The sequence below is a fragment of the Haplochromis burtoni genome, unplaced genomic scaffold (genome assembly GCF_018398535.1).
Source record: "Haplochromis burtoni strain Fernald_Lab_line unplaced genomic scaffold, NCSU_Asbu1 Contig_60, whole genome shotgun sequence".
NCBI lineage: Eukaryota > Metazoa > Chordata > Actinopteri > Cichliformes > Cichlidae > Haplochromis > Haplochromis burtoni.
In genome coordinates this window covers 293,435-437,613 of record NW_024582421.1, presented here as the reverse complement: position 1 = coordinate 437,613, position 144,179 = coordinate 293,435, and the positions used below count along the sequence as shown (strand labels likewise).

Here is a 144,179-nt window from a genome sequence, read left to right as displayed (position 1 = left end):
GTTAGTCAGTGCAAGTAAGGTCTGGCTGATTCACAGTTACTAGCATGAATCTGTGCAACTGTGTGAATAAGACACAGCACGCTTAGCAATAAGGACAATAAAAGCTTTGCACTGCTTTCCTAGAAAAATAAATGTTGAAGGAGACGTTGTTTGCCTGTGAAGCCACATAGAGCATAAGCAGGCTGGTGTCTAGTATTAGACGAAACAAGGAAGGTGCACGGCAGGAATGGAGAACTGTGGGTAAACATTTGTTAGCCTTACAGTGTTTCATCTGAACTTGACTGCAGTCATTTCCTCACTCTAGTTATAGGGAAGCATTGTGATCAATACAGGTTAAACACTTCTTAGTATCTAGTTCTATCATGCAAGCATCATTTAAATACCTGTGGTTGACTATTTCTACTGTGCCATACTGTTCTATCCACAGTTTTCCCAGTATGACATTGTGTACACAGCAGTTAGGGTTGCTCCATGTGTATGCCTCCCTGTGCCTAGATGAAAATTGCAGGGGGGGAAAAAAAAGAAAAAAAAAGGGGAAAAAAAAAAAGAAAGAAGAAAGTTTAAAAAGAAAAAGGGAAAAAAAAAAGACAACACAATGAGAACTCAGTTTTAGATTAAAATAAATGAATAAATAATTTAAACGCAAAGATTTTAAGTGACCAACTTGAGTAGCTCTAGTGTGATAGTCCCTTTAGGCTCTGCCTCAACGCTCTTGCCCCAGAATTTAAGTTTAGGGTAGATGGAGCCGTGGAACACGAAATCCCCAGCCAGGCTCTCTGCATGAAATGCACTCACTGGAGGATGATGGGATACCTGCTCAGACACTATTCGGAAATCCTGGTCCTCTCTGCAAGAAGCAGGGGTGAAAAGAGAGACTGAAAGCTAACTGGTAAAACAAAGTGACCTCACAAAAAACGAGAAAAAAAAAAGCAAGTGTACCTGATAAGTTCATAGGTCTCTCCCAGCAAAGGATTAAAGGGCTTTCCAGTTCTGTCCCACTGCGACGCAACTGCTGACACAGCAAAAGCAGCTACTGCCTAAACAGAAACAATTACAGACCAAGTTAGCATGCGCGTATGTGTCCAAGTCATCTCTTCAGTATGTCTGTTAGTGTTTTGTTTTTTCCTTCTCCCCATACTATGTCCAGATTATTTGCATTTCATTTATGATATTCGATTGGATAATTTTTTTGGTGGCTCTACTGCAACCATTCAAAGCAATGGACAAGAGAGGTGAAGACAGAGTGTCATTGTGGGGAGCTAGGGTGGAGTGGGTGGAGAAGAGTGTCAGGGGTGATAGCAGAGAAACATGGTAGATGACACAGGACGTGTGTGTCCACGTCTCTCCCTACCTGCATGCGCTCTATGGAGTCGGACATTGAGGAGGTTCTGTTGATGAGGTAAGTGTGTTCCATATATTCCGTGATTCTCTGCAGGAAGCTCAGCGGCTCGTTGAAGGCAATGGGCATCGTGATCTTGGACAGTTCCTGTTTAACATTAAGATAAAAGCTGAATATACTCTATTATATCACAAAAACTGTAATTGTGTCAGCAGCCAAAGCACTAAACACTAGTTAAACCACAGGTTAACTAGAATAACTCCTAAAATACAACATGACTAAACACAGTAGTGCATATAAAGGGGGGAAAAAATGGAAAGAAATTACAGTAAACTATAATGGGAAAAAAAGCTACCTAACATATTACCCTTTATACTATTGAACTCTAAAACGTTTTTCAAATTGTGGTTTTAGCAAGTAATTTTATGTAATATATTTTTCTTGTTTCAGTTTATCTGTGTGCAAATTAAAAACTGTAAATACTGCCCAATATGACTATGAAAACCTCTATGAAAGCCTTTCACGTACAGAAGAGAAGCTCTTAAATCTGATAACCAGCTTTCCCTTACCAGTCCAATACATTTTTTCAGGATACTCCACACACTGATATTGTTTCTGGAAAACATGGGTGCAGGGAGAGATGTCCTGAAATGGAGAAGAAAAGAAATATCCAAGGTTGCAGATAAGAGATAGTGCGTTCAGGTTTGTTATCAGGGCAGAAGATAAAGAAATTCTGCACGAAGATAAGAACAAGTAAGTGCAAAGCCAATTCATCTCACCTCTGTTCACAGGAACTAAACCCAGTCACCTAACCATCCTAAAATTCCTACTTGGTAATTTTCCACTGACATCTTAAAATTTATAAAAGGAAATTAACTCAAGTAAACACACCACACCTTCACATATAGGTCACCCAAGTCAGCCCCCCACTGTGAACAACAACAACAACAACAACAAAACTCCCCCCCTTTTTTCCCCCCTCATTATTTTTAAGCTTAAAAATACGTCACCTTTAAACTGCTGCACCCAAAAAATTGCAGCATTGTGTGCCTTTCTGTGTATGCGTTTTGTATGAAACTGAGCCATTACAAATTGTGACCCTGCCCAAAAATGTTCCACTTAACTCAATTGTTTTTGACCAAGAGAGTACTTCTCCACAAACAAGTACACACACAGCAGATGGAATGTGGGTGAGGAATGCAGGAGTACCTGTGTTTCTTGATGCCATTTTCTTGTGGGACTGATCCATTGTTCTTCTGGCTGCTGCTGCCAATCCCTTGTGCATCTTTGAAACTGGCCTCCGACAGCCCCTCGCACGACTCGTCCGATTCCAGGCCTGCGGAAGAAAAAGAAATGTGGCATTCAAAGAAAACTGACGTCACAGATATCCGCACCATGTCAACTTCTTTACACTTGTTGTAAACTAAGAAACCTGGGACAACAACAGTAAACTTGTTTATGAGGTAATAACAATCTACGTCTCAATTCAAACCTTTCACATAAGGAAGCCTGGCCACGACAACATAGGGCCACATTTAACACAAATACCTTTCGGCATCATTGCTCAACATGGAGGAGAGCATATTATAAGGAGTCATATTCGCCATCATAATCTCAAAAAAAGGACAGATTGTGAATATCTTGCATCTCGTCAGTGGATTTAACAAAAAGGCAGATGTTCATGGCGTGGGAATGAGAATGGGCTGGAATAATCTGCAGCGTAGTACTGTAGGATGGAGTTGTGGGCAATTAAAGGTGGTGCATTAACAAAAGCTTAAAAACACTAATGACTATCATTACTCAGAAAACACGCCTAATCAGGTGTCAGGTACAAAGGTGCATTGTTCGTATCATCACATAAGTCACAACAAGATATTTTATTTTAGTACTGAGACACCCTGCGACAGACTGGCGACCTGTCCAGGGTGTACCCCGCCTCTCGCCCTATGACAGCTGGGATAGGCTCCAGCGCCCCCGCGACCCTGAAAAGGATAAGCGGAAGCGAATGGATGGATACTGAGACGTCGCAAGTTCCACTTCCTGAGAAACAAAATGTATTGCACAGTATGAAACTGACTCATTAAATGCAGGATGTGCAACACAAAATTATTTGCCACACATTAGTGTTGACCCATAGCCAGGGTTGTGGAACTTTAAATATTTGATAATCTCTTTTCATGTATTATATAAGCTGCACTTCAACAATGTCTTTCAAGCTTCTGTAGGTGTTATGAAGGTGTGCCCCGGGCAAATCATCAAGCACATTAGTAATATTTTTAAAATAAATAGTTACAACAAAATATTTGAGGGTAAATTAAGAAGAGAAAAAGATGCTAAAGCCAAGCCAGATGATACCTGATGCTACCACATAAATAATAGATCACCGCTGTTCTGCATCTGTCTCAAATTACTAAGATGATCATAACAATGGCACAAAGACAGGTGCAGGCACACACACAGCCCTTTTATTTATACCTGAATGGAAATGACTTGCTAAAGTGACGACAGCCATATAGCAATGGCTCTACGTCAACATGGGGTAATCAAACAACAAAACAGTGATTCTAATATTTATTAACAGAGAACACCACCCTGCCTGCCCTCTTATTATCCTTGCACAGAACGAGCTGTTAAATAAGTGGCTGCACTGCTAATTTATCTACAACAATAAAGTGTTTGCATGCCTTTATTTCTCAGAGTTAATATTATAATCATATTTCAGCATTCAATGCTGAACCTACACATGCTGACTTCATTAATCCTGAGATTTTATATTGTTTTGATGTCTTCTAAACTTGAGGTAGATCTGCCTAGAGTAAACAGTTCAAAGTTCATCTCTCCTGAGTTTCCAGGTATCTGCTTCCAAGAATGCTTGCTCACAAACCCCAGGCGAGTCACCATGGCTGTACTTTGTAATTATAAATGGGTACTGCTTGATATCAGACCTTCACCTGGACTGTAACATTAGGCTGCACGAAATCCTGAGAGTGCTGACTTCAAGGACTATTAACTGCTGCTCACAAAAAAAAAAAAAAAAAAGTGAAAATACTTTTAAAAAGAGTGAAGTCTAGCTGGCTTCCTCAAATATGCTGATTTGGGGTAGTCACCACTATCCCACTGACACCAACTTTGGCGGTTTCTACCAGATGAAATTTCTTTGTGAATATAATACAGACACACAAGTATGAACCACACACCCTCCAGGTTGTTGTTGATATCACTAATCATAGTCGTAAGACAGCCAACCTCTGAATTATTCAACTAATCATCAGACGAAGGCAGGTTAAGTTCCACTGGACAGCATTGTGCTTCGACAACAAAAACAGACCATCTAATTAGGAGTGGCAGCCTCTTGCAGAAAAACCATGTAGCAATTTCCAGAGAAAGACTAAGACCTAAGAAAAATAACGATTACATATATACATCAGGTCTAATAAATACCAAAACGCTAAACAAAATATTTCTCTTCCTCTAAAAACCCTTTTTAAGTTTTTAAACTACCAAAGGAGAAGTGAGAACTACAAAATCACAATACAGTCCTGAAATACAGGAAGCATGCATGTTTCCCCTTTCTTAATAAAAGATAAACTAGAGGGAAACACGTCAATAAGTATGTACATTAAGCACCCACCTGTGACGGCATCGAAGAACTCATCGTCATTGCTCATCTTCTAGAGTCAAAGCTGACCAGTTGTTTAGGACAGATGTTGAACTTCTAGCACATGTTCCTTTTGGTGGCTGCTCTGAAAAGTTACTCTGGAAGGAGACCTGTCAATCTAGGTCTCGCTTGAGTGTCACCACAACAACAGAGCAATGTTTGTCTGATATCGAGACAATGTCCCAAATACAGCTTCACACAGATTTTCAGTAGATGGTCTGTCCTCAGAGGAATGACACCAGCAGATGTCAATTTGAGCAAATCAGCTGCTTAGTTAGCAGACAAACAACGGATGCACTTCCAGTCTTCAATTTATGTGGCTCTTTTGACCAAGGCAAATGAATAATCTGTAGAAAGAAAAAAAGAAGAAACAAATATATTACTAACAATCAATATAAAAAGGTTATAACTAGTGTTTACTTGCCATGTTTGTTCCCTCCACTTTTTTTTTTTTAAGTCAAAAGTGGAAAAATAAAGTCAACACATTAAAGTTCAGACCTCCAAAAATGTGTTATTTTTTGTTTGTTTTTTCTTAAAATGGGTATAATCCTTTATTCTCATTTAATTAATTGTAAATGCCTTTATACAACAACCAACTTGCACAAAACCCCCCAAAACAAAGTCGAAACATTTTTGAAACCAAATTGCTTGCACAAATTTTATACAAATTTTATGTATAAAGGCCTTAAGGGTGTAAACATACTGCTGGGATCATAATGTTCTTAGGTTGCAATAATCCTGCAATTTAAGGTAATTTATAACTGAAATTGCCGTAGCCTCCACTCCCTCCAAGGGATTTCTACTTTCTTTGGAGTTGAAACAATTTGGGAGAATATAAACCATCATATGCTTTGTCTTCAAACACATTCACACAAGCCCTAGAGCAACAATTCAATGGCAAATCAGAGACCTTTGTGAGCTACAGAAAGCTGCACACAATGTCATTGCATCCTTCATGCTCTGAGTACTAATGTACTAAGAATAATCAAAATTTTAACACATTTTCTTCCATTTCTGGAATGATAACCTTCAAAAATAAAAACAACATGCAGAGAAAATTGCATTAAGTGGACCATCTTGATGCTCTTTACAGTAGATCTAACCATCTGTTCCATCCGCTCAAAGTCTGCTTGTTCTGTCACAGTCACAATTTTGTCTATCATGGCTTGTTGCGTGAAAACAGAGATGTTTCTAGTTCAGTAGTTACGCAATTGGGACACCACTGTCACAGGCATTCTGAGTCTTTGTTACCCTCTGCTTGGTACATTAGCTTCACCCAGTTTAAAAGCAAGACCCAGAATAACTTGTAACTCCCCAGGTCAAAATTACCAGCCCAGAGTTTTGAGAGTTTCAAAACACATTTTAACATGGACTTAAACTTTCAAGGAAGTAAAAGGAGTTGTTTAATTAGTAACTTAACCTTCAAGAAATACAATTCGTAATAAACTGAAACTCCAGTTTATTCATCACACAGAACAAAAAAAGTAATGCCAACGGGTCAATGAGTGTGTCAATTAATTAGCAAAAACCCGAGCTGCACTTAAAAAGGAATTTGTTCACTGTGCCGACCATATTTAAAAACTATTTAAGATGTAAAAACCTCACACAATATGTAAAAAGATTTTTGTTACCATTACACAGAATATTTTCATCTGGACACTTTAAAAAAAAAATAAATAAAAAAATAAAATAAAAATCAGCTTAGTTTTACAACCACTACTACCATGTGCCTGTTCTTACCATTATTATAAGATAGCATACATCATTTTATTATGACACACCCCACATGTCAAATGTTGACTGACACACACACACAGCTCAGGAATAGGTATCACCAATGGCTCTAAACATTAGAACTAGAATACCAGACAGCTATATGAAAATTAAATTGGCCCCTTTGATTTATAAGGATGATAGAAGAATGAGGCCATATGTGAAACGCATGTGTGTTAACAACAATATGACAGATGTAATCTAGATGGCACCCTCCATTAGCAGGGTTACACATATATGCAATATTTACTTACAACTATTACTAAAATTATATGCAATCTTAATATTTACACACCCAAAGCTAGCCAAATACTAATAAATACCAATAAATACACCTAAAGAGTAAAACTAAACTCTATTATTATAGCCAGTACTTGCTTATTGGGAATGTTGCACAATTAATATAGAATAGAATTCAACTTTATTGTCATTGCACATGTCACAAGTACAAGGCAACAAAATGCTCACATAATATTAATATTGTATGAGCAAGACACACATCCTGAGGGAAGGGGAACAGGCAAAGGTGAATTTGTGTAAGACATACACATCTCATTCCACTGTATTCTGTGCGTTTTTTGTTTTTATTTTTATTTAATCCATTTTCCAATAAATTACACTGACACTTTTATCTACTACTGCCACAGAAAAATAACTTTTGTAGATGCCTATTGTAGGACAAACAGTCCCATGCTAGAAGAATATTTGATAATGAAGGCATGGCCATCACTATTAGCAGGGGTCCCCAACTCCAGGCCTCGGGGCCGGTGTCCTGCAGGTTTTAGATGTGTCCTTGATCCAACACAGCTGATTTAAATGGCTAAATACCTCCTCAACATTCTTGAAGTTCTCCAGAGGCCTGGTAATGAACTAATCATTTGATTCAGGTGTGTTGACCCAGGGTGAATCTAAAACCTGCAGGACACGCCTGAGGCTGGAGTTGACCCCTATAATGGAAAACTCATTCTTATGGTCATAACTCCACTGATCAAGTGTTGCACCATTTAACAGCTTTTAAAATTAGCAAAGTGCCATTTGCATTTACAATTTTCTGATTTATTTTAACAGCAGTATTTCCATCAGGAGTCAAACCAAATTACCAAATGTTATCCACTGTGTTTACAGCAGCCTTTGTGAAGCATAATAATAAAATTGTTTCAGATGAACCTATTTTGGGATATGCAAAAAAAAAAGTTGATACCTACAGGTTACACTTAAGAAAAAAAAAAAAAAAAAGCATCTCTAAACACAAAAAAATGAATATTAATTACATTAATATAATTATATATTAAACAGTAAACCTAAATTCCTTTCTACCCACTTGCTGCTTAGTGGGATCCTCCTGCAAGTAATATTAACATGAGAGCACAGATTAATGTCTAAATAATACAGTAATGCAGTGTGACAGACCTGATCTCCAGAATTATAAAATCTTTACATACCTGAAGCGTAAAGAAAATCCTAAAAGAAATATCCAGTCTCATACAGCTGACTGATTTAGAAGATAAAAATACCAAATTCAGTCTTGTTCCCACTCTCCTGGCCTATTTCTACACAGTGGATGGGTTTTGCCTTTGCCAGAGAAAGGAAACGCCTTCAGCACACACATGAACTTTGGCCTCTGCGTCCACAATTGATAAGGTGGACAGAATGGATGATAAACTATTATTCAAATATTCCACCAGTTAACTCAGTGTCCAACTCAGCATTTTTCTAACTTGTGAAAGGCTGGCTTAAATAAGATCTAGATTTTTTTAAATTAATAAATAAAAATCTCTCTCATTTTCCTATATTCAGTATTAGAAAAGATTTATGCCAACATTTTTTAAAAACAACAAACAAAGAAAAAGAAATTCCACTATAAAAGGGAGTTTACTGTATCAGCTGATCATATCAGTCAGGAGATCTACAGGACAAACGTGATATTTCCTGTGGCCTCGCAAATCACATAAACTAGGGAACTCCCAAACCTTTAAATGGTTCTGCAGGACATTTTGGAATCCCAACCGGAGGAAATCTGACTAATGCACTTGTCTACCAGGGTTTGTGTCGAAAATATGATGGAAGAAAACACCACCTTCTCTAACTCACTTCTTAAAGATTGAGTCGTGGTATGATAATCCGTATTCATATTTCAGTGCATTCATAGTCAGTGGTCTGTGGAAGCTATGGGAACATAATGTTACAGCAGATTCTGAACAAAGCTGTCAGTTAAAAGGCATGTCGCACATTGTCTTCACATCACCAAATGAATACCCCCCAAATACCTGACCACTGAACCTTATATATAGCTATAGTATACAGCAACAGAATGACAGACAAAACACGTTTTCCCAACCTTAACATCCATGCACAAAGCAAACATGACTGAAAATAAAATTTGCGTATGACATTAAATGTTTTGTACAATAGACAGGCCACTTCACAGTTTGTAATTCAACAGTGCTACAATCTCTGTCACCAGAATCAATATCCTTCAGTGAAGCTTTCTAAAATAAGGCAATATCAGAAATGGATATCCATCACATTTTCCTAGCTCCACTAAGGCACACAGAGAAAACAGGAAGATGACGAGTGTGTGCTTTAGTGATGGAAACTATCATCAATAATAGAACTGCATTATTGACTTGATGAAATAAGCTGACCTAGTTCTCACTCAGAAAAGTCAAGACAACACTGACTCGAACTCTAAGCTCATTTCTCAAACTGCTCTTTGTTCACAACCCATTAAAAAGCAGACCCATTTTATAAGGTTGGTTAAACCTATTCAGAATATAAGAAAATTTCTTTTGATAGAGATACAGCACTTGAGACAAAGTATGACTACTGCACTCAGGCTGTAGCTGGTCTTTGTAAGATGTCCAACTAACACTACTTCTTAAAGCTGTTCTGAAGCACAGTTTCAGAGGCACATGACGACCTGAATAATTAGGTTTGTGTATTTGAAAAGTAGTAAACTGAGTGCAATACTTGGAAATTAAAGACTGTCTAATCTATTAATTCTATGTGCTCTAATGTATTCCATTAACAACACTGTTAATTTAATATTCTTTTATATTTTGTAGAACAAATATTTCCCCAGGATTCCTTCTCAGCATCAGCAACAACAGATGAAAGTAAAAATAAATTCTTCATAATCACTGACAAGCCACCGTTTTTATCTGCACACACTAAAACTTGAATTTCAGTTTAAATCCATGTTTAGAAGTTTTGTTTTGCTTTTTGATAGTCTTGCATTTTTAAAAGAACTTACTTTTCATTCCAGAATTGGGCAGATAAATTAAACAGATTCTAACACATACCCACAGACAGCGAGAGAAAAAGAGAGGTATCCGATTGGCTGCAGCAAGCTCTCAGATCATATCACTCGCTGTCTCACACGCCTTGTGAGCCATTACATAACCATGACAGACATGGCACCATATGAGCACCACAACCACTCTCCTCCGTACTTTGATAATAGCTCACCAAATGTAGCCACAAAAAAGGTCAGCAGATGGGGGAGAAAAAAAAAAAAAAAAAAAAAAATTACACAGAACAGAGAGATAAAGCTTTGGAACAGAGATAACTTTACCCCATTCCTCATTCATGTAACTCATTTCAAATACAGACCCACAGACTAAGCTTTCTGATTTAGTTCACTGTTGGTGTCCATTTTTCCAGAAATATCAGGAGAAAGTAAAATAAAACTGTTATGAAACTTTCTAAATCAATAATTAAATAAAGTTAGTTAATTACCTGCAAAATTAGATATAGCAGTACCCATATCAAAGCTTGAGCTAAACCTAAAATAAAACTTTATATCATGAACTAATCCATTTTTTTTTGGATAAAATGATTTATAAATACATAGTGACAGGACCAATAATATCTTCTCTTTTGAAGACAAAGACAGACATTTTAAAATATTACACAGGGTACGTGCACAGTTTATCCCTAGATTTTCTGATTTTGATAAAACATGAGACACTACTTAAACTAAAGCAATTGTTACAAGACAAGTGATTGTGTCAAATCGCACTCCGAGTCCTTCATTAATTACAGATTGTACAACATTTGGTGACAAATTTTACAATCATTTGAAATGCAAACCTACTGATGCCAAAATTCCATTCATAAGCCAAGTAATGTCTGTCTCTGCTGTCCACCGCAGACAAAAAACATCCAAAGCCAAAAGGCGCATAGAGAGAGAGTCAAGAGACTGGCAGAGGTAGAGCCAAGGTGAAAGAAAGTAAAGGACAAGGTTGCCATGCAACATACTGATACAGCATACACACACCTCTATATTTCTCTTTACACACACCTACCTCAACAGGGGACACACCTCTACAGACTGAAACACATACCACATACCAAGTCAGTTTCACATACAAACATGCCACTGATGGCAGAAACTGTATAGCAGACAACCAAAAAAGGCTAACGTTAGAGAAAGGTTGCACCTGAGGTAGTGCTGTACTTCTGGTGATATGGCACAATACTTTCTTTGCTGATTAAATAGAATTGGTAAGGTAAGCTTCCACCATTTGTCTAGTTGCTGAATCTGGGACTTTAAGAAAAACGAACGGTTTTCAGATACAAATATCTATAAAGGTAGGCCTGAAAATATTTGTTGCCTAGCTCCCACATTAACGTTATCATTTTATTATTTGCAGATAGAGGTACTTTACACTGTTCCCTTACTTCCAAATGGGTTGCCACAGCACATGGAACCGCATGTTTGATTTGGTACAAATTACCCTTCCTAAGGTTACTCTGCCATTTATCCAGACTTGGGACCAGCACTTTAAGTACAGTAACTTCTGTTTCCCTGGGACTAGATTTCTGTCCATCGGATATCTGCTAATAGTTATATGGCTAACATTCTCACTGGCCAGGTTAAAGTGTAGAATAACTGTTTAATACTTCAATGTGATGAAACGGGAGCCCCCACCCCTCACCCCAATTTTTCCTCATAGTGATTTATGTTGTTAGGATAGCCCACAAGGACAGCAAGTCCACACTGAAACTAAGAAAGCGTCTGCGCTTTGGTTCTGTTTGTGCATATATAGAGACAGGACTGGCAACTGTTCTATAACCCAAATGTGGCCCACTGTTAAGAGACCTGTTCTACCACAGCCAGAAGGGCTATCTAATGCAGGACTGTGTGAACTAAATGTTAGCTATTGTTGTTAATATTAGTTCCTCACATATAAGAATGATCAGTCCTGGACTTTTTCTTGTTACTAGTCTCTGTGACACAGAGGCTTATTTCTATGAACCTGTGGTCCAGGACAAAATTATACTCTGTGCTGATGTCATTTCATGTCACTTTGATAGTTCCCGGAACTTTTCGGTCAAATAATGCCAAATGCATATTATAAGGACACACGGATAACCCCTGCAATTCACTGTCATTCATCTGATACACTTTATATAGACATCTAAATACTCAGATGCCACACTGCTATTTATGTCATGTGATTAAGTTTTCCTAGCAAAGGCTCAAGGTTAAGATGAAGGAAATGGGTCTCATCTACCATTCTGAGAGAAGTAGGAAGGATGTGAATGTGGCCTGAGAGACAACAGTGGGAACAAGAATCACAGACAGGCCACTGTGTTAGAGGGAGTTCAACAGAGAGCAGCATTTTGCTGTGTGTGCTGTCTGTGCACTAATGAGTGCAGAAAGGGAAGGGGGGGGAGAAAAAAAAAAAAAAAAAAGAAGGGGGGTGGACAGAATCGCTATGGAGATCTGAGTGTTAATAGGCATTTGTGCTCTGTAGATGTAGCTGCAAGTAAACTAAAGCCAAAGCAGCAACCCAAGGAACTGAACTCAGAAAGCACTCAGCAAGTAGTGCACTACTGAAAAACAGCAAGTTACTCAGGAGGAATGAACCTAGCTTGGTCTTGTTGAACGTGGTGACCCCAACCACTCTGCCTGCTCATTCCTAACTTTCTCTTCATGGTTTTGTGCTGGACGTAGGACACATCAAGTCCTATAGAAATCTACTGGAAAATGTTTCTTTTTTTGCATCTAAACATTTTGCCATTAAGCTTATAGTCTCAGTCACTCATTTTGGGTCATATTGAATTTATATTTTGCTAGAAAACGGGTACAATGATTTATTGAAACAGGCGCAAATACACATGAACATATAGTGTAAGGCAACAAAAAAAGTGTTTGCACTATTCTAACAAAATTTATCATTCAACACAGCCTAAACTCTCGCACTGAAGCCTTTTTGTAATTTCTGTCAGTAGTCTCCAGGAACAGTTCTTTAGGCTTCTTGAAAAACATTCAAAGATCTCATTTGGCAAACAATGGGTGGATCAACTCAAAGGCCAGATGCATTTCCCAGGTCCTGTATCAGGTCTCTGCACACCATGCAGAGATATGCCAAGTTTTCAGCCAATAGCTCTTTGAGAATTAACTTGTAAAATTATATTTTTGCACCGACATCTGTCAAACTGTCATCTTTGAAATTTTTTGCACATTCAACTAAAGAAATGAGAGCAAATTATGCGTTTTTGCAACAAGCTGCTGGTAACAAAGCACTTAAAGTTACAATTCATAACATATACATTGTGAAGTCTTCTGCTATGTGTAGACATAACACAGAACAGCGAAGTATTTGGTTAATGGGGAGTTTAAGATTTCATTTATCCAAACTCACCATTATGTGCGTGGTCGCTATTTTTTCTAAGGTCCATATTGATTAACAATGAAAAGCCATCTCATCAGGGATTCAAACCTCTTACACCCCAAGTTTGAATCAGTAGTTTATGATGGTTCATGATGTTTTAGTTTCTTATCTTTTCAGAAACATGTCTGTATACAGGAAAGGCTGTTACGTGATTGTCTTAAGCCCAAGCATCTTACAAAACACAAATGTTTGTACTGTAAGCCAGTACTAGACTGACGTAGAGCAAAAGTTATTTGAGCAAGAGTCTAACTGGGTGAAATGACCAAAATTAGTTCATTTTGTGTTCCGTGCTTCCTGTTTTCATCACAATCAGAATACTTTATTAATCCCGAAGGAAATTAGGGTTACAGCAGGCAGCACGCTAATGGCGCATGCGTACTTACAAAGGAACCTTCTGACCAACTTTAAAAAATAAATAAATAAAAAAATAAAATAAAATAAAAAATACATAACATGAGGTAAGAGGAGGAGGGGAAAAAAAAAAAAAAACTCCACTCAGACTGAGCTCCTAGTGGGAGAACAGTTTGATAATAGAAAAAACACCTCAGCACAAAAAGCACATGACTATCAATACACCATAGAAACACAAGACAAGCAACAGGGGCAGGTAAAGGGTAAGAGAGAGCCGGTGTAGACAGCGCATCCGGTCCTGCAGCATACCTGCGTCAAGCATCGAAGGCGTTTGGAAAGGGAGGGGGGATCAGTGTATGTGTGTGTCCGGAGTTCAGCTGAGACAGTGTCCTTCGCCCCGCCAGGCTAAGTAAACAGTCTTCCAGCCAACCCAGGTGGCCTTGCATGGAATGGGGGGGAACAGTCTAAACACAGTCGTTATGAGGGTGTTTTGTTCAGCTCCAGCCTTGAGGCCGCAGCTGGCGTCGAAGGGGTCTCCGCATGAAGTGATGATAGTTTTTACTTTAGTGCGAACAACTCATAAATTTCAAAGCTGTTCTAACAGTCCAACACTGGTCTCTCAATCTCCCCTTGGAGAGCCGTGAGCTTTCTATGACGTTATCCAAACTTAAGTTCCAAGCTCCAAAGAGCTGGCGAATGGAAGTAGAGCACAAGACCAACAGACGGTCTAACTGACAATCATTCACAAATTACTTTTTATTATAGTATACTGAAACTATGAAATCAAATTCAGTCTACTTCAATCACAAGACTAACCTCACGGAGTACATCCACTGACTGGAGCACTTCAGAAAAACTAAGTGCTAACATTAAAACCATTAATCCATTTACAGAGAGGAAATTGCAATAAACCACACCCAAACAGCCTCAAACGTACACTTTTACATCTGATGCAATAATAACTCAAATGTGTGACGAAAAGTAAACTCTCCTATGAGAATCAAGTACAAATCTTTTTTCCATGTTGGTCAGATATTTTTTGATCCTTTTGCATTTCCTCCTCTTTACTGTAATGTAAAACATGTTTACAGATTATTTAAATGATAGAGTGAAAAATCTTGCCGTATAATAACAAAAGCTCCCAGTGAAACTTCTGAAATACACTGAGGACTCATGTAACCTCTAGATTGCATAAGTCATTCAGCCTTAGAAGTGAGGAAGTAGGGGGTGAAAAAAAATGTCTCAAACAAGTACACAAAAACTGGAGTACATTTGCAAATGTAAAGAAATTAGCATACATATAACAGAGATACAGAGATGTAATTTGATGCTCTATGTATATGAGTTTATGTGACAACGAATTTAACGTCATGTTACGCTGTTACTTGGAAGTAATGGAACAAATTACTTAATGACCCATCAGAGAAAGTAACACTGCATTATTTTTAAGAAAAGTAATGAATAATATGCAATTTATTATTTTATTTAATTTCTTGCCCCACTCTTTTTTTTTTTTTTGTAACACCCCTAACACTGATGAGGTAAGTTTCTAAAGACTAAAGGTAGCTCCAAACAAATGTTTCATTGAATTTGTTGCACTTGAGATCTAAGCTCAATCATATGTGTAATCATGTGCGCTAGTCTATCCTGTCTGTTTGTCTTTCAAATATAAGGGAGGAGCTTGTTCTCTTTATTCTACTCCTGCTTGAAGTCAAGTAAACCCCAAAGGCATAAGATACTGTCTCATTCTGGGCAGGATGCTGAACGTATAGTTTCACACCCTCTCTCACACACACACACACACACACACAACACTACTGAACAGTGTGAGTCAGCGCATACCAGTGATACCTGCTAGGAAGAAGAACCTGCTAGGAGGAGTTTTACCTTCACAGTGTATGCAGAAACAAAGCCTGCTCAGCATCTTGCCTGGAAACTCCCTTGAATTGTCCACCCATTAACACAAACAATGGCACTCCTGAGTTTAGATAAAACATGTGCACAAAAGCATGTTTTGTGATCAGCATTGTTTGCACTTGAGTTGTTATTTGACAGGTTCAGGTGACTGGGTTTAAACTTTCTCTGCGTTCTGGCATTTAGGTAAAAAGGTATGTGGAGCCACATTTCCAATGGATTTTAGAGACAACCAGTCAATTTCACATTACCAGAATATACTTTAATTGCATTTTATAGGGCACCTACAGTTATAAATTACCAAAGGAAAAATATACCAGTCTTTTTTTGCTTCAGAGAAACTTCTGAAAGATCTTTAATTTACTTTTGAGGAAATCGTGCAGTTTCGTGTACATGATGCAACTGTACGAACGACAGAATATCACAATATAATGTGATACACAAACAACATCATCTATTTTTAACAATTAATTAGAAATTTAAAGAAAGAGACACAAAGCTGCACTAAAGATTTCATGGGTCTTCACCCATGCTCCACTTAAATAAATTGATTCAAATTTAGCTTAGCAGAAGCAACCTAGTATTTGCTAACAGACAAATCACACTGAAAACATACCTACACCAAGACTCCTCCCTGCTTTCCAAATACAACTACTGATTTTGCATTTGCTGACCGTCCCATTGCTGCAACAGTTAGGTTTCAACACTGCTGAAACCCAACTTTTGGGACATGGCTTGCAACATCTTCTTCCTGTTCACTTAAATTTAGCCACAGAACTCAACTACAAGAGCATTAGGCAGGCTAATCTCCACCAGAGCCATTGCCCTATTTTGCTCATTTAAAAAGATCCACCAAAATCCAATGGGTCTTTCCTCTGCCCACGTACCACCGCTCCATCAAGCTTCATGAAGGTCAGGCTAATAATCGTTTGTACAATCCTGCTGAAAGACAAATTGTACTCATACAAACTTTTTCTAATGTGAGGCAGAAAAAAAAATACAAAAGCAAAACATAAACAAAACACAGATATTCCACAACTGAACGCTCATAAGCATTTATTCCATGAACACCTTAATTAGGCAATTGCTGTTTCAACAAGGACAACTGCTCATCTAGCTCTCAAGTGGAACTACATTACTCTAAGGTCTCTAAGGTTACTTTACTAGCACAGGCTTACCTGTGCTAGTAAACTTACTTACTAGCACAGTGTAAAGCTCCCCTTTCAAATGGAATCTATTGCCATAGACACCATGGTGAGGGTAATTAAGGTACCTTAGGGAGGAAAACCCATAACTAAATGACAACAACTGCAATTCCAGAGAGGACAGACTAGTATGTCATGTAAAGATAAAAACAAAATGTGTCTACCTTCATACTCCTGTGGATAAAGCAACAATTTTTTTTTTTAAAAAGGGAAGTTCACTTTAATCCTAACCATACAAAAGATGATTAGCAACAATAAAACAGCTACTACGTGAAGTACATAACACAGAGCATCCTTTCAGTGCAATGTTCTGCTGGGAAAGTTTCCATGCCAGCTTTTATACTTTGACAAATAAAACCCATAATTAAACTGACCCCCATGGAGCAGCACTCACTCTCCAGGCAGGACAATGCATGCTGTAACACCACAAAACCTGTCAAGGAATGGTTCAAGGTACATGAAAAATATTCTAAAGTGTTGGCTGGGCCTCCAAAGTCCCAAGATCAACATATAGCAACTATGGGAGTCCAAAAAACATAATCCACAGGATCCAAAAGATCCACCCCCACTGTACCATCATGCAAAAAAAACAAAACAAAACAACAACAAACAAACAAAAACACAAAAAAAACACCACCACCACCAAAAACAAAACCTCTCATTTTTTTTTAACAAACTCTTAAAAAGTTTAAGACATGACATGACATGCTGACATGACATGCTGGTCAGTCACAGGAGCTCGTTCAGTGAGAGACTGAGATTACCGAAAAGCACCACTGAACGACACAGGAAATCTTTCCTGCCTGTGGCCATCTCCCTGTACAACGCATCCACTTAACACACTGTCTACTGCTACAACTACACACGTTTCTTTTCCAGCTATTTATTTATGAGTGACTTATGTATGTATGTATATATATATGTATATATTGTACTATTCTTAGTTAGCGTATTGTCTGTCTTGTCTTAATGTTGATTTATAATGGAGCACTGTAACAAAAAATAATTTCCCCCAGGGATCAATAAAGTATTCTGATTCTGATTCTGAAAAAGGGGAACTTTTTGTTCATCATCTGCTTAGATGATGTTATTTTGGTTCAACGTTTTCAGTTCAACTTTATCAAATTGTGGTAGTCAAAACATTTGTGAATTGCCTCACAGTTATTACTGACATATCTACAAAAGATCGATATCAAATGAACAAACAATGCTAAGCAGATTGACCGTCAGTAACACAGTATCACTTCCTTACATTAAGTTCCTTAGTGACAGTGGAAACATGCAGTAGTACTACTATGAATGCCACTGAGCAATATGTCTGTCAGGGAGAGTAGACAAACAGATGACTGTGTCAGAGCAAACCTTGTGTCAATGACCTAAAGTACACCAGCTTTAAACGACAAACCTTTGTTTAATCTCTTGCGAGTCAGATGCGGATGTAATCGGGAAGAAGTCAGTTTGGCGGGGAGACATTACCAATGTTTGCTGAGGCAGTGAAACGTGATAGGAAATGACTTTAATCTGCACCTTTACATAAACTGCTGCAGGTGAAGAAAATGTGACGGTTTTAATCCGAATAGATGTTTTCCTCTGAAGGACTCCCTCACACTCAACCATCAAGAGCTTTTTACCAGCAGCTTTTTACCAGCACACGGAACTTAATCGTTCTGCTTGCACTGACAATACATTAAAAATACCCAAATAATAATTATATTCTAAATCAATTACCAATTAAACCTTCACTGACAACTTGAAAAACACCCAGCTCTGACAACCCATCTAATAAATGCTACTGTAAACTCTATGCTTGCTAACATAATAGCATACACTTTAACTTGCCAAATTTAACATGTGACGAACTATACAATATTCCTAAATGAGAACAATGTTTTTAAATCATTGTTCCCACACAACAAACTGACAGTGCCGAGGCTGGCCGGAGCTTTTTGACAGCTAGCGCTTTACCATTAGCGGGCGGGCTAAAGAAAAATAAGGTTGCTAACTAGCATGGTTAGCCACCTTTTTGAATAGAGAGGGCAAAGCAAAATTTAGGGAACTGAAAAGAAAACATAAGACCATAGAAAGACCAACGGAATATCTGTCATCGTACCTGAGTGGCGTGAGCAGGCTGAATGTATCTGCAAGTCCAGAAAGATGAACAAGAATTTACTGTGTAGCCTCAGCTTGACACAGCAGCGGAAGTAGCTGGCAAATGGGGGCGTCGTTAGATAGACGACAGACACAGTCTGCAGCCAATGAGATGTAATCCAGGAAACGTTTAACCAATGACAATGCGCACTAAAGAGCAGATTTTTAAAAAACATGCACCCTTTTCCTTTTAAAAAAAAAATAAAGCTGAGCATCTGCAGCTTATTCTCCATTATTATAAATTACAGAGCATAAGTCTAAATCGAGAATATGTCTAAATCAACACACACACAGACACACATATGTTCCGTTCCAAACAGTGTGTGTCTGTGTGTGTGTGCATGCGTGTGTGTGTAAAAACCACACCTCAGAAGTCTGAGATATAAGAAATATATCAGATATATATAAGAAATACTGTCTAACATCTCTAGTATCATTACCATGAATAACACATTGAGAATAGCTGGAATTAAAAGGCCCCTTCATGGTGGTTCGTGGATGTTTTGTGATAAGAGACAGTGTTGATGCTCAAAATGAGGACATATTCAACTTGCATTCTGATACCCTAATCAGCCAGCGATTTTTAATGTTTTGATTATAATTCTATTTCTGAAAACATCTGAGGTTTCTCTACCAAAGGTCAGGTTTGCACAGCTGCTTACTAACACTGTGTTCCACAGCTGCTTTAGCAGTACAGGGTTTTCAATATCTGATGTTCATTTCACGTCTATATGGCTTCAACTTAGTCAGAGATTGTATCAACTGTCATCAGTAATACAGCTTATCTATTTGATATAGCAGGCAGCCTGCTTAGAGGAGAACTGGGGCATGAGCAATAACGAGGCACATGATAAAACATTTACAATTTAGTACCCATGTTGGCTTGTATTTGAATGTCTGATAAAGCTTTTACAATATCCTCTCATAACATTTACTGAAGGCTCACAGGTCATAGGCACACATTGTTTCACAGATGACACAAAACCAGGCCAGGCACTAATGATGCACTGTTGCATCAAGAGTATTTCTAAAAGAACTCTGTAGTGCCATTATATCTTAATGTTGGATGGAGAAAAGTTTAATTGTCAGTAGTAATTTGTTCTTTCGGAACAAACAATCAGTGTGTTTCTTTTCCCAGAGTTGCATAATGATGGTGTGATGAGAAGAAAAGAGGGGGGAGGGGGGCAGAGAATAGGATGAGAGACTGCAGGAGATGAGGAGGAGGGGAAGAGGCAGAGAGAACAGTGGACTAGAAGGAGAAAATGGTTTCTATTCAGGCACACAGCGGGACAAAGAGTTCAGCTTGTGCACAACCGCATGCAGATACAGCTGCTCACCCCTCTATGTATAATTCACAAAAAAAAAACCCATTATCAAAGCATTATGTTGAGCCTAAAGAAGCTACATGACTGTAATTTTAATACTTAAGATATCTGAAAAGAACAAACCAGAAAAAGAACGCTTTAATTTGCATCACACAGAAAAAGCAGCTGGTTTTAACATTTGACTTTATCTGCTTCACAGCATTAATGATTTGAATAGTTTGCTTCCTGTTTGCTGCGATGAATTGCCTCTAAATTCACCTGTGGTCAAGCAAACGCTTTGATCTTTATCATACAATTATTCAAACAGTTTTGTTTTTCTTCCTGGTGTACTCGCCAAGTTTCCCTACTCACCACTAGATGGAGGTAAAAGATAAAGTTTTTCCCTGAGTTGTTCACTCGTCAATAGCCAACAGAAACCAAACCTTTGAAACTAATTGTACAGAGTACTGTGAATAGGGCTTAAGTCCTTACTACATATTTTGCTTTCAAGAAGCCAGAGTTTAGATTATTTTTTCAAGTGGCCCTTAGCAGTCACTCTCCAGGCTTTCTGAAAGTCCTTCAAAGATTTTCTTTGGACATTGGCTGCTTTTTCACACATTTTCAGTCCAGTCCTAGTGCCTGATCCTTTTTAGAGGATTTTTCTTTATTTTCACCCACTTAATACTGACCAATTCAGCAATAAAAAGCGCCTCCAAGGATGGATCAGCCTTGCGTCTATAGACAGCTTAGCAAAAGTAAGTTTAAATTGTATCTTTCAGCACTTTGTTAATAGCAGCTAAAAGTTACCAGTTTGAACGGCATAAAATATAGTTGCTGTGGACAAAAGAAGGACAAAGGAAAAAGTTTAAAGCTTAAAGAAAACTATCTACAGCAGATGAACAGTATCTACAAGTCATGTCCTCGAGAAATTGGGGGGGAAAAAATCCAACAAAGACCTGAGACAAAATTTGTGAGGTGCCTCTGGCCTTTCAGCTGATTTATCTATTATTTACCAAACCCTCATCAGAAACTGTCTCAGTGCGAGAGTAGACATCAACATTGTTGAAGCACTGTGGGAGTGACAGAGAAAGAAACGACAGGCAGAACTTGGAACGCCCTTCAAGCCTGGAGAACTGTTCCTGAAGGCTGCTTCAGGAAATTATGAGAAAGCTTGTTCGAGAGAGAGAATTAAGGTGGTCATACCAAATATAGACTGGTTAGAAATGCACAAACTCCTTTTGTTCGCATGTATAGTGTTTTTCTGTGTATTGTTATACCTGTTTCAATCCTCGTCCCAATAGAAATAGAAAGAAATAGAAATAAAAAAGACATTTACTCAGTACTGTGTATGTTCTCCTTGTGCTGATTTGCAGAAAAATATCATTCATGAAATAACATCCCTTTATGATTATGGAAACTGAGTGTTTTGGACAAAGTGATTCCAGCAATAAGGGAATTTTGATCCTCTTCTAACTACAAGATAAATGGTCTTTGAATGAGGTCTGGAACTCAAACTATTGAATACTAATTCAAGAAGGAGGCCTTTGGCTGTTGCTCTTCGTATGGTTTTGAACAATGTACAGGACTATTTATGTGGCACACTTATGAGAAGCTCCAGGCAGATCCAACAGTGTCAACAGAAGGTCTGGAAGTTGATATCATCATATATAGGCCACCTACTGTACCCTGCAGGGAGATAGGTTGAGCACAAACGTGTTATTCCAGCTAAAGCAGGTCACATGAGACTCATTTTACTTGCAGGAGACAAATTTCCACAACAATTCTCAAAGGGGGATTTACCACAATTGGTGAAGGCTGACAACGTCATTGCAGAAGCAGTAGCTTCTGTAAGGAAGGGAAAACCCAGGTTAGTTTGGTCCCCTACGGCAGCACTGTGATAAAGCAAGCGTAACTGATTATAAATACACTACAAAGAGAGTGCACCTACATTTAATGCATGAAATAAAGAAATTCATGATATAAGAAAATCATGGTTGAGAATATCTGTCCTGTACTAATGTCAGCAGGCAGAATGTAGCAGTGACATTGCTGATGCAGCTCTAGTTCACACACACTCACTGCTTTCCAATTACTGAACTGAAGATAACGTGCAAGGACAGCAATTTTCTGCCGATGCCTTTTTTTTTGTTTCAGCAAAGCAGACCGGCACTCAGACTGGACGTCAGTGTGAGGCACATCGGGGTGTTTTTCACTCACAATTAGTAAAATATGCTCATTGTTAAGGAGCACTTGCTGGTTGGTCTGCGTGGGTTACCTCCTACCAGAATCACATAACGGATTGGATGGCAGAGGGGTGATGTGAAGTCTTGCGACACAACTGTCAAGCCATTCACCTCATTTATGCTCTCCTTTCTAATGGCTGAAAGCGAATAATGAAGCAAAACTTAGATATCATTCCTAAAAAAACACTTCTGGTGCCAACCTACATGCCATACATGAGAAAGAACTGAATATTAGCTCATCAACTAACACCAATGATGCTCTTGGATTCACATATATTCATGTGACGTTTAATTCTTGGCAATATCCGTGCAAGATTGCAGGGTATTCTTTCATTGTTCCCTTAAAACATAATAATATATTCCTTTATATTATTGCATTTTGATTTTATTATGCAAACTCAGCAGATTTGTAAAAGAATCTTGTACCCCACTGTGTTCTTCCTGAATGTAAATGTGTTTGGCTAATGATGTAACATAACTGTCACCAATAAAGTTCTGTGTTCCCATAAAATGCTGTGGCCCAAGTAGCCCAGGAGCACAGTGAGTTGCTTTGACCTTGAAACCACACTCCAGGAGCACTGAAGAGTAAAAACTGTCACAAAGCTTGAAAAATCTGCTAGAGAAAAATCACAATACTTCAACAAACTAAAGGCAGAAAAGACTTTAAACGGTGCAGCTTCAATTATTTGTCTTTATACTATGTAAAAGACATCTCTGCAACATTCAAAGTGCTAATCACAAAATATTTTACTGGTAAGCAAATGACAGAACAGCTTGTTGAAACTGCCGTATTGAACTGCTGTGAGTAAATGGTGCAGTAAAATGAGGTATCGAAAACATTTGGGAAATAATGTGTCAAGATGTTCTTGTAACAAAGAGCCTGCTGAAAACAATAAAAGCCAATTGCATTATTACAGTGGGGTTTTAATACTGCAGAAATCTGCATTTCTCTTCATTATCTGGCTAAACACTGGTTATTAGAAGAACGGGCCGAGGAAGGGGGCGACTTGATGGGCTCTGTGAGGGCCAACATGGGTGCTGTTTGTGGTCTGCTTAATATTCAATGAACGTGGTATACCACCAACAATGGAGGGTCGGTTCATTAATGATTCAAAGAACCATTCAGCTGCTCCAAATTGCAATTTTGATGTTAAACCGGATCCTTAATAAGGGTATATAATTGCAATGCACAGAAAATAGCCTGGTATGAAATGGACTTTAATATTACATGTCACATATTTACATAATAAAATTCACGATGGCTAAATTTGGTTTAGCTGGCTCAGTTTAAGGGCTCTGGTAAAGAACCATTCATAGCAAACCTTCTCACATGCCTGATCTGGAAAAGGATAGGTCTGGTAGTGTGTGTGTGTGTGTGTGTGTGTAGACAGCAAACTAATTGACAGACGCATTGTGTCAGGCATACAGCGTTGTACTTGTATTGTATATGAGATCATTGTGACACTAAATGAAAGATCGTCATATGTTTGTTGTAAAAAAGAAAGGCATCTAATCGAGAGAATGTTTTAAATAGGTTTCATATTGTTGTTATCTTGTTTCTTTCCTTTCTTTCCTTTAATGCTCTTGACTCCTCTCTTATCTTTTCCACCAGCTTGACTCAGCAGAACGCGCTGCTAACCATGTTCTTATTCTTGCCTTATTATTGCCAAAACAAACCGGAAATAAAATAACATTGTTTCCACTGTTTTCCAACTGATTATAGGCAAAATTTCTACAATGAATGAGTGCTCTAAATGGATTAACTGGGAGTGTAAAATATTGTTTAATATTTCTATTTCTGTTCATTATTAGACCTTTAAAGCAGATATTTGGTGTTGTTGTGGTGTGAGAGAAGATAATAGAGTATACTAGGTTGTAATTCTGCGGCTGCCACTGCAGGATCATTAGCAATGAATGATTTAAAGACTGCATGATTTCAGATGCAGTCTGCTAGTGGCAGTATCTTCATACTGATTAAAGACTGCTGCCAGAGAAAGTGATAAACAAGCGAACATAGTAGAATGCTCAAGCAGGATTTAGGATAGAGGTAGTGGATTGATCAGCTGAACCAAAAGTGATTTTTCTAGCACCTTTTACGCTACCCATCATATGTAAATGACAGTGCTTTCATTTAATCGGTTATATTATTTCATTCAGAGAGGTTTGGTGTGGTCTCACTCACTGGATGCTCCTTTAAGGTGTGAGGTTTCATTGGAATGTGTTTCAAATATCCTCTCGGGGGTGCAAAAACAGTAAAAATGTTGCATGCGTGTTTGTTTTGCACAGTGAGATTTTTAATTTCTCTGGCTGAATCCAAATGCGTCAGAAATACAAATGTGTGTAGATAACTATGTGATCGTTCACACATGACAGATCACATACAGAGTGAAACGTGGCAGCAGCTGCTTGTGATGGACTGAGAACGTAATTGCTCCATAATGTGTTTAAGTTTAGAAAGTCCTACAACAGTGCTATTTTTGTAGCCGCGTGTTTACATGAATTATACAGATGTAAACACAGTACAGCCCACTGCTTCAGCACATAGCAAATGGCCATTCACCAGCCCTGATCCCTGAGTGGGAAAATCTATTCTCATGGCTTCGATTCTGTGTTTGTTGTCCTCAAGTTTCTACTCATAAGACATTCACAGAGTTTGAGTCTGACAGCATGGACTGAATCAATATGGTTTGTATTGTCTCTGTGATAAGACTTTAGTCAGATGATGGTTACAAGCACCCGCAGGAAGGGCAAAAAAGGAGCCTTGGAGAATAAATGCTATTAGAAATGCTGCTAAATGTCATAATGTGCTGTAACTGTTTGGAAGAGTGTTTACACACATTTGTTGAGCCCACTGAGATTGCACCATGTGATGGTTATTACTGGAAATCTCCGACTGTGTGCATACAGGGCAGGAGATCCAGCACTGCTTTGTAGCTTTATTGAAACAAAAATACAGTTTATGGCAGACGGTGACACGGCCCTCCAGTCAGTTATCAAAAATAATGCACAAACACATTTAAAAAAATCAACTTTATGGTTCCTACTTATGCTGTATATGCTAATAAACATGCTGCACAAGCAAATACGGCTTATTAAAAAAATACATTTTGGTGTCCAGCTTTAGACCAAGATTTTGGTGGACTAATATCTAACACGTTACTTGAAAAACCTCCCATGGGTATCCAGTTTGGTTAAGATCTGATGATTGTGTGAGCTGTAGCACAGGCTCCACTCATTTCAAACTGTTCGGTGAGCCCCCTGATGACCTCTGAATGAGACCCTACCTATCAGGAAATGTTTCACTATGGGATAAATGTGATCACTTAATTTTCCGCCTATCTGTAAGTAGTTTATCTTGAATGGTGACGGGTCTCGTGGATTTTTCGGCCATGCCTTAAAACCCATACAATCTCTTTAACACAACAAAACAGAGAATTGTCTGACTCAGCGCTCTGTAAAATTTAACTGCACATACTAATTACAGGATATCAATAGCCGCTTAAGGTTTAATGATTAGTTGTGATAGAATAATGGTGGGACTGTGAAAAGGGATCTCCAAAGGTTACAAATTTAAAGCTGTCGGAGGCAATAAATAATGGGGAACAGTGGGACACTATGCAGGATAATAACAGTCTAGAGAAGTAAAAGATAAACAGGTGACAGAAAGGAGGGAAAAAGAAGGGATACTATAAATTGCATGCTTTATTTAAAACAAAAGAAATATTGTTCTTTGACACTATTTTTCATGTGATGTTTGCAACAAACCTATCTACCTAAACTTTAAGAAGAATAAGAAAGATTTGCTTGAGTGTGATGACAGAGGAATCTTTTGTTTGTTTGTTTGCTTAGAAGGAGACAGATAATCTGAGCCCTACAGTGTACTCTACATTAATGCACACATTTGGGGTCAGGTGATGCTCTCACCTCCCACAATGCAGCTGTATGCTGTTGTGATCTTTCTTCTATGATTTGCGCGCATGTTAAATATCTGTTACTTTGAAAGGAAAGGTTTCTGGTCTGGCTGCCACACACACACACACACACACACACACACACACACACACACACACACACACACAGCTGCTTTACTGACCTGTATGAAAATATTTTAAGCTGACTTAAGTGTGCATAAATGGGCCCTGTCCTCCGAGCCCTGGAGTCTCTACACAATATTTTATTTATTTATTTATTTATTTATTGCTGTGTCTTACTGTTTTTCTGATATCTTGCATTGGTGGCGGCAGAGAGCTGCAGAAACGAGATTATCTCTCTCCTCCAGAGCTACATCCCGTTATATGAGAGGAGAGAGAGAGAGAGGTGACCATAGGCACCGCACTGCCGTCTGTTCTCACCCACAATTCCTCTGAGCAGGAACCGGCTAATTTGTGTCATCGAGGCAGAGAGAGGGAGATCCCGAGGACAGGAGTGGAGGATCCAGCAGAACAAAGCGGAATAATTGGTGCATTTGCGGCACACAGAACTGGAAAATTGGATTGTATTTATCTTTTCTCGATCTTTTAGACTCTACTTCCCGCTTCGTCCTGTTGCGTTGCAAGCCCTCATTGTGGCCGGAGTGATCTCCTCCTTTTGTGTGGCTCTGCAGTTGTTTATTCACACTCCCAACTTCTGCCTCCTGTTTCTGCAAATAGGAGGTTTCGTTTCTATTTTTCTCGTATCTGCCTAAACGGAATGAATGACAAAAACAAAGGAGGTTGATGTCCACAACTCTCCGACTCACCTCGTCTTCGCCTCGCCCAAGGAACGAAGACTCCATCTCCGGCAGAAGATGGAAAGCGGAGGCGGGACGGAGTGCTCGGATAGCGGCCAGGCGCAGCACGCGGTGCCCGGTCAGCAGCCCGAATCTGCGGACCTTTCTGCCGTGCTGTCCGCTCACACTCCAGGCGAGAAGAAGAAGATCAACCGGGCCCCATCTCCGGCGAGACCGAAGGATGTACCCGGGTGGTCGCTCACGAAGATCCGAGGAGGGATTGGGACCCCGACCCTGAGTGTCAAGCCAGGAGCCATTCATCTGGGTAGCCGCATATCCAGGCGCAGCCCCGTGGGAAGTCTTGCTGGGAAGGACGGCAAAGGGGAGAAGAGTGGTGGCGGAAAACCCGCCAGCAAATCCTCCCTCTCTGGTGGCATGTCCTCCAAGGGCTCGGCGTCCAAGGCCATCAAAAGCACCGTAGCGCGGAGGAAGGTGTCGGACGCCAGCATAGGATCCGATGATTTATCCAAGGATTCTGGATGCGCCCCGGGGAAGCTCTCCCCAACCGACAGCAGCTCCGAGCTGTCGGACTGCGCCTCTGAGGAAAACAAGCTGTCCACGGACGCTGTGAGCAGCGACGCCGAGTCGAGGAGTAGCAGGGGCGGCGGGTCGGAGTTAGAGAAGCCGCTCAGGGATGGCGCGTTGGCGGACAGAACCAGCCAACAAGCTGCTGCTGCTGCTAAGACCACCTGCTCCTCCGGAGAGAAGGACCGGCTCTCCACCGGTATCGAGACGGGAGAAGGGAGCATATCCCCGGGCGAGGAGCGATCGGTCACCTCATTTGATAGCCGGGTGCCCGCCAGCACGTCTCTGGCTTTCTCAGACCTCACAGAGGAGTTTATGGACAGCATGCACGAGGAGTTTGTCAGGGAAATAGAAGAGCTGAGATCTGAGAATGATTACCTCAAAGTAAGTTCAGCATATGTCAGCTCGTGTTTTTGAAGTTGCTTAACCTACATAGTGCTTCACAAACAGGGTTTTAGTCTTTTTTTTCAAGCAGTGACACCAGATTTTGCATGGGTTCCCATGAAAAACACTCCTGACGTTGGTCACATGCATACACCTGGCCTATTTAGCAATTTGACGTCATTGTCATTTTTCATTCCTTAAACAAATCATCTTTCTGTCATACTGTTTTATTCCAAAGTCTGCCTCTAAAAGTCACTCTGACCTGCTTCTCGCTGTGTAGAGATTCCTTTGGATGCCTCCCAACAGTACTCACTACAAGGATGTTGATGTTATAGAGAGTCTGTCTGCACCCCTGGCCACGCATGAGCACAACATGCTGCTTCCTGGTGACAGAATAGGTTTCTGATAGAAAATCTGCAGTTGCAGAACGGTGAAATATTGTAAATGGTTAACAATGGTGTGCTTTGGATTGAGATTTTGCACTTGGTGTTCATCACTTGTGCTTTGCATGCTGGCACAGTGGAGGTACGGTTCATTCTGCTGCTGTATTCTGCTTTGCTCCTAAAGGCATTATTAATAGCATTGTATTAACACAGAGGTAGAGCGCTGTGTGATTGCCTAAAGATTCTCAACACCTAAAATGTGGAAGTAAATATGGAAATCCTGCAAGCTGTGAATTTTGAGTGGGGTTTTCCATAAAAGTGCAAAACTCTTATATTAAAAAAGAGAAAAAGATCCTCTACTGGCAGCATTGGTATCAAATTCCTGTTGTCTGTCAAACACTAAAGCATCACTCTTGAAAACAATAACTAAACAATTGTTGCATTATCCCAAAGTACCTCAGCTCACAGGAGGATTTGATTTCATCAGTGTTTTTGATAGAATAGGCATCTCACAGCTCCCACAGTACATCTGCAGGCAGTGAAATGTATTATATACATCGAGCTGCTGGTCAAGCCTCCCTCCAGAGTGATTGATTAAGGCAAGGATCAGCTAGGGAACATATCCCCTAGCACTACCTGGCAGTGACCAGACAAGCCAGTGATTGTCAGACATTGATTGCCTATGGTAATTGATTAGCAGTGCTTGTCTCTAAGCAAAAAGCACTTTCCCCAGGAGTTTCTTTAACTGTTGGGGGTGTTTTGATCTTTGGTTTAGTTTCTGGTTGCCCACTCCTGGTCCCCAAAATACTCCTTTCTTTGATCATTAACACACGTCATCCTAGTTGGTGCATATTTGGTGCAGTGTGTGGCTGCTGATGGAATATGGGGCATCATATCACATTGGACCACGGCAAAGCCCCACGGGAGGGTTGGCAGTGAAGTAAGTCTGGCTGTGTGTGTTGTTGCAGCTGCGAGGAACACCTGGTTAGTGATCAGACAATCAAAACAACATGCTGCAGAGGCATCAGGCTCTCAGACTTATCATAAATCCTTGCTGTAATGCTCAGTCTCCAGTTCCTTCTCTTTGTTTTCCACCGCTTCAAAATTCATCTTTTTTTTCCTCCTTCATGCTTTACATCTCCTGCCTGCCAGTCTTCCACCGCCATCCTATGAATATGCAGACTCTTTCTGGGTGCCGAGCTGTTTCCCATTCAGCTGGTAATCACCGTAGGAGATCAAAACAGTTGGCAGCTGTTTGAATCTCATTAGTGGTGACTTTATACCTTACTGTTTGTGTTTCTGTTGAAGCTACAAAAGAATATCTGATTAGATGTTTCACGTACCGCACACGCAGCATTACTGACGCCTGTACTTACATTCCTGCTTTCCTACACCATGAACATACACCGTCAGGTTGTAGGTGCCATGCTGACAAACAGTTTGACAAATTGTTGAACGCAGTTTAGTCACCGCACGCCTTGTCAAGGGGGGAACTTACGCTCAGTATAGTTGAATCATCATTCAAGTCCACATGCTGTATTTCGACACAATAAACCAGGAGTAGGGACGTGCTGCTCTCCATATTATGCCTAACCTGACACAGTTTCACAAAGAAAGACAAGATTTTCTGGATTTAATTTTTAGGAATGTCCGTCCTGTGACTGCAATTTAAACAAACAGATGAGCATCTGTGCAGCTTGTGCAGATGGCTGTTGTCACTTACCGATTAGGAGTAATTTAAATTGTAAAAGACGACCTTGGTGGTAGAGTTAAATAGTTGAAAACACAGTGGTAATAAATGCAATGGTGCCTTCAATGAGTCATTTGATCATTTGTTATGATCCCGAAGGCTTAATCTGAAAATAATAATAACAATAAACATACAGGATCTATGTAAATATAGCAAATGTGATAGAAATGCACAGAATAGCAGCTTGTATGCTTCTTGATCTGCTGCCTAATTGCCTAAATGAACATAAAAACCATACAGATCCACTATGTTTATGTTTTGTGTTTATATTTAATTTATGTTTAACTCCTCAGACACAAGGTGTTGTATAATCAGGCCCATCGTATCACCCAAAAGAACACTTTGCTCTGAGACTGGTTCCTCTGGGATTTAAAAGTAGAATGGGAGGCCTTCAGTTTTCAGGCCCCTCTTCTGTGAAACCAGCTTCCAGTTTGGGTTTGGGAGACAGACACTATCTCTACTTTGAATCTCAAAACTTCCCTTTTTGATAAAGCTTATAGTTTTGGCTCTGTCAGGTGACCCTGAATCCTCCCTTTTTAAGGCTGCACTTGTCCTAGACTGCTGGGGACTTCCCGTTATTAACCAAGTGTTTCATCTTCACTCCTCTTTTTTCTTTTCACTCACTCTGTTTTTACACCGCTCCACATTTAATCATTTGTTATCATTTATCTCTGGCTCTCTTCCGCCGTGTTTCGTTTATCCTGTCTTCGCCCTCTTACCTGAGCTGTATGTGACAGATGGCCACCCCTCCCTGAGTTCTGGGAGGTTTCTTCCTGTTAAAAGGGAGTTTTCCCTCCCCACTGTTGCCAAGTGCTTTCTCATAAGAGGTTGTTTGATTGTTTGGGTTTTCTCTGTATTATTGTAGGCTTCTTTATAGAATAGAATACACATACGAATGTAAGAATATGAGAGTCAGATGAAAACCTGACAATGCCACTCTCATGTACAAATAAAGCTGGGAGAAAATACTGAAAGCAATTAGCTAAATCACCTCGTACACAACTGACAACAAAATATGGTGGGTTTCAGATTTGCAGAGCCAGGTAGGGAGGACTGTTATCACAGCAGATGTGTGCACACACTCATTTCTGACATTAACCACTCTGACTCACTAACATGACAGCTGATTGGTTGATTTCTTCTCCTGACTCGCTCACATGACAGAGACCTTCTTCACAGTTCTTCTTTAGTTAGCTGTGAAAAGCAGGTCAGTGGACCATCTCTCTCCCTCAGTCTCAGTCTCTCACCACATTAACTTATGATTCCCTGGTTTCGTGTCCTCACTTCCTCACTCTCTGCTGTCATGTTTTATCTCCCTCTCCATCTAGATAGTTTTCACGCTCTGTTTTTTTCCCTATCTGATTTTTCTTTTCCTGTTTCCCATTTACATTCCCTTTTATTGCTTTGCTGTTCTTTCATTCCTTTTCCTCTCAGTTTCAGAATTTGGGTTTTGTTCTTGTGTCTGCTCTTTCCCTTTGATTCTTTTTCATGTTATTAACTTTCATCCTCCTTTCTTTTTACTTCATTCCATTTCTCTCGTTCACTCTGTTCTCTATCACAGATGTGTAGCAGTGGCCAGCGGTGTGCCACTCACAGAAACATTACTAAATCCATCCATTTTACTTTACCTGCTCACACGGTTATGATTCATCCTTGTACAGTTTAGTGCGTACGTAGTGGAGACGCAGGCACACACTGCTCACCTTGCTTTTCATATTGTGCACATAGTAAACATACAGACACACAAAAATACACATGCACACACACCCGCACAGCTTGTTGTTGCTGCACTTGGAGCTCTGCAGAAGCTGACCCACATTCTTTACTGTAGTAAGTCATGACAGCACTACTATTACTACAGCCGCTCATACTCATTTGGCTCATTATGCTAACACATCACCCACACAAACACGCTCATACTTAGAGGCAGGGATTTTTGCCAGCACACGTTCATTTAACAGTTCTGTAAGCACATTGTCGTGCTTTGCCGTAAAACAGAGTGACCTAGACTTTTCTTTTTTTATGGGGTGTGATACTTGATTTCATTGGAAACACAGACAGAGCTGCGCCTTAAATATGATTCAGAAGTGTGATGCAATTCATGCTGTCAGGCTGAAATGAATAATTCATCTGCATGTGACTAAAACGGGGGTAGATAAAAACACTGGTTTGAATGAAACATTTATACTGGTCTGTAGTATTTGTGAGTTGTATTTTAGTGCAGTCCCACACTATCCAAATACTCTGCTTAGATTTTGAATTTTCTTAATCCACAGATGCCACATCCTGGAGTTTGCTCCAAGGTGTGCTAATAGCTATACCCTGACCTTTGGTCTCCTTAGCACTACCTTCGGAGTGAGGCAAAAAACAAGAGTACAGTTCACTGTCATATTATCTTACTCGGTCATGCAGTTCTCTATTTTGCATGGCCCCTTTTATCTGATGTAAGAAAATATTGCAGAAGCTCATTTTAAGAGGACACTGATTGTTATGCAATTATGAGGGTGATAAAGAAGAAGATGTAGTCATACATGGCAGCAAGAGGTGATTGATGGACTACATTACGATGTTGGAAAGTTTAATGGAGTGATTTTCTGATGACAGTGATGATTGCCTTGCATTTATGACAAAATTCCTGTGTGTGCATATAATGCTGTCAGCTCTTTACAGCCACTTAGAGCCTGATGTTCAGTCAGAAGTCTTTACACCTTCTCCACAGGTTAACACTGGAGGAGTACTTAGCTATGTGTAAAAATAACAGACGCACTTATATACTCTCTCATTTTCATTGCCCCAAGGATGAGATGGAGGAATTGAGATCTGAGATGCTGGAGATGAGGGACATGTACATGGAGGAAGACGTTTACCAGTTGCAGGAACTGCGGCAACAGCTGGAGCAGGTATGTGGTTACAAAGACAGACTGGTTTAATGAGCCTGACTGATCGCAGATCTTGCAAAAATGACCTCGTGAAGAAAGAATTCCACTTATTTTACATCTGAAAAGCAAATTTGGGCTCCAAAAATAAATGCAACAAATGCTCTTTCCTGCCATTTTATGTTTTCTGCATTTCTTCTACATGCACATGACTGCTGCAAGGAACAGTGCAGTGAAGCAAAGTACTAGAGATGGATTAGACAGCTGATGCATAACATGATCTGCTGACATTGCCCCTGTTCCTCAGGCAAACAAGACCTGCCGCATCCTGCAGTACCGGCTGAGGAAGGCAGAACGACGCTCTATCCGCGTGGCCCAAACAGGACAAGTGGATGGAGAACTGATACGAACACTAGAGCAGGATGTAAAAGTAAGTGTTGGAGACTGAGCTGGAAATTAAAAGATGTGTGGACTCAAATGAAGTTGGTCTCAAAAAGAGTCAAGTGGAACATCGTTAGATGTCTTGTCTTTAATCCCAGCATCTCTAAGGTACTCAATAATAAAAACACAGCTGTCAGGTTTAATTAGCTAACGAGTTAATTAAACTTCTTCTACCATCTTTGATCTTTAGAAGTAAAATATACAGAGATTCAGGCATTACACGCTCGACCTCTGGGCAACCACTTTCAGTCAATCTTGGAGAATCCAGCTTGCTGCGATTTGCCGTAGACTTGGCATCTTCAAAGCAATTGTTTCAAAGGCGACAAGATCATAAGTTCACTGCACACGGTTGCATAATTTTTGCTATGCAACGGTCTTCAATCACTATTTTTGTGACATAAGAGAAGATATGTTTGGATACAGTAATGCTTTCTGATGATGTGTCTGTATATGGAGATTCCTTTGACCCAGTTTTTGTCACACTCTGAAAGTCACAAAACTGCATCGAGTTCGAGCTTTTGTTTCTGAAGAATTTCCTTCCTTTTCCTATAAAATGGGCTATCTGTAATAACCCACTTATACAGGCAATTCATTTGATTAGTCAGGAAACCCCCACCAATGATAAAATCGGTACATTTTAGACACTATAAATGTGTCTATGTGCACAGTCTGTTTTGGTAGGGCCTTGCAGTAGCTGTACAGGAACACGGTGAGTTTAGGGCAAAGCCTTTGTGTGTGTGTTTTGTCACACTGACCCTGGACTACCGTTACTCTGTGCGAAATTTATAGCATTCCTCCAACATTTTCCACGTGAAGGACGACACAATGAGGGCTTTTTATCCTCTAAGAGAGAGAGAGCGTGCAAGAGAGTGAGAGCGTGGAATCACTCTCGAAGGGCTTCCCGCCCGCTGCTGCTGTCTGTCTCTTAGCTGCTGTATCACCATCTGGTTGTTTTGGAAGGAAGGAGGGAAGTGAGGACGGAAAGAGGGAGGGATGAGTGTACATCCTGTGACTAAAAGGGAAGGGGGTGGTTGGTCAGTGTTTGAAAATTCAAATTGGCCAATGAGAAAACAACTCAAAGGCAGAAGGGAGTCCCTGTTTGAATTCAGTGGCCAGTTGTCATGTTTAGAAAATGAGAGGGGAGTGATGGCAGGGATGATGCATGGAAAGACTAAAGCTTGAGGGGGAAAATGAGCTAAGTCTGCATCTGTTGATTGCATCAGCAAAGGGGTATCGTTAACACAGAAAGCTGAAAAAAATCACACTGCTGGGAGACAAGTCTGCCCTCTCTGTGTCTCTCTCTCACAACACATGGCTGATTGTGCCTTGTTGCCGACAGGGCCAAGGACTCAGATGCCAGGTCAAGTTACAACATACTGTTCTGCATGTGTGTTCGTGTGTGTGTGTGTGTGTGTGTTTGCATGCATTAAGCCGTGGCTAAGCTTCTCTTTCTCTAGTGTGTATCAGCCACTCCTCTGTTTATTCTGGTAGCTTCATTATTCGTATTTTAAAAACACACACTCTACCTACCCCTATGACTCCACTGTGATTAGGCTGTACTGGAAAACTTTAATCTTCACTTTGCTTTAATAGGAGTTAAAAAAAAAATTGACGTTGTTTAAAGGTTTTCAGTGTTGCAGATTTAAAAGCTCTGAATTTCTGACTCAGAACATAAAAGTTTAATTATAAAAACAAGCGAAATTGTTTGAAGACTCTCCAACTTTGCCATTAACTAAGTCATAGAAACCAAAATCATCCAACTGTGCATTCAAAAATGAATGCACAGTTAATTAAGCAGTAAGATGCACAAACACCCCCCAGTTCATCCCCACAGTAAAAGTAAAAGTACTGCACAATGTACCATTTTAAAATGAAGCCGTTTTCTGTATTAATTTTTTAAGGATTTTTTTCCCATATTTTTAACCAAACTGAATTTACAAATACTCTGTTTAAAAATCAATAATTTACTGACATAAAATTACTTGGATATTTTCCTTTTTTAAATGAAATCTCTTTTAGTACCCTTATAATGGTTCATCATAAGGGGATGCATCATAAATTTTTACACAAAATCTACCAGTGTAGCAATGGTATGCTGGCGTCAGTGTTCTTATCCTTTAATAGGCATGAAGTCCAGAAGGCCAGACTCAAAAAAGCCCAGTGTTTTCATTTGTACACAGAAGTGCATTAAGTAGTAGCTCTATACTGCCCCTTTCATAGTGCAATGTAACATAAAACTATCAGTTTAGATTGAGTGGCTGTTGCTCCATAAGATCAGCTAGTGATCCAAGTAAAGGGTGGTAAGTCCCTGAGGCTTTGCAAGATGGTCATAAAATAACTAATAAACATTCACTGATTCACCTTTTTAAATTACTCAACTAAAATCAAACAATACAAGAAAAAAGCTCCACTTTGGTTTTCACTCCTTATATGTAAGTTTCGTTTTGACAGTGGGTTGAAAATACATGTTTCTTTGCATTTACAGTAGGCCTCACAAAAGCTTGGTGCAATGCCAAACAGCTATCAAGTATGACAGTCATACTGATTATCTTAAACAAGAGTAAACATGAGTGAAAATCTCAGTGCTTCTTCTTCTTCTTGCTCCAGAGAAATGTGCAAACTTATTGTACAAAACGTTTTATTGAGCTACGGTTCTTGTGGTTGACGCGCCCCAGTGTTTTTGCACTTCATGGTCCAACTTGACCTTGATTTGCCGAGCAGCTCTGCCCTGAGCTGCTTTGCAAAAGTAATTGGCTTAACTACTGTTGATGCATTAGATTCGATGACTCACTCGCATGCAAGTGGAAACAAATCAGCAAAAGTACTCCTCCTTTCCTTACTCTGCCTCTTTCAGTCTATTCTCAAGGCCTTTAGTTGTCCTTTAGGGAGAGCACGTGGGCTGAAAGTCAGATGGAAAAAAGTCAGAATGACAAGTGAAAGAAATGGTGAACTAGAAAGAGTGTGTCTTCACTCTAATGTGTTTGTCATGTGAATACTTTCTGACACAAACATGTCCTTATGTACATCATGTGCTCTTATTTGTGCCCATTTAGAAATCTTGCGGGTGTCTGCTTGCATGTGACTGCCTGTTTTTATATGTGTGTTTGTAAGGGTTCAGTAGGTCTACAGCCATCAGACTCTCTATGAGAATTCCTGACATCATTTCCTGTCCTACTCACTCACTACTCTCATTCCCACAGGCAACAGGCATCTGGACACACAGAGGAAATAGTTGTTAGGATTCTCATGATGTTAGCTCATTGGTACTTCACATTTCCAGAAAAAAGTCAGTTATTCACTCACTTGTCTTAAGGGTGTGACTGTATCTGACTGTATCTCAAGTAGATTGTTTTAAGATGATTTCCACCTGAGAACAAGTAATATTTTAAAAGGATATAGTTTTAAAAGGTAAAACTTTTAAGGTGAACTTACCCTTTTCAGAAGATGAGTAGATTCCCTTTGTGAGAGAGATTTACAAGGTGTTTAGCATAGCTTAGCATTAGGCCTGGGCCTTGAACACTTCTTTTAAGTTGCCCAAATAAGGAGGCACCCCTGCCCTCTGCAGCAGTGAGTGTAAATCAGGACAGCTTTACGGTGCTTTGTACAATATTTATGCTACATATGGTACCTGTGTGCAGTCTGTGCTCCCGGTAATGTCAACACGATATATAAAGTAGACCATAATAATTTGACAAATATTTATGAATTCTTTTTCTCGTTTTTCTCTGTTTTGTCATTTAGTTCAGTTCATTTTTTTCCATTTTAATACTTCCTATCTCTGTACCACACAGTAGATGTGTGTGTGCGTGCGTGTTAGGGGGAGGGTGTTTCCTGTAGATGTTCTTATAAATGCATTGTCACTTGGTCAAGAGTCATCCTGCCTCTCACTCATTCACGCATGAACATCAGACAGACTTCCAGCTGAGAGGAACCATGTTTTTTTAAAAATATACTCAACTAACCACAAGCTATAACCTCAATGCATCTTGAAAAGTTACGGACTAGACAAGATGTCGTCACTCTGAAAGCCTTACACTAGTTCTCACAAAAAGACAGCCATCCAAACGTTTTTACTGTTTAATAACACTGTGTGAGTTCCAGTAAAAATGTTCCTCTTGTGTTGCTCTCACATACACATACACACGCACACAAACACACACATACTGTAGGAAGTTGCTGTTTCCATGCGTGTGTCACGCTTTACATTTCAGGAAGTGAACAGTAAAATGCTTATATAGAATTATTTTTGGATGTTACAGAGTCCAGCAGAAGTGCTTATAGCAACAGGACGTGCCCTGTGAAGAACTACAGCAGCTTCAGTCCCACCCCTACTGAGCAGATACCTGTTTGTATGCATGCATTAATGAAAACATGGTTAAAAATGATTGCTGGTGATACTGGAGGCGAGATCACACATTCCCAGCATGCCAGCGACTGTGAGAATTCCTCACTTTTCACCACCTCTCTCCCTCCTTGTGTCTCTCTCTCTCACACCCTCTTTTCTAAGATAGATGGATCACAGCTTGCACAGCTGTCACAACACTGTCTGTTTCTCTTCTTCTTTCACACATAATGGTTTATATATAGACACGAAGCAGACCACTTGTGACGTAACACCCTCTAAGTGGGTACTGAAGGGCCAGAATGTTGGACGACTGTGGAAAAGGTCAGCATCGTGAACAGTAAACATCAAGACCAGGGCTACCTCTGTGTCACCCACCGTCTCCATCAAAATCAGGCAGTTCACTTGAGCAAACTTAAATAAAATGTGTTCTCCTCACCTTTACCTTGAATTATATTTGAAGTTTAATAAAAACAAATGATAGAGTCATATGGGATGTTTTCTTTCCTCCATACTGTGATAAGTTATCATTATCATGGTTGTGTTTTGAGGGCTGTAAATGATGACAGGACTCATGCAAAATGATGCACTGATGCAACATTAGGCTTTTCGAAGCAATAGTGAAGATATCCACTTTGGATCACTGAAGGCCTAGAAATATAAATAACTGTCCTTTTAGATTGAAATAGTTAGAACTGAAATAGTTTTTGTCTTCCAGTCTGTAATTCAATTCAAATTCATATTCAAATTTCAAATTAATGACCTCATATTACCTTTAAACACTGGGACTGACTGAAGACTGGTCATTCCCTAGACAGCATGTCATCGTGTTTACATTTATTAATAGCTGCTGTTTCCTGTTCTCACAGGATCAAATGTATGTTTATCCAGCTACGTCAAAAAAGCCAGCAATTTCCATTGAATATACTGCAGTTATTTGCGTGGCTTTTTATTGTATCATATTATGTGTCAAATAAAAAATCCGACTGTTTAATTACTGCATGCAAACATTCAAAATGGGTTACCTGAAATGAAATTACAAGCAAGCAGCAGTGTTTTAGATAGCTTTTCAAAAACACTCCTTGTTTATATGTGCTGCTACAAGCTTATTCAGCATTACTCTCCTCCAAGATAAACTGATGGGTTCAGCTTAACAGTAGGCAGTCAATAATTCTACATAGAGCCACTCTTTGTAAGCATATTTCAGAGCTCATTAAAAAAAACAATGCGCTCAACTCCAAGGCTGAGTGTTACAGGATTTACAGTTTCACTAGAGTCATCGCTCCCCGACATGAATCTGCAGCGATTTCTAAATTGGTAAATGGAAGGCTGAACCGCTGCAGAGTGCTGATGTAAATAAAACTACAGACTGAACAATTGTTACTGTCATATTTTTACATTAGCAGAAATGGTTATGTTCCTATTTGATTTGACAGCAGAATGGCTATAGCGCTGGAGTGGAGGCAGACAAAGCAGAGTGAAGTGGCATTCAGAAATGGAACTGTGGATCCCACACGTGTTCAGCACTTAAAATTTCAAAGTTGGAAAACAATGGACAAAGCCAAAGTGGTTTAGTAACTGTGAGTGATTTCAAAGACCATCAGGACTGACTGAACCTGTCGGTCGCTATCTGAACCACGATATTAGCATGAGTCTTATTTTAATTTCTGTATGCTGTGAGGTAGAACAGCTGTAGATCAGAGGTCAGTACTCAGTCATGTTTTCTTGGAAATTAGGTGGTGTAACACATGTAAATCCTGTTTCTTAAAGAGCTACGTGTGCGGTGTAGCAGAGTACATTATCATCCATTCAGTTCAGGTGATTTCTTACCAGCTAGCATAAAATCAAGAATGAGCTTGCCTAGGGACCCTTTTCCGTGAAGCTCTGGAATTTTAGTTAGAGTAGGTTTCAAGAAAATGTTTGGTGATAGGCTCATTGTAGCAATGTTGGAAAAGTTTTCTTTCAGCTGTTGAGCAATTCAAATATAGCATGCCAACCTGCTAGCACGTAAACTAAGGATTTTAGTGGAAGAAACAGATGAAGACATTTTGCTTAAGCTGTTATTTCTCATTGTCATTGCCAATAATGGCCTCCTTCACTTACATTAATGTCTTGTTCCAGTTCTGGTTAACAGCTACCAAATGCAAGCGCACCACTTTAAACCAACTCCAGATCTTTTAGTTGTTTAATTGATCAGGTAAAAATTAAAGCCCTTGCCAGACAAGGGCTCAGTTAATTTTGTACCTCTAAACCAGGGGACTGGACATAGAAATTGCTGTAATTCCTAAACAGTTAATGCAATGCTTTAGCTAAGTCCCTGAATTAAAGCTAAAAGACTTATTTGTTTGATTTAAATGCAGTGGTGGTGTACAGAGACAAAATTACAAAAAAGAAAACCTCAGACAATAAGAGATATGCGGTAGAGCACAGCAGGAAGCAGGACCCAGGACAGGCATGGGCTGTGATGCATCAGATTATCATAACCTGCACAATTCTCAGATGAGTGAAAAGTGGTGCAACCACACACAACACACAGACTTTACATTACTGAGCTGGCATGTAAAAGATCATTTTGTTATCTGCACTGGGCATTTGCATTATCACAAGCAGTTCTGGGCTGCAGTGCATGAGTTAAAAAAAGAAACATATTGAATAAAAGAGTTTGTTCATGAGTTGAGGTAAAGACATAAATTATATTTTCTTTATCTGTAAATATATTTTTACAAGATTTCTGTAAATTATTAACTGATATATAATTTGTCATAATACCTTTTTTCACCCTTCACCAACACAGATAAGTACAGTATGCACATGCTCAACTTTTGCCTTAACATAAACCCACAGTTAACCTGCGTATGTCTAAATTAGACTGATCTAATTTTTTTAAACCGCTCTTTCAAGAGGCGAGTGCCAAATATTTTTTTTGTATGCTTTGTACCTCAGGATAAGAACAAGTGCATGCAAATACACACACGGCCACGTAAACACACACAAGCGGCTGCACATAAAACCCCTCTGATAAGATCTACAGGGATAGAGTCGTTGTTAAAGAGAGATGTCCGTTATGGAAAGAAAGCAGCTGTGTGTGTGTTTGTGGAGAAACAAGACTCCAGTTGTTAAGCGCAATCAAACACAAATAACTGCACAGTGTGCATGAAAAAAAGAGTGATTGGGTGACTAACTGCCACTTGTAGAATGATGTTTCCCCCCTGCGGCCTGATTTTCGCCCTTTTCTATAGGTTTAATGCTTTTCTTCCACACCTCCCTGTCACACACTCGCTCCTTCATTCTCTAACACATGCACACATGTATACACACACACACACACGCGCAGACACACATCTTCTCAGTCAGCTGACACCCTGACTGAATTCTAATTACATCCTATGACTCTGTTGCTGGGTAAAAACCACAGCTTCAATGGTGTTAAATTCCTTCACGTTTCCCTTTAACATAGAAGAACAGTGCAGCATTTACTGGGAGTCAAAAGGCTGACGAAGGAGTGTTAATGAAGGGGACAATATAGAAGTGAGGGTGGGAGGAGGAACAAAGGAAGGGGGAGATGGATAAGCCATAAATCTGTGTGTGTGCATAGTGAAAAACTTTTGGGCTTTGTGTTTTTTATATATTGTTTTTGCTCTAGCTTAGGGATATCAAGTTCTGGTAGCTCATGCCTCAGACTGTCCTTTAAGTATTTTTTTTCTTTCTTTTTTTTCTTTTTTCTTTTTCTTTTTTTTTTTTTTACTGTGGGCTAATTTTACAAAACAGAGATTTCTGTGATAAACAACACACATTTAATGTTTGTCTATTACTTAATTACATTGACGAAGTATGAAGGGCCATGGGAGAGGTTTGCATGGGTAGGAAAAGTTGTAAAACGTCTGAAAATAAAGTTAAAAGTCCAAGATTTTTGCCCTCCTTCACATTTTCCAAAGAAAGGCAATCCCAGGCCTTATGTTTGACACCCCTACTCTAACTAATCAACTAATCAACTCTAAGTCTAACGGTCAAAAGTTGCTTACCACGGTATGGGTGTACAAATACAAGGACATGTTATATAGAAATATAGACGTACGCAATACTTTTGTTAACTCCCTTGAATTAAAGAGTTTGCATTTCAGTCACATCCTAATTGACTGTTGCAGCATTCATAATGATGATGTATAGAAGCAAAACTAGAAAAACTGTGTCAGTGTACAAATATTCCTGGATCCAGCTGTACAGTACATTACAGTTTACTAAATGTTCAATAGCTAACTGGTTAGCTTATATTGGTATATTTTTTTAACCAGCCCAACATGCAAGGTGACTGAAAATGAACAGATAGACAGACAGCAACAAAATAATATTTTCATGTTAATAACTTTTGTCTAAAATAAAGTCTCTTCATATAATAATAAGATGAGAGATGCCTGAATAAAGTTCAGAAATAAACTTAAAATAAAGACTTAAAATGAGTTGAATACCACTGGAACTATTAGAAACTACACACACACACACACACACACACACACACACACACACACACACACACACACACACAGACACACACACACACATTTGAGCATGAATTGGAGCATGGTGGAGCTGCGAGAGCATTTGGATAGAGTGAGAGTGGGTAGTACAGAGGGGCATTGTGCATCCTGGCACCAATTCAAACTCATCCACAAAGACACAGACATAAAAAAAACACACATTCAGACGTACAATTACAAACTGTGTTCAAGAGAGTCGTTTCAAACAAGCAGCGAGACGCACTGTACCAGTGATGCTCAAACAGACACCTGATACACACACACACACACACACACACACACACTTACAAAGTGCACAAGCAGACAGTCCGTTACATGCAATTATAAACTCTAACAGGAGTATTGTTGAAACCACATAAATCCACTCTGACTAATAGTGGTTCCACTGGTGCTGCAGCTTCTATTCAGATATGCACTATTTACACTACAAACAAAAAAACACCTCTATTTTTTAAAACTCACACCTGCCTGTCTCACAGCTAAATATTAAATACAACGAGTTCATTGATAACAAATCATTGAAGCCTGCACCAGTTAACTGCTAAAATGAAAAGTGGTCAGTATAAACTGTTAAACCATTGGAGACAAAAACCCTCATCCCACTAGATTAAATCAGTATGGAGGTTAATGGGGTTTAAGTGCATTTTTGAACTACTGAGTGATGATTGAACAGATTTTCCCCCGAAACACTAGATGAAGTCTTTTACTTAGTTCCCAATGGGAACCATTAAAGCTTAATTTGATCAAATGTAATGCAGCCTCTTAAAATAAAAGCCCTCATATTTAGTTTGAATTGAGCAAAAAGCAATCGGTTTGAAGGTGAAATTGATATTTATTAAAGCAAATGACCCCTTTTCTCTGCACAAGTTCATTTTTTCTGTGTTTGTCTTCTTTAATAACCAGCGATTGTCATGTTCGGCTGTGTGGCAGGCAGGAGAGGACCCAAAACGCAAACTCACGGAGACGAAATTAAACTCAAAAAGCTGCTTTATTGCAGAATGGCATGGAAACTAAACTAGAACATGGATGACTAACACACAGGGAAACACAGCCATGAGGGAGACTACAACACTGACAAAGAGAAACACAGGGCTTAAATACACAGAGGGATAACGAGGGAAGTGGAGACACATGAGGAAACAGCTGACTAACATGAACCTAATGACAGGAGCAGTGAAGCTAAATACAAAGAACCAAGAACACACGACTCCTTCCAAAATAAAACAGGAAGCATAACGAAACGCAGACAAAACTTGACAGTGGAGACAGCAACTAAGAAACAGAGACAAACCATAAGGCAGAGGTCTAAGAACCAAAATACACAGAGGGAAATACTCAACTTTGAACACAAGAGACTAGACTAGAGGGAGTAACAAAAGACCAACCATGAGAACATAATGCACAATGCAGGGTGACAGAAAACAAGAAACTCAAACATGCAAAGACACACAATAAACAGAACAGAGGGGGCACAGAGAGACATGAAGGGCAGGGGAGACTTAACATGGGTTGGAAACACAAGGGGGAACTAATAAGCAAATTAACATAGGAGGCCTAATGAGCTTAACAAACTATACACATTAAGATTAACTAAAACTCAAAACACTGGGTCCTAAGACCCAGGATCGTGACAGCGATGACTGATTGAATGCGATACAGCGATCTGTCCAGTGGAATAGTTTTTGCTCTTTTGTCGGGGCTTCGGCTCATTAGCCTCTGGTAATTTTCACTGCTAGATAATTGACAAACCTCTATACTGAAAGCCATAATTGGGATTTGACTACCTTTTATTTTTTGCAATTCTTCACAGTGTTTTGTGCGATATCATACTTTGTACAGACATTTTTTTATGAAAGAAATGATAAAAAGTCTTGATTCGAGTGTTTGTGTGTTACTGCTGACACTGATAATTTTGGGGTTGTATATTTGATTTTTGCTGTCAGTTTATTCCCCTTTCTATCCTGATACAACAAACAAACCACAACACATGAATGTGAATGAATATGGGACAACAGAAAAACAGCCGGTGACATCAGTATATTTCACACTTTATTTTCAGACCTTTCGATATTTATCAAATACCAATCATCAGCTGATATATCACTGGGCCCCTATGCAAACTCTTAACTGGCTGTGTAAAGACTATGACGTGAATACTGAATACAGTGTTTCGGGATGATGTCGGTGTGTAATTTTGTGTATTGTTTCCCCAAAACACATTGAAGAACCAGTTTTGCATCGGTGTTGCAGATCAGGGCACTCTTTGTTTTTCAGACAGCAAAATGCTGCTTAATTCAGCTTCATGCCATGCAAGTTCGCAAACTAGACAAATTTATTTAACTCGCCTCATTTTAGAAGTTGTTCTGATTTTTAATACTGTAACAGCATAATAGCTTTACTAAAACCGCAATGCAGTTGTCACATGGGATTTAAAAAAAATTTTTTCCCCCAGCTGCTGGTGTCGACTTTGGTGTCACTCTCTGACGTTAGAAACTTTTAATGAATAACTGCCCTCAGGGCTTTGGTGGTGGGGGAGGCAGTCCGGGGAGGGGGGCACAATCAGACTTTCATGAGATCATTTTATGTATAAAAGATCAGTACCTGCTAGGCTGCTATTAATTATCTTTTCTGATATTATTATTGAAAAAAAAGTCCCCTCATCATTGTCACCAAGTAGTGCCTGTATAAACTTCCTCCTGATGTACAATACACTCTTAAGTCTCAGCCCAAATAACATTTAACTGGTTCTTTTTTTTCTCCAGCACTATTTTAATAACATTTCTGATATTTGCATAGCCCAGATGTTCTATTTTACCTGAACAGAGATTAATAACATAATAAGTAACCTCCCTCAACCTTGGTGAACTTACAATTCGAGATAACAACACTCTGGGGTTCCTTTTGGAGAAAAATATGCATTTACACACACATTGCTTGAAACTACTCTTACCCTAGATGTCTGAATTAAATGGATATGACTTAGGTTTGCTACAGCTGAGAATATTTTAAGTACACACCACAGTATGATTATGTCTGTAACTTTAGTTCCTTGTTAGGTGTTTCCTAGGATCATGGATCATGCCCTAATAACTTGAACAACACATTATTCATGTTATGTGGATATTGTCATTAAACTGAAACGATCCGATGAAGACGATAAGGTCTTGAAGGAGTCTATGAATGGATCATTTTAGCATTTTAGCTAGGCAGCATAATGTTGTTATAATATCTGATAAAGCGAACAACCTGCAGGGTCCTAATATGTGTCTGTGTGCCCAAATACCTGATCGTGTAAAAAAAATTCTAAGGCAAACGAACTTTCATGCATGATATTTAGGTATCATTGTGACGACTGACGCACTGAGCTAAACTTCCCAACCTCTACCCCTCCATCTTCCCCTCACAGGTGGCAAAGGACGTGTCCATCCGTCTCCACAGCCAGCTGGACAGTGTGGAGAAGAAGAGGAGTCGTCTTGAGCAGGAGAATGAGGAGCTGAGGGTCCGCCTGCAGGATCTGGAGGTCGCTAAACAGGTCCTGCAGCAGGAGATTGACAAGGTAGGATCAAAACTTTGCATCTGAGTCAGGAGAGGCCAAGCTGCAGAAGCCATGTACTGAGAAACCATTTAAAAAAGGTTTGCCAGTTGAAGTAGATTACAAGACTACAAGTTAAGATGTGTGTTTGTTTAGGTTCAGACTTGACTAGAAATTTCATTTAAACACTGAGGTTCAGGCAGATCCCTATTTAGCCTGTCGTGGATTTGGGACCTTTGAAGAAAACTGTTTACTGTGCTCAGTTTGTCTTGAAGCCTCCAGAGAGTCTGTTCTTTTCTGGTGTTCACTTCCTTTCTGCCACTCGGCTGCAACTCAAGGGACTTTTTTGTTATACTAAGTGTAGCCAATAAAAACTGTAATGAAAAGGAAGAATAGAAACTGATGTCAGGACTCGGTGAAGTGAAAATAAACATAACAGAGTTGATGTTGCTGCCTTTTTTTTTTAATGGGAAAAAATACGAGTAATCTATTTGCACATAGATTTGGTCTGAGAGAAGCGTAATGTGAGTGAAAAGCAGAAAATGAGGCTACAGTTCTGCATCCAATTCTTCCCTCTTTCTGCTTATTGTCTCTTTTGCCAATGTCTAATGGTCTGATGGTCACAGCCTTGGCTCAGGACCAGGTCCCTGATGTGGCTCGGGTTGGGATGGATGGCTGGGTTCCTGGCAGGGGATCTGGGTCTGTCTGCTCTGGTCTGGCTGGACTGTGTGTTCCCTTGGTACAATTGGGCGTTTGCTGTTTGTGGATTGAAGGAAGATGGCTGGGTTTCATCACCCTTCACCTGGCTGTCTTTCAGATGAAGTGTAGTGGTGCATCCACTACAGATGATATACACATACGTACATTCTGAATAGCTGCTTCTTGTCTATTATATACATTTCCCCTTGTTTTTTCTCAGCTCCTGGAGGTATCTTGTACTACTACTACAAGTTTGCAATATTGCACTATTTACCAGCCTCTGTTGAACTACCATTAAATACTACTATTAAACTGAAATGTGTGTAGCACTGTGAGATTTCATGCCACTGTACAGATGTCAAAAAATCTTACTTGACCTTCTCTAAAAAAAAAAAAAAAAAAAAAAGGTTCAGTGCAACTCTGCCAGGTGAGGCTTCCACAAGTGGGGGGTGTTTAAAAATAGATTAACAGTTCTCAGTGAATTTCAAATAGCTTGCTTGCCATCCCCATCCCTAACATCCACAGTGATGGAGATGCAACACCCGAATATCTCAATGATTTGTTTTATATTTCCAGCCCTCACCAATGGTTTGATTTAAAGACTGGGCTTCCTTTGCATGAGTCTGTGGAATAGATTTTTATATTGTAGCAGTTTTAATTGGTAAAAGTATTATTGGTGTGTTTAATATCCTGCAAATATGAGATTTTGTTTGAAATCTCATATTGCAGTTCGTGTTTTTCTTTACTGTACATTTTGAAGGCTTTTCCTTCAAAACACAGCAGCTCTCGAGTCATCTGAATAATGTAATGAGTCATAATGAAAAAATTCACAACCCTTTGTTTTCAGTTGTCAAAATGTCAGTTTTCCACAAAGCTTAATTGTTGTCCATTAGAAATGGATACAACCGGATGCTAATCTTGTTGCTATGAAATTTCTTCCCTTGGAGTTATAATTGTCATTTCTGCTGTCATATTTTAAGCACAGGCTTTAATGTTTTACTTTTTACAATTAAAAGATCCTGATAGTTCCTGGTCTTTGGAAGAAAGCTTTCATCCATCTAAAGCAAAATAGCCCATTGGCTATTGTATTATGTCACCAATCATACACTAAAGCAGAGCTACAAAGTCTCACCAAGTGGAAAGTACCATGGTTATTTCTCACCTAGCACAGCAGGCTGTTGACTGACTGGATGCCTGATGTGCTATGAACTAACATGGTTTCATAAGCCTTGTTTTGGGACTGCTGTGCAGAGTCATACTAACCCTTCAGTGAAGGGAGTTCTTCACATAGCTGATGTGATTCAGAGAGCTGTGTTTGTGTGCATGTTCATCCACAAAGGAATGTCTCACTCATCTGTGTTTCACCTTCCACTGCACAGTACAAACACAAGAATTCAAGTACATCACAGAAAAGAGAGCGATAAGAGCGGCCGCCTTTCAGAGAGTGATAAAATATACACAGATATGCACAAAAATACGGTGAAGATAAACACACTGGACAGAAAGGGATTTAAGCACACAGACAGGAGTGCATGCAGTCAGTAAAGGCCTTGGTATTTCACAGCTGTAAATGAAGTTTGTGAATTATTGATTGTGTGGTGACTGCAGCCCACGGTCTGCACTGATATCGATATTCTTTAAAAAGAAGAGGTGAGCGGTGCACTGGCTAGACCTTTACTGTGCTGCTGCTGCTGCTGCTGCAGGCCATCAATACCAAACTGGAAACAGGAGGATTCGTTTCTGTAGAGTAACAGTTTTAATGATTTAGCTACATAAACAGAAGTAATGTCAATTAGAAGCAGACAAACATGTAATTTGATTGTTACATCTCGTCTGAATTGTCAATATTCTTTTTTAGTTTTCTCTTTATATGTATCATGTGTTACTATAAATGGTAAAAACTATACATTAGAGGTTGGACTTATAGGTAGGTTTCTGTATGCGCATGTTTTTGTATTATATTAATATAATAAAAACACATTTTTAGCAATCGTTGTCAATATGCTTATAGGCTGCTATCATTTTTTAGTTTGCCAGTTGCAGAGCGGAAAACAATGATAGAAACAAGCACCGCTGTTGCATGTGTGCTTTATATTATCATTGCCAAATCTTCTCTTATATGCTAGTCTTTGGCAGTTGTGTGTTAGCCTTAGGTACATTCACATTATTAGTGGCAGTATTTTACTTATATGTTTGTAACATATTAGTTTCACTGACCGCAAATGATGCCTCTTTTATGACATACTTAATACTTAATCACAGCAGGTTTGGATGGTGCACTAGTGTTATCATGTTAGCCTTCTCCATTTGGTCACTTGAAGGTCAAGATCTGCCATATTTTAGAAAACTATGTCAATTTTGATATAGGGAACGATGTCATTTATGCATAGATATAGACTTCATTAATCCCACACTGAAGAATTCCAGATTATAATTTATTTTATTTATAAAGAGGGACAAATTTCTCAAACCCTTTGGTCCAAACCTCCAAATGTCAATTTGGGTTGAAAAGGCCACGTCATAATATTTCCATCACTTTCATAATTACATACCGAAAAGCCTTGTCTTGATTCAATCTGTGCATTTTTGTGGACAAATTAAATCGTTCAGTTGATTTTTCTTGAATTTGTCTCCTATCTTATGTATTTTTAGAAAATGGTTCATGTAAAAGTTAAGTAAGAATTTTAATAGTTGCTAGAGTCTGACAGATGTAGGAGTTTGAAAACTGATACTGATACCAATAGTTTCTGATTTAAAACTCTGATATTACATGAGCCGATTTTTTTTTAATCCAGATAAAACAAAAACATAAACAGATTTCCCCCAAATCTGTTACGCATAGTTTATTATTATTATTATTATTTATTTACTATGTTGTGCCCAAATCTGCTCAGCTCAGATGATTGTTGTGTTTGCGGCGTTCCCAATAGGGAAGTTTGCAGAGTGCTCTCTGGTGTAAAAATCAAGACTGAAATGAAAACTCACAGTATAAAGTGCCTTGAGACAACTGTTGTTATGATTTGGTTGCATATAAATAAACATGAAGTAAACCGAATTAAAAAAAATCCTTTGAAGGGTCAGGTCCAGAAGGGCGCCCAGTGTAAAAACTGGAGCTAAAGCTAATATGCGGATGCATCCATTGTACATGTAGGAATGGCTGATAGTTAATTATCAGCTGTTATAAATATCAATATTAATAGATCGGAAAATAGATAATATTGTTTGATATTATATTAAATCAGTTGCCTCTCTTCTACGCACTGTTAGACAAACACGCATAAAACACAATTAATTTAGTCAAACAAGCAGAAGGGCAATGTTTTCTCTCATTCATTTTCTCCACCCTTGTTTTCCTTTACCCTCATCCCTCTCTCACAGCCCGGCTCTCCCTTCCCCTCCTCCATTGCACCTCTGCTCTCCTCCTGCATCTCCCCATTTGTTATCACCTTCTATTCTTCCTGCCTCCCTCCCTTCCTCCTCTCCTGCTGCTCCCATAGAGACGCAGAGGAATGCTGATGCAGGGATTTCTTTTTCCATCTCTCTCCTCTCTCCCTTAAAATCTCTCCTCTGTCCATCTCCTCCTGCTCCTCCTACTCAAGCCAGTCTGCCCCCTCTCCCTCCTTCATACCAAAGCCCTCACTCCCTCGCTCACTCATACCTCGCCTTTTTTGTCTCGTTTCCTCCCCTCCTCTACTGCTGCCATCTTCCCTTCCCTCTCCAAAACCCATCGATCCACTCCAGCTGCTTGACCTTTGACAGAGGCAAGGTCGGATGTGATGAAGGGAGGAGTGGGTTAGAGTTATCGGATGTTAGGGAAGGATTGATTGAAGGAATGGAAGAAAGAAAAAAATCACGGTTAGAAAGACAATAAAGCTGAGGTTGCAAGAGACTCTGTCTTTTGAATATAAGCCAGCCTGTCATTCAACCAGAGACCTTCTTTCATTTTACTTTCCATCACACTTTATTTACGTCTTCTTTGTAACAATCAACAGAACAAGCAGCTCTTGTTTCTGGTTAATACCATTTATGCTGTCTGGATGTTGTTGTTCAGTGAGCCACTGTATTCACTGTAAATAGGTGCTATCATTATAATAACACCAATTTACTGAATTTTAGTGAGTTTCTGTTTCGCTTAGTGAAGGGCAAAGGTGAGACGGATGAGAAGAAATAAAAGGACACTGACCTTGTAATGCAGATATCAGCAGATCAACTTCTGATACTGCCTGGAAGTATTTTGCAGTAACAGCATATCTGTCTGTTGGTGTAAGCGAAGGCATAAATCTAAAGTTTTGCCACCCTGGATAATACTCAGTTCTTTATTGGCTCTTTTTTTGATAAGGAATGTATCCATGTTGCAGTGCTGCTGTGCTCCTAGCACCAATCCAGAGCTGTCTTTGTTCACAGAGTGCAATACAAGCTGACCAAAAGAACACAGAAGCTCCCTTTCCAGCCATGGCCACTCTGCCCCAAGCTGCTTAAACACAAAGGAGCAACATAGAGCTGAAGGTGAAAGATGAAGAGGTAGACAGGCGGAAGGGAGGTGAAACTGGGGGATACAAACAGCATAGTTCGTTTGTTGGTTGGTTGGCTGAACATGTATATTGGAAGAAAAGAAGAAGACATAAAACAAAGAAATTATGGAAGGAGGATAAAGAAGAAGAAATTAGGGCAAAAAATACTGACAGAAAGAGGAAAAAGGAGATGATGAGGAGGGGGAATATACCGTGTGGGTGGGGTCTTGTAAGGAGGGCTGGCAGTGGAGGAGATAACAGCCTTAATTGGAAAAAAAATCCTCAGTGACTGGAGGGTGAAGAGAGAAATGTGGCATGTCATTTCTCTTTCTGGTGCTTGTTTTTATTCATTGTGCATTTCTCTCTCTCTTTCTTTCTGTAATTGTTTCTTCCTCAGATTTACCCACACACACCATTACCTCTCTGCATGGGTTTAAATCCCATGTTTCCCTTGAAGGTCATTCAGCAGGGATCATACTCCCTTTCTGTGAGAGTGTGTGTGTGTGTCTGCATATGTGCATATGAGGGTTCAGAACCTAGTTGATGATGGTAAGGGGACTTCTGTGTATATGGGGACCTACACATTTATATAGTTGATATGTTTTCTGTCTGGCTTTATGAAGGAGAAGCAGAGTGGTAAGTACTTCTAATCACAGCCTGTATGTTTCAGTCCTGCAGGGCTGTTTCCTTTTTGTTACTTTTAAATGCCCCTCTCCACTCACTCTCTCTAATTCCCCACTTACTGCTGAAGGAAACTGTTCCCTGTTATTCCTGTCTTTCAGGAAGTGCTGCTTATTGTTTGCAGCAAGTTGAGGGATGTGGGGCAGGGGTAGCCAGAGACTTTGGAGTGAGCTTTTGTGCCTGTATGTGAGTCTACGTGTTACTGGAGATGTATTTGTGTCAATACGGGCTTAATATCTTAAATTTTAGTGTTTTGTCTGAAGATAACCTGAAACACTTGTGGAAACAGTGAAGCACCCAGCAGCACTATATTAATAACACATGTTAGTCATTTTTTAAAATGTATTTATTTACTTTTCCATACCAAACAAGTCACGACACTCCATGTCAGGCCAACAGTGAAAGCTGTGTGTTGTCTTCAGGGACACAAGTGTTGTTAAATGGGTCAGAGCATCAAAGTGGTCCACATTTGAACTTATCTGGGTCAGAGTGATTGATTAAGGTGAAGATAGGCTTAGTCGAACTGAGAGAAAAATCAGTCACATAACCCCACTTCACACCTGAAACAGGGTAGTGTGTGTATATATGTGTGTGTACATGTTTAGACATCTTCGTGAGGACAGAAAATTGGCATACTGCTATATTTATGGGGACCAACAGTCACTTATGGAGACAAAGTTCCTGTCCCCATTAGTTTGAAGGGATTTTTGAGGCTCAAAATATGGTTTTAGTGTCAGGTTTACAATTAGGTTATGGTTATGGTTAGGCTAAGGGTCAGGGTTAGGCATTCATTTTTGATGGTCAGGGTTAGGGTGAGCGGCTAGGGAAAGCATTATGTCAATGAGATGTCCTCACTAAGATATGAAAACGAGTATGTGTATGTGACTTAAGGAAGACAATGAGATGAAGAAAAGTTTTGGTGAACACTTTCAAAAAAAGAGTAAAATGATAGGCGATGACAGTCTTTCTGTGAGTGAGGAAACCTGTTTACAGTGTGTCAGGATGCTGCACGGCGTAACTGAGTTAGAGCATAACACAAGACTAGAGCGACATAAAGAGAAGCGGAGAGACTGAAAGTAAAAGGGAAGAGAGAGGAAGAGAATCAAAGTTCAGAGGAGTGACAGGTGAGAGAATGAGGCATGGAAAGAGATAAAGGGAACAAAAGAGGGAATGGATTTAGATTGTGAATGGCAGATAAGACTGCTGTTTAAAAATGCGAACAAAAGCGAGTGATATCGTGAGAGAAGAAGAGAGGAAAAGTGGGACAGGGGAGACAACATAAAACATATTAAAAAAACATATAAAAAACAAAATCACTGCAGTCCAGGCACATGGGTTCAGGTGGCGTCAAACCCGTATATGAAATAATCTTCCACCATTCCGACTTCGCCTTGCACTTTCCATTATGGCAGGTGGTGCTTATGTACGGCAGTATTGCATAATTTTTACAACTGTAACTATACTGTACTGGCCAAAAATGTGCTCTGTGAGGGCGTAAAGACCTTTTGTGCTACATGTTAAGAAATATCATCAAGGTGTTGATGTGCATAAGAATGGGTTGGATGAAATTAACATCGGGCTGGTGGATACTCAGAAAACACAACGCCTCTGGCCGTCACAGCTATTGGTGGGAAGAAGGCATAAAAAATGGATAAAAAGAGAAAGGAAGAGGAGACGAGGAAAGATAGGAGGGGGAATTTTGCCAGAAGGGTTTCTAGGTCGATGGGAACTTCAGTGGTACCAGTGGGACAGACAGAAGTCACACGCACAAATACACACAAACACACATACACAGAGAAAGAGAGTGATACATTTGTACTCATTCACATACACACACACATATACATGTACTAGAATATAGAAAAATAGGAGAGCTGAATGTTCTCTGGGAACTCAAAGCCCTTATAGGCACACACACACGCACACACACACACACACGCACACACACACACACAGAGAAAGAACGAGAGCGCAGTACAAGGGCGAACAAAGAGTAATGGCCTGAATCACCGCTTCTCCCTGTATATCACACAGGCATCCACAGCTGGGCGCTCCATACTGACTGAGGGATGAACACTTACACTGTGTTGTTTAAAGTTACTGACAGAATTATAGTAGTGCTAAAGGACTTCGCTAATTACATAATGCAGATAGGGTTTTTGCTCAACTATCAAGAATCATTATTATTATTATTATTATTATTAAAGCAACTTCTGTGTAAAACAGTGTGTTTCAGCATGCAGATTACACTGGATTACAAGGTGTTACTCATGGTGGAGAATAATATGACTGTAGGTCTCTTAAAAGCATTAGTTATCATAACCAGGAACCAGCACATGCTTTGAAATATTTGAAAAATCTCCCATTGTTTAACAGCCAAACGCTTTATAACTGCACGGCCTGTCATCATTCCCCCACCATCATCCAATCAATTTCAGATTAACTTTTTTGACAGTATCTCACTCGCTCGGGGGGAGATCAGAGCTAACATGACTTCTCTTCGCTTTGACGCTTTTATAAACCGATGATTAGCATTGTGTTCATCTCCGCCTGCGTGCTCCACCCCTTCTTTAGTGCCAATATTTGTGTTGCATTTTTCAACAGTGGAGCATCTTTTAGGGGCCCGTAGGGGGTGCAGAGGTAATTTCATGCCTCAGTAGATGTAACATGAGTCTGTCTGAAGATACCCCTGCGCACTGAAGGGCAGAGAGCTGGTCGAGTCACGGATTGAGACGCTGGGAGATGACTGGGGTGCAATAACAGTGTAAACACTCAAGAGGGAAGGGGAAGAACAGAGGACTGGAGGGCAGAACGAAGGAGGGAGAGAGGGTGGATAAATGTCAGGACAAAAGAGGGAGGGGATGAATTTGTAGCTCCCGTTCACTGAGAGAAACCCCACAGGGGGCTCAAGCTGGAGGAGAACACCACAAACAGGCCAGTAATGCTTAAAGCGCATTTACATAGTTTTAGAATCCTAGATGATGTCTTCATAGTTCTCGTTTTGTTCAAAAATTTCACTTTGAGTCGGTTATTTAACTTAAATTAATAGATTGACAGAATAGTTGTCCAGATCGGCTGGCTCAGTGGAAGCATGTGTTGATAGCCTGGCAGCTGTTCTCAGCTCAGCAGTGAGAGAAGAAACAAAGAACGGGAAAAAGGAGTCAGGAAAAGGCTGTTTTCTGGCCTGCATTTCAGATCGGCTGAGTGCCTTTAAAAGCTGTTGTAAAATATCCGATAAGTGCTCACCTTTGACTTCAGGACACCTTTTTTCGAGTGCTAATATATCACCAGAAAATGACTGCTGCATCACCTCATTCAGATGTATTCTGTACCTCTTCAAAACGTTACCAAAAGTTACAAAAGCAAAAAAAAAAGTTTTGCAAAATGATCAAACCTTCTGGAACCACAAAGACGAGCGAAATCGTCATCCGTGAAAAATAACCAATATTGATGGTAGTATTTGACTGGTTTATAGTCAGTAAGGACACGAGCAACTACAGCTCAAATATTAGAAAATGTCAAATATAATTATTATTATATTTTTCAGCAGAAGGTAAGTAGTTGAATGTTTCCCTGAGAGCAGCAGATGGTCACATTATTAAGAACAACAACTCTGTAAATATCAGAAGGTTAAATATCACTGTCACTCGCATAGAACACCACTATTCATCTACTCAAACACTGTCACAGTAGAACCTATTTTATTACATATGCACATATTGATACTGGGCCTATGCTAACTGTGCTTTGGAAGTTCAAACAAATGTAGAAAACCCCAAAGTATCAAATGAAACACCTTTAAAGCCAATGTAGCTGTGCTGTCTCTCATGCTTTGATATCATTTATGTTCTATTTCATTTAAATCTAGTTTTCCTTGCTTTTTCCTAACCCTCTAAAGTCTAAGCCATGTGTGCTAACCCTAAGCCTAATCCCACACGCACTTTGGGATAGCAGCACCAAATTGTGCTTTGCAATGTCAAACTAAAACAAATACCCGAATCCCAAATATCGACTGAGAGGATCTAAAATATAACACTAAATGTGATCCTTGTCATAAAACACCTAAACAGCTTATGTGTTATTCGGAGTAAGATATATATACACAAGACAGACAACACAAGCACGGGTATTTTGCTGGATTTAGTCTGTTTTTGTCGTGTAGGACTGTCAATAAATCCATATAACTGCACTGTTAGGATTACAAACCGGAACATAGTTTGGAGTCTGCACTTTCGACACACAGTGAAGCCGAGACTCAGCGAGGTTGCGTCTTGCTGCTTTGTCGTCTTAAATTGGTCACGTAATTTGGACTCCAAAGGGTTAGATTATGTCCAACATTTGGATATTTTCAGAAAGAATGAATGTTTTTTTACATATAAAAGTGGCCAAATTCCAGCTTAAATACTAAGAAACGGTTCAGGAATTCACCTTACATTTGTCTGTATGACATGTGGTTTATTATTTGGCCCCTTTAACTGAAGAACAGTATGTAATAGTTAATGCGTTCATCTGTATGTATACAAAGGAAAAGCCAAATGAAATGAGGTGGGAGGTGAGACTGGAAGAATGAATAGGAAATAGCCTGCAGACAGCACACTGTACACAGACAGGACAAAGAATAGAGCAGGTGGATGATGGAGGGGAGGAGGGATGCTGCCTGTCTCGAACCCATTAAAAGGTTTCAAGCTGCTAAAGGCTGACTGGAGTGCAGATTATCTCACCTGTAGGGACGAACTGGGGTTGGCTGAAGAGGCTTCGCTCTGGTCTCTGGGGAGGACCATTGTATCTGGAAATGCAACACATTCACACCAACACACGCACACAAAGCAGGGTTTACTTGCTGTGTGTGCATTCTGTTGCGGTCGTATTTGTGTGGTGTTAGTGTGATGATTTATTGATTGTCTCATATAGGGGCTATATAGATCCAACGTTTCCCCCTGTGATTTCATTGTGCACTCTACTTTCCCATAAGTGCGAGTGTTTCCAACCACCTTTTTTAAATTTATGTAGAAGTCTACTTTTGGGAGTGTTAGCCGTCTAAATGTGCGTCGCATTAGACTGATGCCGAGCAGCTCTCAGTTCATGAATTACACATAAATTATGTGTCCTGATGTCAGTGGTAATTTGCTCAGCAGTGCGTTATGCTGCTACCGAACGCCGACTCTGCCGTCTGAGTACAGTTATAGGATGACTAAAGAAGCTGAAGGCGTGTGCATGCATGAATCTATATCTGGTAGAGTTGTGAGTTTGGGATTTTGCTTCTAATTAAATGCCAAGTGTTGATTATTTTCACCTAACGGGACCGTTTTCACACATTTGGTGTGTAAGATGTGTTGACACATTGCATGCGGAAAAGTACAGGTTGCTGAAGGGTCTTTAGCTTCCTATTGTGCATAATGATCGCTATCACACCATCATAGTTACTGGGAAACACATGAAGGGACAAACAGTGTAATATAAAATGAGTGAAAGTGCACAGACAAGCTGTTCGAGGCCAACGGGATGCCACTCTCACAACCACTGTCTAAACTGTCTTAGTTTAGCATATTGACAACCGGTGTACCACATCCTCACCTCAGTGTGTAGATCTAATCTTTCACTGGAACAAAAGCAAAAATAGATAGTGGGATGTTTGCATGATTTACACCAATCCAGAATTTCTTTCCAAGGTTTTTCAGTCAGGAGTAAATCGGTTCACTTGGCAGGAAGTCAAAAGGTCTGGAGCTGTAAGAGCAGTATAAACTTTACCTGGAAATGTTACAAAGTTGCTACATCCTAAAAGGCTGGGTTATTTTTCACATTGCGTGTTTGTTCAATTTTTTTCTGTCAGGAAATGGATTAGACACAAAACCCGATTTCTCTGTGACATTTCAGAATTTTTCCAGCATCACAGGAATAAAAACCTCTTTGAATGGCTGTTAATCTGCTCCACAGACCGTGCTGCAGCTTCAGCCTGTCTGTGGTTTTGCTGCTGGGATCTCAGTGTTCAGTAGATAAACTGGCTGGAGGTAGGCTAACTTGTGCAGAGCTGAATCGATAAAGGCATTTAAATTTTTAAAAGGGTAGAGTACCTTAAAATTTAATGGCATCACCCTTTGCTAAGTGAAAGACTGTGGTTTCTGATGAGCTCCTCTGTGGAAGAAGAACCAAAACACCCGATACGCTAGATTTCTTGTTCGGTAGTGCTGCAGCATGATCGTAGCTGAAGTCCAGTCGATATCCAGTCATAGTGAGGTTATTAATTATTACACTGTGTGGCTCACAGAATGATTTTTAAAGCCCCTGTTTAAAAATAAATAAAAACAGATTGTGGTGATTTTCAAATAACTCAAATACTTCATGTAATTCATAATATTACAGACAACAGAATCTTAATATTAAAACTGAGGAGTGTGTAATACTGTAATAGATTACTTCGTCACTTTGTAAGGATTTGATGACGAGCAGACCAGTCGCTGTAGCTTGAAACCCAAAAAAGTTATCGTGTTCTTCGAGTTTAGTCACTCAATACTGAAATCCAGTATTTAAGGCTGACACAGATTTGAAAAAAAAAGATGAATGCTGTTTATTGAATAATGTCAGTACAGCTAGACTGATATTAAGAAACTACAATAAGTTCGTATTGACCAAGATATTGGCCTGGTTTATTTATTTATCTCGTTCCAAATAGTAGCAATGGGAAATTTTCCTAAATGCAAATGAGATCAAGAACAAGAAGTCAAGAAAATGTATATTTGTATTTACTTTTGGGGGGCATTTTTCACCTTTATCAGAGTGGGAGTAGTTAAAAGTAGGAATGAAAAGAAGGGGGCTGCTGCTGTGTGCCATACGATCGTCTGCTTGATCAGTGAACTAAACTGCCCATATATTTCATTTTTGTATCTTTATTTGGTGTGGTCATCCATCTCTGCCGGTCTTTTAATGCACGTGTGATCCGTCCAGGGTATACCTCAGTGTTCACCCATTGACAACTGCAGACTGCAGCCACTCTAAGCTAGACAAGCAGCTCGGAAAATGGAGAAATTGAATGTTTTGTATTAGCAGATGGCCCTCCAAGGGCCATGAATGAACAAAGACGGAACAAAAGCTCCAGTTTAAACCTTTTCGGCAGAAATCCACAGGCTTCTCAGTCCTACCCCCAGCGTCTGATTGACAGCTGGGGAATGCGGCGCAGAAACAAATGACAGACACGCAATAACCAAAACAAACATGGATTATGTAAAAATGTAGTAAAATGAGTCTGAGGTTTTCTTAGCTGCAAGGATGTGGCTCAAGATACAGTGTTTAAAGTGTTTATTGCCTGGGGCTGAGAGGTCCGTATAGTATCTATTGTATGATGAATGTGCAGGTTTGGTGCTGATGCATATAAATGGGAGGTCTGCTGGGTATTGACGTCGTTCAGCTGTGGCTGCGCGAAACCACAGCAAGGAGATTAACATGGCTGCACACATGCAGGTAGGGTTACAAGGGTGTGCGTCTCTTTTGTTCCTAAGATCCATCCATTCCCCCCCAAAACCTCCTCTCTATGCCCTTTCTTTCTCCCTCTTCTTCTCTTGCTGTTGTTTCCCTCCCTCTTTCTCCTCCCTTTCTTTCCACGTCTCCCCCCTTCTCTACATCTCCCTCTTCCTGCTTCCCGGGTGACATCATCACGGCGCTGCCAGGCCTTGTTGTGATGTGGAAGTGGAGACGTGGAAAATGAATAGCTGGCACCTCCCGCTGATGATAGTCTGGCTGCACCGCGGTTACTATGGCGACATAGCCTGTGTCATGTGTGTTGCTATGGTTACCCTGCTACCGTGATGTCCCACAGCAGCTGTAAGCCTGGCAGGGATAGCTCTGTACTCGGATTTGTGATTGTTTGCCATCAGAAATGCAGGACGATTATAAGACCAGAATTTTCTTTAATATAAAATGATTAATTAGAGACAATAAAAGGTTTTTCCATTTAAATTGATGATGTTTGTTTAATGTGTTTTTAACGAAGTGGTTTGTTAAAAACACATGGTCTTCCCACAGTCAATAGACTTATGTATTACTACTCAACTGCACAGTTCTGCAGAGCGAAGCATCCATCTACTCATGACGCGAGGGCCTTGAAAGTGACATCCAGCAAGATGTAAACAGTTTTAGCATCTCCAAATTAGCTAGCTTCATTTGACTGGTGGATGTAGATGGAATTTTCACATGAAGGTCACACGTTGTGCATTTTATCTATTTATTTATATAATTTGTTTATTTATTTTGAGTCACCTGGTCATGATTTCTAGACTGAGGAATTGCTGAGTTTTCCAAAATATATTTCTGCCATGGAAAGTGAAGTTTGAAGTTCCCTGATTATATTCAGAGAAGGCAGACAATCAGTATCTCCAGTACTGCTTAATGAACACCAAAATCGTCTTTGATCCGACTTTGATCTTAGGTGATCTAGACCAGTGAAAGAAGTTTAACTACACCATTAAAATCCATGAGATATCTCAATATAAGAAAAAGAAGTGCAATTTCAACCATACACATCAGTTCTTTTTCTTTAAATTTCACTCAGTGTTTGACTCCCATAGTGAAACACCTCACTCTGTTATCAAAGAGCCAGGGATTATGTTAAGTAACCCAAAGTTTTTCTACAAGATAAAGAAGTAAAAGAAATATGTAAGCACGACTCTTTGGGCTTAAAATTACAGAAAGAGTTGTAATAGCTCATTCCATAGGCTGTCCTGTCAATAAAAAAATGTTAATTCACTGAAAATGTTTTTGTTTGTTTTGTTTTTTCCCATAGACCCATTGTAAAAAAAAAGAAAAGAAAAAAAGAAAGAAATGTGAAAATACAGTAAAAAGTCCAAAGCTGTCCATGGGCCAGGTTTTAGCCTTTTGCTGAGCCAATCCTGGAACCCAGGCCTTATCTTTGACACTCCTGATCTAGATGAATTGACTTTGATTTTTTTTTAAACAAGCAGACTTTTTAATATTTTCCATAAGAGCTGTTTTTCGTTAAATATTTGTGATCCATCAAAACTGTGGGATCACAGCTGTGGAGGAATATTCATGGGCTGTTTGACTTTTCCTTGAACTCTCTGATTGGTGATAACAGCTGTGGGATACAGTTAAAAACAACTCAAAGAAATTTGTTTTCAGTAGTAGTTAAAGAATCAAATAGTAATTTTTCATTTTTTTTGTTAACTTTGTGGTTAAAATGTTTTCTGTATATCTGTATTTCCAACATGTGTCATCAGGTTGTTGGAACATCACAGCATTTCTTCCCCAGTTCTCTGCTCATTATCGGCCGCTCCCTGCAGTGACATCTTGATAAAGAAACTTGAGCTGCCGCCTCGGGGCTGTTATAAAGCGATGAGTTACATGATCTAAAAAGGATCTTCTAACATGTCTCTTCGTAGTATCTCAGTGTCAGGATTTCATAGTAAGGCTGTGTTGCATAATTCACAGTCACACACACTTGCTCATTTAGATCAGTGCTGATGTCTCGTGTTTTGATGGTTGGTACGCTCCTAACTGACTCTCCTCTTTACTACTTTGTTTTTTAAACCTTCATTTCTACTCTTCTGCTTTTCCTCCTTCCTGACATTTCCACCTTTAAATTAAGAACATAAATAATTGGGGTTAAAGGGCAAAGTACTTGAGTTCCATGGCATTCATGGACTCAGTCTCACTTTGACCATAAGTAGAAAGCTCATGTAGTTTTTCTGCTGTCTGCATTGATTTGAGACGTCTTTACTACTTAGTTTTTCCAGCCACAAATTATGCAGTCTGTTCATATCATGAAGGTCCTCATGAGCAGAAACATTTTTATCTGTCAGCTTGCCAAGTTTGGTTTAAAAAGTGAGAATAAATCTGAACCTGCTGTGTTTGTTGGTGTAAGTGTGTCTTACCCGGGAGTGGATCGATGCTGATTATATTCAAAGACATTTATCACCATCTAAAACCTCCTTGAGTGCCTCACTGACTGTGGCAGGAGTAATTTGAATATTATAACCTCTTTCTCCAAACAGGCTGCAGCATAATATTGTTTCTTTGTGATAATTAAATCGTCTCCCAAGCAATTCCTCAAACCGCATACGAATTCTGAAATGAATGTTTGTAATATTTGCCTTCCTTAAAGCAGAAGCACACAGCTTTGTTTAATGCTGTTTTTGTCTCAAGTGCATTTTGTTCTTGTGTGCTGTGTAAAGCCAGTAAAAGTCAAATAATAAAGCATCCAAACAGAAAACTCGAGAAACTATGGGCATATTCATAGTTTTCACTTGACAGCTCCTTGGGGCAAAACAAGTCTTTCTTGGCTGCCTGCGAATGATTTTTATCAGGTTTGTGTAGCTCAATAATAAAACCAATGTTTCATATCAAAGAGACTTTATCAACAGATAGTTTGCTCACTTGTAACAGATATGGATCTGCTAATGCACAAGTCCATTAGCTGTTCAACTCAATCAGTTCCTGTTTGCTCCTATGTTAACCCATCTCCATAACGATTAATAAAAGTTTTCATCTAATTGAAGGCGCTTAAAAAAACCTAATATGTGAACAATGAGTTGAGACTAACAGTTTGCATTCTACCCTGTGCTTTTGTCATGCATAAAAAATAAGTAATGGCTTAATGTAAGAAAAAGACGAGGCAGTATTATTGTTCTGCAATACTATCTTTCTCATGTTTATTTCACTGTGAAAGGTTTGACTAATTCACTTGTAGCATGGCGGAAAGCCTTACCCAATCACCCAAGTGCACAGACAATGTCTAATAAGGCAGAATGGAGCAGTGGGTATCTGGAGCTCGCCTGAGCAGAGAAGAGGAACTCTAATGTAATCACAGACTCACTGACTGCCCGAAAGAGAAAAAGAAATAGAGGGATTATTATGTGATGACCCAACTGGTGGTATAGGGGCTGATTGTGCAACAGCAAGAAGGGAAAAGTGGCTCCAAGGGTTGCTGTGTTAAGAACTATGACAGAGATGGGAGGGGAGGGGAGAAAGAGGTGAGGAAAAAGAGGTCAATAAAAGGAAAAGATGAAAAGAAGAAAGAAATGACTGTAGCTGCATGACCTGACTTAGCAGAGCAGGCAGACGGGGCTGTGTAAGCATGTGTAAGCATCCAATATGTGCTGTGTGAGTAGTGTGCGTCAGATTAAATTTCCAGCAGCGATATTTGTTCCTGCATTCTCACTGATTCTGTACAACAGACTTCACGTTACGTCTGCTAGCAAAGTGAAATAGCTGGGCTAAAGTATTAGATGTACAAGCTTATCACCCTGATATCAAATACATATCAGGAAATCGATTTTACCTTCTTTTCTTCTGTGCTTTCTTTCTTTCTTTTTTAGAAAAAGGGCAGTCTGAAGCTTGTGTCTGCTATGGCATTCAGCAAACATTTGTGGGTTTCTTAAATGTTATTGTGAAAGTGTGTGTGTGTGTGTGGGGGGGGGAAGAAAGACTTCTTTGTGTGCTCCGCCATGTGACATCAATGCTAGAAGCAGAACTATTAGAAGTGTTTGTTTTAGCGAGCGCAGATTTAGATCTAAACAAAGCGTTTTACCAAAAGATGCTCCTGGTGTCTTCAACCGTGAAAAAAATGACAGAGGCAAAGGTGATCCAGAGAATTGGTATTTGTAAGCAGCCATTGGACAGTTTTATTGCATTTTAGTTTCCAGGTGACCAGGTGGGAATGGAAAGTTTGATGCAGTTATTGTAAAAGGACTGAGCAGTTCTCAAAAAGAAACCTGAACCGAATAAGTTATTTGTGAAATGTTGCACAACACCAGCTGGTATGTGACAGAGGCTACGATCTGTCATCAGAGTTTTAAAATAACAGTATATTAATGAAGCTATTAGCACCTTCTTAATACCTTGCCAAAAATACTCAGTGATGATCTGTTGCTTTTTTCAGAGTTAAGTTACTTTTGGCGGAGGGTTTCTCCAGGTTCAAATCCACCATCTGGCTGGGGGCCTTTCTGTGAGGAGTTTGCATGTTCTATCCAGGTACCGCAGCTTCCTCATACATTTGTGGGGTTGGGTTAATTGGAGATTCTAAGTTGGCGTCCATCTCTATGTGTTGGCCCTGTGATGGACAGGCTACCTGGTTAACCCTGCCTTTCGCTCTTTGCTAGCTGTGATAGGCTGATGACTGGGAGTTACTTTTGTCATTTTTTGAGCTGATTTGAAGCAAAATGAATGAGGATGTGGAAAGCACATAAAGTACTGCTAAAAAGACTTTGACATGAATCTGGATGTCAACAGAGAAAATAAAGGAAAAGTTAAAAATATGAATACAAGGTAGGGATGAAATGAAGCCAGGATGAGTGTGGGAACACAAATAGGTGGAGTTTGGAGAAGAAAGTCAAGAAAACAGAAATGTGGTGATGGAAATGTATATAAGGTGGTGTATAGGAAATAATAGAGAGGTGTTTGAGGAGTGGAGGAGAGACATGTTCAGTGGAGTAGGTGACTGTGTAATCCCACAGTAAAGGAGATTTATCTTCGTGCCTTTGCAAGATGGCAGAGGACACCAGTGGACCATTAAAGAGTGCATGGTTTCATCAGCTGATCATGATCACGTGACCACACTGTGGGTTTTAGCCTTCAGAGCACTTTAATAAAAAGTAAGGAGGCTCTGATTTTTTATGTTAGAGCAGTTAATTACATGATTGCTGTTTTTTATCATCACATGTCCATTAAAAAACAAAATGTACTTGCACAGAGCTTTGTGTTTAGGAAACTGTAGGTTATAAAATTGACACTTTCAAAGGCTGGCATGAATTTGGTCATTTATTTTGCAGCAAGAAAGCAGGGGAGCTTAATGTTTAGACTGTTATTAGATCAATAACCAGTACAGTATGCAATTAAAAGTTATCAAATGCAGAAAATGTAAACAGAAAGGCATAAACTGAGTATGCTGACTGAGATAGTTATGTTAGGAGAAAAATACAGAATTTCTTTGAAACATGAGCGAAAAACCTGGACCAACATATCTAAATCCTTTCAACAAGGAATAAAGAAAGAGTGCGACTCAGGTTTGCTCCCTGGCACTTTTCTCTAAGATTTGTCGGATGGACTTCAAAAACATTTTAGACGATCCCTCCTTGAAGCTGTGCAGGTTTGCCAGGAAGTGAAATTGTCTGACGTAGCTTTAAATATGAAAGGGATCCTTTGAAAGTGTCCTCTTGCCAAGGTCAGTTTACTGCAGGTTTGTCCTCTCCTACAGAACAGAGCATATACCGTCCAGAATGGCTGGATTCTGCGTTTCGCTGATTGTCTCATGTCATCGGGGTTAGCTATTAGCCCACATATTGCAGGGAATTATGAGATTGCTGCAGTCCACAAGGCCAGACCATCACTGTTTAAATGGCTAATATTCACTCTGTTATGGCTCATTAACCTGAACCCTGAAGCTTGCTGCGGAGAATCACTTTCTGTCTCAAAGGCAGTCTTGTTATATGAGCGTCCAGGCTGAGGAGGCAGTTATTGTTAATATGTGCAAAACTAACTAAAACCTGTTGAGGAGTCATCCGCTTATTTATTATTTCAGACTTATTATAAATGGTCTAATGGTCTGCTTCCAAATTAGGCTCTGGGTGCTCTCATAAATAGATTTCTTCATAATTAGTGGGGGGGAAATTGCCCACAGCAAAACTACAAGCCCGGACTTAAACCCTTTGTGATTATAATTAGACAGAAAGTGGATTATTAAACTCCCACTGCTGAAGGTTTCTGACAGTGTAATGTTCATGTGAGGATACTGCTGGGCACAACAGAGAGGAGACAAATCTGTGTTGCCACTATGAGACACTTCCTGTGAAAGACCTGCAATCTGTGGGAGAATGAGGCAACACCAGAGATGGGAGCTGACCTGCACCTGACCCCGAAAGCCAATTTAAGCCGACCCAGGAAACAAGTCAGTCATGTAGCTGCTTTGATACAAGCACACCGTTTAAATTCAGCTGTGTAGCGGCGGGCATATCTAAGGGCTGTAGTTAAGACAATACATAGGTGAGTGTACCAATTGTTTTTCCCGGCTTACTGTATATAATGTGAATCAGCATGACATTGCTTCAAATGCTCGTATGCTGAGAAGACTTGGACACATTGACTGTATCAGTACTGTGGTTTGAGCCTTTTGTAGCTGAAATATAACGTGTGGGGAGAAAAGCCTGTAAAACCCTTTTTAGGGCTGAAGTAACCAAACTTCTCATTAATAATAAATTAATAAAGTCATTCATTAGAATAGAGACTTGTTCTTCTTGGCACCAAATAACTATCCAGGGGCATTACCAAGATGACTGTTGAGTGTCAAGACACAGAGTCTGAGACCTAAGGTGCTGTGCAATGCTAAATGTAAAATGCTGTAGGGTAAACAGTCCAATATAGATGACAAACATATAGGCTGCGTCTTTACCCACACCATGCCATAAGATCTTAGGTCACTGGATGTCTATTTCACGCTCTTTTGTCTTTATTATCGACTGGTTCTTATACTGTGCTAGTCTACCTGAGCACTCCCAGCGCTTTATTAACCTAATGAAAGTTAGATGTGGTTAATCAGTGACGCTGGTGTCAGGATTTCCAAGCATTTTAGCAAATGCTTGGAAACTCCTCGAGTTATCTTTGGGTACTTTGAACAATCCGGTGATTGCCTCTGTAGGTTGCAGGAGGTTCAGTAAGGCACGTTTGTGTTGTTCTGTGAAACAGAGGTCAAAAATGCATTTCTTCCCAGCTGGTCTCCGTGTAGATTTGATCGAAGCGGTGAAGCAGAGCTAAGTGGTTCAGCGCGGATGTGTATATGTGTGCATGCGTGTTTTCCTCTCCTGGGTGTGCATCTGCCAGAGGCTCCACCAGCTTAATTTATTACAGCCAGACAGAGAAAAGCACAGCAGCCCTTAAATGTAACATGTGGGTCGAAGACTTTGGTATTAGGAACCATCGATTTATATGAGATTGGATGGATTTTTGTGGTTCAGCAAAAGATTGAAAGCTCCTTTCACTGTTAAACTTTGGGATCAGAAATAGAAACATTGTTATCTGCCATCATTGCTAGAGATTTGTACTTTTGTGTACTAATTCTTTTATGTTTTTTAATTTACATTTGCTTGTTTTAACTAACTTAATTTTTCTTTTTGAATTTGTTCCAGGGGTGCAAGATGCAAAATGGCATAAACACTCAGCAGCTTTGTTTTTGCAGGAATATAACCAGAATACAACCAGTTGGCAATCAGCTTTCAACAATCGACATTTAACCCCTGTGTGAAATAAAGAAGTATTCTGAAAGATATTTTTAAATGATTGTGATTGTAAATTATAATGTAGTGTAGTGACGATCTGATAAGCTCTCTGAACTAATTTGATGATATTTTGTTTTCTCCAAGTCTGCCCCTTTTGTTCTCTCTGTCCTTCTCGTCGCCTTTCCCTGCCTTCATTTTCCTTTCTTCTCTACCTCTCCTTGTAATTTATGACGCACTAAAGTTTATTGTCCCGTGGGCAAAATCTGCTTTGGAGACAGCAACAGCCACGCGATAAAAACAGCTCCACATTGATGCCCTCCGTGTTCATTAGCGTTGCTCATCTCCTGTCGAGGGTGACAGTCACATCCCAAGTCCCTGTAGCAGGTCATCAGGGTCGATAAACTGTGCTAAAAACTCGTTCTCTAACTCACAGCTAACGACTGAATGTTTGTTTGGGTGTGGTTGCGTGCATCTGTGCGAGTTACATTAGCCACAATAATCAGGTCACAGGAGCCGGTAACTGGGTTGAATAAGCTCACACTGTGCCATGTGGAGAAGACTTGTTTTTCCTATTAGCTGCTAATGTTTGTGATTTAATTATAAATGCCACATCAGTCATTGTTAATAACGCACACAGGAATAATTCAGGCTTTATTTCTGCGATTTGCATTACTCCTGAAAGACGGAAGAAGCTGAGTAAAGTGAGTGGGAAGAGTGAAAAGAGCCAGTCCTGCACCCAGCATGTGAGTCTACATCCACTCCAGAACACTGGAAGGCTGGAAGATGTATGCAGTGGTAATAATGAGGAATTACATTTTTCCCCTAATGCACAAAAGCATGAAAGAAGAAGAAGATCTAACTGTAAAAGTAGCTTCCTGGATACTAAATATGCACGGTATGAACACATGCAGTTTTTTTTCCTCGCATAAGCAGTTATTACTGGTGGACAAGACAAGGTCACAACATTTCTTTCTCCTCAGAAAGTGAGGCTAAGGCTCCAATCAGCCTGTCATATCCTGTTTGATTTCCTGTCACAGCAACTGATTGCCTGGATTTGCGGGACCCTGATGGAAGGAGATGGAGATAAGAAAAAAAGATGAGGGGAGCGAACGGCGAGGCTAGCAGACGAGTGGTGTGTTTAATGTCTGTCGACAAACACAGGAAATCTCTGACAGTTAAGGGAAGATACGTTTCAACTGGTATGAGAGCATGCCTCAAGTGTTTTGCAGCTTCATTATGCGTGAGCTCAGTTATCAGGATGTTAATTAAATCGAATGAAATCAACAGTTTAACCCAGACAAACACCGGGGACAGGTTATTTAAGGCTTATGGTGCAGATATATTCTTGAATGTCAAATGAAATTATAACCCCAGTAGGAGTGGTCAACGTTAGAAGGCATTAAATCCTAATTTGCTCTGCTCTGATCTGGTTTTGCGCTTGTTTCCCACTGGCATTGAAATTAAAACAGAAGGTATTGCTCTATTTATTATTTATGAATAAAAGTCTTTGAATTTTGAATAGTCTTGATGGAATTAAACCAGGTATCTCGAAATCTGGACAGATTGAGTTTTTCCCTGTTTTACAATAACTCAGAAAGCCTGTGTATAATCTCAGCACTGTCCTCTTTTGGTAATCGCGCTGATACCACTTTTGTGCCTGCGGATGGTGCCTGTGTTTGGTCTTTGTCGTTGTGTTTGAACTGTCAGACACACCTAAAAGGTCACCAGAACCCCGACATGTCCATCAGAGTCAGGCTTTGTTCTGCTGTCACTGAGATCAAACAGCCCGTTATTATTCAAAGCACAAAGGGCTTCACTTAGTCTGCTTTTATGAACCTCACAATGGCTTCCTGTGGCCTTCTCCTGTGGGACGGACACACCGTTAAATAGAATTATTTTTAATTTTTCTTATGCATAATGCGTACACTTTGCGTGTTTAAAAATTCACATGACAGTTAAAATCGAAAAAATTAACAAAGAGATGTGACGTTATTACTGCAATTTTCATTTGATACTTGCGCTCTCTTTTATCTTTACATCGAACATAAAGGGAGTATCGCTCCCACAGACTAATGGAGTTCATGCTGCCAATTACTGGACACACAGTCAGCCTGTCAGACACGCTTCACTTCACTCTGCACTCTTGCACATACACATGCAGTACACTCAGACCGTTAGCTAGCGCACCCCGTGTGTCTGTGTGTGTGTGTCAGGTGTGAAACTGCAAATGACAAGATATACTGATTAATTAAACATGTGAAACCCACTTATCAGGAAGCTACTCACCATATGCATGAGTGCAAACCACTCATGAATGTGTGTCATATACATTAGTTAATTTATAGTTAATTCGCCTCCTTATTTGCTTAAAATGTTTGTGGAGATGCCCAAACCTTGTAGAATAACAGTGTATATGTCTATGAAGAAATAGAAATGTCACCAATACTGATGAATCTTATCTTATTTGCAGATGGGCTAATATAATTTGACATGTCTATAGGGGCCGTTATAACAGAGCATCCATACTAGTAACACTGTGCTTGCTACTAATGATATCCCACTCAGCTTCCCAGGATCATATTGTATGTGCCCAAAATACAAGTTGTGCAACATTTGTACTTCTAAACCAGAGCTCACAAATTGTAAGATAATCATCCCGCAGTAATGATCCTTTAAAGATTCAGGACATTTACCCTTGAAAAGCACACACAGTAATGTTTATCCCTGAGTTTCTTTCTTTGTTGCTTCCTTCCCACCGCAATCTGACTTTCTGTCTGATGCTAATCTTGGTGATAAGGTGCACGTGGTTAACTGTGGGCTTTTCCTCCATTCCCTGTTGAAAACATAAACTGTGAGGCAGAGGGCCTGGCTGCAGGAGAGCAGAGAGGTGTTAACTGTAGATGATGCTCTCTATTTATAGGATCTAACTGGGTGCTGTTTTATGCTTTGCTGGGACATCCTCTGTCACACACACCAGATGGAGACCCGGTATGTTGGTGAAAGAGCTTGAGTGTGTATGTGTGTGTGTGTGTGTGTGTGTTTGTTTTCTCATTCACATATGGTTTCTCTCTGTGACTCTGAGGTAACACTTGCTGTCAGATCAGGTGCCTGCCACAGAGAAAAAGGGGGAGGAAAGATGATGTTTAATGCTTGTTTAACCAGACCAGATGGCAAACGAACACACGAGGACTGAAACCAACTGAAAGCCTGCGTTTACAACAACTTCCTCTTAGCTTAACACCTCCCAGGACAGCAACCTCCTTGCGACTTGCAACCACTGTTTTCCCTAGTGTGACTGTACCATAAAAGACAGGTGTTCAAGTTCAAGTAGCAAATAACAATTAAAACAGTTCCATCAGGACACGTCTTATACGTTTTACACAAAGTATTGTTTTTTATAAAGCGTCGGGTATGATCAATAGCAGCCAAAGATGACTTCTTAAAGAAAGAAAATGTTCCTGTGTAAATAAAGCTGCAAAGACAACTTAAGAGCCGCCTGCAGTCCAAGAGCGACTGCACAGCATGACTCTTAAAACATAAAAAAGCATCAAACTTGATGACTCATTTGCTTGCAATCATCTACTAAACATAAGAGTTACTAGGCAAGTCATCATTAAGAGTCACAAAACCCAGAATCATGTTTGCAGGCTGGATAATATGTTGCACCGAGTAGACTGGAAAAAGGTTTTTCCATGCTGCTCCCTGTGCTAAACAATAAATCAGGTTTATGACAGTTTCACATTGGCCTGCATTTGGACAGCCATTTTTAAAAATTATGTCCAAATATATGCAGAGAAATATTGTCGGTGGAGCTTTTTTCTCTGCAATGAGAACGCAAGGACGAATTGGAAGAGAAAAAATGATTGCGAGGAAAAAGAAGTGTGGCAGGGAAACACTTTACAGCCTGCAACGAGACACTTGTAATTTTGTCTTATTTCCTTTAATGCAATTATTATGACTGCAGAATCATAGTGTCATATTATTCTTATTATACCAGTAAATCTTTTCGGCGTTGCCTCTCCTTCTCTCTGTGCCACCGCTGACAGTCCGTCATCATGTCACATGTTTTATATTCTTACATGACGCACATAGGGAATGTGCTGTTAATGGTGTTTATGTAGATATATATGGTTTCTTTGTCTGCCCTTATTAGCGAAGAGCTTACTAAATGACGACAAATAAACAGAAGAATAAGAGGGGCAGTTGTAATTGGTCATCGGTCATGGTTTGGGTTTGAAGAGGTGAAGCTGTCAAAAGCCTTTTAAGTGTCTGGGCTTCCTGTACTTTATTGTTTCTGATTTGTTTTGAAACACCTTCTTTCCTTTCCTTCTTTCCTTCTTCTCTTCTTCGACCCGCTTATCATTCATCCTGCCCTCCGTCCCCTTCACCCCTCCCACATTTCCTTCTCCCGCTTCCGTCCTCCTCTTCGTCTCTCTGTCTTTTCACTAATGTGTTGCCAACAGGGTGCCTTAGCGACAGGCTGCAAAAGCCATCGCCAAGGCAACATATTATGGTCTGCGGTTGCAGAGGCGTTTGTCAGGAGGCGGGGGGATGTAAATGGATGCTGCATCCTTAGCTCCCTGGATTTGCTTCTCAGAGGAGAAGAGGTCAGACGATCAAATATTAAGAGTCTGATGTCTGTGATGCACCTGTCTGGATGTCTTACTTAATTCTGACATCACCATGGAGGGTTTCTAGTAAAAGCACAAAATAAGCAGACACAAATACAATTCAGTATCACTGGTATCAGTACACTGGGGCAAACTGCTTATAGTGGGCACACACAAAACCTTATATTGTGTACAGGACTGTAGTGACGTTATATTACATAGTCATAAACTATCATTCTAGATTGCAGTGGCACATCAGCTGCCAGTTTTTACTACAATATATCAGGATAATCTGGACGTTTACACTGTGGCTGCTTTGTGTTCTTGTAGATGTAGCAGTGTCTTAATATTTTGATCAAATATCATCCAGAAAATGCCAAAAAAGTGCCCGTCTACTCCAAAGGCAAAATAAGAGCACAATAGGAAATAGAAAACAAGTCCCTGAGGGGCATATTTGGCGCTTGTGATTAGCACACAGTTTAACTGAATAATATTGATTGTAAAAATTGATAATCAATGGAATAAGGAAACTTTTAAGGCGTTAGGACCCTGTGGACACATGAAGAGAAGGAAGGAAGGAGGTGAGAGAGGTATTTGGCATTAAGGGTTGATGTCTACTACACGCACGCACACGCACGCAAACACACTAGTCCTCCTCTTAGGCTGTGCTTGCTTTGTTCAGCTTCCAGCTCTACCAGGCACACTCATAAAAACACACAGATCCCTTCACTCGCACCCGTAGTGGGCTGGACTTTATATTATGCACGCCCATGTTGCAGCTTAACACGCACACACGCACTGTCAAGGCACAATGTGCACACTGTACACATATGAATAATTCAAATCAATACCACTTGAAGGCTGTTCATTTGCGCAAGGTCACCTACTAACACACTGCCTTAATAAGCAGAGCGTCTGGAGACACACTCGTGCACACACATCGGCAGATATAGACTGTCAGCTTTTCTGTAATGGAAGTGGCTGAAAGTCAGCAGTGGTTTTAGTAACAAAGACCTACAAAGCCTCCTTGCTCTGCCCCTCCTTCTCCATCCTCATCTTCCTTAATTCTTGATCCTTTGTTTGCCTGTTTCAGAGTGTGTGTCTGTCTGTCTGTGAAGACCCAACGTAAACTGAAGAGAAGGAGGCTGGTTTTCTCTTCTGTACAGTCTGGTGTTGCAGAGTATCATATCCAAGCTCTATCTGTCTTGCAGCTCTTTGTTGCTCTGCTAATGCTATGCTAATGCAATGCTAATAGACCATTCACTCTATTGGCTTAAGCTTCAATGATACGCACAGGCGGATGTGAGCTGAATCACTCTTGCATTACATCATGTCAGCCTTAATTTGCACAGCGAAACGCCACAACAGACACTGTGGGAACATTTTAAGACGCAACATAACTGTTTCTTTTAAGTAATAGTATTCAAAAGCAACAGCACATGAATGAATGACGCTCTCAGCTCTTGCAGCTGGGCAGCCTTTGCATGGTGCTCCAGCAGCTGGAGGAGAGTGTTTGAGCTCAACTTCAGGTGATTTCCCAGAAAACACTGACTAATTCGCAGCAGGGTTTGGATCAATTTAATTGCACAGAGGAAAATTGCACAGAGGAAATTTCCATCAGACCTGCTGTAATTAATGAATGCTAATGTTTGACAAAACAATTCATCAGCAGAGGCAATGGAAAGGTGTGTGCATCCAGTCGTGGTTAAGCTATGTTGTGACATACTGAAAGATTAGGTCTTTTTTTCTGTTTGTGTGTGTGTGTGTGTGTGTGTGTGTGTGTGTGTGTGTGTGTGTGTGTGTGTGTGTGTGTGTGTGTGTGTGTGTGTGTGTGTGAGGAGTAGATGTTAGGAATAAACTGTTTTCTACCAACACTCACTAGTCTCGGTGCCAGTTCTGATGCCAAATCAGCTTCAGTCCCTTTTGAGAGCCAACCCACATTTCTTATTAGCAGGATTTGGGGTCATTTCTGTGGGAAGAAAAATTGTGGCTAGCAGAATGTGTTGGCTGAATCCACTCCCACACCCACTGATGGCCAGTTTCAGGTTTGTCATGCTGGTCCCAAATTTATTTATTTTTTTGGGTGGAAATACATGGAACAGGTTCTTGATGGGGTAAACACATCTGTAAATACAGGTGCTCATATGTTTAGGCATTAAAAAAACCAAACATGAATGAGGATTTACAAGCAACCATGGATTCCCATTGTTTAACAGTACCCTGGAAATTTAAATTATATTCTGCCTTTGATCCTAGTATTTAGCAAAATTCCCTAATAAGAGGTTTAATGTGCTCATATAGATTAACATACACTGACCAGATACTTTATTAACTACATAACTACATGGTCAGAAGGAGCTTCGCCATGATATCTAGCTTTTATTTTTCCACTGCATGTTTAGCAGACAACACACAGGGAGAAATACAAAAACAAAATGTTATTTGTACCATTTTGTCTCACTCAGTCTGCCCGGGTCGCGACCCTATCGCCCAGACATCCCGAAGCACCAGACGGAAACGGTTAGATTAATAGTTTTCAGTCAGCGTGTCTGTTCCTCCTCCACATCTCCCTGTATCTCTATGAAGATGATACAGTCGTCTGCTTTGCCTTCTTCACCGTGATGGCACCAGGCTGTTCATTCACATACAACTCTCATTCATCAGCTTCTCTTCTGTTCAGTTTTTTTCTTCCTCTTGCTTTCCCTGCTGTATTTTGAAAGCAGGACATAACTGGGTGCGAGCAGAGATAGCATACAGTGAGTATGTGTGCGTGTGTGCTAGAGAAAGGCACCTTTGTTTTACACTCCACCATAAAGTCCACACTGACGTCAACTAATTGCCGGATTTCTGAACTGGAGCCGTTTGGTGTTTCAGACGTTCCTTGAGTGAGTTTTTCCCAGGAATCCTTTTCTGATTAAAGCAGACGTCACACAACAAAAATACATTTCAAAAATGAACGACTTCGTTGTTTGCGTTAATTGGATCCTTGCGTTTCTGCTGTTAATGTGCCAGTCTGATAGTTTTGGAAAGCTCAGTCATCCCTAACCACACTGGCTTTCCACTTTTTCATTCCTCCTCTTCACTGTTGGTGTTTTTTTCCTGTGTGATTGTGTGAAATTTACCTCCCAGTTTAAGGCAGGGGAGGCTACATCATGTTTATATGAAAAATGGATGTTTTTTTATTTAACAGTTGCATTCGTAAGAACTCAAACCAGTCATTTTTGCTGTTATAGTACAGTCAGGAATGTGTCACCATTAGCTTTCAGCTGTCAAAAATGAATATTTTATTATAGCAAACATTACTAACAGAGTTTGTTCACTGCGCAGGGCTTTGCTGCGTTTCATTTTACCATGCAAAGAGTAGAAGAGCAAGAAATGAAGCAAGAAATGAGCAAGTGTGATGAAATGAACGAACAAATGTGTTTGTTTTTCTTCACGCGCTCCCATCGCTCTCTGATGTGTTGCCTAACCATGATGTTTCCAGCATCAAATTTAATGTGCCCAGATCTTGAAATTTCTACTCGAGGCCAGAGTCGCTCTGACAGGTTTTATCTCTTCACTTACAAATCATCTTTACTTTGAAGCCGGATGCAGCAGTTTTTGCCGCCCCCCAATTGCTCACTGGAACTGTAAAATCTGTGTGCAGGATTTTTATGGTAGATCTTCCTATTTTAGAGAGGTGTGGAAAGGTCCCGCTCAATCGAGCCTTTACTGAACCCCACCGATTTGAAGCTGCCACTGACCTCAAGGTTTCTCAAGGCATCTTTTCTTTGAATCTTCTGAAGCCTCAAGGCCAGCCAGGCTTCTTTTATTTAATATTGGCGATGATACGGGACCTCACTGTGTTCGCTTATCTAAAAGAAGAGTAAAGATGTAAAGGTGTGTTCAACAAACAAATCTCTGTTGGAGGATACATTTAGAGCTGCCTGTCGATACTTCTGGTCAACAAGTCTGTTCATCTTCATTCTTTTCAGTACCAAGATATGTGACAGCAAATGTTCCTGAATTCTTTCTCTAGATCTTATTAAAATATTATCCCTATACTAGTGAAAACCACAAGAAAATTCATACCACTGTGTGTGGCATTTGTGTATGGACAGCAAAGGAAGAATTTCATTGCACAGAGAAATGCTATTTCTTCTGTACACATGACAATAAACACTTTGAATCTTTGAATCTTGATTCTAAAAATATTGTCTGCACCGTTTACATCTTATTGAAAAAGTGAGAAAAATGGAAACTCAAACTAAAACCATCGAATTGCAGAAATAATTTGTTTATAATATCATATACTGTAAAACCACCAGTGTGATTGAAAGTTATAAGCAAATTTAGAAAATGGAAATTTAGAAAAGTTGGAGTTCATGGTCATAACCACAGCAGCCAAAGTGGCTTTATGCTTGAAGCGCTCACAGCAAATGGGCTTATTATTTCCTAATTCAGGACTAGCCGGGTGTTGGAACGTTTTCATGAAATGTGTGTTAAGAGGGTGTGAGAGATACTGCAAAGTATGGAGAAACAGTGTGAGCGTGTAGTAATGAGCTGAGCGGGCTGGGGATTGGGAAAACGTTGGTGTTGCTTTCGTATTATCTGTTCTGCTCCGCTGTGCTCGGAGCGGCTTTGCTCTGTGTGCACGCAGTCGGGAAGAGCTGCTTAACGCTGCTTGTGCATCCTAGGAATTAAGCAAAGGGATTTTTCAACTATAAATATGATGTTGAGATGTGTTCACAACATCACAAGCACACAGTTGTGTTTTGGTGTTGACATTGTTGGATTGTTTCAGTGGGTAAATAGCGAGATTTGAGCAAGATGTGTTAATTTAGCCTGTTTTAGAATGCAAGGCAGTTTATGTCCCCAAAACAGATAAAAAAACAAGATTAATTGCATTTCAAACCTCATTAATGAGCCAATTTAATGATTTGTAGCAGCAAGCGCTGATGATTTGTTGTGTTTTGTTAGCACTAGGAGGGATAGTACTTTCTAATTATCTCCTCCTCTCCCACTTGTCACTCTTCCATTTCTCTGCACCACCATCCATTCTTATCTTGCACACACATACAGACACACACCCGGGTTATGCAACTCGTTATGTGCTGTGTTGTGGCCAGTCTTTGTTCCCGGGTGTGCGGTAGTGATGTCCTGTTCTTTCATGCAGAGACGGCTCCTCTGCCTGAAACAAAGAGAGAGAGAGAGAGTCTGGAGCTTCATCCACTTCAAATAAATCAATTTTCTTTCCAGAAACCTGCGCAATCCCCTTGGCAACCACAAACACACACTTTCACTCAATATTCGAGCAATCTGATCTAAGTTCTACCTTCAGAGTAAATTATTTGCAGCAGTGCATCAGTGACTGAAAGACTCTTGTTTTTCTTCAGACAACAATATTTTTATAAGTGACATAAAAGTTTTGTGATTTAAAATCTGACTTTGCAGCGTTTTGGTGCAGACCTTCTTCAGAATTATGCATAATTATTTATATGTATGCTGTCCATGTCCATGAAATCATTGCATTGTTTGTGTATCCTGTATCATTATAATAATAACTAACATTGAAACTGACCACGGATGTTATCTGAGCATTCAGTTAGCATTAAATGCTAACCATTTGTTCCAGGAGAGAGTTTTATATAAGCAGAGGATTTATTTTTTTATTTTTTCTCCCCACATTGCAAAGCTATCACATCACAGCCACGTGACTGGTCGGTGCAATGTTGATCCTGGACCAACATTATTACGATAATGCAGACATAACACAACACAGGGATATTAGGCATACCTTTGCTTTGCCGTGTCTACTCGAAAAACAAAATAAAAGGATACCCCTGCATCAAAACTGTTGTGAACTAATCTATGAAATCAGCAAATAGCTTGAAAATGTCACCGTTGGAAAATGTTGGACAGTTGAACAGTGAGTTTGGTAGCCCAGGTTAAGTGTTTGATCCCCACGGATGCCGTGTGTGCAGCCAGCGTACACCTTTAAATCCGTCCATCCGTGTATAGAGGCAGAGAGTGGGACCAGAAAAAAGGCCCTCAGTTTGTGGGTGTAAAGACAAAGCTAGACTCCCGTCCTTACAGTCCATTTCTTTCTAGAAGTCCTTTCCTCTCTGCTGTGTCACGCCCAGGGTTTCATGCCCGGTTGGTTTAAGTGAGTCTGTACACTGAAAGCAAATCTGATTTCTTTGCAGTCTCCTCTCTCCCCCCCTCGTTCTCCAGGAGCAGTGTCATGTATTGTCAGTTAACCTGTGTGACGGGCCGTAACCTGACTCGCTGTTAAAACCATTTCCACTCAGAAAGCATGTCAGTTTCTTTCTCTCCAGTCTCTCAAGCTCTCAGCAACAGTAACATCACAATAAAGTCGGTTTTATTTCATTCTTATTCGCTCACATTTTTACATTTTTTGCCCTTTACACGTGTTGTAATTGCCACATCATGAATTGCAGCGTTGCTTTGTTTAGGTTTTGCCGTTCCTCATTAGCTGCCAAACATTTTAAACATTTTTCATGGCCCTCTTCCAGACTTTCCCAACTTTCCTTCGAGTGTTTGTCTCACTGCTTTTGATCCCACCCTGCTCTGCAGTACCATACGCCATGGCTGGATGAGCTGTGGATCAGATCGGATTGGAAGGAGAAAAGTTTACACTGCTGTGACTCTTCATCCATGACAGAGGAATGACAACATTTCTCTCTTTCACGTTCCCTTTTTCTTCCTCTGCCATTGTTGTTGCTTTCTGTCTCTTTGTCACTGGCCATCTCTTCCTCTTTCCCTCTCTGTCCTGATCTGTTCCCTTTCATCCTGAGGTTCACTCAGGCAATAGTGTTTGACTTTGAAAATCCATCTGTTTGCTCCTCTTTCTGACACTCTCTGGATATGTCATCATTTCCCCCTCACATTTTTTTATCTGTCTCCATCGCCCCTTTCATCAGCATTTCTGCTGCAGAGGATCAACAGTGGGGTTACTGTAAAATAAATCCTGACACAACCTTTGCTGCTGCTGAAAAAGCAGAGGCAGCGGTCAGATGCTATTAAATATGTTATCAGATAACATGGAAGTTGACTTGTTACCGTATCTGCAACGTAACCGTAGACCTACAGGCTGAGAAACATGAGAACCAGGCTCAGGCACAGTGTGTGTGCGTTTACATAAAATAATAATGAACATTTCAAAGCATGCTTATGTGAAAATGAGGGTTTGCACATCAAATACACCAGGGTGCCAGGAACAGGAATAGAAATTTGTTAGGTTGTCTTTTATATAGAAGGGTAATGACTGAGGTATAAAAATCCTGCACACAGGTATTTGAGGTATTTCCAACTGTCATGGTTAATGTTAATGTCATTGCATCAATGATCAGCAGAAACATATATATTTACTATATTTAAAAGAACAGCTGCCATCACCATCCTTTTATTCCAGATTCAGACAGTGAAGTTCTCATTTTAGCTGTTAAACTGATAGTTTGGTCAGATTGATGCAGATTGCAGCGAGAAGAACCTCTGACATATCGGTTTATCAGTTTCTGCAATCCAGCCTGTACTGTTTGCTGGTTTTTTTGTTTTCCGTTGTGTAGAGAGTCAGAGGATCACACAGATGACTGACAGTCTGTTGGATTATTGCAAATGTGCAACAGTTTCCTAACATATCAGTTCGTATTCTTTAGAGCTTGTCGTGCTCCTGCCCAGCTCGCTAAAGAATCAGCAGGTAAAGCAGGTTTAAACAAGTCAGGCACACTGGAAAATAACCGATATGCAGACAGGAAATGGACTCAAGTAAATAATAAAATATGCCAGAATTCTCTCTCCTCTTATTGTACACACTGGCTGGCCTGCAGTTACTCTGTGACACTGTATCATATATATTAGGTTGTTCCACAAGATCACTACCTAATGGGACAACTGAATGGACCAGATGTATTGCAAAGAAAGCTATACTTTCCCTGCTGCTGTAATCAATGATGTGTCTCTAAAAGTCTCTAACATCAAAATGTCATTTTGCCTCCCATGTGGGAACAGCAGCCCCTTTTATTTGTCTGGTATAAGAGAAATCCATATCAGAACTCAGCTAGAAACCAGCTTTAAGTGGCCGTTTACAGAACTGCACTTTTTGGCCCTTTTCCTCATTGGTCTCACTTTTTAACTCGGGAGATTGCTGCTCACCTTTCCTCAGAAAAGGTTTGAGGAACTATTCATTTGCTGCATTTTCAACTCCAATGACAATTTGTCAGACAGAGCAGCGTTTGCTGTTGCTGGATTGCTGCCCAGCTGAAAACCTGATCCAACAGTTCTGACATCTGTTCAACCTCCAGCCATAATCAATGGTTCCATTATCAGGCAGGCCTATCGATCAGTGAGTTCAGAGCTTTTAACCACTGTTTGCACTCGATAATAAAATGGTTATAAAATGGGTTGGGAGAGTAAAATAGGACATGGAAAGATGAAAAATTAAAAATCAGGAAATAGCCCAACGAATGATGAGTCGATCATTTGGAAGAAATAAAAGAGCAGAATGCATTAAAAAACAGAAAGAAGTGAGACAGATAGATAAATGTCCTTCAGTCTGATGCTTCGCTGCAGTACACCTGGTTATAAGATGACATATTTTGAAATTTCCTCCACTTGATAGTGTCCGCGGAGCATTTTAATAATTCACTTAAAGCCTGGTCATTTGGGGGAAAATTAAAAACACACTGTAGATCTAAAAAATGACCCAAGCAGTAGCATTTGTTTATATATTTATGTCGTCCTTTATCACCTTTTTGTTCTATTCATCCCTCCGTTTCTTTCTTTTGTTGTCGGCAGTTCTCATTGCAGAGTAGCTTGTTTCCATGGAAACGGAGTGAGCCAGATGAGCTTGGCTGCTTGCACTGCAGCGTCTGTCCTGTGTGTACATGTGTATGTGTGATGATTGGCTGTAAAGAGAGGGAAGGATGATGATTTATGATAGTCTGATGCACTGGGAAGATACTTGGACAAACAGTGGATGATGTGTCTGTGTGTCTCTTTATTCTAGCACTTGTACCTCCACCTCACAGCTGTAATTCCACGCTCTTATCAGTGTTGATTCAAGTCTCCACAGAAATGATACACATCACCACTGCAGTGACACCCAAAGCTTCGCACAAGAGGGAGAGGAAGTGTGTCATATGAAAGAGTGTGTTTGGAATTTCATATTTCTGTGTGTGTGTGTGTGTGTGTGTGTGTGTGTGTGTGTGTGTGTGTGTGTGTGTGTGTGTGGCTTATAAGGTTCTAGAATGATGTTCATACTTCTCTGATGTAGTTTCAGTGGCAGATTAAGGCTCAGATTTGCTGCTGTACATACAATATTGTATTGTTTGTAAGATAATAAGATGACAAGAAAAGAGCTGCTCAAACAAAGATGGTCTGGATATTTTACCACTTACAGGTACACATCAAGCACAGACAGATAAGAAAAGCATTTAATGACTCTGGTGTGCCCATTAATGGCAGTCACGATGAAATTTAAAAAAATAGGTTTTGAGTATTTTAAATATATTTTTCTAATTCTAATGCAGGCCTAAATCTGCCAAAAAGCAGATTTGTATCCAATGTAGCCAATGTCTCATCATCCATTACCTTTTGTACTTTTGAAGATACAACGTCAATGTTTGTGCTGACACCGTTTTTTAAAAAACCAGGAATGACTAATGTCCTTATCCGGTCCACACTGGAAGTCTGATTTTGCTCTTTATGTGTGTAAAAAAGGCTTTTTCTCTGTTGTTGCCTTTCACACTTTAAGTCCTTGACATTTATACATTGTGACTGCTCTTGTAGTAGTAGAGAAAACCCAATTTGTTCTACGCATGCATCTTTTTGTGGCAGCAATCTCAGTCCTACCTTTAAGCCTCAATAAACTCTGAATTGGTTTTAAAAGAAAGGAAAAAAAATCATTTGAAAGGAAAACTACACTGCACTATGCTGTAAATGGAATTTTTAATGTCTCTAACTTGGATGTTTTGACATAGGAATCTGAAGAGATTGATTTTGTACAGCTTAAACAAACACAACAGGACATGGTAATTAGTGGACCTAAAAGATGCTCGCAGTCCAATGTGGTCACGTTTGGTCGAAGCCAGGGTAGCTGTTTTTCTGGTATTTATGTTTAATTTAAGGATTTAAGTCTCCAGACTGCGGCTTCATGCAGTTACACTGACTTAAATCTGTTATTTAGTGATATTAAAGTGCAAAAGAACACAAAAATGACGTCCCATTTGCTGCACAAAACAATCCTAATCTGTTTTTGTCTTGATGCTGACAGTTGAGATTACCACTTTTTGATGGCCCTAAGTCCCTGCTTTCTCCTCTTCATTTCAGACTGAGTCCGTTCTTCATTTTATTGAAACAGTTCACAGTCGATATGGTGTCAAGACTTACTAATGAGGCTCTGTGTGTGTCTTTGTTTCAGAACTCCCAGAAGAAACGAGGAGCACGACCCAACAACAAACCTGACAAAAAGCTCGCCGCACAGGTAAGAACCAAGCACGCACATGTCTGTGTTTTCCTCCAGAAGGTTTAACAAATCAATACGAGACACAATGTGTTGCAGCTTGAGACACTTATAGCAGGAGAGCGAGTGGCATGAGAAGTTACGTCTGTAGGTTTCAGGGACGGAGGGAAACCTTTACAGAACTATACCACTCTTTGCGAACACAGAGTATAACTCCTCCAAAAGCATCTGCAAGGCTGTGATATAATACAACTTTCTTTAATAGATAAACACTCATTCAGGATATTTCTATTTCTTACAGCGAAGCTCCATTCCTGCCTGTCCAGACATCCACAGCTAACGATAACAGCTAAAGATATGAAATATAGATATTAAACTGTATCATATTGTGGTGTAGCTTTTAGTGTCAGCATCGCCGCAGGCAACTGTCACCTCTCTGGGAATGTAATCACATGTGCTGCAGGTGGGCTATGACTGTTATTAGCCCTGATCAAGCAGGAAAAACAGAACAGCGCTGAAATAATTATGAAAAGCTGCCCTCCATGAACGTTCCCAGACATAAATCATACCCTGCACTAGAGTATGATATTGTAAAGTGTAACATGCATATGGAACATGCCATGAGGAGTTGTTATGGTCTCATTTTTATGATGACTAATTTTTATGTGGTTAATAATTGAAAAAAGGCAAACAAATAAATTTGAATGCGGATATTTTAGTCACCACTAGAAAAACCCTAACATCTCCTCCGTACGTCTTATTATTTGTTTCAGTCCAAACCTTCACTTGTATTTTAAGCTTCAGAATAGACGCTGAATGTGTCGAGTTAGGAAACTTCTCATCCTTTCTGTGTTTTGGCCTAACAACTCATGACTTTGTTGTTTGCGCGTCTCTGCTTATTTTGAGCGATTTCCTCTGGGGATCACACTCTTAGCTATCCAAACGGGCTGCTTGCAGTTTGAAGCAGACAGATCAGCAGTTCCCTTCTTCCTTCTCATCTTTACTCTTCTCCATCTTGTCCTGCAGGTGTTTGTACTTCCTGTAATCCTTATCTACTCAGTTCTTGTTTGCTTGGGGAATACAGCTCAAGTCTCAAGATTACACTTTCAGTCTCTCCTTCCTTTTGATTCTGTAGCTTTTTCCTCCACTGTTTTTGAGTCGATCCCCCCTCATTAATCTTCTGAGTCATTAAAAGAGTTTAAACACCGCCCAAAGAATATGAAAACAGGGACTAAAGAAGTAAGCGGTGTAGGAGCTCAGGTTTTACACAAGAACAAACTACACAGATGCAGAATAAAAACTCAGCAGGCTAACAAATCACCACAGAAGGTGTTTGCAGTGAAGGTAATTATCTACACCGCCATCTCTCTGGCTGCTAACACAAGCCGGGCCCGGGCTCCCATTCCAAGCCACATACCATAAATGGCTGTAAATTCGCCGGCCCTCGTCGAGCTTAATGTGGTTGGAATCGCTCCACAGGCCGTAAAACAAATACAACCACGGAGCTGCATCTGAGGAATGGCTGCACGGGGTCACCTCAGGTCGACAAGGCTTAGTACTGAGTTTAGGATAACAGCACAGGAAAATTGAATCAGGTTATTATACAGCACTTGTGGTTTTATATAGTTATTTTGAGAGACTATAAAGACCTTGAAAAAGGGACCATAATGTTTCACCATTAGCCAGCATGGCCTTAATGTTGCACTGTCTTGTTTAGTTTTTTTCTTTTTTACCAGCAAGCTGACAGAAATACAGAGCCCAAAATATTAAACTTATCAACATCAGAATATAACCCAGTCCTCAGATGATTCACCTTAACCTCTAATGTCATCCACGTCTCAGTCTGGATGGATCTAAAGGTTGCATTCTGTTCATGAAGTGATCTGACCGGTTCTCTTGTTGTGTGTCTGTGTCTGCAGCTTTGACTTTGTGTGTGTCACTTCGTTCAGCTCTATATAACCTCTGTCAAAGCTCGACTGTCTGTCGTCGTTACTCACTGAACCTTATCTAGTCTTTTTTTCTCTCATTTACTTGTCTTCATTCACTTTTCCATTAAAGTTTTTGCATAAATTATACTAATGGAGCATTATTTAATTATCTTTTTGTTATCATGTATTTATTGTAACACATATAACACAGCTTAATAACAGCTAATGATATTTTTATGACTTTCTAATCATATGATGGACTGCCGTTGCATTTTTACAATTACACTGAAAGGTCTGAGGGTGACTCTCAATTATATCTTAGACCCAAACAACCGGTGCCTTTATTAAATGTATGTGATTTAATTATTTTCATCATTTGGTCATATGCACTTTTGAATCTGAATTAATTTTTATTTTTAATGCAGATGATTCGATACTCAAATGACAACACAGCCCTCTGACATTTCCATAATGCACTTGTGTGCATTTTGGTGTCTTTGTGATGCAGCACTTTTTATAGCATCGTCACCTTTGTGCTCTCTTTTCGTCTTGTCCCGTCGCTGCAGGAGGACAGTTCAGACCTGAAATGTCAACTCCACTTTGCCAAAGAGGAATCAGCCCTGATGTGCAAGAAGCTGACCAAACTGGTGAAGGACAGCGAGGCCATGAAGGAGGAGCTGGCCAAGTACAGGTCGCTCTACGGAGACATCAACGCCTCCCTCACTGTGGAGGAGGTGAGGAAACGATGGGGCTCCTTGACAATTTGCTACAAAGACATTTGAGCCAGTTTGCATGATCTAAAATTAAAGCATGAAGAATTAGGAGGTGAATTACTTTTCTCTGCTCATCTCATCTGTAAGGTTGCTGACTCCCCCCACACCCGTGAGGCAGAAATCAGAGTCCACCTAAAGCTGGTCGAGGAGGAGGCTAACCTACTGAGTCGACGCATTGTGGAGCTGGAGGTGGAGAACAGGGGGCTACGGGCTGAGATGGACGACATGAAGGGCCCGCAAGGTGGTTTGTCTCATCGTTTAATTATTCTGTGGTCCATTTTTCATCTGATCTTCCACCCGCTTGGAGGTGGAGATTATCTTAAATCAGCAGGAAACATTTTGTATTTAGAAATCTTACATAGGAAGTGGCTAGATTAGGAAAAAGACATATGCTGGTATGCTGGCTCCTTTCAGTAAATAATGACCTTATATATACTTGTGTCTGTCACGTATTGCATAACATTAGCTGAGGCATGCCAAGCCAGATACATGAGCTGATGTTAGCTGATCTCAGTGCTGGCCCACTTCAGTTGTAAACTTTGTAGATATCCAAGCCTCTTTGCAACCCACCTGCACTTTAGCTGCTCCTTGTGAAGGTGTATCTGACTTAAACAACATCATGGGGGTTTTTTGCCTTTTACCTGCTCTGTTTTGTACTCTGGGTTCTCCGTGCTGCTCTCCCTGCCTCAGGCTTTTAATGTATGTGCACAGAAGGGCAGGAAGGTATGCTTTCCCTTAGGCTTTCAAGGGCAGACAGAGCCATACTGCTCATATAAAATACTGCAGATGGATATAACGTTTTCTTTACTGAAGTTGAAAAACTGGATACTAAAGTGATTAAATTCCTGACTGAAGTAAGGCAGATTTTTGTAAAAGCCAACCCAGTGACCTAAAAGCTCAGGCTTATATGTATATTAGGTCCTTAACTTCTTTATTTTAATTTTTTCTTTTCATTTTATATTGTTAAATTGCTTTTGAGACTGGTTTGTAAATTCAGTGATTTTGCTGCTGGGATGATAAGATTGATATGTCCTTGTTAGCTGTGTAGTAAAGATGAGGCTAGAGTCAGTAGCCAGTTAGCATACAGTGCAAAGACTCAAGGAAGATACCAAAAGTATGTTATTATTTTTTTTAATTTTTGCCCTTGTTTGTTTTAGCATCTAACTTTTATTGCTTTTCCCCTTAGATGGTCCTCAAGAGCTCAGTGGTGTTGGCGGCGGTCTTGGGGCAGCGCTCGGCCTCACAGGAGGGGCCATGGTGCTTGGTGGCGGGGCTTCATCTGAAAACGTCATGGAGCTCCAGAGACACCTGCAGTTTGTGGAGGAAGAGGCAGAGCTGCTGAGGAGGTCTCTCATTGAGATGGAGGAACAAAATAAACTTCTGATGAACGAGATAAACCGCTATAAATCTGAGCTCCCGCCTCCTGCATCCGCGCTGTCGTCCAACTCATTAATGTCGCTGACAGACGGGATGCTCAACGACAGTCCGGTGCACACGTTACAGGAAGGGTCGGTGCTTATCAGCACTGACACCCCGACTCAGGAGGAGGAGCTCCGACTGGCGACGCTTCAGATTGGAGAACTAAGCGGGAAGGTGAAGAAGCTTCAGTATGAGAATCGCGTGCTTCTGTCCAACCTACAGCGCTGTGATCTGGCTTCCTATCACTCTCCCGCCTCTTCATCCTCCTCCTCTTCATTAAGACTGGCTCTGGAGACGGATGCAGAGGCTGGAGACTCAGCTGAGTGCCTCCCCAGCAGGTAATTTCATATTTTCTCTTTTCCTGTTCGGTTTTCAACATTTTTGGGTGGAACTGAGTGGAACTCAAAAATGATCAAGAGAAAGTCACCATCAAAAACCAGATTTGTCATAATACAGCCATCAGACTGGGCCTCAGTCTGATAACAAGACTTAGGCCCCATCCCAGCCTCCACACTTACAGATTCACAGATTTTGAGTCACGTTTTCTTTCAATTGTGAGGGCTTAAGGGTGTACCACTGTGAAAATAACATGCAAAAAAACTCTAAAGTTGACTTTTTGAATCTTTTATTTAATTTCAGTAAATCTGCATTTCTGCAAATTTTACCTAAATGGAATTACACAAATTTCATAACATTGTGGCGAAACACGGGGTTCCTGATCGTAATTATAGACGAGCAGACATAATGATAAGGAAACGATCACAGGAGCAGCCATGTTGTTCAAGTAGAACTGGTGCATTAACTAAAAAATGTAAACAAAGAAAGTCTCACGCCTTCAATTATAAGAAACATGTTGTGACGTTGTTAAGGTAACATCATTGCAATATGTCTCAAAATGCTCTATTAATACTATTTGCAGGCTCATGAACTCACACACTGCGGCACTGCTGCTGCACACACAGGCGACGTCATTCAAACCTGTGAGGGTTTCGTGTTTTGGGCGTTGGGTGAACATTAGAACTGGACTTAAGAGACTTTATGAGCCGGTGCTGCACAATGTTTTGAGTTAAATGGTAGCTCATCTGAGCATGTTTTTCATATGAGTACATAGAGTCCAGTGAAAAACTGTATAAGCTGCTATCATTCAGCAGCTTATACAACAGCTTTAATAGGAGTAACTTGAAGTCATCATTTTCTGTATGACTTCCTCAGTCTCTCATATCATCGAGCAGAAATTTTGACCCACTCTTCTTTATGATGTTGCTTCGGTTCATTGGGGTTTGCAGGCTTATTGCGCAGCTCTCCTAAGCTTTTTAATCAGGTTCACGTCTCTACTTTGATTGGACCATTGCAACACTTTAATTTGCTGCTGTTTTGGGGATTCCTGTCTGGTTGCATGAGTCGGTTTGGGCTGGGCTTTAGCTGACAGACAGACGGCTTCACATTTAGGCCCAACAGCCAAATCAAAACAGTGTTAATAAAGGAATCAGAACAATATTACAGGGATTGAAAGGGAAGCATTTATCCTGTAGGGAACATCAATATGTGTTGAAATATTTTGCAAAAAGTGCAAAATATATACACCACATATCAGCTATTAATACTAAAATCTTTTTGTTTTTCCATCAGTCCACCGCAGCGCAAGGAGCCAGTAGGGGGTGAGAATGACGCCCTTGAGATTAAGGAACAGAAAAAGAAGATTGAAGACAATGCTGACGCCACAACATTGCTGCCTGTGTGCCTGGGGCAGAAGGACCATGATGCCTTGCTAGCCATGAGGGACCAGGCTCGCTTGGTTTCTACAGCTATACAGCTCCTGACCTCCCCCGAGTCTAACTGCCTCTCTTCATCCCCATCCATCTTTCACAAGGTCTGCAACAGTGAGGCAGCAGAGCCGTGTGATCTGGAGAAACCGCAGCCTCACAGCCAGGTACGTGTCCTCTGTTTTGTCTCTTGTTGTTCTTCAGATTAAAAGACACAGCTTCTCAGTAAGTTCATGAGCATTTTAAATAGTGGCAAAGTGGAGCTTTTTGCATTTCTTTGATTCAGACGAAAGGGTTACTGCAAGAGTGTGAAACACTAGCCTAGGAGACAAATGTCTGCTTCATTCTCTCTGGAATTATTTTGCTACTGGTCGTGCAGCCACCTGCAGATTAAGCCCTGCAGCTCATCGTTTATCAACTCTAGCCTGTCCCTCACACAGCCAGTAATGACTGTAGGATAAGTTCAGTTATTTCTGCGTCCTCAGATCTCAGGGCTGTCTGATCTGGCCGACCGTCCTCTCGTTGGTGCTCTGACCAGCAGGCTTCAGGCCCTGCACAGCCAGCTTCAGTCCTTTGTGGAGAAAGTAGACAGCCTGGGTAGGACCCCAGCGGGTGGCAGGGACCTTGAGTTGGAAGGGGAGTCGCCTTGCACCTCCACCTCCTGCTCTGGAGACGGCCAGGATCCACAGAACAGGGTGGAGGAGAAGGTAAAAGAAAAGGAACACTCCCCTTTTCTCACTAATCATCACGCTTTTCTTTTATTCCGTATGTTTTTGTTTTTTCAAGCTTTTCTGTCATTTTTCTGTTCTAGTTTATTTCTCTGTTCTTTCAGTGCCTACTGTTAGTTTGGCTGACCAGCACTCCCAGTTCCATTTCAACATGCTGCTTTAGTTTCTCCTCACGGTGAAGAATGAGCTTTACACGGCACGCTCAAATCATCCCAAACGTTAAAATAAAATTTCATGTCTTTCTCTCTTATCATTTTAAATTAACTTCAGTAATTCAAGCCCTACAGATAAGGGGAAAAACAAAGATGTCTTGACTTTGATGAAATCAGATTTGAGCTGCCAGTGTAAGCCTCTCCACGTGATGTTATCCGTGTCCTCTGCATGCCGTTGAGTTGTCTCCTAACCTGTATTTAGCTGCTGCTTTAGGCCTCAAATGGAGCCTGTTTGATGCATGCATATAGTGACATTATTAAGCTTATATAAAGTTCTGTTTAATCAATATATACCAAATACACAGAGAGAAGCCAGAAGCTGACTACAGAATAATAATCTCTTAACAGAAAATTAAAAAAAAAAAAAAAAATAGAATAATTGTGTGTGTTCTGTGTGTTTTAGTTGCTCTTCAGTTTATGACTTTATTTATATTAGTTTCTATTTACTGCACAGCGATACATTTTTGTCAAAAAACACAAAATGCGGAGAACGAAAAACTCTGTGCTATTGAAATGATTAGGGACGATCTGAGAATCCAGGTTGTCCAAACTGATTTGTCAAAAGCAGCAGAAAGCCAAAGTGAAGCCGCTCTAAGAAGATTTCCAATCATGCTTCATTTGAAACGCTCCACTCGGAAGTTCTTGGTGCACAGTCAATTGTCACACACTGAGGATTTACTCTCAGCACCAAATGTATTTTCAACTATCAGATGGCCCATAAAAAGTCCAATATGGGATCCACGATTCTTTTAAGAAGTGCACTGGAATCAGTCGAGGCTATGGCTTTACTCGGCTGACTTGTCCTTTCATAATGTGATGAGTCGTTTTTATTTTCCCGCCATCAACTGTTGGGAATACATTTTAAAATTACATAAAATCTGATGAGACTCAAACAGTAATGTTGGGGTGGGAGGGTGTTTCAGGGGTAAATTCTACCACTGCATTACCATTTTTTTCCCATTTGTTTAAAATTCAAGTCTTTCGTAACTTATTAGCAGACAAAATATGGAGACCTCTGGAATGTTTTGTTGTGCCTTCATGGAGAGAAATTTGTATCGACTCTGATCTGATCGAGGTGTTGCTTGGAAGCTGCTGTGATGAAATTCTACGTAGTTTTAAGTGAAACTAGTAAAATGCAATGTTTAGACTCCATTAGAGGCCAATTCTGAGTTCCAACCCCCCTCCGATCTCCCTTTTCCTCCCTCTCTCCCCTCTTTCTCTCTGCACGGGCACCATATCCGATCGATTTCTGCACTTGACCTCACCCTTCCCCACCTTTCCTCAAACCTTCTTTTTGCCACTGCTCCACACATCCTCACATAACTTCCTCACCCGTCCTCTTCCTCGCACCCCTCACATCCCTTTCTTCCAACTCCTTTCACATCTTGCATCAAAACCCGTTTTTCCTCCTCCTCACCTTGTTGCCCCTCCGCTCTGACCTTTCATCCTAACTGCCTTACTCCTTCTCTTCTCCTCCCATTCGTCTTTTTCTCCCCTCTCTCCTTCTCCGTTTCCTCCTCTCCCTCCCATTGCTGTTTTTACCCCCGTCTCTCCATCCTTCATGCTCTTCTGCGTCCCGTTACCTTCCCTCTGTCGTGCCCCCTCAGCCGTTCATTCTACCCTCCATCCTCCTCTTCTTTCTCTTCTCCACTCTTTCATTCTCTTCTCTGACCAAGCTCTTTTTCCTCTACATCCTCTTCTTTGTCTTGTGAGGCCCATAAGTCATTATTTGTTCTGGTTTTTTTTGTTTAGTTTTTATGTAATATTGTCACATTGATAGGAGCCATTTTGGTTGTATTGTTTTTTCTTATTGTTGTATTTGTTTGTCCTGCTTTCTGTCATTTCCTCTGTTTTGCTTGTTTTTGTTTTTGTTTGTTTGTTTGGGTTTTTTTGCTCCACAATTCCTCCTCCCCCATCTCTCCCTCTCTCTCTCTCCCTCTCTCTCTCCTCTATGATTCTTTTCTGTTTGTTTTCTTTTTCTTCATTAACTTGCCCATGCATGCATGCAGCAGCCTGATTTTAGGGACCAGCTGGAGCCAGAAGCAAATGATGAAACCGAGGAGAACAGCCAATCAGACAGCAACGAGTTGCAAAATCAGGAAACCAGCCAGCTGCAACATGAGGAGAAGGAGACAGATGGTGCAAAGGTGAGAGGCTCAAAAGCACAATCCGTGACATTGTGACATGCACAAAGATGCACAGGAGGCCTGAAATTTCAGAGCTGGTCCATCTCGCAGCTGACAGCTAACACAGTTACTTAGAGCCTGGAACCAGTGCTTTAATATCAGATTTCTTACTCTCTTTTAACACTGAGTATTAATATTTATTTATCACTGAATATGTTTGTTATGTGATTGGATTTTCCACATGCGTGGGTGTACGAGGACATACTGTAGCCTGAGGTTACTGGTGCCTTACATTTGTAGCAACCTCACGCTAACAACACAGTGTTGTAAACAAACAGTGACTTCACTGTCAGCCGGGGTACTGACAGGAAGACCTTTGTCTGGTTGACTTTTTGGTGGTGTGTTTCCGTGATAAGCAAGCCTGTGTGTGTTTGCCTCTTTATCTAAGGGGGGGACTAAAATAGAATGACGGAAAAATATTGAATGCCAAATAGTAAAAATAGAGTAGAGCAGTGACAAAGCATGGGGAGAAGCCAGCATTCAGCAGAAACATGCAGTACAGTGCAAAAGTCTCGAGCCACCCCCTCGTTTCTTGAGGTCTTTTTTTGCTGCTTTCACAATAATAGTGTCTTATGGAGCGATTCATCCAAATGTAAACATTTTAGTTCAAACTGACATCAGTATCTATAAATGAGACAGAGAGATATTACAGGGACTGTCTACAGCCATCTGTAAAACACAGTAGGGGCGCTGTCATGGTTTGGTGCAGCATTTTAATCAGTGGTGTTGTCATAAGATTGTCAACACAGAAAAGTACCACCAGATTTTATCCGCCACGCAATATCATCTGGAAAGTGGCTGATTAGCAAAAGCTTCATTTTTCCACATGACAATGACTCCAAACACACTGAGAATGAAGTAAAAGTATATCAGCAGGATACCTGATCATACAATAGACCTCAGTGTTATTGAAGCATGCAAGATCATTTTGACAGAGAACAAAAAGCAGCCAACATCCAAAGAAGAGCTTTAAGAACTTTACTTTCAGTAAATCGCTGCTCCCATTTTATAAAACATGACCGATGGGTCAGGACTTTTGTACTGTACTGCATGCTGTACAATAATAAATGGCACTGTTTATATTGTACAGGCAGTGGAGCTGGGTTTGTTGTCTTTATACTAAGCTAAGCTAGCCAAAAATAGTTTCACTGTTTGTGCATAGCATAAAGATTAGACAGCTGGATGGAGCAGTAAGAATGGCTCTGACCAAAAAATATATTTAAAAAATCACCTATTAGCATTCAGGAATTAGCCTTTTTTTCACCTGAATACTCTGACTTTTAACTCAGTTACATTTATATAGCGCCAGTTCACAACAAAAGTCACCTCAAGGCTGTTAATACTATGGGGGAAATACCCTACTGTATTAGAGAAAAAACCCCATCAATTAGATGATCTCCTATGAGCAAGCACTTGGCAACAGTGGGAAGATAGATTTACCGGTACCTGGTTTATTGCCATCACACATGAGGTCACACCATCAGGGGACTTAAGTCAGTGACTTAAGGCACAGCTGCTGGTGATCAAGAATTGTAAAACCCTAATAACATGCTGCTTTTATATTATGGTTTTCAGCCGATTAAACAAGGCACATCATCCAGTTATTATGAGAGTGGAACTGATCCCACAAATAAAGAGAGACTCTTAAAAGGCTAATAAATACTTGGAAAACTCTTTTTAGCATTGCATTCTAATTCAAATCACCATATTTAAAAGCATAAAAGTGTGATGAGTTATTGAAATTATTCCCAAACCTCGATACAAGATTTGCTCTGCTATTATCAGCCTCTGATGCTGTAGCGCATTTTCCGTGGGTAGCTGCCACCTTTTCAGAGTGAGTGAGTGAGTCACTGTTGGAACAGAGTTTCTGAGTAGTTTTTCTAGCTGAAGGTGAAGGCCGGGTGGTGCCCCTGATGGAGGGTGATGGAGGGCGGAAGCTGAGCCCAGTGGAGGGTGAAACAGGACATTAAGGGTACAGAAGCAGGTCGATGGATCGCACTCACTCAGCAGCCAAATGAGGCATGGGGAGAGCATGAGATCAAGCCAGTGTGTGTGTGTGTAGGCTTACATCAGCTCGCCACAGTTGATGTGTGATTTAAAGGCTGTTGTATCACAAACCTACCGTAATATGGATTAGGATGCTCACTCTTGGCTGTTTCTTACTTTTTTCCATTTGCTTTCTTGACCACTTACCTCCCATTACGGTGTCCGTTTATCTTATTCATCATCCTTCTCTTTGATTGCTTACTTTCATCTGTTATCCTACCAACATGTTTCCCTTTCAACTGCGATTGCCATTCCTTTGTTTGTTTTCCCCTGCCTCCTTTAACGCCTCCTCACTCTTCTGTCCCGTCTTCCATGCAGCTCAGCGATCTTCAGGTTCGGCTCTCAGAAGCGGAGGAGTCGGTTCGAGGAACTCAGGAGGATCTGAAAAAAGAGAGGCAGGGTCATAAAGAAATTGCTGTTAAACTCACACAGGTCAGTTTGCACCCTTGAATACAGTTGATTGTCTGTTCTGACTGGATCTAAAGATTTAACAAATTATTTAGGTGTTTTAAGAGAATGAATGGGCATTTGGTGACTGCTTGGGCTACTGTGTGTTTACTGCTGTTTCTCTTAGCTCCAGGAGGAGCATCAGAAAGCCATGCTCCGACGAGACTTCCAGCTACAGAGTCTGGGTCTCCAGGCGCGGCTTCAGAAGAAGTTGTGGTGCCAGGAGAGGACTCTGCTGGTCCAGGAGTCGCAGCACCTCAAACAGGCCCTTTTACTGCTCAGCCTCAAACTACGCTGCTTCCTCAAACAGTGGAGGCTTGGCTGCAAGAAAGACACAGAGTGGAAGGACGTCCTGGAGGTACGAGGGAGTGGAAACTGCAATCTGTGGAAGCCGGTCCATAGTTCAGTTTGCCGTTGTTTTGAGCAGAAACATTTATTATGAAGCTTGTCTGTGTGTAATTTCTACTTTTTCTTTAAAATGTCCAAGCTTCAAGATTTAGCTTCAGGTTCCCTCTAAAATACTGGAATATGTGATCTCAGATGCTGCTGTTCTGTGATTGGTTCTTTAGATAAACAGCCTGAAAGATCTCTACCTGCTACTGGAAGAGGAGAACCTGCCGAGCCCTACCCACCAGACTGACAAGAGAGCTCCTGCAGACGAACAGCCACTCAGCCCGACTATAAAGGTCGGACAAGTGAAGCTCGTGCACACGCGCACACGCATGCTCGCACACGCTTACGTGGATTACTTGTGTTTCCCTTGCAGTCGAGCGCTGTGAGCAGCACTTTGGCAGACCTAAAGGTCGCGCTGCAGGACCTAAGCGGAGAGTTGCGACAAGAGAGACAAGGCTCACAGGAACTCACTCAACAGTTCGCAAAGGCCAAGGCATCATGGGAAGTGGAGAGGACCGAACTAAAGAGCCTCATAACACAGGTAAGGAGGAAGAAGTGCTGCTGCTGTAAAGAAGTTTCCAAACTGATCATTAGGACGCTAAACAAAAACGTGTTAATGAGGTCCAGTAATACAGAAAATGCATCGTAACGGTTCAATTTTCCTGTCCTGTAAACAGCTGGTTTAATTTCTACTGCTTGGAGTGCAAATTAGACAGATGTTGGCGTTTAACAGTCATGAGCTATTCATGCTCAGACTGTTGAGTAGAGCGAAAAGAATACTGAGCAAGGAAAAAAGTAGTGCAAGTATTAGGTGTAGGTGAAATGCCCCCAGGTCAAAATGAACTACTTCTAAATCTGAGTGATTTCTGTCACAAGCATTTTGTATAACCATACAGTTATTGTACACCAGCTGGGCCACGTGTTGCTTTGAAGTGTCCGATAGTCTTTTTGACAAGTGGTTTTTAAAATTAATGGCATCCTAAGGGTTCAATTTCATCTTCCCCATCTGTCGCATGTTTTGTGTTTGTCCATTTGAGCTTTTTATCCCCCACCCTACCTCCCCCCTCCTGTGCCTTTCTGTCTTGTCTACAGGCAGTAAGTAATGGTTTTAATGTCTCCTCCCCCTTCTCCTCTCTCATTGTCTCTCCGTCTATCTCATAACAGCAGTCGAGGCGGTAATATTGTTAATTAACAGCCTCTGAGATAGAACGTTGGCTGTGTGTTACCGCCCAGTAATTGAGACGGAAAGAGAAGGAAGAGAGATAAATGAGAGGAGACGGAGAGGCCTCTTAATGTTAAGCAATTAAATGGTGAATGGTCCGTGCTTATATAGCGACTTTTAACCTTAGCTAGGTTCTACAAAGCACTTTACACACGGACACATCTGTCATGCTCTGGCCCACAGAGGACGATTACTATTATTTTGGTCCTGATCTAAGTTTGCAAAAACATATTTTCTATGTCCCGATGCATGTGGTAATTGCTACCCGGTTATAAGTTAAATTGTAAACGGTCATTAAATTACAAATACAGTTTGGAAATAAAGTCCATCACACGTGCAGTTTTCTGTTAGAACCTATAAAAGCACACTGTGATTTCAAAGGCATCTACAGAAAAGCACCAAACTCCACATTTGACCTGAAATGAAATTTAAAAAATGCTTGATTTGGTCCCCGTCTGTAAAGAAACAAAAGAATCCAAACAAATGGCATCAATCATTGTCATGATGAGAGAGATTCAGGTCTGGCGCTGGTGTCCAAGTCCTCTGATTGGCAGCTGGAGATGAGAGCACTGTGACGTAGATGCAAGTTGCTTCCCAAGAACAAATTTACTGACACACGATTGCTGCCTTAATCAAAGATTGACTCCACCTGGCTGTGATTCATTACGGGTGAGGCAATTTATTGCATTGCCAAAGCATGTGCACACTTAAGAAACATTTATTGCATCTGAACATTTTCCACCTTATCACAAATGTTCTCAGAATGACAAACGAACATCTGCGCTACACATTTACACCCTTATTCCCCTTCCTGCCCTTTACAAACAAAGTATGTGTTACCCTGGCTGAGATGCCACAGCTGGAACCAATCTCTCCTCAGCCAGCAACACACACTGTAAAGTATGCCATCAATTTGCCTTGCATGTGTGTGAGTGTGAGTGTGTGTGCGCACATTCAGCACCTAGTCGACCACATCATTGCCAAGGCTTCCTGGCAACACGCAGTGAATCCTCCAGCTGTTGCTTCATTGGACGAGTCAAGTCAATTTCAAACTCCGTCCTATCTGTCAAACAGCTTGACTGCGAATTAGCTTCGCCATTCAGCGTCAATACACAAACACTGTCAGCGAGGTAGAAAGCATATGCAGAACCCCGAAAGCATGCAGGACAACGCCGTCTCGTTTAGTTTTTTTCTTAATCACTCATCCGTACTGACTGACTGTAGGGCACGTTATGAACGCCTGCGATCTCCGTGATGACAGAGTGCACAGCGGGAAGCTCTGATCGCTCGTTCATCAAATCTGTTGAGTTCCCTTCGCTCTTGCCACTCAAAAGCAGGTGCAACTCATAAGTAAAAGACAAACTGTTTTGTTTTTTTAAAATAAGACATCCAGCCGTCCCCTTAGCTGATCTGTCTAAAACAAGTCAGTGTAGCTCCTCCTACTTTAAAACCCCCGCCCCAAGGCAGATTTATTTTTTGCAGTCAGAGGGTTTGAATAGCACATGCTCACAGACATCACATAGAGCCAAGAAAAGAAAAGAACTGTCTGAAATATAACTGAGAGCAGTCTGAAGCCTGAGCTTTTGGCTTTTAGGCATTACTTATTCTTATTACAGAATCTGACATCAGTATATGTATATGTAATTACCGAATTCTAAGCTCATATAAATATGGCCGTACCATATTTATATGAGCTTAGAATTCGGTAGAAAAGCATAATAGGTACAAAGGTCTGGTTTGATTCAAGCAACAAGAGCTGTTTGGTGGAGAGGCTTCTTTGCTTTGTTTCCATGAGTGATCTCAAACAGTCCACAGAGACATCAGTTAGTTTAACAGCTGGTGGCTGGAATAGGATAAAGGTAATTATTAACAGATAACTTTGCTGTTTAGTAAATATGGAAATAGCACATATATACACAGTGAGGCCATTGTTGTATTTCTGAAAATATTTGCTTCTATGAGCAGTTACACATGTTCAGACTGAATATTAAGTGAAAAAAAAACATTGAATAAAACTGCTCAAAAGCCGCATGATGAATGTGTGAAATGTGAAGGTAAACAATCTTATACCAAAAACGATTCTTTACACATGATCTGAAGTATTTTGGGGGATTCTGGTTAATAAACCACGATGTAGTGATTTACACATTTGCCTACCAAGCAGAACATATGTGGTGTGATCCTGGGAGGAGGCACTGATCCCTCTGGGGCTGCATCTGGTCTAAAAAATAAATAAATGAAATCTTCTAAATCAAACATGCAGAGCTACCAGCTGTGCGGATCCCTTGTGAATAAAGGAGTGGCCGAGAGCAGCTCTCTCATTCTCTGATTATTAAACCAACTCTGCTGTTTCATTATTAAAGTTTTAGTTGAATAAATTGAATTTGCTAACTTGTGGGTAACGAGTCATGAACCAGATGGCTCTGATGCACCAGTAAATGCCAGTCATCCTGTGAAATAGCCTCCCCCTCACCGCCTCAGTAGTAAACCTCGTTAAGACGTGGGGCTCGTTAGGCCGTCTTCATCATTAACAAGAAATACTACTTTGCGTTGGAGACATGGAGTTGGGCTTAGCATGTGCGATGGCCTGACAGTTCCATTAGCACCATAAACGGATGAATCGAAGGAGGATTGATAGGTCCGGAGATGTGTGGGTGGGTGCGTTTTGTGTGTGTGCCTGTATGTCAAACTGATGGGACCGGCAGTGTGGTGAGCTATGAGGCTCAGACAGAGAAAAAGAAGAAGCGGGACTGCTCATAAAAATTTCAAGCTATCCCACCTACAGGCTCCGTGACAGAAGGCCAGATTTATGGAGAGTGAAAAAAGGGGTGGTAGAGCTCAAAATAGAGGGTGAGAAAGCTGTGGAGAGAGGGAGAAGAGGTGAGGCAGACGGGGAGTGGGGTGAGAAAGCTTTAGAGAGGAGGAGAGAATGAATAGCGGGGAGGAATTCTGACAGAAGCGATGGCAACGGGGAAATAGAGGTGGATGAAACATGGAGACACGCTGGAACTTCCCAATTGCAAATCTCAGTGTGGTCAAAATGAGTCACAGTTTGAATCTTGACAAAGACCATTAACTGTGTGTGTTACAAAGTTTGAACTCGGGGAAGCAGCAGACTATCGTCATTTTCAGTGTTTCCAGCTTACTAGAAACAGCTTCTTCTTGGTGAATCACTGACAGGATCATGGGTGCCCAGAGCTCACAGATGCATGTGGGGAGCAAAGGCTGGCCCATGTGGTCCCATCCAACAGATGAGCCACTGTAGCTCAAATCGCCAAAAAAGAGGTTTTGATAGAAAGCTGTCAAAATACACAGTGCATCACAGTTAGTTGTTTATGGGTCTGCATGACTACAGGCCAGTCAAGGTGCCCATACTGACCTCTTGTTACTGCCGAAAGCACCAACAATGGGCGGAACCGGACCACAGCACAATGGAATAAGGTGATCTGGTCTGATCAAGCAAATTTTCTTTTACATCAGATAGCTGCTTTGCCATGCTTGCCTGGTGAACATCTGGCACCATGATGCACTATGGGAAGAAGGCAAGCTATCAGAAAATCCCAGCGTAGTCGGGATGGAGTGTTGAACGGATCTGGAGTGTATTGTTACTGAGAAAAGGAGTAGTCACCATTGCCATTTTATTATTTCCCTGAACTTTGAGGAAAATCAGTATATTTTGGTGCTTACTATGTCTCCCTCTGACTTTCCAGCTCGAGACCAAAGCCAGCAAATCAGCAACAGCCATGTCCTCCACTGACGCACTGGACCCTCCAGACCTAAAGGTGGCACTGAAGAGGGAACGCGAAGAACATCAGCATCTGCTGGCTGAATCCTACGCAGCAGTGATGGACCTAACTAAACAGGTAATGCCTGAGAAAATTGTTGAGTGATGGTTAATTTTAAATAAAGGACTACAAGAAAAATATTGGATGTAACCTCAGCTATATGACTATGATTAGCCTCCTGACAGACTTCATCATTGGCTCTGATTCAGTCCCTGATTGCTTTGGCTCAACCACTCCTTTCACTTGTATCTCTTCCTTGCAGGGAGATTGAGAGATGCAGCCCTACGAAATGCAAACGTTCTTATTTAGATAAATAAATATGGATAATTATTAGTAGTGTTATTACATCATTTAATTTTCCATTTAATATTCCTTTTGTTTTCTTTCTAACTGGTGTACGGATCAGTGTTATTTGTTATTTCCTCTGAAATTTACTTAGTTGCTTTAATGCTTTATCTGCACAGTAATACACAAATGCACAGCACAGCTGCTGTGAGTGTGTGCATGTTAAATATAATCTATACAGCTACTTTCGTATGCAAAGTCGGTGACCAAGTTAGGTTGCAAAGTAAAAGGCAAATGGTAATGGTAAATGGACTGGTTCTTATATAGCACTTTTCTTCTCTGTCCGAGCACTCAAAGAGCTTTAAAGGCAAGATAATAATAATAGAAGGAGACTTTCACATAATTTCAACATCACATCCAGTTTGTTTCCTCATCCACCTCCTCTCGCCTTTCTCTTTTAACCTACCTGCGGACCAATCAGCTCCAGATCGGTGAGAGGAACTGGGGCAGAGAGAAGCTGGAGCTGCTGGAGAGATTCAGCCAGGAGAGAGCTCAGTGGGAGCAGCGACTGAGAGAGGCCACTGCGCAGCAGGGGAAGGTATGATGGGTGGGCTTGTGTTAGGGAGAAAAATGTCAAAGCTTATCTTGTGATGATAAAATCTAAAAGGACGAAGGTGCGTGTCAGAGATAAGGAGTACACTGATGAAGTATTGATTATTGGTTATTTGTTATTCCGACTTCTCAAAGAACTTCAGTTTTTCTTGCAAGCTTTGCAGCAGCTTAAATGTCTTGTCAGCTCTATTTTTGGTCTCAATGTTTTAAAAAGATGTCTTTCGGAAACTAAGTCCGCTCATTTATGCTGAGCAGGTCACGTTTACCGCCGAGGCTTAAAGTTTAGATGACTACATTTGCCATCTTTGGGGTTGTTATTTTTATCTCAGACAAGTTTGGTTGATTCCGACTTTAACCACACAGCTGGTAATGTCATGATGTGAGTAAGGAGAACCCTCACTTGTGTGACTGCCTTGCTGTGGTTGAGCTGAGCTCACCGGGAAAACATAGTCAGTCATATCTGCTGATTATACACCAGCGCAGTCACTGCCAAGCTCCTGCAGCATGTCTGGGAAAGGATGATGAGGGATTGCATCAGTGGTCATTAAAGGTCTTTTCTTCAAACACACAGGCAGAAATTAAAATCCAGACACACAGACAGGAGCCTGTCATCTGTGTTTAGTTTTTTTTTTGTTTTGCTTTTTTGTTTTTTAGATGTTTGGAATGGTGTGTGCACTCTTTCTTGCTCTCTTTGCTTTCTAACATCCTGGTATTAATTCCTCCTCTACAGCGAGTGATCCTATTTTATTTGAAACATGGCGTTTTGGAAAGGACACAACTTGTCTTTTTGTTTTATTCACTCTGCTCCCTGCCTTTGTCTAAATCTCCTCAGTGTGTGTGCACATTTGTGTGTCTGTGTCGCACTCTGTCAAACGCAGACCTCACATGCTTGTGTTACAGTGTCAGAGCTTTCACAGATTTCTGACATTTGGTTTCAGTGCCCCCTTTAGGCCAGTTTCTGTAACGATTACTAGGATTCTTTTTAACATTACATGATAATTAAGTCCTCTTAGAATCACATATTCTATATATTTAGAAATATATTTTGTTTTCCCTGCCTTTCAGCTGAAAGTGAAAATCCACCGGTACATCTGTACAACACATCACCTGCAGAAGTCCTTTTTTCCTTCCTCCCACTGTCTCTCATTTTTATCTTACCCATGGTGTATTAGCTCCTGAGTGTGAGATCACTCCTCAAGTGTAAAACACACTGACTCAGCATTACCTTCTGTGTGTGTGTGTATGTGTGTTTGGATACACTTTGCCACAGACATATTATACAAGACAAGGTCTCCGCTTTCTCCTGTCAGAATAACCTATTGATGTCTTTTGGGGTGTGAAAAAAAACTATAAATAAAGAATGTTACAGGAATAATTTGTGTAGATGATGCAGGTTATTTAAATGCTAATAAGCTCTTAAAAAAGCAGATCCAGCGAGTTCCTTTTCACTGACAGCCTGGATCTCTTTTCTTCTTAAAGTCAAAGCCACCAAGCGGTGAATCGTCTCCGGACTCAGTCGTTGCTAACGGAACAGGGTCACCAAGGTAACAATAATAGATCAATTTCAGCTAGATCATCAATTTTAGCCCATTACTCTAGTAATTTTTAAAAAAATTATATCAGTGTGTTATCTTGATAGCTAAGCATAAGTTCTCTTTTCTCATCAGCTCATTGGTGAAAAGGATCAAGTCCACGTTAGAGCTGGAGTGCTCGGAGGTCAACGGAACAGCCAATCAGGGGGAGAAAATACAGCTTGCTGCCCCGCCTCTTTTCATTCCTCCCTCTGATCTGGACGACAACACCAGAAAAAATTGGACCTGCCTAACCAATGAGGTTAACAGCTTACTTATACAGAGCTATGGAGCCATGGAGCTTATAGTATATTATTTACTATATTTACATAATTAGCTGTATATATTGTAATGTTTTAGCCAAGTAACTAGAAAGTTGTCTTATTATTCTCTTGTCTCTTGTTTCAGACCCCTAAGATCGTTGACACCTGTAAAACATGGGATGGTCCCAGCGGCTCCTGCAGTCGAGTAGGATCACGGCTGGACTTGGAGCCTGTGCAGAGGAGCTACACTGCTCCAGACCGCACCGGCATCCGGATCTACTACAGCCCTCCCACCGTGAGACGCACTGATCACTGGAGAAGGAACCAGGAGGCCGAAGAGCCAGAGCACACTCAGAATGGGAGCTTCTTGCTGGAGGTGAATGGCTCAGATGCCGGCGTAGCTGCAGTGGAAACCCTGGACATTCAGCGTCAACCTGCATCCTCCTTTTCGTCCTCCTATGAGCAGTGGCTGAGCTCCCTGTCCAACCAGCACAGGGAGCTGTTGGAGAGCAGAAGCAGCTGTATTGCCAGATCGATGCCCAGCGTCATCAGTAACACTGTTAGCGGCTCGGCTAACAATGTGGTTGATGGGATGTCGCCCTCTTCTCCTTATCACACCCTGGAGATCGGAGAGATTTCAGCCAATTTAAGTGACGACATGAAGGAAATGACCAACTGTGTTCGACAGGCCATTCGCTCTTCATCTTTGGAGAGAAAATCTGGCAAGGAACCTGGGAGTCAGGTAATGCTTTTTATTAAGGTTCTCAGTTAGTTATTAAAAGGAAAACAAGTTTGTTTTTTGATTCCAACAGGGGTTCACTTTTTTGCTTGTTATCAATAAATATTTATTTTCTCCACACAGGCAGTCGCTGTGTCCACCAGGTCCACACAGACTGCAACCCAATACGTCAGCATTGGTCTTCAAACCGAGAACCTTCCCAGCAGCAGAGGCACCGGGTTACATTCCAAAGTCTGGTCTCCTCGTCCCTCTTCAGGAGCCACTTCCTCTTTGGCATCCGCAAGAACTCGGCAGATATCCACATCACTCGATAAAGTTCACAGCCGCATCGAGAGGCCGTGCTGCTCGCCCAAATACGGATCACCAAAACTACAACGCAGAGTGTCTTCTGGTAAATTTGTTTTATGATTATTAATGTCCATCCATCTTCTTATCCGGGTCGCAGGGGCAGCAGCCCAGACCTCCCTCTACCCAGCCACCTCCTCCAGCTTGTCCAGGGGAACACCAAGGCGTTCCCAGGCCTGCCGAGAGATATAATCTCTACAGCATGTCTTGGGTCTGCACTGGGTCCTCCTCCCAGTGGGACATGCCCGGAACACCTCACCCAAGAGGCGCCCAGGAGGCATCCTTACCAGATGCCCGAACCACCTCAACTGGCTCCTTTGGATGTGAAGGAGCAGCGGCTCTACTCTAAGCCCCTCCCGAATGGCCGAACTTCTCACCCTATCTCTAAGGGAGACGCCAGCCACCCTTCGGAAGAAGCCCATTTCCGCCGCTTGTATCCAGGATCTGATGATGATGATTATTTATGTATACTTTTCAAGTTTTGAGATGACTAACATTGTTGCCTTGTTTTTAGGCTCTACCTCCAGACTGAATGAGGCTTCCTCCTCCAGAGACCGCAGCCTATGGAGCCTCCAGCAGAGACCCATTGGTGGTGGTGGAGGCTCAGCCTGGGCTCGCTCCACCACCACCCGAGACAGCCCTGTCCTGAGCGGCCTCACTGATGGCCTCTCCAGCCTATTCAGTGTCGTGGAACACACTGGGAGCACAGAGTCCCTGTGGAGGGGTGACGTAGGTAAGCGCTTAACCAACCTACACATACTGTACATCAACTCTGTGATGGTCAGAAGTATTAAGTGCCAATAAAAACAGTCACTTTAAAAAAAGGACACAGGGTTATGTAGTCTTGTTAACTTTTAGTTTTACTGTAAAACCAAATTAATACAGTTTTGTAAACAGATTGAGATGTCAGAGAACCAGCTGGTTGCTAAGCTGCATCAAAAGATATTTGATGTCTTTCACAGTAGAAAAAGCACAAATGAGAAATAGTAAGAGTAAACTCTGCTAACATGAGTGCAGTTTTAAATTTTTTTACCTTTTTTTTTTTTTTTTTTTGCCTTTTTTTTTCCTCGTCACTTGTTACATCATACATTATCTCAGGGAAATTTACACAGAAACACTTTACAATATAACAATAGAGAGAAATGCTCCAGTTGCCATTAAGCAAATACTTGGCAACAGTGGCAAAGAAAAACTCCCTTTTAACAGGAAGAAGCTTCTCGCTCAAGGAGGGGAGCCATATATTTTGAAAGACTGATATTTTGAATCATAAGTACGTAACACTCAGTCCATAAAAACATCTGTTAAGTTAGAACTTAACTCCTTCAAAGCCGTTATTCAGAGAAGGCGTGTATTTGCTAACAGCAAACGTTTTAAAGAGCAGCTTCTTCTCAGAACTTTCCCAGCTAACATTTCCACTGCACGGAAAGTCCCAAACCGAGCTGCTTCCATTGTAGGTCTCCTTCTTATCTAAAGTGAGCACATGAGCATACCGTAGCTTGTTAAAAAGTAACTCAGCAAACATCCATTGGAGGAAAGAGGCAAGACAGACAATAGTCACCTGTACCAGTAACAATATGCAAGGAAGGAAAACCTCAAGTGTGAAACATGAACCTTCTATGTCTAGGAAGAGATGTTAATGTTTGTATAAATGTATTACTATAAAGGAAAAGGAGTGCACAAACTTTTGTTGTGAGTAGTAATCACATCTTGAAAATGTTTTTAATATCAAGCACGCTTCTAGCTATCAGCTGATCCTGTTTAGTGCCATACCCATTGTTGATCTCACTTTGCGTCAGGACCAAGCCAGACTGCCAGCCCAGCTCGGCACCTTCCTGCCGCAGGAAAACCCTCGGGGGTGGCGGTGTGTGGATCAGACCCCAGTTCTCAGCGGTACGGTGGCGTGGTCCAGGAATTCTTCAGGAATGTCTGCAGCAGCCGTAGCCCTGGAGGAGCCCCCCTGTCTGGGGAAAGCGCCCAAAGAGAATCTCTCGGCAACCTTGGAACTTTGGGTGTCTTCAGCAGCGTTGATGAGCCCAAGCCAGAGTGCGTGTCAATGGCTGTTGGGGGACTTGGCACGCTGGCTGGGTTGGGTGGAGGCAACGACAGCGTGACCAGAATCGTTAATAAGAGGTTTATGAGACAGACAGCTGGGGAGGAGATGATCAGCATCATGGGAGGAGGCAAGGAAACCGTGAGCAACGCCGTTGCTGCTGGATCAGGGACAGAGGTGAGGTTCATGTAGGATACCTTGGTGTTGCTTGTTTTAGACCAATAATAAAAGCTCAAAGTTTCAATGCTGTTTTTTTCTTCTTCGTTTAATTTCCAAACCCCAATATTTTTTTCGGAAACATGCAATCGACACAAGGCTAAATTGGCCTCGGTACAGTTTTAACATACCGCCATGTTTGGAGAAATAACACTTCCATTTCCAATCTTTCCATTTCCCAGGATGCACCCTGCGACTGCGCTGCCCAGTCTGCCTGCTTTGCCAGACCATCAAGAGCATCCACTCGTCACTGCAAGCACCGTCCACAAGAGTCTTTGCCTACAACAGAGGAGAAGGCAGACACCAACAACGAGTGACAACACTACTGCCGCACGCATACGTACAGAAAGCAAACAACGATTCTTCACAGACGCTACTGCCATGAAAACACTCACTGTTGTCACATCACACACCCCTAAAACCTGCCATGTAGGCACACTGCCAAACGTAACACACACACTGATAGCACACAGCATAGACTGCTGAAAAAAACCTACTGCCACATGCGCATAAAAGAAATCACACAAACACACCGAGCAATGCATCAGTTGTCTTGGACTGTACCATTCTAATGCCAAGGACAGGGGGACTAAAACTCCTAATCAGATCTAAACAATACAAGCTACCAGCAGAGCAGAAAAGACACATGCTTTCATACATAACAGAACTAACAATGACCTAAAGAGACGCTACAAAATAAAACAAAGATGTCAGGACTGGAGCTACTAAACACCCCATCAGATTTGCACAATGACAGGTACTACAACAGAATGGAAGATCCAACTTGATGACATCAACCTGCCACCTTGCTGTTGAGCAAACAGCCATTAAGATATAAAAACAATCAAGGTTAAGAAAATATGGAATGAAAGTGCGGATGTTTCTGTAGGAGACATACAACCATAGACAAGATATTCTTCACAGAGATATTCTGCATAACTCTGAAACCATCAGTCTCCGAGATGCAATCTGGTTAAGAGCTGTGATTTCTCCAGAGATGGTACCTGCAGAGACAGTTACTCACCGAACCTTGTCATAAACACATGAAATTATCCCGCTTAGATTGATTAGCACGGTAACATTCCACCAAGTGTCTCCAACATGGATCTAAAAAAATTCTGCATCTGTTTTAAGTCGAGGACTCGTTTACAGCGTTTCCTTCCTAAAGGAAGAACTTAAAGACTGTTGGGCTGCATATCTCAGCATGACTGCACTTATTGCTAGAAACTTCTTGCTATAAGTGATCTCAGAGACGACATCCTACTATTTTTTGTTTCTTAGCAAACCTAAGCAACAAAAATACTCTTAGGCTTGGTTTCCAAAAGAACTTTGGCCACAAATACCAAGAGATTTTCTGGCATTGTAGCCATAATTTAAACCTCATAGATTAGCGTAGGTTATTCTCCACAGTCCAGTTGGGAAATTATCATTTGGTTTGACTCTTTTTCCGCAGGCAAAAAAAGTGCCTGTTTGTTATTATCGAGATCTACCTTCGCTGATGTCAAGATTCCTCCTTTAACCTTTCAGTGATGGTGTGATGAAGACATGGTGTCCAGTCCTACAGCACACTTTCCCAACACATTGCAGTTGGTTACACTAACTGGGGACCATTCCAAAGTCTACGAGCATGGCATCAGATAGAAATGCTTTTTACACCTATATGCGAAGCTAATAGGCCACAGACGGAGGCAAAACCATCACATTAAATGCATTCCATTTTCCTAGCAAAGCAAATCCAATCCATCCATATACTAACTGCTGGGTTTTGGAAGGAACCTTTCGATAAATCTTTAAAAACGTGATATTGAAGCAGCTTCAACAACAGACTAAAGAATCAGTGAAACAGTGTAGCTGGGCTCAAACTGCTCACTGTCTTTTCTGCATTCCGTTTTTTTATTTGAGGTCATGCTAGATGTGTGTGGCTGTCATGTTTTCTGGTTTATTAGTTCAAAAATCCCTTTCTGGTGAAGGGCAGATGTTTTAAAGCACCCTTAACCTCCTTTGCTCTCTGACACACGCCTGCATTGCATTGTAAGGCTGCACTGGTGACGCAGTGTAGAAACCCATACACGTTTTTTAAAAATGTAGCATAAATGCAGTTTTGTAAACAACAAACTCTCAGCAGCACTGACATTTTTTACTCATCATGAAATAATTTCAACGATTTGTTTTATTTATTTAGTATTAGATTTTTTAAATTTAAAGATATATTATTAATTTATACATATATCACCTTTTTCCCCCTAACTGACAGTTACAACAATGTAAAATATATTTCTGAAGGATATATTCGCATCCTTCATTCGCAACAGAAATATTAAGGAGTGATACTTTTTAGTGGATTGAACATTAGAAAATAATGTAATTTAATCATAAACATATTTGGCAGGGTTTTGAATAACATTTTGTTTTTTTGGCTTTTATCTCTGTTTTTTATTTTTTGCCATGTCTTTCTTTTTTCAATCAATAAACAGATATTCAAAGTGCCTGTCAGATCACTTATTAATAGTCAGCTCACACCAAAACTGGACTCTGTTAAAGAAAACTGCAAACCCAGCAGGCCTTTTTTAAATGAATAGGGTTGTTTTTATGCATGTAATTACAATGCATAAAGTACTTAAACAGATGTAAGAGCAGAACTTTTATATCAAGGGTTATCTGCACTGTATGGAGAGTAAATTATTTTTGTTTAGTTATGTTTATTTTTATGGACGTTTTACTGAAATTTTGCCGGTTTCTAGTCTTTCTGTCATGGTGCTACTCAGTTTAAAGTCTGCTCTGGACTTGCTGCCCTTTGACAAGGCAGTCCACTCAGTTTTCTATCCATCTATTCTAACGCGTCTCTTTCACTTCGTGTTTGAGCAGTAGACCAGCGTTTCTCGGCTTCTAATGACTCAGCAGTTTAAAATAGGGCATTACACAAACAGTGCGTGTATTTAAATAACACACCGAAGAAAACCCACAGTCTAAATGTTGCTGTCTCCTCTCCAACCCTCACAACTGGTACAAACCCAACTGCATGAAAGCAGGCGCTGCTTCAAAAGCTACGGACCCAGTTACCACAAGGCTAGACTGATTTTTTTTTTTCCTTTTTAACCACAGCAATACACAACATGCAGTCCTACCCAAGCAGTCTGATTGGATAAACCACCGAAAACGAATAACCCCGTGCATCCAAGTGCACTGAAAAGTCAAGCCTTTTCGACATTCCGTGACATTTCCGTAATTTAAGGCTTTGCAGGAAGGATGCACTGATAGTGGAAATGTGTGCCAACAGCAATTTTTAGCATAAACGTCTGGCCAACTGCCGATGCTGACTCTTCATTATAAAAGAATAACTGAACTGCTGTAGACCTACTCTCCCTCACGCTGTCATTTTACGTCTATGAAGCACATACAGGAAATGAACTGAATCCTAAAACATATTCTTAATAAGAGAAAAGCAAAAGAAAGGGAGCAAGGCCTAAAAAGGAAAGATACTGGTGCTGTTGATCAGAAACATGACCAAGAATGATAAATAAATACTGGAAAGACTTGTGACATATTAAATAGATACCACAGGCTCCGAATGGCAAGAAAGTGAGGTTCGTGCAACTATCTATAGAAGTCCTGTATTACATTTTTTTCCAGTCATGAGGTTAAATATGCTTAAAACTGGCTTTGACACATTTGTGACTAAGTTAGCAGTCAAGTGACTAGCTATTGTACCCGCTAACTACACTGATGACTGTGTAGACATATTAGTAATGATGAGCATTGATAAAACTGCTGCGCTTCTTTTCCATTCAGTGAGCTCCTCATACGAGAGGTCTGTGTATCCATTAAAAAGGCAGAAGCTCTTACACTGTGGAGAATCTAACAGGAGCAGACTATGTCGGAAATTAATCTCCGTGGCATGTCTGAAACGGCCACAAACCAGTGCTTAAGTCATCCCACAGTCTGCCCCACTAAACACTAGAATGAATAGGCTCAAACCACAAAGGAACTATTATCCTGCACTAATATGAGACTTTGCCACTATATCTTTTTTTTTTAGACATACTCCACAACTATAAAATCAATCACGGTCTTGGATCGGTTCTCGAAACCTTTTCCACTGAGTTTCAGATTCCAGCACGTAAAAAGGTGAAAGTGCCATGGATGCCATAAGCAGGCCGGAAGACTTTGTTCTTTACTGAAATAACGCTAAAGCTTTTATTTTGAAACTCCTGATGACACACATGAAACAAAATTTCTAGATGGAACGTTTAGCGGGATCTGTTCTACCTCTGACACGTGTCATTAAACACTTTGATTCGGGTTTCTTCAACATATTGATCATCATTGGACATTTTAGCCTTATAGTCTCATTGTCTTATACGCTCACTGTCCACAAGAAGGTAACTTTAGTGCCTTTCCTCTACAAAGATGTCTCGGTTCAATTAAGGCTTATTTTTCTGCAAATGTCTGGCTCCACCTAAGTACGTTCTGTATGATGACGCCACACATAGTTACACCTGGACTTAATCGTCTTAATTTATCATCTTGTGCATTCATGTCCGGCAGTTTCTAAATGACACGCAGCCTTAGGAGGGGTTTTTGTGTGCAGACCTACAGCTGAATGACAATGTGGACCAATTTACATTTTAGTTCAATGTTTTTTTTGACGGACAGCATGACGTCCTGGCACATCTTCAAAGCACGTGCATATAACTGCCACGTTGCTGCATTCGCCAAACAACAGGGACTACTGGAGTTTTATGTTTTTCACAAAAATGCAAACAAATTAATTGGTTTGTGTTCATTTAAACCATGATAATAACTTATTGTATTTTCATATTTTTGCTATTGTATTTGATTTTTATTAGAACAAATACAAGATGCAGGATGTCAGAGCTGGACATGAATATTAGATGACATTTACTACCAACTGGTTTTCTATGAGCAGAACTGTTCACCGCAAAATGAAATGAATATATTTTACCTCTGGCCTGCCTAGATTATTTCATTGTAACTTATTGTAAGATTTGGAGAAATGTCTTCTGCCTTATGTTAAATATGATAAAAATAAATTTTCTTCTCTTGTGGTGCTTAAAGAGACAAATTATGATTGGAAAAACTTGTCATAAATGCATAAATGTCTCTTTTCATTAATCATTTGTGGGATACTCAAATAAATAAATAACTTCCTGCAGGAACTACTTGGAACTATTTCCTCTGGTTCCACTGGCCAGATATGAATTTCATTTTGAGGTCAACTGTCCCATGAAAAAATGAAACGTCTCCAGTTTCTCTGACTCTGACCTCCTCAGTCAGTTGTTTCTGCCTCTCCAGCCTTCTCACCTGCCAATCAGGTGTTCCTTATGCTCCACCCCCTCAGGTTATAAGCATGAGGCATTTCAGCCACTACAGAACAGATTTGCAGGTCACACATCACCAGCCATTGACAGATGACTTCTTACAGGTTGCATGATGCAAACTGCAAGTCTTATTGTTTCCTGTGTGTCTGTAAGCCTGTCGAAGCAACGTTTTTGTTTTTTCCCCAGCTTTTTTAATCTGTTTCCATTTAATCTGTACCATCTGTTCTTATGATCATTACATGCTGGGAATCTATACGTGAATATTTAGCTGTTCATAATGTTGGCTAAACTATTACCTAGAGACTGCCTGTATATTCGCTTTATATAGCCTATACTCTTGTCTTTTTTTAATACTGCTTGATTCTTAAATAAAAGGGGAATGCTATGAAAGCAAAATAAAATGAGTACACAGTAAGAAAACATGTCCCTTGTATTGCAACTTGAAAAAAAAGGTCTGTACTCTGTCCTTGTCCTTACTTCTTTTTCTTTCTTTTTTTTGAGAAAAGCTGAATATCAACAGCTGATCTGAGCCAGGTCACTGTGGACGTATGTAGCTCTCTCCCTTTATAGGCCACACTTGAGCATTTCTTCTGTACATAGAAGCGTTTTCAAGCTGATGGAGAATAAAATGTGGCAGCCAACATTAATAGGAAGATGAGAAAATTTGATCCAAGTTGATTTTTAAAGGGGTTGGTGATTTTGTTTTGTTTTATCCAACCAGTGTAGCTTGTAAAACATGACATTAAAACTGCCTCCTGTTTGTCACAGACTTCACAAATAAATGTTTGTTGAATTTTAAAGGAGCTGTTCTCTTGTCGTGTGTACATTTTTTTTCTTTTTTTGTATACACATTTTGACTTCTGCAGTATTTCACTGACACAAACTCAGTTGCCAGTAGTCAAGTGAGACAGAAGTAGTTTCATATCAAGTGGATCTTTCCATCTCAGTTTGTTTAAGTTTAGGCAAATTAAACCAAGTTAAGGTCAGATCATGCAATGCAGGCACCAGTGCCAAAGACATCAAGATGCCTGCATTGCATCTTGCCTGCATCAAGATTTATAAGATGTCTTATAAATGCTCACTGCTGCAGCTTTTGTCAATTCTACACCAGGAAACTAATGTCTATAGGTAATGTCCATTTAATTTTAGTGGTTTGTTTTTAATGAACTGCACTCCTGGTTTACTTGAATGACTGGACCTGATATAAGAATTGTACTTGTTTATTGCAATTCTAGGAGTAAGAATTCAAATTGAAAAATAAAAAAAAAATCTAATTAAAAGATTTTCAAAACAAATATTTTAAGAATTTACAGAAGCAGAAAGGGTAACGTGAAACTTTGAACACCTCACAGTATCTTGAGTTTAGCACATAAATGACACTATATTGTTGTTATTGTGTATTTTTCTAAATGGCACAACACCGGCTTTGCCTCAAAGTTATCAAGTGCTATCTCATCTGACCACACTGGCCATAAATGTCCAGAAGAATAGATACACTCACTGGCCACCTCATTAGTTATATCTTGCTGGTACTGATTTGAACCCCTTCTGAGTACTAAGGGGGGAAATCCTCCATACCATTACACCACCACTAACAAGCCAAATCATTGATACAAAGGTCATTGATACATTTTAATTCATTTTATGTTGTTAATGCCAAATTGTGATCCTACTTATCCAAATGTTGCAGCAGAACTGGAGATCATGTTTTTCCTATTTTCCATTGTCCACTTTTTGGGGGATCCCATGCACACTGTAGCCTCAGTTTCTTGTTCTTAGCTGTCAGACATGACAACCAGTGAGGTCATTTGCTGCTGCTGCAGCCCATCTGCTTTAATGTTCTTATCATGCCTTCAGAGCTTTTCTACATCCCTTGGTTGTAAGTGCTTGTTTGAGTTACTGTTGCATTCCTCTCAACACTATCAGAAAGTCTGATCATTGTATGACATAAACTGGGCTCTTTTTTTACCCAGGTTATATAAACAAAACTGAATTGAAGAGGTGTACCTAATGAAGTGGCTTGTGAGTGTAGAAAAAATGTTGAAAAAGAAAAGATCTTACTGACATGCTTAAATTCATAAGTATTTATCATTTCTGGTAGGGGATGCAGAAGAGCTTTAGCAGTGCTCCATCTGATTAGGTGGACTGGACAGATGGTGTTTTGTTGAGACTCAGCTTTTGGAAAATGCACACAATATAAAAGCTCGAATTATACAGGAAAATAATTAGGCAGCAGTTAACTTCCTGCTCCCTGTAAAAACAGCCAAAATTGCTTGCTAAACAACATAGCAATTGATCTAGTTTTGTGTGAAGCTATAAGAGTTTTATTCCTTTGTCTTTAAACCCCCATGTGGCTCTGAGTGACAATAACACTGTGTAGGTTGGAAGGAAATAAGATCGAATGAAATGTGAAAGTGATCAGAAGGATAGGAAGAAGAAAATATCTCCAAGGAATGGAAGAGGAACAACAAAGAGTAAAAAGCTCCTCAACAATGTGTGAAACAATCTAATCCATCAGAGTCTTGTTTGTACGACTAAAGCAGAGGAAAGTGAAGATGGACTCTCGGGCTGCCGAAAAGCGTTGCAAAAAACGATCGTGAGTGGGAGTAAGGAAGAAAGAGTGTTTCCTGTAGGATCCCTGTGAGGCTCTATATAGGAACAATTATGTTTGAGTGCACTAATAACATCAGCACACTTTCATGCTCACAAGAATAATGTTAACGTGCACATTTAGCAGGCAGGTGTTCCATGTATTACAGTTTAGCGTGGTGACACATCAAATCCCCTTTAGTTTGGTCACTACTAGATTGTATTAACTGGAGAGAGACTCACCCTCTCCTCTTGCTTCGTTTTTGGATTTGCACAGACTTTGTGCAATTTTGTATTTAGGGCCAAATTTCCACTTGGAGGAAATGTTTGATTGTCTCTTACCGTGCAAGAAGGATCACATTAGTGAAATGTGCACAAATACATGAAATAACATATAATTACATACGAACACACTGTTATCAAAGTCTCTTTAAAAAGCACTATGAAAAGAGAAACTGGATTTCTGAGAAGGTAAAATTTAAAACACTTAATAAAACCTAACATAATAAAACCCTCTCTGCATCTTCTTACACTCACACGTAGTTTTTAACTTCCAGTTTATGTCATTTTAAACATGATAGGGCAAACGTTCTTACCTTCTTCTGACACCATGCAGTCCTAGGACCATGTGTCAGAAAAGGATGCCCCACCTTCAAATCATGCTTGAGTTGATAGTGACTCAAACACAACATTGGACTGAAGTTTTTCACTTTTCCAAACACCCTGATTGGTTGGCAGCATTTCAGTTTACGTGTACTGGGCATGAGGGTTAAAAAAAACTTTCTGTTGCCTTGGAGCAACGCTGTGCTGTAGAGGGTTAATGCATCCATCCATATTGCACTTTATTACTTCTGTTCCTGTGTACCATCATTTAAGATCCTTGATCTGCCTTGGTGTACCTTTCAGTCTGATTTACTACCTCTTCCTCCATCTACACATCCTCTAAGAGCAAAAACAAAGTAGAGAACAAGCACCAGTAGTCCTGGAGAAACAGGAAGTGACCTCTTTATAGCAACATTCGAGAACAAAGGAACCACTTCCTGTTTTGACCAAACATATGGTAGTGTGGGGTAGTGAGTTTTTTTAGTGGATAATTTATTTAGATACTCCAATATCTAGATTACAATTTGTTTTCTTTCATTCAAACAAAGGATTTAATTCTGTTAATGATTTAAACTGTAATGTTATGGTCTCTTTTTACTTTCTTTCCTTAACACAGACACGCTTATACACACGATGTGCATGATATTATTAAAGGGAAATTCTTCTTAGGTTTGCATACCAGATAATCGATATTAAGTTTTCTTCTGGTATAAAACATTACATAATGTTAGCAGGTTTTTTTGCCCTGGTTTACAGGGTGACTGATGTATGCGGATAGTTCCAGCTTTCATTTGATGAGAATAACTCCAAACTGTCTATTATATGTTTGTATGAACACCAAGTACTTACAGACAGGTCTATTAAGATTTTTAATGTTTACTCCATACTGCCACAATTTAAAGGGAAGTAATATACAAGACTAAAGTTTAGACTTCCAAGTGTTGTCTGCAAGTGTTGAATTCAATTTTATAGCTGCCCAAAAAGGTGTAAGCAACACAAAACCCAAACTTATTAAGTTATAAAAAGGGCAACTGAGCATAATTTATGAAAGTAAAAACACCCATAAACAAGCAGAAACTGAAATCCTGGTAGAGCATTAAACTAATAATTCGATGTCATCCATGGGTCCCAGATTTCAGCCAGGCACAGAGTGCAAGAAATTTGCATCTGAGTATTAGAGACGTTTCCTCGATCTTTCCAAACCTGAGTAAATGGAGTAGTTGTGCAAAAGTTGCTGTAATTCTTAAACTGTTAATGCTTTATTTTGTTAATTACAGTCTGCGCAACAATCATGTCTCAACTGCTTTAAAATCTGCTGTGGTGTTGTTCAAAGACCAAATTCTAATACTGTTGTTATGCAATAACATGAGGGATCACTCTAAGAATACATTTCAAATTCTAAACCACAGCTACAATTTGTGAAAGTGCAAAAATAATAGGAGATAAACCAATTAAGTAATATTTCAGCAAGTATAGATTTACCCATTTCACAACTTAGTGCATCAGTTGATTCTGTGGATTATCCTTAAAACACAGTTGAACTGAGCTCAAAATCCCCATGCAAGAGTCAAAATAAGGTTTAGCTTTAACTTCAGGGCTGTTTGATTCCTTGTTAATCATACCAGCTCAGGCTGTGGGATTACAATAGGCCAAAACATCTAAGTTTGCCACATGTTTTTCTCTGACTTTGAAAAGTTAAACCTAGCAGTAGAGGGTTGGCTCAAACTAATGAACGGATTTAACAAACATTTGGGAGCACTGCAGAATCTGGATGTGCTGAGATTAATGATGTAGATTCCTGTGTCTGTGTGTGTAAAACAAAATAGAAAAACAGAAAATAGGTCAGAGTTACAGGAAGCCTATGAGTTATTGTCTATATATCTTATACAAGAGCAGTCACAGAGGGGATGCAATAATGCCAGTGTAATATAATAATTTTTTTAATCCAAAACTGTAAGCTGTAAGTGCCTGTACTGTAAGTACAAGCACAAAATAAAGTTATACGAACATCCTAACTCCTCTTATAAAGGAACCTACCAAATGGTAGACCCAAACCCAGGACCATCATGCTGTGAGGCAACAGCGCTGACCACTGGACTGGACCACTATGCTGTTTAATTTTACATTCACTTTCAGTTCAGTCCAAGACGGTGGCTGTTTACACTTCTACATAATCTGCATTCACAAAAAGCTCAACGGAAGGTCAAACACAATGAGATCCATGTCACCCGTACCACACAGCTCACTTATTATGAATTAAACTTACATTAATTGTCTCTCACGCTGCAAGACCAAAGCATGTGGAGGATGCAGGCATCAATTCCACTACTACTCGCGTGCTAAGCAAGAGGTAGAGGGATTGAGTTAATCCCCCCACATGTTGTGACATTATAACACAATCATGATCTGAAGACAAGCAAACCCTAAATAATTTCAGTTCAAGTGTTAGCTCATCGGTCATAGCTCACTTATGATAAAATAAAGTTAAATTATTTATACAAGTTTCATCTACTATAACATAATGATAGAGGACTGTAATAGCGGAATGTTTTGCAAAGAATGAAGCATGTGGAGGATGCGGGCATCGATGCCGCTACCTCTCGCGTTCTAAGCAAGCATTCTACCATTTAAGCTAATCCCCTGTCTTGTCAATGACACAGGTTACATTCAACTGTATGTATGCACATAAGTAAAACCATTACTTCAATCACAGGGGATCTGTTTGTAAAATTGCATATGTAGCCGAATGGTAAATTAATAATAATATTTGCTTAAGGGTTAACTGCAGTTTTCCCAAAAAAACTTAACAAGAAATGCATCTTTTCTTTTTGTTGTGGATGTGGAACGGGAATGTTGTGAATGAGTTAAATTGTTGGTAAGGAATTGTTAAATATGCACATAACTCATTGAAACATATTGGTATAATTGTAGTGCAGTGGCAAAACGTCAGTATTTTAACAAGATGATGTATTTCTTAAATGTATGATGCAAAGGACCTGTATGTGCAGCGTGGAGCGGCCATTTTCTCCATGCAAGGGATAAGTTGCGAGATCGTCTGTGTGCTCCAGTATTGCAAGTGAGCTGAGATTTCTGTGGAATATAAGTGTTTATAAAAATGTATGTAACACTTCCACATTTTTTTAAAGGAGCCTTGTGTGATTTAGCTCTTTGTATTTTGTTCTGCACAGACAGAGGCCACTGCCGTATTTTTGTGTTTTGTATTTCATTTCATTTCTTTTATTCCTCGTATTGTATTGGCACATCTTTGTTTAATCGGTTATTCTGTTACTTTGCCACGTTACCTCTCGTGCTGTCGATGTTCAGTACAAGTCCATATGGATGCTGTTTGACAAAAGTAAAGGTCAAAGGACATTTTTTTGGTTTATTCAGTCGTCATTGACAATAAAACTGCACATTAAGAACCCCAGTAATTGTGTCCTGTGTGGCTACCCAGGCTACACATATTTGAAAGTTAAAGAGTAGGCTATAGCTCTGGTCCTCCGGGATTCATACCCTTTGATTATGGACATTCCATCTGTTACCTCCCCACTTCTCCTTCTGGGATGGACGTACTGATGTGTGCTCTCAGGTCTTCAGTATTCTTGGGGACTGCCTAATCTTCTTGGTCACAGTTAAGATACCACGGTTTATACAAGTTTCATTTACTATAACATAATGATAGAGGACTATAACAGCAGACCATTTTTGTTTGTGCTTTGGAAAGAACAAAGCAAGTGGAGGATGCAGGCATCGATCCCGCTACCTCTCGCATGCTAAGCGAGCGCTCTACCATTTGAGCTAATCCCCCTCCTGGTCTGTGGCACAGGTTACGTTCAAGGGCATGTATGCACATAAGTAAAACCATTACTTCAATCACAGGGGATCTTTCCATAAAAATGCATCTTTGAAACTTACAGAGTAGGCCGTAGCTCTGCTTCTCTGGGATTGATACCCTTTGATTATGGACAGTCCATCTGTTGCCTCCCCACTTCGCCTTCTGGGATGGACGTACTGATGTGTGGCCTCAGGTCAGAATCAGAATCAGAATCAGGTTTATTGGCCAAGTATATGTGCAGACACATACAAGGAATTTGGTTCTAGTAGATGGAGGCTCTTAAGCACAGCAATGTAAATCACACACACACATAAACACACACACACATAAACACACACACACACACACACACACACACACACACGTGTCTATATATACATTACACATGCATACACAAAGCTGTGTAAACTAAGTATAAATAACCAATTTAAATTTATATACATAAAATACAGAAATGAGGTGGAATGAATACTACAGAATGTACATAAGGTGCAGTTGCAGTCTGGCAGTGGGAGCAGTGTGACAGGTCAACTGTTTAGAAGGGAGATGGCGAGGGGAAAGAAACTGTTCCTGTGTCGGGTGGTCCTGGTCTGCAGGCTTCTGTACCGTCTGCCAGAGGGCAGCAGATCAAAAAGTCTGTGTCCAGGGTGTGAGGGGTCTGCGATGATTTTCCCTGCCCGTTTCCTGGTTCTTGAGAGGTACAGATCCTGGATGGAGGGCAGGGGGGTGCCGATGATCCTTTCTGCTGCCCGTACAGTCCGCTGCAGTCTGCTCCTGTCCTGTTTAGTGGCTGCTCCATACCAGACTGTGATGGAGGAGCACAGGACAGACTCAATGACCGCAGTGTAGAACTGGATCAGCAGCTCCTGTGGAAGACTGTACTTCCCCAGTTGTCTCAGGAAGTACATCCTCTGCTGGGTCTTTTTGAGGATGGAGTTGATGTTGGTCTCCCACTTCAGGTCCTGGGAGATGGTTGTACCCAGGAACTTGAAGGTCTTCACAGTCGACACAGGGCTGTCTGATATGGTGAGGGGGAGCAGAGTTGAGGGATGTCTCCTGAAGTCCACTGTCATCTCTACAGTCTTAGAGGTAGCTCGTTCTACGACAGTCCAGCCGCTCAACTTCCTGCCGGTATGCAGACTCATCACCATCCTGAATGAGGCCAATGACAGTGGTGTCATCTGCAAACTTTAGGAGTTTGACAGCCGAGTTCTTGGAGGTGCAGTCGTTAGTGTAGAGGGAGAACAGTAGTGGTGAGAGGACACATCCTTGAGGGGCACCAATACTGAGGGACCAAGTTTCAGAGGTGATCTCCCCCAGCCTCACTTGTTGCTTTCTATCTGTCAGGAAGCTGGTGATCCACTGACAGGTAGCTGGTGACACGCTGAGCTAGGAGAGTTTGGAGGAGAGAAGTTCAGGCACGATGATGTTAAAAGCCGAACTAAAGTCCACAAACAGGACCCTGGCATAAGTTCCCGGGCAGTCGAGGTGTTGCAGGATGTAATGCAGCCCCATGTTTACTGCATCATCCACCGACCTGTTTGCCCGGTAGGCAAACTGCGGAGGGTCCAGCTGGTGGCCTGTAATGACCTTCAGATGGGCTAACACCAGTCATTCGAAGGATTTGATGACCACAGACGTCAAGGCGACAGGTCTGTAGTCATTCAGTCCTGTGATGGTGGGTTTCTTGGGAACAGGGATGATGGTGGAGCGTTTGAAGCAGGAGGGAACTTCACACAGCTCTTCGGTACTCTTGGGGACTGCCTAATCTTCTTGGTCACAGTTAAGATACCACGGTTTATACAAGTTTCATTTACTATAACATAATGATAGAGAACTATAATAGCTGAATGTATTGGGGCCTCCCCACTTCACCTTCTGGGATGGATGTACTGATGTGTGGCCTCAGGTCTTTGGTACTCTTGGGGAGCGCCTAATCTTCCTGATCAGAGTTAAGATACCACAGTTTATACAAGTTTCATTTTCCATAGACATAAAGATTATGTCTATGTTACCATAACATATAACAGTGCAATGTTTTCATTTTAGAAAGATCAAAGCGTGTGGAGGATGCGGGCATCGATCCCGCTACCTCTCGCATGCTAAGCAAGCGCTCTACCACTTGAGCTAATCCCCCTTCTTTGCAATGCCACAGGTTACGTTCATGTATGCACATAAGTAAAACCATTACTTCAATCACAGGGGATCTGTTTCTACCATTTGAGCTAACCCCCCCTTTTGTCGTGAAACAGGCAATGTTCAAGTGTATGTATGCACATAAGTTAAAAACAATAAAAACAGGACCATGTGATGACGTTACAAGACGATGATGACCTGAACACAAACTGATTTATTTCAGTAATCTACTTGTGCACATAAATAAATACATTACTTGAATAAATCACGGCAGATCTGATTGTCACAAATGCATATTGCAGTGTGTGATGTTTAGTCGTTTGTGACGAGGCATATTTAGATTCCAACCAAACTAAAACACAATGAGATATATATATATTTTTTATTTACTAATAACTCACATATTTTGTAGCAAAGTGGGGAGTGCTGGCACAGCTGTTACAGAGGACTCAAAGATACTGCTGAATAACTTTTAAATGTCGCTCGGTATGATTACAAATTTATATAATTATTTAACCAGACCACCATGCTGCACCATTATACCATTCACTTCCAACAGAGTGGGCATACATGCTTACACTTCGATATAATGTGCATTTACAACAAGTTCATCAGATCATCGAATTTCCTGACATAGCCACTCCTAAAAAAATTGGCAGCTGTCTTGAATGTTTTCTGATGGATTGTTTGTAAATGAACTTATGACACTCATAGACTGATGGGCAGCAACAGTTTCTTTTCTTTATTGCTGGCCGTTGCTGTTGTCTCTCCTTCGCAATTTGTTAACACACACCTGAATGCTGCAGACTAGCAAAGTACCAAAACTTCTGTGTTTGCAAAGGTGCTCACACTTGCTGGTGATCAGGTAGTCGAGTGTATTTTATTAACAGCACGTTGCTCCTCTTAATTCCTACGGTAGCATTGAGAGTGAACTTAATTTTCCACTCAGTGCTTCTGCATTTTTTAAAATAAATAATGGCACAGGGTACTATGTCATGTGATTCTGTTCATCTGAGGTCATATTTACCTGATTTTAAGACCTGCTGAAGACCAGATAGCATACTAGTAATTGTTTTATGTCCTGATATGTAAAACCATAGGATTGAAACGGGGTGCACCTTCTTTTTCACATGACTACATTTACAGTAAAAGAGCTACCTGTATTCCAAGCAGTGACTGTAGAAAACATTTTTATACAATCAGTGATTTCATTCAGTTAGCAAACTGTGCAGTCAAAGCCTAAATGTCAAGCCAACAAATCTAGCAGTACAATCAGTCGGAGCTGGTATCTCTGAGTGTCGAGAATAAGAATAAATTCATCCTTCAAAGCGTAACTCATAACTTGATTTTTACCATTCATGTAACACGTTTGGTTTAGGGATGAGCTTTCACTTTCTGGTCCTATTGATGCCATATAACTGAAAACACATTAACACACACAAACAGGAACAGATGCACAAACACAGGATACAGTCAACGAGTCTCCACTAATTAAAACTGAACATAGGCTCGTCACTTGCCCAAATGTACACACACACACACACACACACACACACACACACACACACACACACACGCCTACTCTAAGAGGAAGGGAGTGACTTCCCTTTGAGCCATTATTACTTTAAATAAAAATATAAACACATGACCTCATAAGAAATCCAGCTCAAGTGATCACCAACTTCTGCATTAAAGAAAAGATAAGATAAAAAAGCGTACTAATAAGAGCAACGAGACACACAGTGTGATTCCACTTCCACTTACTTTTTTTTGTACCAGATAATCAAACCAGCATACAGGAAAATGTTGACGGGTGACCTTAAAGCCTGTACTGATAGCATTAGCTCAATACAGAGGGCCAGAGAGCACAAGTAAGCAAGAGAGAGGAAGATCACAAGAGACATGCATGATCAGATGATAAACCTCGCCCTTAGTTACTGTTGCTATGCCTGCCAAGACTGTATTGTAGCACACAAACAGCACAGTGTTATGCACCTGTCTGGTTCAAAAAACACCAATGGATCAAAAAAAAAGACAAGAGACCATGTAGCACATGAAACTTCTTTATATTAGATAAATATAAGATAACATAACCATAAGCAAACTGCAATTAATAAAACTCTATCAAGACAAAAACAAAAACAAAACAATAAATACATAGTATGGGCTTTTCCTTCCTGTACCAGTAAAATATTCTGCCCCCCCCCCCACACACACACACACTTTGCAATTAATTTTTTAAAATATAATCTTCACATCATTTACGTTTAATTTTATGTATCTTAGAGAATAGTTCTTCCAGTCTCTTGGAAACTGCGTACTGACAGGAAGTTGATTTGACTCGGTGTGTGGTGCCATCTTGTGACGGAAAATATGACAGGCCGTCTGTGGATTTGTGCTAATTATATTCATGTAGGAAATGAGAGAAAATTATACAAAGAATTTAATCACTGACTGTAAAAACAAAATAAACTGACAGAAGGAATTTCCACAAAACATGTACGACTGAATACAACCAAATGTTGCGAAGCCAAACATGAACACAACACCAGACAGATGTGAGTGAGATGAAACAGCATTCATTTTTATGTTATTTGGACTTACCTTGCACTAGCACAGAAAAAAAAAGTAATTTATATGCTGGAATATGCAGAAAATAGGTTTAAATGTTAAACAAATTTCATCCAGTCAGAGAATGTTGCATATAATTTAATGTTTGCTTCATGGGTAAAGTTAAAAGATTAAAACTAATAAAACTAGTTTCAAAAAGAGACTTTTTCATTTGATTACATTTTATATGATGGATTATGCAGAAAAAATAGAATTGGGCTGAAAGATCTATTGCTTTATTACCTATTCATGTTGTGAATCATTTTTTAAAAAGTAACTAATTGTTTTTAACTTTGCAACCACATTTGTAATTTCCTTGTTTAAGCAATTTATCACGTTAGACAACTTTTATTAGTAAGGGATCGCCTGATCTGTGAGCTGAATATGTGCGCAGCTGATTAAGGAGCGAGTGTCTGCGTGTGTGGCATTCTTCTAAACTTCTAAAAAAATAAAAAAATAAAAAAATAAATAAATAAATAAACTTCTAAAAACAACAACAACAACAACAACAAACCTAAAAACTAAATTACCGGCATTTAACCACTGAAATGGTTTCCTTCTGAAGTCCTTTTTTACACAAACGACATTTTCCTATTCATAATATGGCCCTGGTGATTTCTTTGTTCTTCTTCTTTTTTTGGTCCTTTTATTATTTCTGTAAAACATAAACAAAACATGTCTGTCTTCAGCGGTAAATAGTAAACTGCTAATGGTAATGATAAACTATCATGCGCTCATATAATTGTAAAAAAGAAAAATGTTTTCATAGGATATTTTTTCCAAGTACTGCCTTTCATTTGTAAAACTTTGTCTCTCAGCTGTCTGATAAGTCAGTCATTTTAACTGCCATCATTTTAGCATGATAGCATCAAAACTGTTAACATGCCAGGGGCCCTTCTCCTTCTGGGATGAACGCGCAGATGTGTGGCCTGAGGTCTTCGGTCTTCTTAGGGACTGGGTGACCTACCTGGTCAAAGTTAAGATACCACCGTTTATACAAGTTTTAATTACCATAACATAATGATAGCGGAGTAAGACGACCGTGTCAGCGGAAAATCTTTGCTTTTATTTGTAAAGAATAATGCGTATGGAGGATGCGGGCATCGATCCCGCTACCTCTCGCATGCTAAGCGAGCGCTCTACCATTTGAGCTAATCCCCCCTACTTGATACTGCCGGTTGTGACGCTACAACCCGATGATGAACTGAACACTACAAAACCCTGATACATTTTAATTCCATTGTACGTATGCATATTATAAATAAAGCACAGCGGATCTGTCTGTAAAATGCGCATTTGAAACTGTTCAAATATGAGACGCGCCAAAAAGGCAGAACTGGCATTTTTGCTCTACACATGCACATTAACTTAACAAGCGTTCCACTTCTAATCAGTAGTTCCTGTGCTTGTGTCATATTCTTCATAATGACTGACATTGTCATGACACAGCGTCATCGATTCACTGTTCGAAAGAAATGTGCACACAGTGTCCCTAATATACCCTACTGCAGTGTGTGATGTTATTTAAAGGTTTAACACTGATGGTTAAGAGGCTCATTTAGACAACAAAGCAAACTAAAACACAATTAGATGTTAAGTTTTTCCCATTTACTAATAACTCACATATTTTGTAGCATAAAGAGTTCTTGCACACTATGAAATATGCGAAGTGGCAATTATACGGACTCGGGGAGTGCTGGCACAGCTGTTAGAGAGGACCTGAAAGCTATTGCTGAATAACTTTCAAATGTTGCTCGGTATGATTACAGAAGTGTATAATTAAAAGTTTAAAAGTGCATTAAGCTGGTTAGGCATTCTGAATGCTTCAACCGCACCATGCAACAGAAATGCACTGTTTTTGTAACTTACTGAGGATATTATTTAAGGATTCGAGGATTCAGGGATTATTGATTACTACTTGATGTAGTGCCCAGGGGGAAGAAAAAGATGGGAAATGTGACTTTCCATTACCACACAAAAGCTGTAAGAGTAACTAGCTTTACTCGAATATTTTTGAAAAGGTAAAATTGCTTTAAAACGGGTCACCCTTCATGTAAGATCCACCTCCAGTTCAAAGTCTTGCAAGACCTTCGGTCAGAAGTGATCATTTGATGGAGCTGGGACTGCACAGTTTATCAAATTTTAATCTGGATAAGCTCAATTAAATAGCCACAATTTTGACTATAGTCAAAAACATTTTGGAGGATGCGGGCATCGATCCCGCTACCTCTCGCATGCTAAGCGAGCGCTCTACCATTTGAGCTAATCCCCCTGGTGCTCTCAACAATGCAGCTCAGGGGAAACAAGGTTAAATGTCAGATGAGCTTTTAGAAAGTTAAAATAATGTATCTGGAAGTGTGTATTTTTGTATGAAATCGCATTAAAGCATGTTTGAGAACTCTCCCATATCCTTTAAGGAAAGGATAGAAGTCTTAAGCCTGTATTCATTCTAATGGCAAGCAGAGTGAGACTTGTTAATGTGCAAAAAGAAGGTATGTTACATAGAATTCATATCTACTAACTTTATTTCCTGGCATGCTCCCTGTTGAAATGAAGGCCAATGTTAGATATCCATATTCAGAACCACACCTGCTGACATGCAAAAACATCTGCTGGAAAGGGATTAGATGACCTCAACAGATCTGACAGATGGTTATTTTCATATTCCAATACTACCTTGCCACATGAGATACCGCTGGCTCCTCCCTCTTGGCTGACTACTAGAGTGAGGAGTGTGTTTCTCTGTTTCTATGCATAGATTTACCTGAATGTAACAGGAGTGCTTTGAGAGAGAGCAGAAACACTTCAACATGCCACGATCCACTGTGAAACAGTGCATACGCTGTTAATATTTTCCAGTTTCTTACACATATGCCTGTTGCTGTGTGCATGCATGTTTGTTGCTTATCTCAACCACTGTTCATTCATGAAAGGCTGTGTTATGTGGGAAATCTGGTTGTTAATACAGTAGCACACATTAAGCCCAAGCTCCCTGTTGAAATGAAACAAATAATAATTTATAACCAAGTGATGCAACATGGAAACTATTATTATATTAATATTAGATTTACCTGATTTAAAAGCATTATGAAATTTTCCAGTTCAAACATGCACTTGAAAGTATGCCTTCAAAACCTTCTGCCAAACACACCCTCTAAGGTGTGTTTAAAATTGTAGAAAACCTGTTTTTTAACAAGACCATTATCTTTCATTTAGCCTAACCAAACCTAAACACAGTCAATGAATACAAAACAGAAGAGAGCCTTTCTTCAGAATTTTATCTACTTTTCCCTCGCAGCAAGAAGGTCCAGGTTCAAATCCACCAAGCGCCCAGGGCCTTTCTGTGTGCAGCTTGCACACAGATACCTCAGCTTCCTGCCATAGTCCAAAGACATTCAGTTAGTGGGGTCAGGTTACTTTGTGATTATAAATTGCCAATAAGTATGAATGTCAGACCTGTCCAGGGCGTACATCACTTCCCGCCTGTGATAGGCTAGAAACAAATTTCACCACTTTATGCACACTATTAGCAAACAACTTGGGGTTGTTTTTTGGTAGCTATTTAAAGAATTCATAAATTTCATCGATTCTTACATTTGATAAGCTAATCTATCTACTTCCCCCCAGCTACAGCAGAAGAAGCCCCTGGGGCAACTGTACTCCCAGATCATTAAACTGGAATATAAACTAATCTCTCAACACATTACAATGACTTTTAATCCATAAACATAATGCATTTAATTACTACTAACAAGAGGATAAATACAGTATTAAAGACCACCTGAAACATCTTATGACAGCTGACACTTTTTTACTTAATCAAAAACAAGTAACTGTAGTCTCAGTAGTGTAAAACATTCACTGTATCTTTCAAACAAAGTCATTTTTAAAATACATGTCGTATAGATAACATGGTTATGTGCAATATTCACATCACTATGTACCAACAAAAGTATTGTAACAGTATTTTTTTTTTTTTTTTACATTGAATGTGAACAAAACAAAATGTATAAACTAGGCAAGCATAACCTAAGTTCCACTTTCAGTTGGGTATGTAATTTAAGATGGCATGTTAGTCAGCCTCAGCCAGTTGGAAAACATTCAGAAGATGAAACGGAGAGCCTGTTTATTATGTTTGCTACATAAAGCTACTGGCTAAGATTTCTAAGTAGGCCAAGGTTGTTGAATAAATCTTGTGTGTATCAACAACCCCATAACAAAAAAAGCGACAAGAAAAAAAAGGAGCATGCCTCGAGGTCCAGGGTAAAAGGCATTGTCATGACATGTATATTGCACAGGAATAGTCAGCACGATGGAGATAATGTATAAACTTACGAGTGAGATGCATACAAATGCAAAGATGTTTAATGTTGGGTTGACGCATCTCTTTTCACAGTATTCATCAGTGAAAGTTTCAAACTCCTTCCCCCGTTTGTCTAACTTTGCAGAAGTGAAATGTGACGCTGCAGTTGGGCAGCTGACATTGAGCTTCTCTCTACAGCTTTCCTAATTTAATCTGTTACACTACTATTTGTGCCACATTTTAGGTGTATAACTGAGTCCAAGCCTGTAGAAGTCCTGGAGCGTCTTGCGAACTAGCTCTGACAGACTATAACCTGACTCTAAGGCTTCTATCGGCCTCTTTCATAGTGTGAGTAAATATGATTTATGGCCATGAAATCCAGATCGTAGACATTACCACAGTGATTCTGTTTCCTCTTCACAAGGCTGAAGCAGCATTTGCCTGAATAAAAATATGACTAACAGCAGTTTAAAAAAAAAATACAGCATGCAACGAGTACTAGAGGTACGCTAAAAGGCCTCCTCCACAGTAGTTAGACTAAAGCCAAGTTTATAATTTTGGCCCAACTTAGGAAAAATCTGTACTTAATATATATCTCAAGTGCAAAAAGAAAAAAATCTTCAGTAATGAATGAAACCATTTCAGTGTTACAGTAGATAAATACTAAGTCTTTCACCTGCCATCTATTTATTGGGGGTGATTTTGTCAAGTCCTGGCCAGGCTGGGATGTAGTAACGAGGCAAAGTGCCTTCCATCAGCCTTTCCATCCACAACCCCAGGCGGTCCAGTTTGTGGTGGATCTGCAGGGTGGATATGCTGCGAGCTCGGTTGGATTTACGTGGTGGGTGGTCATCGCGGGACCTGGACCTGGACCTCCCCCCAGAGGCGGCTCCTTCATCCTCGGACGACTTGCTGTCGAGGTCTTCCCCGGTGTAGACGGGTTTAAACAGACACAGGTACTTTTTATGACCGTTAAGTGCCAGCACGTAGCCGGTGTAGTCCATCTTGCGGTTTGCCCCTTCGTCGTCATCGGCATCAATCTGCATTGCATCTTGGGTGTACTCCAGCAGTGTGTTCATCCACTCGCTGTGCTTGTCAAGATTCAGGAAGGAGAAATGTAGTGTCAGGCTCCTAGGAGAGCGCAAACAAGATTTAGAAATATGATAAACACACAAAAGAAACTCACACATACACTGGATTTAAGTTACTCCAGAGTGAATGTTTGTTTTACCCAGTGAAAGAATAGACCTCCTTGGCAAACTTGCTAAGGAGGATGTTCTTGGAGGCATCAGTGAGCACTAGCACTATGTTCATGTGTCCTGGCCTCAGCTTCACCAGGTTGCTCATGTAGGTGATATCTGTCAACTCAGTCACCTCCACAAAATTCTTCTTGGGAGGCCGACTAAAATCCACAGAAAAAAAAACGCAGAGCTGAAAAACATTTTTCGTGCATTTCGCTCCCACAAGCAACAGAGGAAAAATTATTAGTCTTGCCTTGATGTACTACTGCTCCCTGATGACCCATTTTCTGCTTTTGTTCCATCTTTTGCCTTTGGTTTTGTCTGCTTATCATCACTCGAGTCACTGAAAAAACACGGAGAGAAATTCCAAAAGGCATGAACAGGAATAGCAGAGATTAACAGCATTGCTGCTTTACCCCCCGCCCCCCCCTTCCTCCTGGTTTTCTTTGTACTGTTGAAATTACAGAAACCAAAAATGTGTACATTAAATCAGCCAACCTGAAGGCCTGAATGACCACAGTCCCAAACAAGATGAACAAGGCAGAGAAGATGAGGGACAGAAGGGGCATCATCTCACGCCTGCAAGTCATCAATGAGACACAGTGTATTTAAATCGCTAATGTGTACTCCTCCGTATCAGAAAGAGAACGTACGGGGTGCACTGTTTGCAAATTAAACACTGCCGTAGTAGCAGTTCAAAACTTCAACAACTTCTGTTCATAAAAAATAAAGTTTGTTCTACTTACCAGTTGTTATGCAGAATATCATCAATGACTTCAGAGAGGTAATCATAAGATGCATAGATCCATCGGATTATAAACATCTACAGAACAAAAGCATTAACAGGGCTTGGTAGAACTGATGGTTGGTAAACAGGAATCTTTGCAGATTGCAGGGTTCAGACTTTAAATTGTAAATGAAAGATGAACGTAGTTAAGGTAATATCATCCATTAAATTAGAAATCTCTTTGTTACCTTCTGAAAACCTAGGAAATTACACTCTCCTATCGTAGCCACGTGTGAAAATACATCCTGTTTCAACTTGTGTTTTTCACAGAATGTTATTTACAAGACAAACATCACGCTTTTTAAAAAAAATGCTTGAAACTGAAAATCGAGACCACAAACTCATGAGGGAAGTATTTACTGATGTCATAAATTAAGTTAGAAGTAATGTTGTTTTCTCAAAGGCTTCCATATAATTAGACTTCCAATCAGTCGCCCCCTGCTGGTCATTAAAAAAGCTGCAGTTTTCAGGCATTTCTGCACTGGTTTCACTTTTCAAGCATAGAGGCTACATCCATCTTTAGATACAATCTATGATTGATACCCATGATTTCCACTCAAAGAGAACATACAGAGGCAAACTCATTGTTGAGTTCAGGCAGCATGGCGTCATGGATGAGAATGGATGGATCCTTCTGTAGTCGCTGCAGCTCCTCTTGAAGACACTGCTTGTCTTCCTCACTGCCGTTCCAGGCGGTAACTGGCTTGAAAAATGCTTTTCCTGCAGCATTACGTCGCTCAAGGATAACCACCTGAACACACACCCCAACACATCCAAAAGAAGATGGGGGATGGGAACCCAAGAAAAGAATTTATAAAAAGGTATAGCTTACAACAGGACACTACACTCTCAATACAATATATGACACTCTACCTGTGGTTGCGACTGCACACTGTCCTTGTTTTGTGTGAGGATGTCACAAAGCGGTTGCTGTAGCCGTTGGTAGACATAGGCAAACCTCACAACTTCCCTGGTATTGGTAGAAGCAAATGAGAGAAACGCCTGATTCCCAAAGGAAAAGATCTCTTCATCACCCGTGATCAGCAGGACACAATATCTGAAAGGAGGAGAGACGTTACTGTGAATGACAAAAATATGATTTTACAACAAAACCGGTGAACTTGCATCAGGAGTAAACAGATGTTTTCCTACTTCCTGCGTCTATGAAACTGTTTGACAGGACAAAGCTCATCAAAGAGCTTCTGATTGACCAGGCGTGGTGCGAGGAGAAACTTGTTGTTTGACATGAACTCGTCAATAATTTGTTTTTTCATTCCTTTTGCCTGTCAAGAAGAAAAAAAAACAGAGTGAAGAGACATTTTAATCAAGTTTTTTGCATGAAGTTCACAGTGGTTTAAGAGACTAAATAAAGGAATTACTTTATTTTAGAGATGAGCAGATTGATCCTAAATGTTAATAGTATCAATACCAATAGTGGCATTGGATGGAAGCTAGCACAATATCCTCTAAATTCACTATATAGTGCACTGAATTGTGTTTTTTAGGTTAAAAGTACTGATATTGGTATTGGCGCCATAGCAAAAATCGCAGTATCACACAGCACTACTTTATTATTATTATTATTTCAAGTATTGTTTTAATTTACCTGTATAATGTCAGCCGGCTTGTCAATGTTCTCTTTGAAGACGAGCATTGTCGGAGCATAAGTGTTAATATTAAACTGTTTTTGCAGATTAGCAGTCTCTGAAAGGCCCTGGTCCACATAGCCAAACTGCAAGTAGTCCTTATAAGCAAAAGCTGCCAACTGTGTAGATGCAAAGATAAGTGATTGGTATGTTGATGCACTTCAGTTACATGTAGCATAAAAATGAGCAAACACTTACTTTATATAGCAGAGGAACAGCAGGCACTTGGTCGAACAGAAGCACATGAGGCTTGTTGAGCTCGTGCCAGCTGTTCAAGAACTGCAGGTCATTCTTGTCAGTTACCTGTAGTTTAGAAAACAAATCCTTTTTAATAAATGTAGTCTAAAAATCCCTCACGATGCAATGTCGTTTTTTTGTTTGTTTTTTCATTTTTGCAAGACCTGCAGACATTTACCCGCTCCACAAGTCTCTGAGGAAGCAGATCTTCTACAAATTGCCTCAGGTGCTCCTTCGCAACAGCATAATGGAAAAATGTCACTTTGCCATTGATGACTCCGAGTATCGATGGAGTGCGGTGAGCACCGAGGTGATTGGCTAACCGTCTCTCATAGCCTACATCCACCACACCTACTCCAACACCTGCATAAACAGGATACCAAGAAAACACACATCATTACTCACTCTATACATTTACACATCAGGAAGGGGATGCATGATAATTCTGGATGATTTATAGGTTCATTCCAAACCTAGGCTCTCCATCTCTTGCACCACTTCCTTCCAGACGGGCTCAATATGGATGCAGCTGAAGCACCAGTCGGAGGTGATCTTTATCAGGTACGGTCTCTTGTAGCTGTCAGGCACAACGTCATTAACGTACTGGTTAAAGTGTAATGTGTACTTGCTGTCAGCAAAGTCTCTGTGATTCTTGCTGTTAAAGGGAAAGTTGAAGAAGGACTCGTCGAAGTAAAAGCTATCGTGGCGATGGCCATAGTGAGTGTTGCCATATGGCTGAGTATCATCCATCTGCCCGTAACGGTCGTAATTGGCACGTTTTTCCTCATTGGACAGAATCTGGATTTGCGGTAGAACAAATATAAATATATTATTAGCTTTTACTGACTCACACCACCTAATTCAAGTTTTACTTCAATGCAGATGAGGACAAAAATATTAGCACTCTGGATGAGAATTTTTCCAAACATTTCAGTTTGTATTTTGGATGCTTACAATATTTTACTTCACACACAGAAAGAGTAAATTGGATGATACGCCTCAGTATTAACTTGATTTTACAAGCTTTGAACATCACAAAGTTAAAACACATCATTGCACAGCAGTGGTTTGTTCTATGACTCAATAAAAAGGTTAGTTCTTCAGAAGGTTAATAATGTTGACCCTGGTAATCTTTGTTTGTTTGTTTTATGAAGTCATACGAATCTTATGTGCATTAGGAAATAATTTATGTTTTCTTAAGAAAACTAGTATTTTTTAGAAATGCCATGCTGATAATCTCTTGCTTGGGAAAATGTTGACAAAACCTGGGAATCATTTTGTCCTCATCTGTATATGCAACACACCATTAATATTATTTATAAAATCAACTAACCTCATAAGATTTAGTAATCTTTATAAACATGTCCTCAGCACCCGGATCTTTGTTTTTGTCAGGATGCCTAGAGTAGATCAGTTCTATTAGCTCAGAGTACAATGAGGTTTAAAACCTGAAGCCTGAAGTGTCGTGAGGAAATACTTACCATTCTTTAGCAAGACGCTTGTAGAACTTCTTGATCTCTGCCTGACTTGCCCTCTTCGTTACTCCCAATATTTTGTATGGGTCCATCTCGGGCTCAGCATAGACATGTCCCGCCAGCAGCACATGGAGGACCACCACAATGGCCAGTGGCAGAGACAGTTTTGACCGTGCCATCACAGTTACCTTCAACACATCAGAGGAGCGATCGCCATTCATTTAAAGTGGGCAAAAAATGTTTAGGACCTATATTTTAGATGGCTTGCATATCTGAGAAACCTTTCCCTCCATTAGCTTTCTGATGATGGGAAAACGGTGAAGGCAGGCACGATATGCTAAAAACAGTATTACAGCATGCTACATACAGCACCCAAGCAAGCTAGGCGATATACGGCAGCTGAAAATCAAATATAATTATGGTGTCATGTTACAGGGCCGTGACAGTAACGTTGTTCCTCGAGGATAAACCCTTAGTGTTAGTGGCGTTGCTACAGCGGTTGTCTCAACGCGACATCTCCACGTTTCTAGTCACCTGAAGCAGATGCAGTCAGCCGGTACAACGCCACATAGTGGGGGAAGGTTTTGCCCCCTTATTTGCCCCGACTCAACATTGAGTCGAAGCGACAGCGAAATGTAAAGGGTGTGTTCAGCAGCATCCCACAAATCCTCCAGGGCAAGCCGATAACCTGCTGCTGCTGCTGTGAAGCTGGACCGAGAGTAAAAAAGTGGGTGGAGTCCGGTGTCGAAAGTCATTTCGGGAAATTGAGTGTTTTGTCGACAGGTTACGTTTCTTTTCGTTGTGCGTTTGGTTTAATGCTCGTCGTAACGCGATTTAAGCTTCAGCTGGCCATCGGTCGCTACCCGCGCGGAAGCGAACGCGGGGTAAATAAATCTAACACACCCTCGCTTTTTTCTTCATCCGCTGTAAGTGGACCAATCACAGGCAACGCTGATGTAAACAAGGAAATAGCTTGTGAAACCGACAAAAAAAATACGAACTGTAAACGACACTCCTACAACAAAGTACCCGTTTCACTTTTACGAAGAAGTAGGATCATTTTCCTCCTTTGACGACACAGAATTAACCCGTGATCGAAAACGAAAATAACAATTTTTTAGTTATAGATTTTTTCTTCCCTGTGTCTCCAGCGTTAGCATTAAATGGACAATGGATGAAATACACAAGAAGATTCTTCAGCGGAACAGGAGTAACCTGGTGAAAGACTTGGATCCATCAAAACTCTATGATGGCCTTCTGGAAAAAGGAATTTTCACCCAGGACATGATCGATGAGATACAGGTAGGTCGTGGGACTGTGGTTTTCTTTTCCTTTTTTTAGAGGGGGAGTAAAAATATCATAATTGTACTCAATTAAGACTATGTCTCCTATTATCAGAGCGCTGGGACCAGACGAAACCAGGCCAGGCAGTTAGTCCAGGACTTGGAAACCCGTGGGAGTCGGGCTTTCCCCTTATTTCTGCAGTGCCTTCAGGAGACAGGTCAGGAGAGTTTGGCAGAGCTCCTACAAAATGGAGCTCCAGCTGTTACCCTGCAGCCCGCAACACCCACTCAAGTTGTCCGCCCTGTAATCCAGCCTCTTCCAATTAGTAAGTGTATTTCATTATGGAATATTTAATGTGAGAGTCTTTAGAGCCAAACACTTTCAGATGATAAGAATTTGACTCATCTGTGTGTCCTTTGTTTCTTTGACAGCCTCTCCAGTGGATGGTAACAATCCAGGAAAAGATGTTAAAAAGCCAGGAATCCCTTTTATTTCTCGTAAGCTATGTTATCCATTTAAATAACAGTCTTGTAAGTTTATTTGTGCTTAATGTGTATTAATGTGTGTGCCACAGCGCCTGGGGGGGGGGAGCTAAGACCAGGACCGGGCAGAGTAAGACGTGACAGCCTTCAAGTAAGCACCATTTCCATGCTGCACACTTACATGTTTACGTGACAGCCCTTTCTGTTTTCTTTTTATTCTGCGCCTCTCTGTGCCTTAGGGCTATAAAATGGACGCGAGCCCGTGTGGTCACTGCCTCATCATAAACAACATGGAGTTTGAACCTCACAGCATGCTGAAAAATCGCAAGGGCTCCAACATAGACTGTGAAAAGCTGGAGAGACGATTCAAGACACTCAACTTTGTCGTGGAAGTGAGGACGAACCTGAGACAAAAAGTAAGAATCGGGTCTTCTGCCTCTGTGTGTGTTGAAGGGTATTAAAGATTGCGGACCTAACGGTTAATTCCACATTCCAGCAAATCAAACATGAGCTGTTGACTTTGTCCAAGAAGGATCATTCCCAGTATGACTGCTGCGTGGTCATCATGTTGTCCCATGGCACTGAGGTAAGACATGCTGAGCTGATTCTGATGTTGTTTACAGTTCATTAAAAAAAACATTGCATCCCCTCAGAATAATCAGCTGGAATACTCTGGAAATACACAGGATTTAATATTTTTTACAGTTAATATTTTAATATTTAACTGGCAAATGCCATTATTCTGGCAAGACAATTTTCTGTGATCTACATCTGACTGGACTGACATGTAAGACGATTTTTGCTAATATTTCTGTCCTTAGGTGAATCACAACCGCTTTCCTGGTGCCGTGTACGGTGTGGACGGACAGTACGTACCAGTGCAGCACATCACAAACTACCTCAATGGCCAGCATTGCCCGTCTTTGCAAGGCAAACCTAAACTGTTCTTCATCCAGGCCTGTGGAGGAGGTAGCTGTCAGAAAACGCACAGTTTAAAAATTAATAGGAACAAGTGAGGTGTAAAAATGAGCTTGTGTTTGTCCCCAAGATGAGAAAGACATGGGCTTCGAGGTGTCCCCCGATGAGGTCGAACCATCCTCTGGTGGAGTGGATGACCAGACGGATGCTATTCCAATGTCATCCAGCAGCGACTCTCTGAGCATGTCCGATGAACCAGACGCCAGACCCACCCTGCCCACGCCGAGTGACATCCTGGTGTCCTACTCTACTTTTCCAGGTGCGTGTTTTTTCTTTCAAACAAAAACAGCCTTTCAGATCTATGTGTCCTTAATACCTTTTTGGCCATGTGACCAATACAGGTTATGTTTCTTGGCGAGAGACCCAGTCGGGCTCGTGGTACGTCCAGACACTGGACTGTATACTTGAGGAAAGCGCTGCGACTGTTGACTTAGTCACAATGTTGATGATGGTGAGCTTCTCTTAATATATCAGAAAAAATAACTGAGGACTTTAAGAGATTTTGGCTTTAGACACAGTGATGTCTGAATATTGACTCTTCTTGTTTTAGGTTAACAACGAAGTCTCCCAAAACTCTGCAAAAGGGCTCTACAAACAAATGCCCGGTTCCTTTAACTTCCTCCGCAAACTCCTCTACTTTCAAACCCAAACGTAATGGAATAAGTGCAGTAGTCTCTTTCAGTTTCACAGCACTGTAACTTCTTTTTCGGCACAGTTACAGTGTGTGTGATTTCTGACTCTGCTGTGAATCTGCTATAACTGAATGGATGACATCTTGTAATTCTAATACCTTTCTGTGTTTTCTGAGGGTTGATGAATTCTAAATGAGCTTTTTAAAATACTGAACTATTACTATGAAAATGTTGTTCAGGTTATTTTTGTTTTAATTCACACATGCAGTAGCAGCTGACAGAGGAAAGATGCACTCCATGCACTCTGCGAACCTTCAATCTACTTATGTGCGTCAGCTCTTTCACAGAGCCAATAATGTGTAACTTATACACTCCATTGTTTTTGCTCTTTCTCCTGTTCTGGCTGTTTGTGCACTGATCATGTATAAAATGCTGTTTTGTTCATGCTGGGATAACTTTCCGTGAACTAGATATGAGTCACACATCAGACTCAAATAAAAGGAGGAGTGAGATTCTTGTGTGTTCTTTTTTTCTGTCTGTAGTAAAAGTTTAAATTATTAATTATTGTAATAATTATAAAAGAATACAATTATTAAATGAAATCTCCACTGAGAGTGGAAGCATTCACTGCTCTTTGTTTGGTCTGTTGTGCTTATGTAGGAATGAGAAAGTGTTGACTTCAACAAATTTGAAGTACTGAATCCTCTTTTAAACGTTAAATAATAATTAAACACAATTTTGCTTTTCTTTGCCTTTTTAAGTTTTTTATTGACAGATACAGTCAAGAAATGGCAGGAAAGCTGAGCGAGAGAGAGGGAGACATGTGGCAAAGGGCCGTGGGTCGGACTCGAACCCAGGCTGGCCACACTCAGCCATAGAAATGTCTAAAGTTGTAATGCCTGTTAGGAAAAAAAAAGGATTTTGTTAAGTGGTATAAATCAACTATACATTTGTAAGTATTTGAACTGATTGGAAGTCTCATGATCCCACCTACTTTCATCACAAGTTCTACAGGTAGCTCTTACAGCAGACTCAACATTTTTGACCAGATTTTGAGTGTGACAGTGTGTTGAGAGTGTATTAAAGAATAAAAAAAACAAACAGATTTAATAGAGAATGTGGCCACAGTAACTGCTGTGTTTGGGATAGAACAAATCCAACTTCTTCAAGATGGGAAATTAATAGCAACAGTAAAGCGTAAGACGTCCACCAAAAACGTCTCAAAAAGAAAAAATCGTTACATCTCAGTTTTGAATATCATTAAACTTTTTGCAGGGATTTGAAACAGACAATACATACAAGAAAGTCACACAAGACTCATCAAAACTCTCAAGAAGCCAGCGTCAGACACTCGAGGGCAATTTGGCTGTGTGAAACTGCAACCCAAGATTTTAAGTTCTGCAAAATAGGGTAGCTTCGAAGGCTGAGGGTTTTCCTACAAAATGAAAGTGTAATAGTCGCAGTAGTGCGGTAACAATAAAAATAGTTACGATTTGAAAGTGTACTGCTCAGAAAGGATGATCAGATGCATTGCATGTCCAAATTGTTCCCATGGGAAGTACCTTTCATGGCTTCACACAGCTGAAAAAGTATTTAAAGAACTCAAGACACCTTTCTCTTTTTTTCCCCCTATTTTGGTAACATACTTTTGCTTTTGCGTGTGCAACATAAATTACAGTATGTAGGTCTGGTACTATAAGAATCAAATGTTTACTTATTAGTTTTTACAACAATATCCAGGACTTGGCGTTTGCATCTCAGTTTACCATCTAAGAGATTTATTCCCTCCAAAGCCACCAGGGGTCTCTATACAATTAGAAAAGGAAAACGTTTCAAACCAGGGGCGATTTTAGCCCATTTCTGGGGGTGCTTCAGCACCCCCAAAATGAATCAAAGCACCCCCAAAGATTTCTTACTTTTTTGACAATATTTGCTGTGTGAAACACTACTAAAAATATAAAAAGCATACAGTACTTGGTTGAGACGTAACATTCTAACAACAAAAGTATAGATAACCCCCCCCCTCCCATAATGGTTTGTTCCAGCTCGCCTCCTCCCTACTCTGGCTCTAGCGCCGTTGCTGCTAGAGCGATGGTGGCTCACTGCAGCGGAGGTGTAAGTGCCTGGCTTAAAACAGGACATACTAGCTACATTTAACCTCCAGTTACTCTTCATATAGTTAGGTAGGAGTCAGACCATGAAAACATTACACCCAGGTAACCTGCAGTGTTGAAAACGTGTTTTCCGACAATGTTTGCTACCCTACAATCCGTCCTGCTCTGTAGTAAAATCAGCAACATTTGACCGTCCTGTTGCTCCCATTGAAATGTATACAGCCTATTTAAAATCTAAAACTTAAAATTGTCCGTAGCTTACTGTTTTTACCACTGTCCTGTTTTAAATGCATACTAACTAGCTAACTGACTGGATGCCCATTAACCTTATAACGCCTGTTGTGTGCGTGTTTGTGTACAAAGAGATAGCCAGGTTCATAATGGATATAAGGAAGTTTTTTCTAAAAAAAGGAGCCACATTCAGGTAAAAGTGGAAAATCAAATGATCCGTCAATCAAGAATAATGTTGGATGAGTGTTTCAATATTTATCTTTTATTAGATGTTCATGTGGTTTGGTTATTTGCCTTTTGGTTGAAAGTACACTGAGAGAGGACTTTTTGTTAGTGATCTTAATAGTATTTTTTTCATATTAATGTAATTTTTCATCTAATTGAATACAATCTATTTGTGTATGATTGTCAGTCCAAAGAAGGAGAGAGGAAAGAGGGGAACGTGAGGAGAAAGTACAAGGTCAGGAAGAACCAGGTAAGAAAACAGACAGGGAATAGTGACAGGCAAAAACAGAAAGTGTTAAACTGACAAAGAGAAAAAACCTGATTTTACTCACACAATCAGGAAGTTGTGTTCTCCCTATATTAAAGCTGCTCTACAGAATCTGCTAAACAAACTGGGTTGAAACATTTTTGACCCTCTTTAACAACATTCCAACATAACAAAATTGATTGGGGAGATTAAAATTAATTATATATTTTTATGTGGTTCAGCCACAACTCTACTAAAACCTCAGCCAGTAATAGGTAGGCCAACTTTTGGACCATCCAGTTGTCTGTATGACTGCCGCAGTACATACATCACATTTGCACACTATCAGAAAGTGCCAAACGGTGCCCTGGTGGAGTGAGGAGCTGTAAAGAGAAGCAGGGTGCTCTGTTTATATTCTAAAAATGTTTTAAGCTAGCTTGTTTCAAAGATTCTGTACAGCAGCTTTAAATGTTTTCCAAAAGCACACTCTCTGGGTGCTCAGCACGCCCAAAGCTCTGATCCTAGAATCGCCCCTGGTAAAACCATTGTGTTGTTTATTTTCCACATAAACCTTTCACAATAAAGCTCAAGTTTCTGTTGAGACTTTTCAAAATAAACTGAAATGATATACATTATTCTCAAACATAAAATTTCAGAATATGCATCAAACAAATGACCTCAAATAAAAACATCAAGTAACTATAAATGGCGCTTACAGTCACCACGCAGATGAAGGCACAGAGAATACCAGCATGGCCAGCAAGGATGAGGCAGAACCAGCTAGCTCCAAACAGAAGGACCAGTCAAAAGAAATCGAGGACCTTATTGTTAAACGAGGGGCTACCTCTGTAGCATGGACATGGTTTGGTTATGAAAAGTCTGACACGCCCCAGAAAACTGTACTATGCAAATTATGCCACAAACTGGTCCCCACCACCACTCAAACACGACAAACCTCTTTAACCACCTACACAAGAATCACATGAAAGAGTTTCGAATGAAAAGCAAAAAAGAGCTGTCAGGTGCTCAAAATAATCCTTAGACTCAAACGTTAGAACAGGCTTTTCCTCGCAGCACGCCGTGTAATAAATACTCAGAAAGAAAATGGCGGCCGTTTAAACTCATGTCTAAAAATATAAAATTTGAGCATTTTTATTTCCTTGAAATCAGGTTGCCCTCATGTAAATGTGTTTATTTACATTCATTCAAGTGGCTACCAAGTGTTTTCTTCAAACAGGACACCTGACAAACAAAAAATGTCATATTTAACGACATGTTCACTTTTAATAATATCCAGAGTACCTTTTAGTTGAATATTCCCAGAAAGTAAGTGGCATCTTTGTTTGCCTTTAGACAACAATTCTGATGGCAAAAGAGCCAAACGGGACAGGCAAAAAAAAAAAGAAAAAAGAAAAAAAGAATCACTGCCTTGTGGTAGTTTTGCCTCAGCCAAATGGTTAAGGTGTGGTTTACATCCATGTCTGTCCACTTATGATACAGTATACACATGTAGTCAGTTATAGCCAAACACCTTTGATTACTGAATTACATTCACTTCATTAATGAAGTGAATGTAATTCACATTTGTGTGAACATTTGTCTGAGATTAACTCTTTGGGGTCTTTACCTTACAATATAACATACTTGAGTCAAAATTTGTTGACTGTTTAAGTGGTGCCACATGAATAAAACTGAACAGATCTAAAGAAGATGTTCCTGAACTTTGGGTTTATTCGAACAGGACGGATGGATAACCACAGGACTTTTCCCCATATGATAACTAAACACAAAATAAATTAAGACAGATTACTGTCCCAAACTTAAAGATAAAAGTGTATTTACTGGACTTGTTTTGTCAGTGAGGAGCAAAGTACAATTAGAAGTGCTTGTTCTGATGAAAAGTTAAACTGTAAACAGCAGCGTAGTGAATAAGGATCTGTGTCCACGAATCCTCAGCAGTGACAACACTTAAACATCATAGTTCAAAATCCTTAATGTACGCTTCCTGGTACAGTTTCGCTGCAGTAATTCAAGATGTGCGGTAATTCTGGGTCTTTAAGAAGGCGGAGACAGGAATACAGTAACAGGTGTTACTGCAGGAAGTTCACTAAAACAATAAACTGTAACCACTCAAAGAGCTATCTGAAGTTATTGTGACTACTTAATGTCAAAGATGCTTCATAAGCAAATACTATTTCAAGTTGCAAACAAAAACAGGCAAATTTGTCCTGACATATCCATCTGAGCCTGTGTGAGAAAATCAGAAAGTGTTCAAAGGCATAAATTAAAACGTGTAAATAGGAGTACTGGGACTAAAAACATGCTGTATATTTTGTTTGATTAAAAATCCACTTTAGTAGTGTACAGAGGTAAAATGTGTCAGACAAATTATGGACCTAATTACAAAGCGCTTTTCTACTCTGAGCACTCAAATTGCTTTTTACAACCCTCATTCGCCTATTTACACATTTTATCCTATGCTTTTAAACACCTGAAGTTCTGACTCATTTACCTTTTACAAACTTACACAGCCACCTCTTAAAAACCTAAACTCTCGTGTAAACATAGTAAAGTGTGTCACCAAGCCATAACCCTGAAATCTAACCACACCTGAAGGGAAATGGATACTCCTTCCAGGAATCAGCTGTAATAAATATGTTCGGAACAGATTAATTTTCAAGAATAATGAATGAGCCCATTGTTGGGCTTGTAAACAAAAACCACTTTGATTATGTGAAATTCTTACCATCATCATCATTACAGTCCAAAGACAACAAGTCATTGTCCATTGCCTTTGTTGCACTTGAACAACAAAGGCAATGGACACATGTTCACATTTTTTCACCAGGAAGTAAGAGCCAGTAGTTGTGCAAGATCGAGATCTTGTTCAATTCTTGAGCCAGCAGGATAAATACCAGCGTAACCGCCCCAGCCACTATCAGTTCTGCAAGCCTCTCGAGACTGGAGCTTCTACAGCCATGCTCTCCTTCAGACTCTACACCACACTGCGTGAGTATACAAGTGATTCACTGCCAGTGTGACAATTATGTGGGTTCATATTCAAATTAGGATGCATTGGAGGTAAATTTATTTATTTTATGATTTCAGTCATTACAGAATAAACTACAGTGTTTGCTACCTATGGAGTAAAGGATGAGGGAAGAATTGATTGATTTGAAACAGTTGTTACCAATTTACAAACTTTACTTAATAAAATCTGCAGAAACTAATATTGTTGTTAATATGTTCTATGTATTATAAAAAATTAATAAATAATGTATGCTTCTCTGCAATAATAGAGAAATTTTTCAAACTTTAAAAAGTGTCATTTTTTCTGTTATAATAAAAATAGACACTGATGTTTGTTTTCAGTGCTTGCAACAGCTTGTTTGCTCACATCATCAGGTAAATATCTGATAGTGCAGCATTTATTCTCTATATACTTAATCTATATACTTAATCTATATACTTAATCTTTCATATTTATTGCTTTAGTTGTTTCCACGGAGACAGCAGTGACCTGTGATGATGGAATCAATGTCCAGCACTTAAGCTGTGGTATGTGTAAAATATCCAAGACTGTGTGTCAGCATCCACAACAAACAGCACATCTCGATTTTTAAAGCATAAATATTTTTCATCAACCAGCATTGTAGTTTTACACATTAAACATCAGCTTAAATAACCCTGAAAATGTTAATGTTATAACATGATAAAGATGTCAGGTTAAAAAATACTGCCTTAGTAAAATTTTTTCCAGAAATGCATTAAAAGCTCATAAAGCTGTGAAAAGTGCTTTACAGTTTTGGCTGAGCATATATTCTTGGCTTAAGGACAAAGTATACAGTATAGTTGTACTCGGGTGCAAAAAGACATTCCTTGGTGTTTAACAGATAATGGAGCGATCATAGTGCAGGCTGCACTGTACGGACGTAAAGACCGTGAGACCTGCAGTGAGGGCAGGCCTCAGAATCAGCTTCAAAATACACAGTGCTCTCAAAACGGCACCGTGGATATCCTTAAGAGAAGGTATTATATTTTAGTGCTCAACTGCCAGTGAGTCTTCAGGTATTTTTCTATATATTTTATGTTATATACACTACGTACATAACACTCACTGTTATTCCTAAAGGTGTGATGGCAGGAAGGTGTGCGAGATAAACACAAATGTCGTTCGTACCTCGGATCCCTGCGTCAACATCTTCAAATACCTGGAGACCAACTACACCTGCTTCCCAGCAAGTCAGTCACATGTCTGCATGAGTCTGCTAACCAGTCTGTGTGATGTGATTGATGTTTATTTTTGTTGGGTTTTTTCTGACAGTTCAAACAGTGACCTGTGAGGGTTCTTTGGCACATTTGTACTGTGGTAAGATTACGTTTTTTTTGTATTTGTGTTGGAACAATGTGACGAACCTACAAATGAGCTACTTTTCATTCCGTGCCTCTTTCCTCTTCTTTGGCATAGATGTTGGGCAGGTAATATTGGTCTACGGAGCTTATTACGGACGCCTTGACAAGACCACCTGCTCTTTCAGGCGGCCTGACTCTCAGATTCAAAATGTGTACTGCTCAAACCCCACTCCCAAAGTCGCTGAGAGGTCAGTGAGTGAAGCATAAACAAGTTCCCTTGTTCACTTTGGAAGGAAATAAGGCAAAGAATGAACCACGATGGTGGAGGTTTTATATACGAGGATTAAAAAAAAGAAAATAATTCTAGATGTTGCCCATATTTAGTAATGTATTCCATGGGATCAGTGACTCAATGGCCCTTTTCAGTCATGCCATTCTACGTTTACAGGTGTAACGGGAAAAACAGCTGTACTATCAGCGCCAGCAACTCAGTGTTTGGAGACCCCTGCGTTGGCACGTACAAGTACCTGGAGGTGTCTTACGTTTGTGATTGTAAGTACCTGTTTGGCTGTTTGCACTGACAGAGCTAATCTAGCCATAAAGAGTTTTTGTGTCGGGGTGTGGAGAAATGCAAGATACACACTGAATATGGCAACAATCTTACCATACCTTTGTTTTCCACTCTTTTGCAGATCCTGTCACCATCACTCCATAAACGTCTCTGATATTAGTTTCATGTCACAAGCATTTACTTTACTTTCACAAATATAAGATTAAAATTTCTGTCTCATTCAAATTTTGAATAGGACACTTTGTTATTCTTGTGGTTTCTCACTGGGAAATATATAATATTTGTCAACTCTGTACAATCTGCATAACACAATAAACATAGCAAATTTGCATACTATAAAAGCTTTGAGTCTTGTTTTATGTTGTGCTGCTGCACAGGAAATGATGCGGTTTATTTTTCGTGTTTGGGTTGTATTCTGCATGAGCAGCTGTAATCAAGAATGTCAATATCTACAATCAGAAATAAAGTTTATTAAAACCTACTTAGGAATGACTTACTTGAAAAGTTGTTTTTTTTAAAGGAATTCTGAAAAAAGCCAATAAAATCTGCCACTAATAAAAAGTGACTACCCCGAGTTAAAATCAACCACCATTTCCACATGAATGGCTATCTCCGTTTTAAAAATGATGCCTCAGATGCACAGCATGATCGCTGAATTTGGAAATGGATTTATTAAAGTAATTATGGTTCAAAAAGCTTTACATGAATCAGCAACATGTATTAACAATGTCAGAGTTTTTCAAAATAAACCATTGTTCGACATTGTTATTGTATGTTTGAAGCACGTTTAAGTCAAAGTCATAAACATGAGCCTCAATGCTCACACAGCCCCATCCTTTAAACTGTTAAAATAACTTCACGTAGCATGTGAATGAGTACAAACATGAGGTTTAATCCAATGCACTGTTACCAAATAATAGTCAAGTTGTTCATGTCGTTGGAGAGA

General features: G+C 40.2%; 6 protein-coding genes and 3 non-coding genes across 16 annotated transcripts in view; 3 read left to right on the top strand and 6 right to left on the bottom strand.

Moving 5' to 3' along the window:
• The window catches only part of osbpl2b (oxysterol binding protein-like 2b), a 22,169-nt gene extending 2,997 nt beyond the window's left edge, over window positions 1-19,172 (bottom strand). The window contains exons 1-8 of one of the 3 annotated variants that reach the window (XM_005939011.3): window positions 19,034-19,172; window positions 4,971-5,344; window positions 2,549-2,675; window positions 1,909-1,984; window positions 1,352-1,486; window positions 940-1,037; window positions 665-847; window positions 384-491 (exon numbers count right to left, since the gene is read on the bottom strand). In XM_005939011.3, the coding sequence (XP_005939073.1) occupies window positions 384-491; window positions 665-847; window positions 940-1,037; window positions 1,352-1,486; window positions 1,909-1,984; window positions 2,549-2,675; window positions 4,971-5,007 (764 nt within the window). In that variant the 5' untranslated portion in view covers window positions 5,008-5,344; window positions 19,034-19,172. Of the gene's footprint in view, window positions 1-383; window positions 492-664; window positions 848-939; window positions 1,038-1,351; window positions 1,487-1,908; window positions 1,985-2,548; window positions 2,676-4,970; window positions 5,345-8,212; window positions 10,272-10,866; window positions 12,428-19,033 lie in introns of those variants that run through there. The other 2 variants (XM_005939013.3, XM_005939012.3) reach the window with 2 other exon arrangements.
• Window positions 19,173-26,915: 7,743 nt separating this feature from the next.
• Window positions 26,916-111,454, top strand: soga1 (suppressor of glucose, autophagy associated 1). Of its 2 annotated transcripts, none has more exons than XM_005939016.3 (24): window positions 26,916-28,295; window positions 33,227-33,328; window positions 33,612-33,734; window positions 46,029-46,178; window positions 82,291-82,353; window positions 84,827-84,994; window positions 85,121-85,274; window positions 86,220-86,790; window positions 88,082-88,382; window positions 88,701-88,922; window positions 91,168-91,302; window positions 93,706-93,819; window positions 93,962-94,192; window positions 94,404-94,520; window positions 94,601-94,768; window positions 99,160-99,312; window positions 100,001-100,117; window positions 101,611-101,675; window positions 101,799-101,964; window positions 102,111-102,707; window positions 102,828-103,095; window positions 103,564-103,782; window positions 104,846-105,276; window positions 105,498-111,454. In XM_005939016.3, exons 1-24 carry the CDS (start codon window positions 27,312-27,314, stop codon window positions 105,630-105,632), a joined length of 5,754 nt encoding a protein of 1,917 aa, XP_005939078.1. In that variant the 5' UTR covers window positions 26,916-27,311; the 3' UTR covers window positions 105,633-111,454. The 2 variants fall into 2 exon arrangements, with proteins under 2 accessions (XP_005939078.1, XP_005939077.1); XM_005939015.3 differs by having other exon boundaries at window positions 91,165-91,302.
• Window positions 111,455-119,745: 8,291 nt separating this feature from the next.
• On the bottom strand, window positions 119,746-119,818 carry trnaa-agc. Its single transcript has one exon. It is a non-coding gene; the product is annotated as a tRNA-Ala (tRNA).
• Window positions 119,819-123,515: 3,697 nt separating this feature from the next.
• On the bottom strand, window positions 123,516-123,588 carry trnaa-agc. The gene has a single exon. It is a non-coding gene; the product is annotated as a tRNA-Ala (tRNA).
• Window positions 123,589-124,626: 1,038 nt separating this feature from the next.
• Window positions 124,627-124,699, bottom strand: trnaa-agc. Its single transcript has one exon. It is a non-coding gene; the product is annotated as a tRNA-Ala (tRNA).
• Window positions 124,700-126,140: 1,441 nt separating this feature from the next.
• LOC102292213 (dnaJ homolog subfamily C member 16) lies at window positions 126,141-132,838 on the bottom strand. Of its 2 annotated transcripts, XM_005939024.3 has the most exons (15): window positions 132,651-132,837; window positions 132,123-132,304; window positions 131,975-132,041; window positions 131,115-131,439; window positions 130,820-131,004; window positions 130,603-130,707; window positions 130,365-130,523; window positions 129,911-130,041; window positions 129,632-129,815; window positions 129,330-129,509; window positions 128,718-128,794; window positions 128,470-128,550; window positions 128,225-128,314; window positions 127,962-128,132; window positions 126,141-127,861 (listed from the first exon to the last, which is right to left on the bottom strand). In XM_005939024.3, exons 2-15 carry the CDS (start codon window positions 132,293-132,295, stop codon window positions 127,414-127,416), a joined length of 2,376 nt encoding a protein of 791 aa, XP_005939086.1. In that variant the 5' UTR covers window positions 132,296-132,304; window positions 132,651-132,837; the 3' UTR covers window positions 126,141-127,413. The 2 variants fall into 2 exon arrangements, with proteins under 2 accessions (XP_005939086.1, XP_014194479.1); XM_014338993.2 differs by having other exon boundaries at window positions 132,123-132,838.
• Window positions 132,839-132,876: 38 nt separating this feature from the next.
• On the top strand, window positions 132,877-136,106 carry casp9 (caspase 9, apoptosis-related cysteine peptidase). 4 transcript variants are annotated; one of them, XM_005939021.3, is made up of 11 exons: window positions 132,877-133,166; window positions 133,268-133,418; window positions 133,515-133,725; window positions 133,832-133,897; window positions 133,975-134,033; window positions 134,122-134,298; window positions 134,379-134,468; window positions 134,704-134,851; window positions 134,931-135,119; window positions 135,202-135,311; window positions 135,411-136,106. In XM_005939021.3, the coding sequence occupies exons 2-11, from the start codon at window positions 133,287-133,289 to the stop codon at window positions 135,513-135,515; spliced, it is 1,287 nt and encodes a 428-aa protein (XP_005939083.1). In that variant the 5' UTR covers window positions 132,877-133,166; window positions 133,268-133,286; the 3' UTR covers window positions 135,516-136,106. The 4 variants fall into 4 exon arrangements, with proteins under 4 accessions (XP_005939083.1, XP_005939085.1, XP_005939084.1 ...); XM_005939023.3 differs by having other exon boundaries at window positions 133,058-133,418; window positions 133,515-133,680; window positions 133,720-133,725; XM_005939022.3 differs by having other exon boundaries at window positions 133,058-133,418; window positions 133,975-134,012.
• A 5,054-nt stretch (window positions 136,107-141,160) lies between these two features.
• On the top strand, window positions 141,161-143,683 carry LOC102290755 (L-rhamnose-binding lectin SML). The gene is made up of 9 exons (XM_005939018.3): window positions 141,161-141,318; window positions 141,682-141,714; window positions 141,805-141,867; window positions 142,203-142,338; window positions 142,442-142,551; window positions 142,634-142,678; window positions 142,778-142,910; window positions 143,111-143,214; window positions 143,355-143,683. The coding sequence occupies exons 1-9, from the start codon at window positions 141,288-141,290 to the stop codon at window positions 143,375-143,377; spliced, it is 678 nt and encodes a 225-aa protein (XP_005939080.1). The 5' UTR covers window positions 141,161-141,287; the 3' UTR covers window positions 143,378-143,683.
• A 123-nt stretch (window positions 143,684-143,806) lies between these two features.
• lrrc47 (leucine rich repeat containing 47) overlaps window positions 143,807-144,179 on the bottom strand; it is a 4,637-nt gene continuing 4,264 nt past the window's right edge. The window contains exon 7 of the mRNA XM_005939017.3: window positions 143,807-144,179. This exon is cut by the window's right edge and continues 182 nt beyond it. Coding sequence (XP_005939079.1) covers window positions 144,140-144,179 — 40 coding nt within the window. The 3' untranslated portion in view covers window positions 143,807-144,139.

Bases quoted from the DNA above. Each gene is read 5' to 3' on its own strand.
- LOC102290755 (XM_005939018.3), top strand. From the start codon at position 141,288: ATGCTCTCCTTCAGACTCTACACCACACTGC. The intron at 141,715-141,804 runs GTAAATATCTGA...TTATTGCTTTAG, and splicing joins TTGTTTGCTCACATCATCAG to TTGTTTCCACGGAGACAGCA. The intron at 143,215-143,354 runs GTAAGTACCTGT...ACTCTTTTGCAG, and splicing joins GGTGTCTTACGTTTGTGATT to ATCCTGTCACCATCACTCCA.
- casp9 (XM_005939021.3), top strand. From the start codon at position 133,287: ATGGATGAAATACACAAGAAGATTCTTCAGCGGAACAGGAGTAACCTG. The intron at 134,034-134,121 runs GTAAGCACCATT...TCTGTGCCTTAG, and splicing joins TAAGACGTGACAGCCTTCAA to GGCTATAAAATGGACGCGAG. The intron at 134,852-134,930 runs GTAGCTGTCAGA...TTTGTCCCCAAG, and splicing joins CATCCAGGCCTGTGGAGGAG to ATGAGAAAGACATGGGCTTC.
- soga1 (XM_005939015.3), top strand. From the start codon at position 27,312: ATGACAAAAACAAAGGAGGTTGATGTCCACAACTCTCCGACTCACCTC. The intron at 99,313-100,000 runs GTAATGCCTGAG...CGGACCAATCAG, and splicing joins TGATGGACCTAACTAAACAG to CTCCAGATCGGTGAGAGGAA. The intron at 102,708-102,827 runs GTAATGCTTTTT...TTCTCCACACAG, and splicing joins GCAAGGAACCTGGGAGTCAG to GCAGTCGCTGTGTCCACCAG.
- LOC102292213 (XM_014338993.2), bottom strand. From the start codon at position 132,337: ATGAATGGCGATCGCTCCTCTGATGTGTTGAAGGTAACTGTGATGGCA. The intron at 130,524-130,602 runs GTAAGTGTTTGC...GCATCTACACAG, and splicing joins CTGTTCCTCTGCTATATAAA to TTGGCAGCTTTTGCTTATAA. The intron at 130,042-130,364 runs GTAAATTAAAAC...TCTTCTTGACAG, and splicing joins AGCCGGCTGACATTATACAG to GCAAAAGGAATGAAAAAACA.